Source organism: Sorghum bicolor, chromosome 5 (assembly GCF_000003195.3).
Source record: "Sorghum bicolor cultivar BTx623 chromosome 5, Sorghum_bicolor_NCBIv3, whole genome shotgun sequence".
In the NCBI taxonomy this organism is placed as follows: Eukaryota; Viridiplantae; Streptophyta; class Magnoliopsida; order Poales; family Poaceae; genus Sorghum; species Sorghum bicolor.
This window is the reverse complement of record NC_012874.2, coordinates 4,685,108-4,802,575: the sequence shown is the minus strand read 5'-3', so window position 1 is coordinate 4,802,575 and position 117,468 is coordinate 4,685,108. Positions and strand designations below refer to the sequence as shown.

General features: G+C 44.7%; 13 protein-coding genes and 2 long non-coding RNA genes across 21 annotated transcripts; 11 read left to right on the top strand and 4 right to left on the bottom strand.

Annotated features, from left to right (window-relative positions):
* On the bottom strand, positions 14,085-16,558 carry LOC8073618 (zinc finger MYM-type protein 1). The gene is made up of 3 exons (XM_002449005.2): positions 15,744-16,558; positions 14,183-15,653; positions 14,085-14,105 (listed from the first exon to the last, which is right to left on the bottom strand). The coding sequence occupies exons 1-3, from the start codon at positions 16,400-16,402 to the stop codon at positions 14,085-14,087; spliced, it is 2,151 nt and encodes a 716-aa protein (XP_002449050.2). The 5' UTR covers positions 16,403-16,558.
* Positions 31,303-32,498, top strand: LOC8073617 (abscisic stress-ripening protein 2). Its single transcript, XM_002450307.2, has 2 exons — positions 31,303-31,853; positions 31,938-32,498. The coding sequence occupies exons 1-2, from the start codon at positions 31,638-31,640 to the stop codon at positions 32,124-32,126; spliced, it is 405 nt and encodes a 134-aa protein (XP_002450352.1). The 5' UTR covers positions 31,303-31,637; the 3' UTR covers positions 32,127-32,498.
* Positions 36,935-38,164, top strand: LOC8073616 (citrate-binding protein). The gene is made up of 2 exons (XM_002450306.1): positions 36,935-37,231; positions 37,769-38,164. The coding sequence occupies exons 1-2, from the start codon at positions 36,935-36,937 to the stop codon at positions 38,162-38,164; spliced, it is 693 nt and encodes a 230-aa protein (XP_002450351.1).
* LOC8073615 (citrate-binding protein) lies at positions 41,417-42,167 on the top strand. The gene is made up of 2 exons (XM_021461921.1): positions 41,417-41,698; positions 41,778-42,167. The coding sequence occupies exons 1-2, from the start codon at positions 41,417-41,419 to the stop codon at positions 42,165-42,167; spliced, it is 672 nt and encodes a 223-aa protein (XP_021317596.1).
* On the top strand, positions 48,250-48,915 carry LOC8073614 (citrate-binding protein). The gene has a single exon (XM_021461920.1). It carries the CDS (start codon positions 48,250-48,252, stop codon positions 48,913-48,915), a length of 666 nt encoding a protein of 221 aa, XP_021317595.1.
* On the top strand, positions 58,964-61,396 carry LOC8073613. The gene is made up of 4 exons (XM_002450303.2): positions 58,964-59,024; positions 59,115-59,317; positions 60,677-60,781; positions 60,860-61,396. Exons 1-4 carry the CDS (start codon positions 58,964-58,966, stop codon positions 61,136-61,138), a joined length of 648 nt encoding a protein of 215 aa, XP_002450348.2. The 3' UTR covers positions 61,139-61,396.
* LOC110435427 lies at positions 63,871-64,456 on the top strand. Its single transcript, XR_002453085.1, has 2 exons — positions 63,871-64,134; positions 64,220-64,456. It is a non-coding gene; the product is annotated as an uncharacterized LOC110435427 (long non-coding RNA).
* Positions 66,564-67,624, top strand: LOC8073612 (citrate-binding protein). The gene is made up of 2 exons (XM_002450302.2): positions 66,564-66,892; positions 66,991-67,624. The coding sequence occupies exons 1-2, from the start codon at positions 66,593-66,595 to the stop codon at positions 67,381-67,383; spliced, it is 693 nt and encodes a 230-aa protein (XP_002450347.1). The 5' UTR covers positions 66,564-66,592; the 3' UTR covers positions 67,384-67,624.
* On the top strand, positions 80,562-81,575 carry LOC8073610 (calponin homology domain-containing protein DDB_G0272472). Its single transcript, XM_002450300.2, has 2 exons — positions 80,562-80,811; positions 80,910-81,575. Exons 1-2 carry the CDS (start codon positions 80,680-80,682, stop codon positions 81,483-81,485), a joined length of 708 nt encoding a protein of 235 aa, XP_002450345.2. The 5' UTR covers positions 80,562-80,679; the 3' UTR covers positions 81,486-81,575.
* On the top strand, positions 89,172-94,232 carry LOC8073609 (wall-associated receptor kinase 2). 4 transcript variants are annotated; one of them, XM_021460957.1, is made up of 3 exons: positions 89,172-90,200; positions 90,939-91,058; positions 92,815-94,232. In XM_021460957.1, exons 1-3 carry the CDS (start codon positions 89,297-89,299, stop codon positions 93,894-93,896), a joined length of 2,106 nt encoding a protein of 701 aa, XP_021316632.1. In that variant the 5' UTR covers positions 89,172-89,296; the 3' UTR covers positions 93,897-94,232. The 4 variants fall into 4 exon arrangements, with proteins under 4 accessions (XP_021316632.1, XP_021316631.1, XP_021316630.1 ...); XM_021460956.1 differs by having other exon boundaries at positions 89,173-90,200; positions 92,764-94,232; XM_021460955.1 differs by having other exon boundaries at positions 89,173-90,254.
* Positions 95,289-95,931, bottom strand: LOC110435834. Its single transcript, XR_002453687.1, has 3 exons — positions 95,836-95,931; positions 95,632-95,748; positions 95,289-95,544 (listed from the first exon to the last, which is right to left on the bottom strand). It is a non-coding gene; the product is annotated as an uncharacterized LOC110435834 (long non-coding RNA).
* Positions 99,540-100,369, top strand: LOC8070678 (citrate-binding protein). Its single transcript, XM_021461918.1, has 2 exons — positions 99,540-99,851; positions 99,977-100,369. The coding sequence occupies exons 1-2, from the start codon at positions 99,540-99,542 to the stop codon at positions 100,367-100,369; spliced, it is 705 nt and encodes a 234-aa protein (XP_021317593.1).
* Positions 103,099-105,886, bottom strand: LOC8073608 (exocyst complex component EXO70B1). Its single transcript, XM_002449004.2, has one exon. It carries the CDS (start codon positions 105,414-105,416, stop codon positions 103,353-103,355), a length of 2,064 nt encoding a protein of 687 aa, XP_002449049.1. The 5' UTR covers positions 105,417-105,886; the 3' UTR covers positions 103,099-103,352.
* Positions 108,493-109,389, top strand: LOC8070677 (probable CCR4-associated factor 1 homolog 11). Its single transcript, XM_021461917.1, has one exon. It carries the CDS (start codon positions 108,493-108,495, stop codon positions 109,387-109,389), a length of 897 nt encoding a protein of 298 aa, XP_021317592.1.
* On the bottom strand, positions 113,961-117,278 carry LOC8073607 (probable mediator of RNA polymerase II transcription subunit 26c). Of its 4 annotated transcripts, none has more exons than XM_021460637.1 (9): positions 116,446-117,278; positions 116,270-116,338; positions 116,042-116,124; positions 115,858-115,931; positions 115,693-115,745; positions 115,302-115,341; positions 115,048-115,193; positions 114,606-114,714; positions 113,961-114,348 (listed from the first exon to the last, which is right to left on the bottom strand). In XM_021460637.1, exons 1-9 carry the CDS (start codon positions 116,839-116,841, stop codon positions 114,233-114,235), a joined length of 1,086 nt encoding a protein of 361 aa, XP_021316312.1. In that variant the 5' UTR covers positions 116,842-117,278; the 3' UTR covers positions 113,961-114,232. The 4 variants fall into 4 exon arrangements, with proteins under 4 accessions (XP_021316312.1, XP_021316310.1, XP_021316313.1 ...); XM_021460635.1 differs by having other exon boundaries at positions 115,693-115,748; positions 116,446-117,275; XM_021460638.1 differs by having other exon boundaries at positions 114,606-114,702; positions 116,446-117,268.

Sequence of the window (117,468 nt, the reverse complement as noted above, 5' to 3'; positions counted from 1 at the left end):
CCAGAGGTATGTACAGCCGGCCAGCGAACTGTACCATGTCGTCGGCCACCGACCACGGGGCACGTCGGGCACCGCTGGCGATCTCCTCCCTGAGTGCGACCAGGGCGGGGTCGGTCGTGCAGCAGCCGTAGCCTGGAGAGGAAATCAAAGCGCGGGGCAGAGAGAGCTAGCAGCGCGCCCTCCTCAGCCGTGTCTCGTCGGGACAACGCATCTGCCACCGTGTTGGCTGTCCCGGGCTTGTATTCCACCGCGAAGTCGAAGCCCAGTAGTTTCCCAACCCAATGATGTTGGGGAATCATCGCAAGCCTCTGATCGAGCAGGTACTTGAGGCTATAATGATCTGTCTTGACGACGAAGCGACGGCCCCACAGATATGGGCGCCAGTGGCGCACCGCGTGAACCAAGCCTATGAGCTCGCGTTCATAGGCGGCCAAGGCTCGATGTCGCGGTGCGACAGGGCGGCTGAAGAACGCCACCGGATGTCCCTCCTGGACAAGCACCGCACCGAACCCATGGGAGGACGCGTCGCACTCGACAACGAACTCCTTTGTGAAGTCCAGCATGGCGAGGATCGGGGCCGTGGTGACCGCGGCCTTGAGCGTCGTGAAGGCAGCCGCAGCCTCCTCTCCCCAGGCGAACCCCTCCTTCTTGAGGAGAGCCGTCAACGGTGCTGCGATCGAGCCGTAGTTGTGGACAAATTTGCGGTAATACCCCGCCAAGCCGAGGAAGCCGCGTACCGCCCGCGCCGACCGAGGAACGGGCCAGTCGTGGATGGCCTGCACCTTAGCCGGATCCATAGCGACACCGGCCGCCGAGATGATGTGCTCGAGGTAGGAGACCGACGAGACGCTGAAGGCACACTTGGAGCGCTTGATGAAGAGGTACTGGCGGCGAAGCTCCGAGAGGACAGCCCGCAAATGGCGAAGGTGGTCTGCCCATGTCTGACTATATATCAAAATGTCATCAAAGAAAACTAGGACAAACCGACGGAGAAACGGCCGGAGGACGTCGTTCATGAGCGATTGGAATGTTGCCGGCGCGTTGCAAAGGCCGAACGGCATCACTAGGAACTCGTACAAGCCGTCATGGGTGCGGAACGCCGTCTTGTGCACATCTTCGGGGCACATGTGCACCTGATGATTTCCCGACCGTAGGTCGAGCTTGGAGAAGAACCGGGCGCCATGGAGCTCGTCCAGGAGCTCATCCACTACAGGGATGGGAAAAGCGTCCTTGACGGTGAGCGCGTTCAGCACGTGGTAGTCGACGCAGAACCTCCAGGAGCCGTCTGGCTTCTTGACGAGGAGGACCGGCGATGAGAACGCTGAGTCGCTGCGGCGAACAATGCCCTGGGCGATCATGTCGGCGCACTGCCGCTCCAGTTCGTCCTTGTGGGCTGCCGGGTATCGGTAGGGCCATACGGCCACCGGTGCTGCACCCGGCTTGAGGACGATGCGGTGGTCGCGGCCCCTTGGCGGCGGCAAGCCCGTAGGGGCAGCGAAGATGTCGGCGAACGCCTCCAGGAGCCCATCCAAGAGGGACTCGCTGGCGGTTGCAGTGTGTACGGCTGGAGCGTCGGAGGTGGCCACGCCGGCCCAGCAGACTTCCTGGCCGGCTTGCTGGAAGGACAGGGTGTGGGTGGCGACATCCCACGCGATGCGTCCTAGGCCGGCCATCCACTGGGTGCCCAGCACCATGTCATAACCAGCGAGGGGCATGACGTATAAGTCGACGTTGAACGTCATGCCCTCGATAGATACTGCCACCTGGCGCAGGACTCCAGGGCACACCACCTTCTTCCCGTTCGCGACGGTCGCAGTGAGGCGGGGGCGTGGCTGGACAGGGAGCCCCGTGCGATGTGCAGCCGCCTCGCCGATGAAGTTGTGCGTGGAGCCCGTATCGACCAAGGCGACGAGGTTCGCAGCGCCCAGCTTGACGCGGAGGAGGATCGGATTGCCCACTGGAACGCCGGCCACAGCGTGGAGGGAGAACACGGGCGTCTCGGTGTGTGCTCCCTCATCGGTGGCGTCCTCGTCCTCGTCCTACATGCTGTCCACAAAAAACAAGCGTTTGCAAACCTTGTTATGTCCCCGGCTGTACTTCTCGTCACAGTTAAAGCATAGCCCGAGGTGACGACGCTCATCTTGTTCAACCTGATTCAGCCGCTTGACCGGGCGACCTTCCACCGTGGCAGGGGGCTGCGCGGGTTTAGCCCCTGCGGGCAAAGCAGGGCGCGGTCCCGGCGCCGGCAGCACACCCCAAACAGGGCCCTTGGGCGAGGACGTGTAGTACTGCTCCACCAGCTCCAGTGACCGTGCGAGGCTCATGGCCGCTGCCAGCGACTGAGGGTTCTGGTTCTGGACGTGGAGGCTGAGCGGCGGAAGTAGGCCCCCGATGAAGAGTTGCACGCGCTGGGCTTCGTCGAGGCGGCCGGCGCGTGGTAGGAGAGCCTGGAAGCGCTCCTGATACTCCTCGACCGTGCCCGCGCGCCGGCAGGATGCCAGCTCGAAGAGGGGCGCTGCACGCAGCGGTGGACCGAAGCGCAGATCGAGGAGCTCCTTGAACCGCGGCCACGTCGGCGTGCCCTCATCTTCCTGGACTTGCGTGTGCCAAAGTTGGGCCACGTCCTGGAGGTCGTAGGAAGCCATCCAGGTGCGTTCCTCCGCCATGATGCACTGTTGACGGAAAAACGACTCACACTGGTTCAGGAACGCCAGCGGATCGCTATTGCCGTCGTACTTGGGGAACTCCGGGTGCTAGTGCTTAGGCGGCCGATCCTGGTGGTGTTCGCCCCCTAGGCCGCGTCCCATCCCCGCAGAGGACGACTGGGCTAGGGCGAGGTCGACGATGGCCTTGGCGTTGGCTTCGACGTGCTTCTGCAGGACCGCGACGTTCTTGGTGAGTGCCTCGATGGCACCCTTCAGGTCGTCACCCATGTGGCTGGCGCAGGAGGCGACGGATGACGAAGACGGCGACGATGGATTGGCGGCAGCGGTCGGCAGGGGGCTAGGGCTTGCGGCTGTAGATGGTTCTGGTGGCTGCGCGGCAGGGGAAGGAGGCAAGGATCGACTAGACCGTGATACCAGGTTGTCAAGGGCGTCCAGCCCTAGGGTAGCCTCGGTCCGTCTTCTCCGGCGAGGTTTGCTCCTTCGCCGCAGGCTTGAGAGATTTGGGCGAGAGAGACTAGAGATAACAATTCATTGCTTGATTTATTATTGATCCCTGGGTACAGAATATATAGTAGCTGGTATAACAGAAAGAGTAACAAATCTCCCTAAATCAAGGAGTCCCCCTAACAGAAAATCCTATCTTTCCCTCCTAGCCACCAGCAGCTGCCGCGGCCTGCACTTCTCCTGGCCGCGCGTTGGCCTGCTCGTGGGCACCATGGACTCTAGTCCCTGCACGGCGTACATCCCTGGCCCTAGTACGCCTGGTATACGTGCGCCCGACCATGACATCACTCCTCTTCTCCCCTTCATCTTACATACAACTCACCTACAACCCTACTTTCTTTTAGTGTTCTCTAGACTTTCTCTTTGAACATCAGGTCAGTCAATGCATGAAAGTAGAAAAACCATGACGCCTTAGGGCAAGGGGGTAAATTAGGTCACTTAAAAAACTAAGGTAAAAACTTTTAAAACCTACACAAGTACTAAGTATGCACTAGGTTTTTCTAAGTGTTGCTATCTCTAGCGTAAAATAGTTTTGTATCTTCAATCTTATCAACTTACCTAGCAACTAGATTAGGTAGATAAAATATAGAAAGCAAACTCTGCTCGATGATTTTTTTTCCTTAGGTATTAGAAAGAACACGCTTTCCACTAGCCCTCATTGAAGCCCCTATAACACTCCAAAATTTTTAATTTTGGATTGTTATTAGAAAAACACTAAATTAAATAAGGATTTAAAATTTTTCTAAAATATTATAAGATTTTATTAATTGTTGTTATTGTAAAATGAGAAAAATATGAAATTTTAAAACTTTTATAAAATTAAGAGAAGAGCGTTTTCCTTTGTTGTTGTGTGCTTTGTGCCCTAGTTTTGTTTGGCTTGTCCGAGAAAAATGAATTTCAAAATTTCTAGCGAGCCACGTTTAGGTCCTTTTGATTTTCGGAGAAATAAAATTCCAAGAGTTCTATTTCAAAACCTATTTATATTTGAGTAGAAAAATAATTTAAAAATGTGTTATTAAGAAAATATGCTTTGTTTCCAAAAGAAGTAAAGAAAACAACTCCAAAATAATCTCAAATTACTAAATCAAATTTTGGTTTATGATTGTGTTAAACAAATTGGTTTAAATCCTTTTAAAATAAAAAGATAGCCTTTCTTTTCTCTTTTTCCTTCCCTTTTTCGGCCTCCCTCTCTTTCTGGCCCGGCCCGAGCCAGCTTCCCCCCTCGCCCCCGCGCTCTCGCCCTCCTAGGCCGAAGCCCACATCGCGCGCGTAGGCCAGCCCAGCTGCAGCAACGGCCCGCAACGCCACCTCCGCCCCGAGCCTCTTACAGGTGGGCCCCACGCGTCAGCGGGACGCCTTCATCCCCTACCTCCCGCATCGCACGGGAATCCGTCGCCGCCGTCGATTCCCCCCCCCAAACGCGCATGCCGAGGTTCCCCGACCTATAAAGGGCTTAGCCCTATGCGCCGCGCCCCTCCCTAAACCCTAGGGCAACTGCCCCTGCCACCCGAAGCCCTAGCAACACCGGCCGCCATAGCCGCCCCCACCAAGCTCCGCGCCGCCGTTAATCTTCGCGACCACGTCGTTTCCGTCAAGAAGGAGACCACCGCGACCTTCGCAGCAAGGTGAGGAACCCGCCGAACCCTCTCCAATCCTCTGTCTCGCGTTCGTGTGCCTGCAAGAGCTCGTCGGAGGAGCACCGCCGCACCGAGCCGCTCCATCGCGTGCACGGCCGCCTCCGGCCTACCCCAGTCGCCTTGGTGCCTCGCATCGCGCTCGCAAGGCCAAGCCGCACCCCCTAGCCCCTCGCCTTCGCCCTACACACCCGGGATCCATCGTGCCACCACATTCCGGCGAGCCGCCGCCGCGACCAAGGCCGCCCCGGTGACCCAACCCGCACCGGCCACTCTCGGCCGTCCGATTTGAGCCGAGCGGCTCAGATCTGTCCTGCGCCCGGTCGACCGAGCCGGTCAACAAGGCCGACGTGGCCGCCACGTCAGCGCCACGTGGCGCCACGCAAGCACTGACCGGTCAACAGGTCAAGCGTGCGGTCAGCTCTGGCAGTTTTTTCGAAAAAGACACTGCTCTTAATCGAAATCAACCCTCAGTCCACTATAGTTCAAAACTAATTCGATTAAGGCCCTGTTTCTTGCAGACTAAACCCTGAAGACGTTGGTATTCATAGATTAAGTCTAAAATGCATTTAAAATTCAGTTTTGATTATTTAAAATACGAAAAATAGTTCGGTTTATTCACAGTTTTGCCACCGATCTAGTTTTGACCATAGAATGCGCATTTTAACTCCGTTTGAGCCCGTTCTCGTCGCGTTAGTTTCATATCGCTTTTAAATTTGAAACAATCTAGGGTTGTAATTCGGTTCTCGTTGCATTGTGACTATGTCGATGTAATATACATATTAGCAGTGCTATATTTATTGTCTCATGTTTATGAGTATAATTAATCCGATTAATGTTTCGAATGCATTCCTATTTAATTAATTTAAAAACACATTAGGTTTACACTTTGGTATTTATAATCAAATGCGAACTCAAATACTTCTTAATTATAATTTGGTTATTTAAACATGAAGCACATAAATAATTTAGTAATATTTATCTAGAGTCTTTTTGATTTAAAAGTAAATAATGTTTATAATTTTGATCTTTTGTAAATAAATAAATGCCCACGTTATTAATATCAACTTTAATGTTTCTTTATTAGTTATAACTTGATTAGTTTAAATATGATATATAATCACTCGATTAGTTGCTTTCATATGTTCTATATTTCAAAACTATAAATGCTTAAATGGCTTCAGTGGTATATAGTTTTTTTATAAATAAAATACGACCAGCGTAGAGTCGTCTTCTCCATTACACTCTGAACCTCGAAAGTCGTGTCCGTTTAACGATAGCTCCGTTCTCCATCGTTCTTGCGTTGTCTCGATCGTAGCAACAAGCCGTGTTGTTTAGTGCGCTCTTTTTAAGTTTCTCTTTTGATTATCGTTTGTTCTTAGTTGTGATTGTTTGTTTGTCTGTTTGTGTTGCTTGATTGCTATGAGTAGAAAAAGCGTGGTTCATCAACAGTGAAGATCAGGAGCTGAGGGCCGACAGTTGCAGTAGAAGCTAAAGATCAGAAGATAGAAGCCAAGAAATTCTGAGCAGATATACACTGGGAATAAAGGCAAGTGCAGACACCCTTTGATCATATTGTACCTATGAACTTTAAATACATACACTTTTCATTGCATGTGTCTTAATTCTGCAAACCCTAAGGACATGACTAGTCTTCTACTATATTCTTTGTATACCTGGGTTTATACATGGGTAGTATAGTGAACAGTAGATATGCTTAGTTGCTCTACTCATCTAATCTATATAATAATAAAAATAATGATCTTGCTTAATAAATTCTTCAATGATGATAAATGATTAAGTGATGAACAATGGTCACTTCGGTGATGGAGATGTTGCGGTGCTTGCGAGCATCATGGTTTGGTTGAGGACAGGGGGAGCGGGTACCGTTGGTGGTCCGGTTTGCCGGGCGTACCCGTCTCTACTCTCCGTAAGGACTTAGTCAGGGAGCGGCCCCCTGGGACTTACAGTGCAGCTCCAAGCTATATGGCTCTGGCTTGACTAATTATCAGGACCTCCGCTCGTAGGGTGTTACTTTCCGGGTAGGCGTAAGGAAGTAGCTTGGGTATTTATATTAAGAGGTCGGTTAGTTTGGGGTCCCATTGCTACGGGCACGGCTGCCGCGCGCCCCGGCAAAAACTTACGAGTGGCATCCTATTGGTTGGACCCTGTGAAAGGTCTCGTAGTGAAACCCTGCCTGCTCACCTTGGTAGTGTTTTGGGGAGTCGCGACCCCGGGCAAATGGGAATCACGACTTGGAGTGAACGTGCACACCTCTGCAGAGTGTAAAACTGATATATCAGCCGTGCTCACGGTCACGAGCGGCCCAGACCCTCACTTGATGAGCAAATTGGATTCACTGGATACTTGGAGATGGATCTTGGCGAGGTTGCTACCTCGTGTTTTGGCGGAATGGCTATTCCGTGTTGGCAGGATTGCTATCCTGTGTTAATAATTGGGGTTAATCCCTGGATTACTATAATAATTAGGATAGTCTTTTAAAAGATGCTAATTTACTTTCACCTAATTAAGGGTTGGGATGCTTCACTCATATTTAGTAATAGGTTGTTTTAATAAAAGAATTGTAATAAAAGTGTACCAACTTAAAAGCTCACCTGCAGTTAAACAGTGTCAGCTTTTCCTTTGATTAAGCCATGCATGTCATTATATTTTCCGCCTGTACTTGTTGAGTTCGACATGAACTCACCCTTGCTATTTCCCCCACACCCCAGTGTGTAGTAAAGTGCTGCTCAGAAGAAGAACAAAGATGCTATGGAGTTTTCTAGAAGCTTATCAGAAGTGCTTGGCGTACCGAGCCCCCAGTCAACCGTCCCTGAGAAGAATGGAGCCTAAGAAGTTTAGCTACTCTTTCCGCGTACTCTGATGTTTGTAAGTGTTAATATAAATATGTTTTCCGCTATATATAACATTGTTTTTGATATTTCTATTCTTTGTTGTATGTGTGGACTTCCTGGGCACACATATGACGACTCTGGTCTTATTTTAAAAGCCAGGGTGTGACAGCCCCTCACAAGGATGCACTCGCAAGAGGCAAGCTTTCGGTCGGGCAATTAACCATATGGGTAGCCCATGGGCCTTCCCCGTGTTCAAGTGGGTCTCCATGTGGCCTTTCCCAGACTAGTCCCTGCTATCTCCACTAGGTGGGCTTTGTCCAAGACACCGTGGGCCTCAGATCCCTTGTACACCATTGGGAGCCACTCCACAAACTTAGTAATAGGGTCTTGCAAGACTTACAAGCCCTAAGGAGTAAAACTCTTGGTGCATGCCAACATTGCTAGCAAGAGGGCATGCAGACCTCACTAAACACTTGTCCTATATGTAGAGCAAGTGCTAAAGCGGCCTTTAACTAGCCTAACACTAATCATAGCAGTTTAGCTAATCACCTAATCTTCTTTTAAGTGTATATAGTGGTCATAGCACAATGGGATGACCCTCATCTCAAATGTAACTTTCTAAAGATCTAATATCCTCCAAATGGTTGTGTATGGGGTATATATATATATATATATATATATATATATATATATATATATATATATTTCGAACCGAGGGATTTTCCCCATTTCCATTGAATGAACAACGGAAATACCGTTCATACAGATAGTTTGTAGGACCGATAGAGAAGACTAGAAAGAAGTACAGTTCTGGAAGAAAGAAACTACAAAGACAACTAACGCACTTAGCTCACGACAGCTATGGCTTGTCAACACAGCAAAAGGAAAGCACCAGCAAAATAACCAAGTTTGATTACACAAAAGTTTAACCAAGCGACAAAGCGCCTTCCTCGAGACAGTTTCTTGCAAAAGACCAGACATCATTCTGTCTTCATCAGCCGCCTGCTCACTTCTGTCCATCCAGAGCATCCTCTTCATCGGTTGATTTGTTGTCCTCCAGAGCGAGGTGCTTTTGATCTCTCACCTCCTTGCTCACCAGTTGCATAGCAATTTTCAGCATTGTATTTGCTCCAGCAATCAACTGCTCCTTATCTTCCTCCATGTCACACCCTGGCTTTTAAAATAAGACCAGAGTCGTGATATGTGTGCCCAGGAAGTCCACACATATAACAAAAGAATAGAAATATCAGAATCAATGTTATATATAGCGGAAAAACATATTTATAATAACACTTACAAAACATCAGAGTACGCGGAAACAGTAGCTAAACTTCTTAGGCTCCAATCTTCTCAGGGACGGTTGACTGGGGGCTCCGTACGCCAAGCACTTCCCATAAGCTTCTAGAAAACTCCATGACATCTATGTCCTTCTTCTGAGCAGCACTTTACTACACACTGGGGGTGTGGGGGTAATAGCAAGGGTGAGTTCATGTCGAACTCAACAAGTACAGACGGAAAGTATAATGACATGCAAGGCTTAATCAAAGGAAAAGCTGACACTGTTTAACTGCGGGTGAGCTTTTTAGTTGGTACACTTTTATTACAATTCTTTTATTAAACAACCTATTACTAAATATGAGTGAAGCATCCCAACCCTTAATTAGATGAAAGTATATTAACAATATCATTACTCATCATTATAATTATTATTATTATTAAGATCTCCGAGGTAGCAACCTCGGATAGTAATTCGGGGTAGCAACCCCATTAAGGTAATGGGATAGCAATCCCAAATGAGAGCACAGGATAGCAATCCTGCCAACACGGAATAGCCATTCCGCCAAAGCACGAGGTAGCAACCTCAACCAAGTTTCGCCACCAAGTATCCAGTGAATCCAATTTGCTCATCAAGTGAGGGTCTGGGCCGCTCGTGACCGTGAGCACGGCTGATATATCAGTTTTACACTCTGCAGAGGTGTGCACGTTCACTCCAAGTCGTGATTCCCATTCGCCCGGGGTCGCGACTCCCCAAAACACTACCAAGGTGAGCAGGCAGGGTTTCACTACGAGACCTTTCACAGGGTCCAACTAATAGGATGCCACTCATAAGTTTTTGCCGGGGCGCGCGGCAGCCGTGCCCATAGCAATGGGACCCCGAACTGACCGACCTCTTAATATGAATACCCAAGCTACATTCCTTACGCCTACCCGGAAAGTAACATCCTACCAGCGGAGGTCCTGATAATTAGTCAAGCCAGAGCCATATAGCTTGGAGCTGCACTATAAGTCCCAGGGGGCCGCTCCCTGACTAAGTCCTTACGGAGAGCAGAGACGGGTACGCCCGGCAAACCGGACCACCAACAGTACCCGCTCCCCCTGTCCTCAACCAAACCACGATGCTCGCAAGCACCGCAACATCTCCATCACCGAAGTGACCATTGTTCACCATTTAATCATTTATCATCATTGAAGAATTCATTAAGCAAGATCATTATTACTATTATTATATAGATTAGATGAGTAGAGCAACTAAGCATATCTACTATTCACTATACTACCCATGTATAAAACCCAGGTATACAAGGAATATAGTAGAAGACTAGTCATGTCCTTAGGGTTTGCAGTATTAAGACACATGCACTGGAAAGTAAATGTATTTAAAGTTCATAGGTACAATATGATCAAAGGGTGTCTGCACTTGCCTTTATTCCCAGTGTATAACTGCTCAGAATTCTTTAGCTTCTTTCCTTCTGCTTCGACTGTCGGTCCTCAGCTCCTGGTCTTCACTGTTGACGAACCACACTTCTTCTACGCGTAGCAACCAAGCAACACAAACAGACAAACAAACAATCACGACTAAGAACAAGCATCAATCAAAAGAAAAGCTTAGAAAGAGCGCACTAAACGACACGGCTTATTGCTACGATCGTGACACGCAAGAACGATTAAGAACGGAGCTATCGTTAAACGGACACGACTATCGAGGCTCGAAGTGTAACGGAAAAGGCGACTATATGCTGGTCGTATTTTAATAAAACGGGTGAAGGATTATTCAAAATAATATCTGAAAATTGAGTTGACCAAATTATAAAGAATTATAAAGGTGAGGGTTAAATGTCAGTCATATTCTATTCATAATTAATTATATATCACTGAAGCCAATCAAGCATTTATAGTTTTGAAAAATAGAATATATGAAAGCAACTAATCGAGTGATCATGTTTAAACTAATCAAGTTATAATTAATAAGAAAACATTAAGGTTGATATTAATAACATGGGCATTTATTTATTTACAAAAGATCAAAATTATAAACATAATTTACTTTTAAATCAAAAAGACTCTAGACAAATATTACTAAATTATTTATGTGCTTCATGTTTAAATACACAAATTATAATCAAGAAGTATTTAAGTTCACATTTGATTATAAATACAAAAGTGTAAATCTAATGTGTTTTTAAATTAAGTAAATAGGAATGCATTCGAAACATTAATCGGATTAATTATACTCATACACATGAGACAATAAATATAGCACTGCTAATATGTATATGAAATCGACATAGTCACAATGCAACGAGAACCGAATTACAACCCTAGATTGTTTCAAATTTAAAAGCTATTAATCAAATTATATTTAAATCAATAAATTTAGAAATAAGTTACATGATAAATATTTATAATACTGCGTAGAGCGCGGCGATATGAAACTAACGCGACAAGAACGGGCTCAATCGGAATTAAAACGCGGATTCTATGGCCCAAAACTAGGTCAGTGGCAAAACTGTGAATAAACAGAACTAATTTTCGTATTTTAAATAATTAAAACTGAATTTTAAAAGCATAAAGAACTAAATCTTTAAATACTAATGGATCCAGGGACTAGACTGCTAAAAACAGGACTTATTTCTAATTATTTTTGAAAGGCAGTGGACTGCGGGTTAATTATGGAAAACTGCAGGGGCTTTTTCGCAAAACGGCCAGGGCAGTGCGGGGTGGCCAGCCTTGCTGGCCACGTGGCGAGGCGCGGCTGGCCGGTCCACCGCGGGGCTGTGGACCAAGGGGGCGCGGGGGCTGGCTCACCGGTCCACGGTGGACCGGGCCGAGCGGGCGTGGGCGCGGCGGCCGGCCGCGGCGGCGCCATGGGTGCGGATTCGAAGTTCGCCGTGGCGGCGAGCTAGGGCACGGCGGGGCGAGGCAAGGGCACGGGCACGTTGCGCGCGGTGCGGCGGAGCCGGTGCGCGCACTGGCCGCGCGGATGGAGGGCCGAGGTGCGTGGTCCACGGCCGCCGGTGGACGGCGGCGGCCGCAGAGCTCCGGTGAGCGCTAGCGCTTGAAAGAGAGGGAGGGAGGGCGCAAGAAGGGCACGAGCGTGGTCGTCACCTTGCTGCGAACGCCGAGGGCCGGTCGTCGTCGTCGGAGATGGGGTCGGGGTGGAGATCACCGACGGCAAGCACCTCCACGCGGCGGCGGCGGTGACCGCGGCTCGCGGCTAGGGCTAAGGTGATGGCGGCGGCGCCCTAGGGTTTAGGGAGGGGCGCGGCGCTCCGGGCTAAGCCCTTTATAGGCTCGGGGAACCTCGTGGGACGCGCGCGCGAGGATCGGGCGGCGGTTGCGTCCGGCTCCGATCCAGCCGGAGGTAGGGGATGACCGCGGGCGCTGACGCGTGGGGCCAGCTGGCAGCGGCTGCTAGAGACTGGCAAGCGGGGCCCACGTGGCAGCGGCTCAGGCGCGAGGCGGGCTGCGCGGCTGCTGCTGGGCTGCGGCACTGCGGGGCCAGGCCCAAGAGGGAGAGGGGTGCGGGTGGGCTGGCCAGGTGCAGGCCTCAAACTGAAGCAGGCCGAGATGAGAGAGGAAAAGAAAACCTTTTCTTTTTATAAAACATAATTTCTAAGCTATTTTGCTAAACAAATTTTGAAACCATTTTTGAACTCAAAAACTTGAGATTATTCTATAACATGTTTTTAGACTATTTTAAAATCCAAATATATTTTAGTTTAAACACATTTCTAAATTGTTTTCCAACTCGAATTTGAATTAGTTTTCAAATAGGACTTTTGGAGTTTTATTTTTTTTTTGAAAACCAAAAGAGACTAAACGTGGCTCGCTAGAAATTTTATATTCATTTTTCTGAGACAAGCCAAACAAAACTAGGGCACAAAACACACATCAAATAAATCACCCTCCACTTAATCTTTATAAAAAAAATTAAAAATTCCACATTTTCTCTCTTTTTGGAATTCAATAATTAAATAAATCTTGGAATATTTTAGAAAAATTTTAAATCCTTATTTAATTTAGTATTTTCTAATAACAATCCAAAATTAAAAATTTTGGAGTGTTATACTCCAGAAACAAACCTGCCCAATATTCCATAAGCGAACAAGCATAACATATAACATGAATTGGACTAGTAACAGCTTTGTCCTCAAAACAAGCACTATTCCGAGTTTTCCAAATTGCCCAACAAATAGCAGCAATGCCAATTGCATGAAATTTGGTACCATAAGGTAGCCATTGCTCACACCAAGCCCAACTTTGATTCAAATTTCTAGGTACATTAGAAGCACCTAAACAATGAGCTAAAACAACCCAGACTGCTTTGGCCAAACTGCATTGAAATAACAGATGAGAAACAGATTCATTACACTCACAGAACAAGCAAGAAGGATCACCAATCCACTTTCTTTTAACCATATTATCCCTAGTGAGTAAAGCATTATTTGCCACAAGCCAAAGAAAAATCTTAATTTTAGCAGGGATTTTGCCTTTCCAAATGTTCTTATAGTAGATGCCTGCATCATTAGTGGTGAGAAATATATATATATATATATATATCCCAAACCAAGTTAGGATTGAGGCGGTTGCAAACTAGAAGGTGGGCTAACTAGTTGGTTTTAAAACTTTTAACAAGACATCAAGGATCAGTAATGGTGTGTGCAAACCAGTCATTTAAGTTTTGAAGAAGATGCTGGAAGCTGAAAAGACTTTAGTAACAAAAAACTATGTTTTTCTAGCTACTTGTTATCAACTATCTTAGTTTAGTCATTTTAGGAAAGCTTCATCTTCTATTCCAAGGAAAATTGATGATGTCATGTCATGCAAAGCACTGGTATGGATATTGCTCTGTTTTCATATCTCTGTATTGTAATCATTTAATCACTGCTAAGAGGTAACAATTCCCCTCAGTTAGAATCAGCGACGAAGCCAGAAAAAAATTAGGGCGGGCTGAACAAGTCTACGACAATTTATCTCTACTATGGCCCTCTCACAATAGACATATATATAATAGCATAAATCAAGCTTATATTGAAAACGTCGACCAACAACAAAAATTCACAAAATATGTCATGGAAAAAAAGATGAAGTTCATAAATACTGAAAGGACCAATTGCAAAACTAATAACCACGCTTGCCCCACATTATTCCTCCGAAGCTGCAACCTACGCAAATAGACATAATTATTAGTCATACATATATGGACCTCCAAATTATAAATTTAGAAGAGAATAGAGCGTACCACTACTTTTCTAGGCAATAACATACGTCGCTTTTTCATCTTTTGAAACCGCTTTTTGATCTTTCCATTATCAATCTTTCTAAATATCTCCTTCTCAGTATAACATATCATCAAATCATTGAGCCATTCATCACCTATTTTATTGCGCAAATCTGTCTTTATAATGTTCATGGCTGAAAATATTCTCTCAACTGAAGCTGTTGCCACCGGTAGTATCAAGATTAGCTCAATGAGACGATAAACCAATTTATAAGATGTATGCATTTTAGTCTTGACCATAATTTCAGCAACTTTTCCAAGCTCAGTGCATCCAAGAAAGTCTGGAGTTCTTCTAGCATGGTTGACAAACTGTGTAAGATGATTTGGCAAAACAGCAAGTTCACCAATATCAAAATCATCGGCATAAATTTCAGCAAGCCTCACTAGTTTGTCCACATCAAAATTAGAGAAGGAGTTCCTTGGGTTAAAAGCAGCCATACATACTAATAACTCTGAACTAGTTTCACTAAACCGGTGATTCATCTCAGTCAAGAGGGCATCAATGGCGACCACAAAAAGTTCAACATGATAGTAATGCATGTTTGTTACCTTTTGCTTCCTTCTTTTAGATGTCCCTCTAACATTTATTTCCTTATCCATATCCGGCACTTCAATCTCATTCTTCTCACAAAATGTTATCACTCTTTTGAGTAATGGCTCCCATTCATTTTCCCTCATATCCTGCAAGCTATCTTTCACATCTGAGATCAAATGCATTGCTTCAACTATGTCTTGATCCTTCTTTTGCAAAGCTTGTGACAAAATATCTGTCATGCTCAACAATTGTATCATCAAATGCAGGATGAACACAAAACCAAAGCTCTCCATTTTTTCAATTAAACCTAAAGCTCCACCGTTATTTCTTGGTTTAATAGAATCTTTCTTCACTATCTCAAGCACATCTATGATAGCCTCCCACATCACCAAAATGCGAAGCAAAGTTTTAAGATGTGAACCCCATCTAGTATCTCCTGGCCTAGCTAGGCTACTTTCTTGATTTAAACCTCTTCCAGTCATAATCTCACCCTTCTCAATCTTTTCTAGCAACACATCTTGATGCTTTGCAAGCAACGCATCTTTTCTCATACAAGATGCACCCACATTGGTGACTATTAAAGGAACATAGTTAAAGAAATCTGCAATATCTGCACTAGAAGTTGAAACAGCAACCACCACTAGTTGCAATTGATGGGCAAAACAATACACATAGAAAGCATAAGGATTCTCATCACGGATCAGTTTTTGGACCCCATTAAATTCACCTCTCATATTAGAGGCTCCATCATACCCTTGCCCACGAAGCATAGAGATAGACAAATTGTGACTTGAAAGCATACTGACCAAAGCCTCTTTCAATGCAATAGCTGTACAACTCTGAACATGCTGAAGCCCAAGAAATCTCTCCACCACTTGCCCTTTATCATTCACAAACCTACACAGTATATTTATTTATGTGTTAGTATAATTGCAGAAATAATTATAATAAAATCTATGAACAAAATTGCAACTGTGGAATACTAACCTTAGAATCACTGCCATTTGCTCTTTTATTGATACATCCCGAGACTCATCAATAAGCACTGAGAATTTTCTACCAAGGATCTCATCAATACTGACAGCTGTGACTTCCTCAACACAAGCTTTTGCAAGATCCTTTTGTATATCAGGAGATATCATCTGGCAATTTTTAGAACCTTTTTCATATGCATCATTGACTATATCTACCTTATCCTTATACCAATCAACCATCTCTCTAAACATACCCTTGTTGAGGGAAGTAGAACTCTCATCATCTCCACGAAAAGGTTGCCCTTGATATATGAGAAATCTTGCAACATCTAAAGATGATGTCAGCCGAATCTCATATCGTTTTTCTTCCTCCGTGCTTACCTCAACTATTCTTTGACCCACACTTGTCCTTTGGTTCATAAAATCATCACACTTCAGTCTGGCCTCTGTATGAGTCTTCGAAGCACTATGCTTATGAAAAGTATCCTTAGCATTCTTCCAATTTTGATAACCTTGATGAGCAAAGACAGAACTTCCAAATTTTTCTGTCTTCCCCGAATTAAAGAAAAGATAACAATATAAGCAATAAGCAGCATCCTTGGACTCACTATACTCTAGCCAATCAAATTCGTCAAACCAAATCTTTTGAAATGATCTCCATTGACCAACCATACATTTAGAAGGAAATTGAAATTCATGAGGTTGGGTTGGACCACTCAAAGCATACACTCTCTTTAATTGGTCTCTAATTGCTGGATCATAAGAAGCAATTGGTTTGCGTTGTCCAGGGTCAGCAATTAGGTTTGAATGACTAAACTCTTTCCTCGGTTTCTTTGGGTTTGGTTGACTTCTACTCTCATTAGTATGTGCAGTTGAGCCGCTGCCAGTTGAACTTGAAAAGTAATTGTTCAAAGTCAATGTTCTTTTCGACATGCTGATGAGTGATAATATAAAAAAAATCAAATCGTATCATAAATCAAATATTCAGTCACACACATGAACACATCGTATTCAATGTTACAGTTAAGAAAATAAGAAACCACCTCTGCCTGCTGGCTGGTTCCTGGCTTCCTGCCGCGGCTGCCGCCTGCTTGGCTGCTCCTGCTGGGTGCTGGCTGCCGGCTTGCTGCCTTACCCAGCCCCAAAAGCTTCACGGCGTTGTCCGCCCGCAGTCGCGCTGCCCACCCGCAGAGCCGCGGTCGCGCCGTCCGCGTCCCGTGCGAAGCCGCCGCTGCGGGTCTGATGAGGCTTAAGCCGGCGCCCGCCCGCAAAGCCGCGGCCGCACCGCTCGCCCCGTCGCCCGTAGAGCCGCGGCCGCACCGTCCGCGCCCCGTGCGATGCGAAGCCGCCGCCGCAAGTCGGATGCGATGCGAATATGCGATGGGGATACAGATACGGGATGAGCAGGGGTGTGTTACAGGGAGAGATGTCTCCACTTTTTAGGATTGGGCTTCAGCCTTTGTTGGCCCAATAAACATTGAGTATTCTTTTTATCTCTAATAATTGTCAGCCCTTCCCAATCTATATAATTAAACATAAAAAATCAAGGTGGGGCTTAGGTGGGGCGCTATGTGCTCAGGATTGTTAGGCCGGGCTGAAGCCCGCCTTGACCGGCTGCTAGCTCCGTCGCTGGTTAGCATAGTAAAAATTTCCATGTCATGTAATCTACTTATTTGAAGACTCAGTTATTTGTAGGCTTTCATCCCCATATTGGGTTTTTTGGCAACTTCTGTAAAAGTAGCAAGCAGCAATCTAATTAAGAGATCTCTAAGGAGACCCCTCCATAATACTTGGATATGTTATCACAGTGAAATTATGGTTTAAATATGCTCACATCACTGAGAACTCCTGTGAAAAATACCTCATTATGTGCAGTGCTAGTCCAGCTTTTTCTCCTCTGAATTTTGGCCTCATTAAGTCTGTAGTATGCTCCACCTTATTCGAAATTATATTCAAGTGAGTAATGGACAATGGCGATGTCACAAAATAAGTAGATGTAATTTATGGTATTCACCCACCTTATTCAAAATTATATTCAAGTGAGTAATGGACAACGGCGATATCACAAAATAAGTAGATGTAATTTATGGTATTCACCCACCTTATTCGAAATTATATTCAAGTGAGTAATGGAAAATGGCGATATCACAAAATAAGTAGATGTAATTTATGGTAACCATTCTGATACTTAGCATAACAACACTACATGAACAGGTGATAGTGATAATGCCTGAGGTGTAGCAAGCATGTAAAGGAAAATGACTAACATGGAGATCCTTCTAAATAGCATGGATTGGAAATTAGAATAACAACAATCAAAATGCTGCCCCCATTCCATGCACCTGCCATTGGATACTTTCACAGCTGGTCAGCAGTTCTTTGTTCAGATAAAAAAAAATATTCTCCCATATTCAATTCAGGTGTATGCTTCCTATTTGGTGTAATGCACCTTGCACTTTGTCATTCCCTACAATAACAGGAAAAAGAAGAAAGCTTTAGTCATATGCAACATAAATGAGTACACAATGTATGAATTCCAGTATAGGAATCAAAATATGACTAATGGTGTAACAACCATTTCTTCGAACATCTACATACAACCAAGAAAACGACTCTAGCCGTCAACTCTGCTTGATTTTTCACTGCTCCCTGCCATGCCACCATGACTCCCTAGACACAAACTCTGTAGCGTGGACGGGTGAGCATCAAGGAAGAAGGTGAGCAGCTCACTGAGCCTAGATCTCGTTCGTGACAATGTAGAAGGGAGACCCTCGGCTGCGCGGGGTTCATCCTATCATCACAGTGCCGGAGTGGCCCAGGTTCGAGCCAACCTCAATCGACGAATTCAATTAGCAGGAGCTAGGTTGAGACGAGATCCTGCCTTCGTGCCTGCCACAGCCGGTGGCTCCGTGCTCTGCAATGAGCAGGAAGACGAAGGGGAAAGGAGTACAGAACACCGGCATGAAGTGGCTTCGATTTTTGTCGGCGTTGGGCCGGAGAAGGGAGAAGTGGGCTTTCGTGGGTAGTCCAACTTTCTCTTACCTTGGCTTACGTATTTTTCTATTTATTTCAGAAATTTAACGATATTGTGCTTTTAGTGGAGGTGATGTTTTCGTCGACAGTGAGACGCTTGTGGAGACTTCATCAATATCAAGATATGTTGGCACTGTCTTTCAGAGATGCTTATAGAGATAAGATTTGTATACGCATATTCGTAGGAGTGAGTATGCATGCTGCGTGCATATTGAGTGTCTGTGTCTATACTTGTGTAATTTTAAAAAAAAGATGAAGGATAATTTGCTAAAGAAAAGAGATGAATGATAAACATTTTTAACTCCTTAGATTATTTTCACGGTTCAAGTTTTCTCATTGAATAACGGTCCCTGAATTTGCAAAAGCATTTGCTAGACTACCTCGACTGTATCTGACCATTTTGTGGCCCAGGCCAAAAAAAACCCCGACCATTTTGGACCGAAATAATCCGGTCCATGACTATCCACCACTACTGGAAACTGAAAATTTCCTGTCAGTATAAACAAGACCGACAGAAAAAAAATACAATTATCGTGTCGGGTTTAGACAACCGACAGAAAAATTAGGATACCGATAAAGAAATGGATAATTACCTGTCGGTGCACACGTTACCCACAGAAAAATAAACAACACACAGGAAATGTATGTGTTTTCCTGTCGGGGTACGTTTTTTCTGTCGGTATTTGTCGTAACACACATGGAATTTGTTAATTACGTTTCTAAATTAAGTTGCACATTATAAAGGCCGACTTCTGACGGAGCGAAGCGGAGGCAGAAGTCGGCCATTGGTATACGCCCTCGTCGTCACTTGGGGGGTGCGGGGGGCTTGTCCCCCGCGTTACGGTACATATATCCAAATTAAGGTTCCACTAATCATTATGATCTTGTAAGACAAATTACAGTGACCCAACTCTTTTGAAATATCATGAAAAATACTTTCCGTGTAGAATTGCCGCCAATCCAAATATCTGGCGGGAAGCCAAAGGGCTTCAGCGCGCCAAACCCAAAGAGAAGGCCCACAAGCCCGTGACTCAACTCTCAGCAAAAAGAAATAAAGAAACCCCAAAACCCCTCCGGCCCGCATTGTGACCAAGCCCCAGTTCAGGATTCAGCGAGAGTCCTATCCGTGCGCCGCCACACAGCCCGTGCCGCTTCCCCTCGCATCTCCCCCGCACGGCGTCACTTCCCCTCGCGCCTCCACACCACGCGCGCCGCCAGCTTCCCCTCGCGACCCTCCACCGCATGGAGGCCGCCCTCCCCCACTGGACCATCTCTCGTCGCTCGTCTCGTCAGGCTCCCTGGCGTGGACCATTCTCGCGCCGCGGCCATACCTCCTCGGCTCCTCGCGCGGCTTGCCTTGGGGACCGACGACGTTTCCTCCCTCGACTACCACACGACTCGGCGGCATTCTCCACCTGTCTTTGCTCGCACCCGAGGTATTGCCCTCTTCTCTATACCCCTGTTATGGTTGCCTCAATCCCACCCCCAAGTTGCTAACACCCATAACTGTAATGCCCAGATCTGATGCTGGAGGTGTATAAGATTCTTTTCTGGTCTGGTGAATGCAATTATAAATAACATATTTTCTGTCAGTCTGTTTGAATTATCCTGTCGGTGGAGAGTCGACATGGAAAATTTTTATTTTCTGTCAGTCTGTTTGAATTCTCCTGTCGGTGGAGAGTCGACATGGAAAATTTTTATTTTATGTCAGTTTGTTTGAATTCTCCTGTCGGTGGAGAGTTGACATGGAAAATTTTTATTTTCTGTCGGGCTAAGGTCGACGGAAAAAATAAGTGTTCTCCTGTCGGTGTAAGTTCTGTTTTTTTGTCGTTCCCCATCCGACAGAGAATGTATTTCCTTGTCGGTTTTTGTATTTCCTTGTCGTCACCTTTCGACAAAAAAATGATTCTAAACCTGTCGACAACGAATTTTTCTGTGGGCGGTCAACCGACAAGGCAAATAACAAACCGACAGGAAAATAGTTTGCCCGACAGAAAAACATTTATTCCCTGTCGTGCTAGGCCTGTCGGAGTTTTTCTGTCGGGTCCCCGACAGAAAAAAATAAAGGCATTGTCGGTAACCGACAGGAAATCTTTAGTTTCCAGTAGTGCACTAGACACATCGCGCCTATTTTCGAGCAGGACTTGGGCCTGGCAGGCTACTTCTGTAATTTAGCATGTAAAATAGTCAAAATGAATATTTCGAATTAGAGCTATAAAAAAAAATTCTAGGCAGCAGGACCTTATTCACAATGTTTGGTTTTGGGATGTAATAGGATGTGACGGTCCCGTTCCTGATGTGTTTGGTTACAGGAATATGGTTATCCTTGTTTGTTTTTAGAGTAAGTTGTAGGAATGGGATGATGCAACTTTTTACACCGTCGGAGGACCAACGCAGGGTGGGCGAAGTGGACAGAAATGGACCAGACCGCCTGATGATGTGCTGAAGCCTGAAACTAAAATGCTATGGCTCCTTACCTACTCCAAAGTCGAAGTCCGGCAGCTGGGGCTTTCTCGTGCGAGATAAAGATGGCGATGTAATCACAGATGGAAGGGGAAGGATCGACCATCTCCTTAATGCCGTCTAGGCGAAACTGATCGCTTGTCTTCAAGAACTGCAGATGGCTGTCAACTTGGGGAACTCCCTGCTGATTATGGAGACTGACACCCAAGAGGTTTTAAGTGCTTTGAAAACTGAGGCTTTCACTGATTCGGCCTTTGGTTATCTTGTGGAGGAGATCAAGTCATTGTCAAACTTAAATCTCTCTAGCTGTGAGTGCGTTTTTGTTAGTAGAGTTTGTAATGTGGCCGCTCATGAGCTGGCTGCCTTGGGTTATGTATGCACTGATGGGGAGGAGATCATCTCAAACTCTTTACCTGGAAGTGTAGCTGTAATTGTTGCTAATGATTTATTAGCCCGTGATAAATGAAGTGCCACCTAGATTTTTTTTAAAAAAATAGTAGACATCATCTATGGACCCATCTGACATACATGGACCCCACCTGTCATTCTCTAATAATTTTCTTGATTTTATTTTTGTTTTTGATGAACCTTATCTTCTTTGCTTGCCGTTGGGAGTTCCCCTTTTGTTTGTTTTGGCCGTATTTCATCTTCTTAGTGTCGTATGAGAGGAAACCAGAGTGTTGTGCCTCCCCACCTTGCTACGACCTCGACCCCCATGAGAGAGGAGCCGACGTGCTGCCAAGAGGGAACAAGCCACCACTATCGCCATGAGCTCGGGCTCTTAAGAGGGCATGAGTTCCTACAGCACCATGAGCTCGCTTGAGGATGAGGAGGAAATACCAGCTTGAGTGGATGGTCAAACGACATCGTTGGCAGGGGGATGAACCCGTCCTCCCGTTTTCGAGGTGCGAGACATCCCGCATTTGGGCGACATATTCTTCTCGGGGAGGCAACCGATCCTCTGTTGTCGTCCATCCAAATACATGTAAGAACAAGATAGATGACCATCCCGTCCTCATTCATCCCACAAACTAAACACACACTGAGGTTCATGGGTAGGCCAAAACCTAATGGGCTCGGGTCAGGTCAGGTTCAATTTGTTCGGCTCTACTCAACTCAAATCTACCATGGTTTAGCTGACGTGTCAATAGTTTTTACCAATCAAACACATGATGTAGCTAATGGCTAACCCATAAAAAACAAAAAAATTATCGAGCCCACATATCATCCTCGCTCTCCACCCCTTTGTCTTCTATGAATCATTTCTTCCAAGCTTCTTTTGTGCCCTCTTACCATCTCCATTCGATGGTGTGGGTGCTTAATACAAAGTTAAGGGACGCCACCGGGTTGCCCTTGGGCATCTTTGGCTATGGGGTGGAGCTACAATGGTTTATGGGTATTTGAGGATACCCAACTTTTTTGCTAGAACATGAAGTATATTGTCCTTGACCAAACTTTTGGATGGTGTAGGGTGAGAAAATGATTACAAAGTTGGAGTGTGGGATGGAGTTGTCACCAATGAACTATGTCATCCCTGCTTTATTCTAGAGGCTATTTATTTTGCGAAAGTTAAACTCAAGGACTATAATGGTCTTTTGAGTTAAGTCCATATAGGAATCCAAGTCGAAATTGACTTTTTTAAGTTAGTGTCAATGTCCTCGATCGCTACTGCCCACCCTCCAAAACATTGCCACCTCCTCGGGCATAGTAGGGCTTCGCTCAAAGTGTTGTAGTTTTGGACTGCTCAAAGGTGTCTTCGTGTTTGCCCTTCAGGAGAGGCCGGTGGTGCGCCCTGGTCTTCTTTTTAGAGACCTTCTGAAGATAAATTTGTGTAGGCTCTGGCCCATCGCTTCAGAAGGTCCTTTCAGATGAAGACTGGAGAGGGTTCTCGGGTTCCTTGCAAGAGGAAACATCTCGACTCACACCGGTGATGAAGGGTGTGTTTGGTTGGGCTGTGACTTTTGAAAAAGCTGCTGTGAGCTTTGAGCTTTTGAAAAGCTGCTGTGGGATGTGGGCTTTGAGAAAGCCAAAAGCCGTTTGGTTGGTCACTCGTGCCTTTTAGAAAAAACTGAACAGATCCCAAAAGTCAGTGAAAGTAAGGGGTGAGGTGCTTTTGGATTTGTACTACGAGAAAAGCTGCTTTTGGGCAAAAGCACTTGTGGCTTTTGGGCCCTTTGGTTGGCTTTTGACTTTTACAAAAACAAAAACAGGTTCAAAAGCCCGACCAGGGGGATCCGAAGTAATGTTGTGTGAATGGAGGAGGACCCTACGAGGGATATTGCTCCCAACAAAGTATATATCTAATAAAGCATATTGTTTGTTATATATATATATGGACTCAAGGTGCCGCATCACCACCGATAGATTTCCTTACCGACTATGAAACTTATATCTCAACCAAATGTGATCTATATAAAGCCAGACAGAAAACTCCCCATTCGGTCTTGCAATCTCATAGCCATCTAGGCAAATGATATTATTTTATATGAAACAATATTATTTTTATAAACATTACGAAGTTTTTTTAAAAATACTATATTGGGACCATATATTATATCGATGTCTTAGTACACTTAATTATACTTGTTGTGGTAGGAGAGAATATGTGGTACAAAGCTGCAAATTAAAATATGAGAGATGTACACCATCACATTGTTGTTACCATTCATGATCCGTGCATGCATGCTGACCTTGTTGCGATGCAAGATATGGATCGCACTTGCTCAATCCCTCCATGACACTTTGTGACGAAAAATGTAGTAGGGCTACTTCTCCTAACACAGCAATAATGGAGTGGTTGCTGCTGCATGCATTATTGCTCCATGGAACATTTGGATCTACCTTGCTTTGGATCTAATGCAAGCAGGGCACACATGTTACTTATCTTGGTCCATCTCTTTTGCTTTCATCCTTTAACTTAATGTCATTGTTGCATTTGCTTGAAATGACAATGCCAGATAAATAAAGTACCGGATGGACAAACTCAATCTTCTCCTAGAATAATTAGCTAGGAAAAATAGAATACGATAAAAATATATATGTACGTTTAGATTAAGGCCGATTCACCAAAGGCCAACAAGTAAATCATTTTCTTTTACCTCGCCAATTGCTACAAATATTCTTCTCCGTGAGAAATAATCAAACATGCAACTATTACTACTACAGTACTTTTAATAGAGGCGAGCATTGAAATAGCCTGCAATCAAAGGTCTTAATGGTGACTTTATGGAGATGGTTGTTTTGCCTGCCTCCGTAAATCAAACAGGAAAAATAAAAAAAAACTTGTGAACAGGCCCACCGAGTCCATCTATGGGCCCATCGAGCCCATCCACGGGTCATCCACTATACCACAGCCTATCTATAGCGATCTACGGACGGTCGCTATAAGTCGGTATAGCGACCTACGGACGGTCGCTATAAACATATACCGACCAACTTGGCCGGTCCCCATAAGTGGCGTCGCTATAAATTTTAGCGTTCGACCATACTTATATAGCGACCGACCGTTGGACAGTACGTTGAAGATATGCGACCAACCGTTCGACGCCTTTTAGAAACTTATAGCGACCATTAGTAAGACGCTAGTAATATATAGCGTCCAACTGTCAGACGCTATCCATAATAGAAAATAACAACACAGTTATTCATTACCCTCAAGATTAATACTAATCATACAATCAAACATACAATCAATGAGCCATAACATCACCAATTCCATTTTGAACAATACACAATCATGACAATGAAGTTCATCATAGCTCACAAATATATTATATCCATAAACATTTGTCTTGTGTTATTTTCCACAACTTGCACAAATAAGTTATATGGCATACGGTTTGGACCCTGGACCATGCGCACCGCCACAATCCAGCCTCCCACCACTAGGATCTGGCCTTCCGCTGCCTCGCCGCCAGGATCCGGCCTCTCACTATCGGATCAAAACGCCCACCACTAGATCTAGAGGTGGAGGGGCAGGGAAAGCAGCCCACCACTGAGATCCGGCCGCCCTCCGATCGAGCTCCATGCCTTCTTGCTCAAAGCCTACTCATGGTTGTTGGATCTAGCCGCTGCTTGGGTGGGGGAGCGACAATGCACCGCCGTGACCATCTACCATCGAGGCGCACGTCCGTGCCGAGGTCGGCCGCGTTCTTGCCGTCTCCATACGTGTAGCCGGTGGCGCATCCATTCGTACCAGGGCCACCTATGACCATGCCAGGGCCAGCCGCATCCGAGCCACTAGGGACGGATGTCTGCGTCAACCGAGGCAGGGAGAGAGAGATGGGGTGCCACCATCGGAGGGAGGAGAGGGGCCACTGGAGGGAGGGAGAGACACTGAGGGAGGGAGAGGACGGCTCAGGGAGCGAGACGCCTGAGTGATAGGGATACTGAGCTGAAACCCTAACTTCTATTTATATAGAAGCCCAATAGGTGTATTGGATACGAGCTTTTGTCGAGCCTCATGCATATTTTCCTAAGCAGTCTTCAAAAAATGGCCTAATTTTTGGAGGTGGGACTTTTCCGTAATTCTATTTTAGGAGGTGGTTATTTGTTGACCGTCTCCATAAATTGATTTTATGAGACGGGTAAACGTGACAGCCTTGGTTAAAAAAATGACCGCCTTTGTTAACAGCCTGGTATTTTAGAAGGCGGTTAAATTTTGTGCTCACCTTTGTTAATGTTTGGGTAATACCTCCTAAAATCATTTGTGTAGTAGTGTATGCATATGCCATATACATGATGCACAAGAAAGATATGAAAAAGCATATTAGTAGATCAGTTTAAATATACCATATATATAGTAAATAGTACGATGTGAGCACTGTCCTAATGATGTATGGTTAATTATTCGGTTAAGGACTTGTTTAGTTCCCAAAATCTGTTGGTTTTGGGTACCGTAGCAATTTTATTTTTATTTGATAATTATTGTCCAATTATGGACTAATTAGGGTCAAAAGATTTATCTCGTGATTTATAGTCAAACTGTGTAATTAGTTTTTATTTTCGACTAATGCTCTATGCATGTGCCACAAGATTCTTGAAAAGTTTTTGGTTTTTGAGGTAAACTAAACAAGGCCTAAGTGACTGTCTAGAGGACTAGAACTAGTCAACCACTTGTGGAGTTTAATACGTGCATAGACTACGGCCACAACCACAAGGTGTACCCTGACCCAGATCCACAGGTAAACAACTAACAACTACCTTGACCTTTTGCACCTCCATTCTCACTTGGGGCTTGGGGGACATCACCAACGGCACAAGTTCCTGTGGTTGCAATGCAAATGGCTGATGAATTGAGAACGCACCAGGCATGTATGTATATATACATGCTTTGTTTAATTAATACGATTTATTTGGTAGCCATGATGTGATGCTTGATGATGTTGATATAGGAAAAGGGGGTCGTCTTCATCCATGGATCGTCTGGTGAAGATATTTTTGGTGTTGGATCAATCAAGTGGTGGCCGACAACATCCAGCTCCTTTGTGTTTTGCATCATACTCTTCTTTGGCTAAAGGAAAAGTGGATCTTTTAAGGCCCTTATTATAGTACATTGATCGATCATAAACACAAGAGGGGACATGTTATAATTCCCAAACTAGCTTGTAAGGATAATCTCTCCAAATTTCAGAAATATTTGGGTTATTTATGAGGTATTTTTTGGTGTGATGAACCATTTCACCCTAATATAATTATTAGCTTGAGAGTCATATAGTGGCGGAGAATCAATCCATTATATATATTCTATGGAACAAACAAAAACTTGAGGATTGAGAAAATGATGTACTACCATATTTCTCTAATTTGATCAAGTTTGTAGCTAGACAAATATATTAACATTTACAATACCAATGCAAAAATGAAATATCAAGATATACTTTGATGGTGGGTTTAATGAAACTAATTTGTCATTGTAGATGATAGTATATATTTTTTATGACACAACCAAAGCAACAAAAGTTTGACACAATTTTTTTTGAAACAACAGGTTAGAGAAATAGGCGTGCACACGCATGCAAGTTGCCACATGCATGTATCTAGCTTAATCATTTGAGAGAATCAAATATTTTTGAGTGCGTGGAGACCTATACAATTTTTTATTATTATTTTGATTTGCCTGGACCCATTTCTGGTATCTCAACAAACAAAAAGGAAATGTTTTGTGGATGAGAAAACTTTGAAATTTCAAGTCGTTCGATATCGCGATCAAAGTACACTTTCTCAGACCATTTGGCGTGTCACGAAAAAATTATTTTGCCTTCAGATCCGGTCCTTTTTTCTAGCTCCAATGGACGGCAATTGCTTCGACTGTCGGCAATATGATTTATTTTGTCAAAAGATAAGCCGTATCCCATTGAATAAACTGCTGACCTTTTAGTTAAGGCATCCTATTGACCACCAAAATTAGCATACTTAGTCCTAACCCTTGTTATTATTCTACAAACTCCGGTGTACCGACATATTTTTGCTGGTTGTGAAAATACAATGATCATATACAGATCTATATCTAGATTTGATAGCAACTTTAAGAGCCTCTTTATATCCTTTCTTATTAATAGAACAAAGATTAGATAAAAAAATTTCCCCCAACAGTTTATTTAATTGGATCATCTTGCCATTCTCTATTCCAGATTTCACGGTAAAAGGCGGAGAATGGAGTTGGCTCTCTAGAATATGTACAAGATTTAGAGAAGAGGTAGGAGGGTGAAAAGATATAGTGAGCGAATTTTATTCAAATGGCTTTCTATATAGTAATTTTTAGAGAGTGAGTTTAACAAAAAAACTCCTGAAGATGTTCCCATCTTGTAAAAGGTAAAAAAAAATCCTTGAACCGACAAGAATATGAGGTCAAATTGAAGTAACCATGATTAAGTTCTAGTTGAGATGATCCAAACAAACACATATGATCACATATTTGTATGCCGAATAAGTATATGGACACACGTTAGCTATGCATGCAGATGAAAAAAACACTAAGGCCTTGTTTAGTTCCAAAATTTTTGACAAAATGCGCACTGTAGTACTTTCTTTGTATTTAACAAATATTGTTCAATCATGGGCTAACTAGGCTCAAAAGATTTGTCTCGCAAATTATAGATAAACTGTGTAATTAGTTTTTTTATTTATATTTAATGTTGCATGCATGTGCTGGAAGATTCGATGTGATGGGAAATCTAGACAATTTTACAAATTTTTTTGGAACTAAACAAGGCCTAAATAACGTTGTGTGAGAGAGTAACGGATTCGTTGGAGGCGCTTTGGTGCCTAGAGCATATGAACAAGAGCTAAGATATTCGCTTGAGCTTATCAACCGAATCTGCTAGCCATAAGGATAGCAGCGGGGCGGTTTCAGATTGGATATCCGCGGGTTTTGGTTCTCGCAGGTTCGGGTTTGGGGATGATTTTTCACCCACGGTTTTCAGGTTCGGAGCCTCAAAACCTATCGGGTTCGGTTTCGGGTTTGGTCGTCCACCCGTGGATATCCGTGATATCCGATTTAAGTCATTAGAATTAATTTTCATATTTTATAATATGGTAATAATAACTTGTTTACTTAGATTATAAAATTTATTTTAAACTAACTCATGAAAATATTTATGTTTTATTGCCTCTTGTTTATACACGTATGTGTATATATCATGTATATATTTACAGAAAGTCCTTATTGCTATTATTATGTTGACATAGAAAGCGGGTTTCGGGTATCTATTCGGGTTTCGGGTATCCGCGGGTTTGGTTTTAGAGAGGGGTTATCACCCAAATCGGTGTTAGGTTTGGTTTCGAGTTTGGGTGCACATAGACTTCATCCGATCCGAACCCGCCCCGTTGCCATCCTTAGCCAACCATTCAACAATGTTTTTCTCTCACAACAAATCAAACTTATCAGCCAAGCTCTATACAAGCAATTCCAAACCTATTTCTACATGTGTCTTTTAGACCCGCCAGCATTTGGGGCCAGTGGAATGAAACTTTCCACTAGCGGTTGTGTTATGTCAACTGCGTGTAGAAAGGCTCATCTAGAAAATATAAATTGAGTTTTAAAAATAACAATCTAATCGTGAGAAAGTCGCAAGACGTGCATTTTTTCACATAAAATTGCACTCTTCGCTGCCAATAGGATTTGAACCCGCAACCTCTCCCACGCGCGTAGCCTCTTCTACCACTCTATTCATTACTCACATGTGTCTATATTAGAGTTTGGTTCCCCACATATTATCCTAAATCGAGCAAACATTGATTTTTTTGAGGCCCTAAATGGATTAAAATGAAAAAGTTGTCAACTATAAAATTATATAACTTTTCAAGATCTACAACTTTTATGGTAGTTTCTCCATTTGCGGTAATTTACAAAATTTGAATTTCAAATTTTACAAATTCGAACATAGTTTTCGATGCCAACATAATTTCAAATGAAGAAAATTATCAACTACAAAGTTTTATAACTTTTCGAGATCTACAACTTTTATTTTGGTATTTTTTCATACGAGGTCATTTGAAAAACTCAAAAAATCAATTTAAAATTATTTTTACAGGCGGTGTTTTAACAAACCGCCACTAGAAAGTGGTAGTTCTATTAGGAGAACCGCCAGTGAAAATGGTTATTCATTAGCGGTTCTTGCGTTGGGCCTGCTGATTTCTTTTTATAGATGTTTTTTAATTGAAACCGCCTGTAAAAAAACCACCGCCAGCATAGAGCTTTTTTTTACTAGTGAGTATAAGTATATATTGATAATTAATTTGTAGGGAATAGAAAATAGAAAAAAATTAAAAGAAAGTAATGCAGCTCAAGGTAAAAATTAAACCTGCACCGTCTTAGTTTAGGAATGAAAAGGTAAATCAAGAAATTATAGGAAACATAAAAGTCAGATGATTATGAGAATCGAAGAACTAGCACACTCATTGTTGAGCAAGGGACGTAATAATACATTGGACCACAGGCTTTTTTTTTCCAAATGAACGTACGTGGCGCCCCGTTAATGGGCTCCAGTGGCGTGGATAAGAATTAAGAAGCTTCCACCAGTTGGTTTATTTGGTGAAACTCGGGCCTGTTTGGTACAGCTCACAACAGCTGTATGTTTTCTTGTGAGCTGTTTTTTCTTGTTAAACACTTATTTCCAAAATAGCTTTATGGTTGAAGCTCTGTTTTCTCTCCTCTCATAGAGATATGAGTTGGGATGAAGCTGAAAAAGTAGCTTATTGCAGCTTCCTCCTTTATTTCTCTCTTTCAACTATGCAGGCGCGTTCCGGAGCCCGTGTGGGCTGTGCGACCGAGCTGGACCTCCAAAATTCATGAGCCCCAAAATTTACTAAGTGTCCTAAGTATATATAATAATTTTAGGTTTATTTTAATTAGTAAATTAATCACATACACTCAATAAACGTGGTCTGCTACTTCCTTCAAGAGAAAGCACATTGAGTCTATGATCCTAAGTTAGAAAAGTTTATAGCCGGTAATTCTTCTTCACACAAGTTTGTAACCTTTTGTGAGTTTATGGCTTTATCCCTTGAACTTATTTCTCGCCCTTGGTGTTGTTCGTCGCTCAAGAGTCGAGACCTAGTAGCAATCCTAGACGACCGGACCCAGATTAGGACGCCAGACGGAGATCATTGTCTGGTATAAATTCCATGCACAATCCCTATTATATTTAGTTAATCTTTTATACATTGCCTTTGTAGTATATTTATATTTGATATTATCTTTTTTAGATTTTGACAATATATATGCTAGGTCTCCACTTATTGTTTTGAACTGAGCCTCATATTTGTCCAAGACGCCCCTGCAACTATGCGCATGAAGTAGTTGATGAAGCTATTTTACCAAATATTTTTTCCAAAACAGCTTAGCTTCATCTAGAAAGTTGTTTATAAAGCTATTTTTAAAAAATAGCTTTACTAGTGAAGTTGAGTTGTGTCAAACAAGACTTTAGGGAGAGCAAAAGTTATGAATGTAGAAAAGCTAAAATGGTTTAACTTGAAACGAAGGAAGCAATTAATAAGCTACTCGTATGATATCGTTTTCAAATATCCAACTTCAACATACAAAAAGGTAATTTATAACTTATAAGCAACAAAGTTTAAAGTGATTTACAAAGTAAAACAACCCTAAAACGCGCATCAATTTTTGCAGATAGCTAGAGTAGAAGGAATATGTGAGGTAGGTATATACACGCATGCCATAATATATCCATCTGCTTCCGTGACTTGAGTTAATACGTACTATCGTTATCCTCTTCACATGCATGTTTAGTCATGCTAATCCCCCACCACCCACTGTGTAATTAATGGCGTGTTGAATCGCCTATAAAACGCCCTCCAAGCCAACCATCCGATCCTATCCTCACACACAGCCAACTGGTAGCCAAGTGGAGTGTAGTATAGCAACCAGCTGACCAGAGCAGCATCAGCAGCCATGTCGGAGGAGAAGCACCACCACTTCTTCCACCACCACAAGAAGGACGGCGAGGAGCAGCCCACCGGCGAGTACGGGTACTCCGAGACGGTGGCCGCCGAGGTGGTGACCACCGGCGAGGACGAGTACGAGAAGTACAAGAAGGAGGAGAAGGAGCACAAGCACAAGCAGCACCTCGGCGAGGCCGGCGCCATCGCCGCCGGCGCCTTCGCACTTGTACGTCGTCGTCGTCCACGCAGATCTAACTTCTATTCGTTTGTTATTCGTGCTGACCTTCCATGACGAACTCGATCTTTGTAGTACGAGAAGCACGAGGCGAAGAAGGACCCCGAGCACGCGCACAGGCACAAGATCACGGAGGAGGTCGCGGCGGCGGCGGCGGTGGGCGCCGGCGGCTACGCCTTCCACGAGCACCACGAGAAGAAGAAGGACCACAAGGACGCCGACGAGGCCAGCGGCGAGAAGAAGCACCACCACCTCTTCGGCTGACCGTACCGTACCGTACCGTACCGGCCGGCGATGATGGAGCTCCGGCCTCCGGCGCACCACGTACCACCTGTTGAATTCTGTACTGCATGCGTGTTAATTTGACGGTTCACAGTAAATAAGTCCCTTTTCCGGACCTTGCTAATAAGCTGTGTTGCTTGTGTTTGTGTGAGTGAGACTGAGAAGAGGTGGTGGGGTGGGGCCGGCCGTGTGCGTCGAGGTGTTCCTGTACTTGCTTCAATTTCTCTGGCGTGTGTAATTGTGTTGAATAAGTGGGAGCGACATGATGCGCCCTAGTCAGGCTCATGTGTATCCGTAGTTGAATGCTTGTACTATATTTGAGTATGACATGTGAATGCAGCACGATTTTATTAACTCGTCCAATTTTATAAGTTATTACTAGCAAATATCCACAGGTCATGAGTGAGTCCCACACATGACAAGAAGAGACCCCCGGACGAGACAAGGAGAGACACAAGGATATTATGGGAAGTAAAAAGATGAACGAAAGAAGTCTTTCACACACTTTAATATTAGTAGCAATATGCTCGTGCGTTGCAACGGGAGGAAAAAACTACTAAATAGTTATGCAAAACTATAACGTGATTGGTACATATGTATTTTATATTTTTTTTTTGCTTTTTTAGTTTATTTCATGATGAGAGTCATATTTATAATATAAGTTAATGCTGACAATAAATAACAAATAATCTATTAAACCTGTATTGAATTAAAATACACCTTAATATATTTCTTTCTTCCATTGCAAAACACATAATTATTTAGATATAAATACATCCTAACTTTGCAATTTTTTATACTACCCATGTGTGTTTCTATGACTCAATATCGACCTTTGTAGCTTTTTTGACGCATCATATCAACCTCTATAACTTAATGCACAAACAATATAATAAGTGTTAAAAAATAGGGGTTATCCACCGGGGCGTGCCTTAGGCAGAAACCGGACAACGGATAGTTAGTGAAGCCTTTGGGAACACCAATAATGAGGACATCCTCCTCGTACTCCTATCCACCTCTGCGTATTCCGAGTCTACCTCTGACACGTTCTCGGTCATCGCTGAACCTATATGCTTACAACATATGCAAGGGTGATTTAATACACCTATAGCTAAAGCACAATCTAAAAAGATTTATAACATCTATGGATAGATCATATTTTTATAAATCTAACAAAATTGGTTTAGATTTTTTCTGATTGTTTTATGATTTTTTGGTGAATCTTGTAAAATCTTTGTTTTTTTAAAAAAGAGAAAAATAAAAATAAAAATATTTGCATGGGCTTGCTCCAGCCCAACGAAGGCCCAAGTCAAAAAAAGAAGCCCACTTGAATTTGGAAATTTTGCATTAAAAACCTCAATTTATTTTAAAAATTATTAAGGTCATCCAACTTCTTCTTTCTCTCTTGTATCTTTACATCTGGAACCCTATATTTCTTTCTGTTCTCTTTCCTAGTAATTGACAGAAGGGGCAGACACATTTGGGCAGACTAAAATTTTGGCTCTTTATATATATATACGGTAGCGCTATTCTACACCCTAGGTGTAGAATATTATTCTACACCACAAGTCAAAACTGAGTAGAAAAAATACTGAGCAGTACTGGAGAGTGTTCAGTATCAACTTGTCCAACACTCAGGACCACGAAATACTGAACAATACTGAAACACGAATACTGAGCGATACTGAATTTTGCTCAGTATAACAGTTTGGTGTAGAATACTATTCTACACCTACGGTGTAGAATAGCACTTGTATGTATGTGTATTATATATATATATATATATATATATATATATATATATATATATATATATATATATATATATATATATATATATATATATATATATATATATATATATATATATATATATATATATATATATATATATATATATAAAGAGCCACCTCTATATATAGATTTAGTTAATTTTATATATTCCTCTCCCCACAACAGTGGCACCACCCATCCCTCTCCCCATGATGACGACGCCATCCGTTCCTCGCCTTAGTAAAGATCTATTTACTGTGACCTTTTGACCGAGGCAGTTAAGACGCCCTCCTTGGTTAATCTGTTTTGCCCACCTCAGTTAAAATGCCTGTAGTAGTGAAAGTTTGGTGGACAAGAAGGCTAAGAAGCCTTCACACATTTTGTGTTCCCAAAAGTGAATGATTTTAAAGGTTTCAGTATAGCCTTCACACAGTTTGTGTTCCCAAAAAGTGAATGATTTTGAAGGTTTCACTATGAAATTGGGAAATTGGAGTTCAACCTTGGAAATTTCTGTTAAAAGACGATTTTAATATTGGAAATATGATTTTTGGTTTTGAATGTGTGGAAAGTTCATGTTAAAAGATCAGTTTTACTATTGCAAGTACGAATTTGGGTTTTGCATGTTCATGGTTGAAATAGAAGTCCAAGTCAATTTAGACCAGGAGACATATGATGGGTAATCAACACAGTATGTTATCCAAGGAATGGTGATCAATTAACACTTCAATATAAGATTGGATTTTGCCCACTTGTAGGTGGAATCAGAAAATTGCTACATGTAAAGAGGAAGTGGTGATGTATGAGCATAGAAAATTTCAAGGATGCAAACTCAATTTAATTTGTGAGAGAAATAAAATTGGCAACCACCGTGGCAGAGCCAGGAAGGTCATCCAAGTGCAATTAATGGATTGTTTAATCGAACTACGAATGAAGATAAAGATTAACTATATACTTTATCAAATGTAACACACAAAATCATGGTATCATATTTTCATTACAAAAATAGTTGCAATAGATAAAAGTATTCATAGGAACTAACCCTTTTTTTAATTTAGTCTTACTTTGTGCGTCTTCATACCATAGAAATCATCAATAACTATATCTGTTTTGAATACAATTGCAATATCCTTGTCAATGTAGCTTAGAAGTTAAAACAAGGTAGTTTAAAAGGTTTCAGCAGGTTGCGGTGGCAACTACTGGCGCCCCCTCCCTGTACTCTGCTGTTCACAAACACTATTTTTAGGGATGAAAATGATCGGAAACGATCGATAGAAGGCCAAATCACTTTTGTTTTCACAATTTTTTTTCTCAAAAATGAAATCGGTACGATATTGTTAGAAACGAATACGGCGCCGATATTCTGGTAATTTTGAAAATGATAGTAGTCGATTGGAAAATATATCGAGAACGATATCCTAAAAACGATAAACACACCAAACCATTGAACATGAAAAGATCTATATAACTCGACCTATTTCACATGACAATGATAAATAAAGCCACAATTGACAAGATCACAAGCTGAAACCACACAACTCACACCATCTTAGGTCTCAAACAGTAGCAAACCACGCAACAGTATGACAATTCTTGACAAAGACACAATATAAACGATTGTATTCCAAGTTGACTCGACGCAGCATAGTGATCAAAACTTGAATTACTAGAGTCCACTTGGAGGTTATAGCATGTAGGCTTCCTAAAGATTATTTTCAGGCCTTTGAATCGGTAATTATTAAAAATACGGAAATCTTCGAAAATGATCGAAAGATGGCAAAATTAATTTCACTTTCATTTTCGATTATTTTTACTGTTATCGTTTTACCGTTATCATTTTCATTTAGGCCTAAAAATCAGGAAAAACTCGAAAATGATTTCCGAAAATCAGAGATTATCATTTTCGTTTTCATCCCTAACTATTTTGTTAATTCTCCCCTCTCAATTTTTATTCTTAAAATAAAGAAGTTAACTTTAGCCCTGTAATTTTGTAAGCTTGTACATGATCATCCCCTCTACATTCTGATGTTTACTCTATCATGATTTCTAATTCTTTTTTATGAAGGTTTTTACCATTCCACAGGTGAAACAACCTTATAGAACATTCTGCGGTGATACAAAAATGTTAAAAGAAGACGGACAGAGGCTTTTGTCATGTTCATTCAGACGGAGCCCAGAAAGCAATTTTGGTCTGGGCATTGGGAGCAGAGGCAGAGCACGCCGGTGGGCCGTGAATCAGACGGAGACGCCGCAGATGACACATCTCGCCCACTGGGCCAGTACTCCCAGGCCGGCAAATCCTCTCCTCGTCGAGGGATCTCGACGTCACGTGTGACGGCGATCAACAACCGGTAGCGTGTAGAGAGAGAGAGCCTTCGGCTGGTATCAGATTTGTTGTTAAAAAAAATTAAAGTGGCTTGTGATAATATCACAGTTGTTATATTCGAGGCAAAGATTTTGGATCTTATGGCCATGTAATTCAAGAGATCAAGGTACGAGAAGACAGTTTCACTTCAGTTGAGTTTGTTCATGAAGATCGAATGTCTAATGGTGATGCTCATAAGCTAGAAAGAAACTCCCTGCATGAGACAATTAGTAGACATATCTGATTTATCAGTTCGCCGAAGAACGTGTGTACTTTTATTCTCAGACTAGTTTGAGATTCTTAAAAAACAACCGGTCGCCGTCGTGTCACGGGCATGGCACAAATCCAGTGGCGTGCCAACGAGTCAAACACAGTATGTTGTGCTGGACCTTACTCCAGACGTTGGACGCGAGTACTCCTCTTGCGATCTCCTTCGTCCAAACTTGGAGTTTCGAAACGCCCGCCGGCCGCCGGCCGCCGGCCGGCCACCGTCTCTGTCGTCGCCGTGTGCACACGACACGCGATCCGCCTCGCGGTAATCAGCGACAGTGCACACTGACCGATCGACCAGGCAGCAGCCGAGCCGTTAAATAGCTAGCGCTAGACGGACGACGATATCACATCACTTTATAGCTATAGTCAGAGTCTCACAGACATGGCGGCAGGTTCTTCAAGCTCGTGCTCTCTGCTGCTTCTGCTGGTGGCGGCGGCGGTGCTGTCGTCGTCGTTGCCCTACGCCGCCAACGCCGGCGGCTCGTCTCGCCACCTCACCGCTGGCTTCAGCCGTGTCAAGCTGAACGAGTCGCAGTTCGTGGTGCAGAAGCCCTACGACCTGCCGCTCCACGACCGGTACGACCCGTGCGGTGGCGTCCGCCGCTTCTGGGTCTTCGCCACCGACAAGCCCATCAACTCCACCCGCCCTGGCTACCCGCGCACTGAGATCAAAGTTGATGTACGTCACCTCTTCACGGCAAGAAAATACGGTTTGCTAATTTGTTACGAAAGAAAAACATTATTAATTAGCAATGGCGGAGCTAGGTGCAACTTTAAGGAGGGGCCAATTTTGCCTTATAGAGATCAATTTATACACAGATGCTAGAGCAAATAATCACTAATCACAAATTTGCTGCTAATAATACTGTAAAAACCCAACAAAAATATCAAATAGACTCTATATATCAAGTACAGATTATCATTTATAAGTCACATTTAATATTTGTATGCCATATAGCAAATAACTTTGCAGATGAGTATCAAAATTAGAAGAAAAAAAACATTGAACATTGATTATATAACTAGTGCTTAGCCTATAGCAAGGGGGGGCCAAGGCCCAGGTTGGCCTGGCCTGAGCTCCGTCAGTGATTATTAGAATAGCTGATAAATTCAGTAAATAAGCTAAAGTAAATATGAGCTAAATAGCTTCTCGCCCATTCTAGGTCATTTTCCCTATGCTAACTCTCATGTATGCATGCATGCGTTGATCATGCAGAAGGTGTACAGCTCCGGCGTGTGGCAGTTCGAGGGCGACGTGTACGTGCCATGGGGCACGTCGGGCGCGTCGGTGATGCAGATCTTCGGCGCCAACAAGCCACACGCGTCGACGGTGATGCTGCCGGTCTACGACGGCAAGCTCACCTACTACCACAACGTGACCAAGGTGTTGGCGGACCGCGTGTACGACCGGTGGATGCGTCTCAACGTGGTGCACGACGTCGCGGCCGGGAACGTCGCCGTGTTCGTCGACGGCGAGAGGCGGCTGGATGTCCGAGGCCACGGCGGGAAGGAGCACTACTTCAAGTTCGGCGTGTACACGCAGGGGCTCCATAACCATTCGCACCGCATGGAGGCGCACTGGAAGAACGTCGCCATCTATACCAAGCCGTGAACACGTTAAATTAGATGTCGTCGTCTCGCTCTTGATCGATCTGGTCGTGACGGTGACAGACGATCGATGGAGACATGCATGGATCCGATATGTGAACAGTGATGATGGAGGACGTCTCAAATTAATGTGTCTCTGGCTGGAGAATAAGCTGCTAGTAACTTGTGTTGTAAGTGTGTTTCTTAGTTCTGTTTTCGAGATAATATAACAGTTTTTTTTAAATATGTTAAGTAATACTCTCTTTGTATAGGATTTAGAAATCGTTTAGGACAGATATAGTCTCTAAAACACAACTTTGACCTCTTATTTTTATAAAAATTTTTAGAAAAAAATAATATATGTATATTTTTATAAAAGTATTTTTCAAGATAAATCTATTCATATAATTTTCACATTTGCAAACTCAATAGTTTAAAGGTTGTTGTTGATTTATATTCTCAATGTTTGATATAAATCTTGTCCAAAATGACTTCAAAATCCTATACAGAGGGAGTAAATAACTATAAACTACACTAAATTTTAACTGAGTATAACTACAAACTACCGTGATGCCTATGCGCTTGGAAAACTGAGCGAGCTCTTAGTCAAAATTGCAAGCTCACAGTCCACTTTTGCTTTTTGTTCTATTCTCTTTTCCACCTCAGCATTTAACCTGCTTACAGTTTGCTATTATACTTGCTCTGAGGAAAGGACTACCTGAAAGCTTGGCAAAACTAAAAATTACGTAGACTCAATGCCGAAGGAACCTCAAGCTCCTATAGGAGAATTTCTATATACACGTGGAGCCTTCCCTGATGTATGTCATATCATTGGTGCCTGAATCTAGAACGCAGTGCAGGGGCTCGTTTGGAGTCTTCTTCAGATATCTACTAGAGTACCTAGTGGTGAAGCCGATCAGGAGGTCCAAATGCACCCCCAAAAAGTATAAAAACAGTAGGGCCAAAATTTCACCATATAAACATTCTCATGAAAGATATCTATGTGTACCCACAAGCTGAATACATCCCCTTCTAATTTGCTTTAGCTTCGCCACCACTAAGAGTACCCATGTACGTCCTTTGCTTTGCTCTAGGGAAGGAAGACGATGGTCTTCCAAAGTGTTAGCGGACAAAGCCAAAACGCCATTCTTGCGTGCAGTAGCAATGGGAAACCTTGGGAGACTTCGATGGTGACGCACCTTCAAGAGCAAACCATCAAGAGCCTTCTCCCAAAATCAACGACAACGACTACGAGCTCCCGAGGAGGGAGACATGATGAGTTCCTAATAAACTCGTTCCCCTCTCTTGAGAACGGACTAGGAACCTCCAGCATAGCTTGGTCCATGGGAGTTCATAGGAGGTGCCTTTTTAATTTGTAGGCCTCTGTCGGAAGTGGTAAGTGATCCGATGACTGGTGATCCCCTTATTCTAGTGTCATGGGTGGAACGAAAAAGGCGGAGAAGACAATGCAACTCGGATTTCCTGTCTCCTCGTTCAATTCTTATCAATAACACATGTTCATGACAAGCAATATCTAGGAGCTTGACGATAGTCTCCTCAATGGATCAACCGACATGTTGAGCGGATGATTGACTCATCATAAATACCTTTGGGAGCTACTATGTCGGTATATTGGGTGTAGGTCCCCTAGGGTAGGGGTAGGTCGCAAACCAGACAGGGTGCATCGACTATATGTGGGGACAAGATATCAATTAGATCACTGTAGGAGTCAATTCGATCATGTTGATCTACTCGAATCTGATAAGATTACCTTGTAACAAACTAGAAAATCATAGATTTAGGTCATTTGGCATTTTGCTTGTAACCCTACCTTGGGCTATATAAGGGGAGGTAGGGGCGATCCGGTGATGAATTTGAAAATCACCGCTATGAGCTCTAGGAAAAATCATGAGCACCCCTATAAGCCCGAGTATATGTTATATGACAAGTATTCTCCACTAGATAGGGTACCCCATCACTAGAAATGGTATAGATTAGTGCCTCATGTGCTACCCCTCTGATTCTCTATAGACAAAACACTGATCTACTTGTGGGATGGTAAATCCTATGATATAGTTTATCTCACGTAGAGCACATATTGAGACACTACAAATGGTGAAGCGATGATTAATTAGTGTTATTGAACTTATGTGGAACTACTGGTAGGGGACCTTAATTGTCCATGTGGGGCCATCTGTTGTGTGTGGACGTTTGATTTATATCCAGAAGCAATGCTATAGTAGCTGGATTCGACTGTATAATAGATGGTTACACGGATCCAATAGTCACTAACGCTGTAGCATCAATCCACAACCTCACAGACCACAGTAATGGCGTTATGCTGCTGCGTGCCAGTTGGAGCCATGGGGGTGATTGACCGGCATAGATTTTGTGTTCTGTAGTAGCGAGGTATGATAGGGAGAGGGGCAGGTGAGAGAAGCATGGAGAGGGTGAGGGAGATGGGATGGGTACTGGTGCAGGACTTGAGGAGGTTCTGTGGTAGATGGAGGCTGGACACCAAAGACTGTCATCTACAGAGAAATACCAATAATAGAGTAAAATATAAAAACAAAGAAAAAGGTAAAATAAATGAAAACAAAAAATCTACAGAAAAAAGAACAAGAAAGAAAGGAAAAACGAAAAAAAGAAAACATTCTTGGACACTGACGCACCCTAAGCACAAGGGCTGGAGGGTCTCTGTAGTCTGTACCCCTTTCTTTTTTGAAAATGGGGTCTGTACTTTCCCTTCTATTATCTTAATTATTTCTCAAGTCCTACAGCAGCCTAAAAAAACAAATTTAGGAAAAACAAACAGTTTGCTAGCTGAAAGAACAAAGAAGGCCCCATTGAAGAAAACCCATCTGGCTAAAATCAACACCTGGGAACGGGTCGGCAGCAGGGCGCCGAACGGTCGAACACGAAGATTCACGGCGACGCACAGATCACGTCACCGTCGTCATGGGTCACGGCCATCAACCCATCGCCGTCATCAGGCCGGCTACGAACATTCTTGAGATCTCCTTCGTCCAACATGGAGTTCTAAGCGCTTGATGTCGTCGCTAGTCGTCATGGCGCGCGTGGCGCCGCCGCCCGCCCGCCGCGCCGGCCACCGTCTCCGTCGCGCTGTGCACACGACACGCGCTCCGCCTCGTGGTAATCATCGCCATTGTTCACTGACACTGATCGACCAGCAGGCAGCCGAGCGGTTAATAAATAGACAGACGAGATGAGTTATGCGTACGCCCTCCTCACTGTTGGCTAGCTAGTACTCAGAGACATGGCAGGTTCTTCTTCTTCTAGCTCGTGCTCACTGATGTTGCTGCTGCCGGTGATGGCGGCGGCGCTGTCGTTGGCCGCCAACGCCGGCTCGTCTGATCACCTGACCGCCGGTTTCAGCCGTGTCGAGCTGAGCGAGTCGCAGTTCGTGGTACAGAAGCCCTACGACGTGCCCCTAAAGGAGCGGTACGAGGAGTCCGGCGGCGTCCGCCGCATGTGGGTCTTCGCCACCGACAAGCCCGGCAGCGCCACCCACCCCGGCGGCGCGCGCACCGAGATCAAAGTCGACGTACGGCAAGACCTCTTCTCGGCCATTCCTGTTGTTCTTCCTATATACTAACTCTGCATGAATTCTGCAGAAGATCTACAGCTCCGGCGTGTGGCAGTTCGAGGGCGACATGTACGTGCCGTCGGGCACGTCCGGCGCGTCGGTGATGCAGATCTTCGGCGCGGCGACGCACGCCACGACGCTGATGCTGCACGTCTACGACGGCCAGCTCACTTACTACCATGAGCTAACCAAGGTGGTTGCGGACCGCGTCTACGACCGGTGGATCCGTCTCAACGTCATCCACGACGTCGCCGCCGGGAACGTCACCGTTTTTGTCGACGGCGAGAGGAGGCTGAGTGCCCCCGGCCAAGGCGGGAAGGAACACTACTTCAAGTTCGGCGTGTACAAGCAGTCACACCACAACCCTTCGCACCGCATGGAGTCGCGCTGGAGGAACGTCGCCATCTACACCAAGCCCTGAACACATTAGATGTCGTCGTCTCGTTCTTTGATCTGGTCGTGTGCTTGACGGTGACACACGATCGATGGAAACCTGAATCCAACATGTGAACTACGATGATAACGGAGGATGTCTGACAGTGAATTGTTGAATAATCTCTAGATTCTGCTTTGGTTTGGATAAATCTCAGACATGAGGGTCAATTTCCATAAGGGCCGCTTGGATCCTTTTATTTTTGGGGATTTGGAATCTACTTAGGCTGTTTTTTATTTGCGTTTTAGACATAGTGTGGCTAACCAACTAAGCTAGGGTAACACAAGCCTGGATCTCCCAATGCAAAGGAATGTTGTTTGCTTTACATGTCTTAGCTAAGCCTGGTTCAGCCAAATAATGTTTGGTTGTCAGGTTAGCTCGACATAGTCACCTCATCCCCATTTACCTAAGGTTACCTCATTGAGACATTTTGTCGAACATGTCACGGGCATCCATGTTGTCTGGATGTAGAGAGTACCTTCATCGTCCTCCCACTCCTCGCCGATAGCAATGAGGTTGGCTAAGATGGCAGGTCAACGTGCTGGCTTGCGTAGCAGCTCAGACGCGTAGGAACGGACCATGATGCTGAGGCTAGAGTTCAGAGAGGGAGATGACAACTCATGGGTTGACGGTTCTGGTGGCCATGGCAAATCCAAGGGCATCCGGTGCGGTGCCACGCTACCTCAATGAGTTGTGGGCGCACCGGGCTTCACAAGCCGCTGCCATGGGCGGGGGTGTATGTGGTTCAGTGGCCGCCACTGGTCGTCGACATCCCATCGCCAGGGACAACAAGCCGTATGATGGTGGCATCGAGGTGCTCCATGCCAACATCATGGGTCACCTGAGCGATGCCACGGACTGGCTCCACGCGCCCGAGCCAAGTAGGACCACCGCCACCTCGTTGTTGCATGCTCCTCACCCTTTGCCGCTCATGGCTACCGATGTCTCGAGCCTGCCATCGGCCAGGACGGCTCACAATCGGTGAATGGAGGTCTAAGGGGAGAGGAGAGCGTGGAGGAGGTGGAGTGCCAGTGGACGAGTGTGGACGAGGTGGAGGAGCACTGCTTACGAGCGTGGAGGGGGTGAGGAGTGACCGGAGGTGAGGCGAGCGTTGGCTCGAGCCAGGCTACATGGAATTGCCCACCCCCTTAGTTTCTAGCAAGCCTAGCTAACTGGTAGTATGTGGCCTCAACGTGCCACGCTAAAGAGCCCAACTAGACAAACAAATAGACCAAAACTGGCTTCGTGAAGCCTGGATTTGACACTCTACCATTTTCTAAATTTCACGTATAAACTACTTGTCTAAACATCTTATTTGAAAGGATATCATCATGGTTTTGTCCAGAGGTCTTTATTTGATTAAGAAGTGGAAGGAGGACTTGTCACCTATCACTGGTGACTCAACTTCAGAGCAACCAAAGTAACCAACTGAATCATCCACATTGTGTGTGCCCAGTGCCCACTGCCTGTCATTGTTAGCATTATCTTGCACTTCGTGTGAAATAGACCCCAATCCAGGCTAAGGGTCCATCTGGTTAAGCTCCTACCGGCTTAAGCTTCTCTGACATATGCACTGTTTATACACTGTTTACATGACCTTTTTTCTCTCTCTCTCCCTCTCCTCTCTTCTTCACACAGCCGATGAAGCTTGGTGAAACCAAAAAAAATTGGCTCCACACCTGGCCAGTCCTAGCATCTCCATGATCATGACTCTATCTTTGGCTCTCTCCTCTCCTCTCTTGTTTAGTGTCTAGATGGTGTGGGTTCGCCATGCCTCCTCTTCTAGGGTGTAGCTGCAACTCACAACCGTCATGTTGTAGCTGCAGCTCGCCACACCTTGCCTTCTCGCCATCCTAGCTACCTGTTGTGCAGGTGGGATGATGTCGTAGACTCGTGGTGACACTGTACGACTGTCCAGTTCCCACTATCCTCGGTTGTGGAGGAGGAGGAGGTGGTGGCGAGCATGTTAGCAACGCTGGTGCTCTCAGGGAGGCTGAGGCTAAGGGAATCGTTATGTCCTATCATAGTTGTGCATTGTTTTTTATGTATTATCACATATAATCATATATTAAACATTATCTGGTTTCTTCTTTAAATTTATAGATGTTTTTTTAGATTCTTCTTCAGTTGCTGTAGGCTGAAGTAATGAATTGTGGTAAAGTGTTATTGACCGCTAAATCAATCTTCAAATTTACTCTATATCTATGATGTGCGTATGCAATCTCTTTTTTATCTCTCACAACTAAAAAGAGTAAAAGGTGGACAACCTCTTCGTGCGGCAAAAAATTTACATCGTTGGCCGAAAAAAATTTGGGTGCAGAGTGCAAATCCCTGCACCGTGCCTCCGTGTAGACCCACCTTAGATGGAAGCCACGTGTCCCAAAAGACCTGTCACACGACCAGGGGTGGTAGAGTTTTCAGTTGCCAAGAGGCTCACCGAAGTTTATCCTAACCATATGATGAACTTTTTAGGACACGTGGCTTTCATCTAAGGCCCACCGAAGTTGCCAAGAGGCCCACCTCCTCACTTTTGCTGTTTTCGCGGCCCTGCTGCTCCAATCGGTAGTCACAACTTGCATCTCGGCTCCTCACAAATACTTAGTGCTTTGGGATCTTTGGTTGGGTGCTGCAGGTTTTCAGCAGTTCTATTCTGTGTAACTTAGGAAATGGTGACATCATTGATCAGCTGATGATCCTTGCTATTTCCTAGTAGATGATGGCCTTCAGTATAAATGAAATTGGCCTGTGACTTAAGAGTTAACCTCTGTTCTTTGCTATAATATAATGTATTCATGTTGGAATATTTGGACATCATCTATGTATCCTATGAATGTGTTGAATGTTTGGACACCATCTTTATATATATGCTATTTATTTTGTTGTAATGTGGCATGCAAAAATATATTTTAATGTTGTTGCTAAAAAAATATTTTTTGTGCATTTAACTCTTTTTTCTGTGAGGATGGCTACATAGAAATATTATTTTTAATCTGGGTGAAATAATTTTTTCTGTTAGTTCACCTAGACCAGCAGAAAAAACATGTATTTTTTGTGCGTTTATTTCATTATTTGTGTGCGGATATCTGCAGAAAATTGATTTTTAATCTGGGCGAAACTAATTTTTCTGTGTGTTTGTGCGACTCACAGAAAAATTGTTTCTAACGGTGAACACATAGAAAACTTTTTTCTGTCATTATATTTCTATGTGTATTTTTCTCGCGATACACTATCAGAGAATTTTCTGATGGGATTTGTGTGTGTGTGTGTGTGTGTGTGTGTTTGCACACACAGAAGAATTCAAGTTTCTGGTAGTGAACTACACATTTCAGTTTGGTGATAAACTGAAATTAACCAAATGACAAGCCACAACATCTTTCCTATTTTTATCCCTTGTGATTATCAATTTGCTCACTTCTTGTATCTCTCTATTTGTTAAAAGAAGATTCTTTGTGTTCTGTGAATTGCATATTGTGCCTATTCCCACATATTGACCAGCAAAAGAAGATTATCATGATTGATTTTAGATCTATTGAAATGTGGTGTAAAGATATACCAATGCTGATATATGCCAAGCAAACTCTTGGATTTAACTTGTATGCAGTACATGGCCATAGTGAATGTACATAGTCATGGATGGAACGAGGATATCTTCAAATAGAAATTCATGCATGAGAAAACATGTAGATGATATAGATAGATAACTAGCTTAGAGTCACCGTCGCTTGCAATAATAATACCAACGATTTAACTATTTGTACATAGTTTTAATAGTCGCTGCAATAATAATACAGTCACCGTCGCTGCTAGGCACTCGGCAAAGCCACTGTTAACGGCGGAACCGCCGTGACGCTGCCTTTTCTTCGTCGAGTGCCGCGGCGGCACTCGGCAAAGAGGTCTTCGCCGACATTTTTTTTGCCGAGTGGCATTTGCTGAGTGCAATTAGGCCTGTGCAGAGTGCCTGGGGCACTAGGCAAAGGCCCAGTCTCCAGTAGTGAGTGAATCTTGCCATAGACACTCAAGTGGATACCTTATTCAATAGTATATGTCTCCATGGAATATTCCTAAAGTCAAATATATTTATACATTGAGTATAACATACTTTGTTTTAATGTTTTGTGCTAGATTTTTTCAAGAGGCGCAATATTACCTATGTGACAGATACTAATATTTACATATACAAGATGATATGTAGATACAGTTGAACTTATTTGTGAATTTAATGGCGTATGGAAGAAATGCATATTGGATATTTCTTTGTGCCGATATAAAACACTATCTTAGCCGCATCATAGAATAGTCTATAAAGTAGAGTTTGTGAGCCTACGATGCCGTGCTCTCCATGACCGTTCATGAACTTTGCCTTTTGGATTTAATATTACTTTTAACATTGTATTTGAATTTATAGTATTATTATCTTATCATGCTATTTGTATATTTTAGTATAAAAGGTTTAGCTGTCTCGTATCAGCATGTGTCGGCATTTCTCCCTCACCTAAAGTTTTGGTTGAGCTCAACCATCGTGCCAGGTGACATGGGTCGGCGACCAACACCCACCAACGGGCAAGATTCATGACATGTCTTCTTTACTGAATACTGATGATTCCAATGTGTAGCTTTGTGAGTTGTGATCCCTGTTCTAAATAGCGCGCTATAGCGGACGCTATAGCGCTATTTAGCGTTTCTGGAAGAGAACTGCTAAGCTATGAAGATTTTAGCGCTAAATGATTGTTCCCGCTATTAGCAGCTAATAGCGTGCTAATTTCGCTAAATTAGGTTAGTTTAGCGCCGCTATTTGGCCTTGGGCTTCATTTCCATCGGCCCAAATAATTTGGAGGCCCAAATAGCAGGGATATGTCACCATGTGATGTATGTTATTATTGATGTATCATATATGAACTATGAACTTTGATGTAATATGTTAGTAAGACTTTGAAATATCTATCCCTATTGGTATTCATAATGTTTTCATCTTTATTATGTGTAAAATTACATAATGTTTGACAAATTTTTTGCTCAGCCGCTAAATGGCTTAGCTCGCTATTAGCACGCTATAGATTTTTTTAGCCTTTTAGAGAGGCCGCCGCTAAGAGGCTTAGCCCGCTATTTAAAACATTGGTTGGGATGGATGTGCAAACATGTAAATGGTCTATAACTTCGTGATTTTTATCAATTCTTTTTAGTTTTTTACAGAAAAGGTCTCGCTTGGCTGGCATCATGGCCCATCAAGCCTAGGGCAGCAGCCAGCACATCATGGCCAACCTCATCTAGTGTCGTCCCTAGGTCTCAGGTTGAAAGTAAACCCTTGGAGGACTCGCTACACCACCCATGCCAACAGAGCCCATGCCTAAATGAGCTGTTCCGTGCCTGAGTCGTCCCTAGGCCTCAGGTTGAAAATAAACCCTTGGAGGGCTCGCTACACGACCGGTGGCAAACAGTGCCCATGGCTAAATGAGCCGTGCCGTGACAACAACTCCTAACTTCAGGAACGGCAGTAACGCACGAAGTGACAACTCTGACGGCCGGCGCTCGGAACCTCCGGTTTAACAACAGCGCGCCCGGCCGGCCGGCAACTTTGTCGATTGCAACCCTTACAGAGCTGCAGTCGAAAAAAGACGTAGCGTGTCGACAGGACAGGAGAGATATGGACATCTCGTGATCTATATATACATATACGCAATTACTACAGCAGATATATAGCCAGATGAGCGATAGAGCTAGCCAGTGAGAGGTGTGTTTGTGTGCGTGCGTGAGAGAGAAGCTAATATAAGGTTCACTAGGTTCAGTGCAGCAGTTTTCATGGCTCGTGGCGTGGGGGCTCCGTCGTTCCTGCTCCCGGCCTCGCCGCCGCCATTGCTCGTGTTGCAGCTGCTGCTGCTGGTGTCCACGTCGTGCGCCCTGTCGTTGTGCTCGGCTTGCGGTTGCGGCGAGGACCTGCTGACCAACGGCTTCACCGCCGTGGACCTGCCCGAGGTGCTGTTCAAGGTGCAGATAGAAGCCCTACGACGTGCCGCTGCCCGACCGCTACGAGTTCGTCGACGGCGTGCGGCGGATGTGGGTATACGCCACCGACATGCCCATCACCACCGCCCACCCCGGCGGCCCCCGCACAGAGACCAAGATCCAGGTAACAGTAACAGTAACGCTAGACCAAGATCTGAATGTGACATCATATATACGCAGTACTAATAACAGTTTCCTTCTCGGTTCTTCTCCGATCACGGCCATCGCCGTCGGTGGCGCGCAGCTGATCTACAGCTCCGGGGTGTGGCAGTTCGAGGGCTACGGGTACATCCCGCGCGGCACGACGGGCGCGTCGGTGATGCAGATCTTCGGCGCGGCGGAGCACGCGACGACGCTGATGCTGCACGTCTACGACGGCCGGCTCACCTACTACCACGACGATTCGAGGGTCGTCGACGCCAGCATCTACGACAGGTGGTTCAAGCTCAACGTGATCCACGACGTCGCGGCGTCCAACGTGACCGTGTTCGTGGACGGCCAGCACCGGCTGACGGTGCCCGGCCGCGGCGGGGACTCGCACTACTTCAAGTTCGGCGTGTACGGGCAGCGCAATAACGGCATGTCGTACCTCATGGAGTCGCGGTGGAGAGACGTCAAGGTCTTCAATAGGGATGTCAAGGTCTTCAAGAGTGGCGAAACTAGAGCAAAAGAATGGAGGGTGTACAACTTCATCATGATTATAGTGACCTATATAATGTTCAAACAAATAGCATAACTAATTCACAATTTTTAACGTTAAATTCCAACTTCCATTAATGGTAATGTAAGGCAAGGGCAATAACACTGACCATTTGCAACAAAATAAAGATGGCATTGATGATCATTGTGTGTAACTGTTTCTTTTCTGTTGATTCGTGCTATCAGCCAGATGGGGTGTCGGTTCAGCTTCCTTGTACACCATCTTCTCTCCTTTAGTCTAGTAGTAGCTCCTTCTTGTGGGAACTTCAGTAAAATATGTGTAGAGCATTTTAGATAGTATAACATCCTTAGATATGGTAAATCATAATAGGTTTGGAATAGATTCACCTATTCTTGTACTTTCTTGGCGTGGCTCCGTGTAAGTAGACCATGATTATGTTTATTTGTGTTAGGCGGTGAATGCTCTTCAAGTTCGAACACATGAGGAGCTGGGATGTCCTCATTACTTCCCGAGGTGGTGATGAACCGCGAGGACAGGATGCCAGTGGCTCGCATCGTCTTGCTAGTGCTAGAGCAACAATTTATCAGCAACAATGAGACTCGTGCGCTCCTCCTCTTGCTAGTGCTAGAGCAACAATTTATCAGCAACAATGAGACTCGTGTGCTCCTCCTCAATGCCAAGTTTCATACCTTCATCCAAGGTGATCTCTCCATGATGACTACTACCATCAACTCAAGGCAATGACCAACTAATTTGTCGATTTGGCGAGCCAATTTAGGACCGCACCCTCGTCCTTAATGTCCTTCGCAGCTTCAATGACTGCTTCGCTTACTTGGCAGCCTTGATCGAGCGCCAACAACCGTTCTCAACATTCATAGAGGTGCGCTTTGACTTCCACCTCACCAAGATCACCATGAAGGCCAAGCAAGTCTCTCCGATGTAGGCCCTGGCTGCCTTCACTCCTTGTCTCCCAGCACCAACATTCTACAACCCCATCGCCAGCAGCAACACCAGCAAGAAGCCAACACATCGCAATAGTGGTGGCGGCAAGAAGTCTAGAGTTGCTGGTGCTGGTGCAGCCATCCCAGGTGCTCCGTGGCTGCCTAGGCATAGTGGCCCACTCCACCTCCACCTGGCTAGCAGCCTGTCTATGGCACCTTTCAGGCCTACTAGGCCAGGCCACCAGGCGCCCCTCCACACAACCCGAGCGAGGCGTCTCTGGTGTTCTACATGGGCTAGCCTTCCCTGCCACCTGGGCCTCCTCCACTCGCTCCACTGCTAGGGCCATCGCCTCCACTTGCATCCATGTTAGGGTTGCTGCATCACTAGTTGTTGTTGCCATGCTTTGCTGGCCTATCTGCACCCCCTGGCCACCTGGCCAGCTTTGTATGGGATCCAAATGTCCTAGCATCATGATGACACTTCAGCCACCACTGTTGACTGAATGGTAGCATACTAGTGCTAAGGCTCACATGGCATCAATATGTGGTAATCTTTGTGTTTCTCAACCTTCTTCATTTTCCACTCTATCTAATATCATAGTTGGTGATGGCTCCCTCCTACCCATCACTTGCACTGGCTTTGTTAATTTTCCTACTGCTCTTCCTTTGTTTAAATAATGTTTTAGTTTCTCCCCAACTAATTAAAAATCTCATTCCCATTCGTCAATTCACCACTGAAAATAATTACGCTTTTATATTTGACTCACATGGTTTCTCTATGAAGGACGTCACAACCCGGAGCATGATCACTAGGTGCAATAGTTTTGGGCCGCTCTACCCGCTCTTGTCATCAATTTTAGGGCTCCTTACCCTCACAGCCAGCACCAACTCCACTCTTTGGCATCTGTGTCTTGGTCATCTTGGCTCCGACACCCTCTCCTATTTAGTGTCATCTTCTACCATTACATGTAATAAAACTGAGTCCAAATAATTGTGTCATGCTTGTCAGTTGGGTCGCCACGTGCGTCTCCCTTTTCATACCTCTCTAGTTTGCGAGCCGCTCATAATTTTAATTTAACACATTGTGTAAGTGTATCTAGCCCTTTAGTGGGTTTTGGTGAATTGAATGACAACACAACTAAAGGTCTAACAAGTTTTCTAAGTGTATCAAAGGTTCAACAAGAAAGCAAACTTATGGTATTTCACATAATATTCAAATAAAGGCCAAAGTTGTGTATTGTTATAAATTGAAGCTTGATTGATATCAACACTCATATTTAGAAGATATTCAAGCAAGATCCCAATATTGAAGAAATGGTTATTCAATTGATGCTTAATATGATGTGACTTGAGTATGGCTCGATAGGATGAAGATAGCAAGTAAAAGGGCTTTGAGGGACTAAGCCAAGGTGAAGGGCAAGCAATGGCTTATAGACCAAGGTACCATGGCTAAGGTGAAGAAGAGAGTACTTGCATTGAGTCATGGTACTAATTGAGCTATGAGGCGTCATATTATGTTGAGGATCAAATCATTAGTGGAAGTGACTTGAATTCATGGGTTGAACTCACATGTGTAGAAATGATTCAAGTCACATGCTCAAGCTATATGTGCTCAAAGAGAGGAGATAAAGTTAATTGCATCCCTTATGAAGTGATATTGAGAAGTGGTATTAAAAAACACTAAAGGCTCGAATGGTTAAAATGGTTTTATTCTTTTGACCTTGAGTTTAGGATATGCCGCACTATAAAGAGGGATGCAAATTTGGTTGGTCTGAGGAAGATAGAGTGCTCAAGCATAACAACTAAATCATAAGAGAGACACTCTAGCACTTCATGGACACTTAGAAAAGTCTTTTCTTGCGTGGGTGCACCGGTAGTACCGGTGGTATCGGTAGGCAAAGTCTTTTCTTGCCTAGGTGCACTGGTAGTACCGGTGGTACCAGTAGGCATAGAATCAGCATAGTAGCCAAGCCGAGTTTGGTACAAAATTGAACTACTGGAAGTACTAGTCTCTGATCGGTGGTACCGGTGAGCACCGGAGGTACCGGTGTAACACCGGTAGTACCGGTAGGCTTATTTTCCACAAAAATCCTGCATGACTGTAAGTTGCATCCAACGGTCGGAAACCTAGGGACCGGCAAACCTAGGGACCGGCAGTACCAATGTTAACCATCGGTAGTATCGGTAGCTCTTCTACGAGTACATATAAATAGCTCTTCCCTTACTTCTAACCATTGGGGAACTCATTCACTCGACCAAACCTTCAGCCAAGGCACCTCTCTAGCTCCCAGAAGCTCCTCTCTTCTATCCCCTCTGCTCCTAGCTTCAAATCTTGGTGAGAGAAACATCAAAGCAAGCTTGAGCACTCATTTCTTCGTGAGGCCAGTTGAATTTGCGTTCATTACTCTTGTGGCTTTGCCTCTAGCTAGCTAGGCATTGCCCGTTGAGCTGCTTCCAACTTGTCTGGCAGCCTCCAGAGGTTTGTAATCACTCTAATCATCTAGTGAAATCACCTCTAATCTCAAGAGATTGCTCTCTTGACTTGAAAACGAGGATAGGGTTGAAAGAGACCCGAAAAGCTTGTGTGGCTTCCTCAACAACGTGGATATAGGCAAGCTTTGGTGGTGAGCTAAACCATGGAATAAACAAACTGAGGGAGCGTATGGGCACATACACCATGTCAGACATGTATCCATACGTACTCTGATTCCCAAAAATATATATAACTATACTACATTCTCAATATACATAGTATGGACACATACGCCATGTCAGACATGTATCCATACGAACTTCAATTCTAAAAAAAAATATACTATACTACATTCTACTGACAGAGTATGGGCACATACTGCATGTTCAAAAAAACATGGAACTACAAGCACTACCGGAGATTCATTCTTTGCCTAGTGTCACACACTTTGCCTAGTGCTATTTATCGGGCACTCGGCAAAGGAGTAGTTTGCCGAGTGTCGCCCTCGGCAAACCGAAGCACACGGTAAATCGATAGTTTGCCTAGTGCCAAACACTAGGCAAACACCGACACTCGGCAAACCAGCCCTTTACCTAGTGTCCGACACTAGGCAAAGTCATACACTCGGCAAAGGCACTAGTCAGACAACGGTGGCTAACGTGCCGTTAGGCTTTGCCGAGTGTTCCGTCTCACACTCGGCAAAACGATCATTTTGCCTAGTGTTGTGCGCAGACACTAGGCAAAGTTCCCATTTTGCCTAGTGTTTCTTCGTGACACTCGGCAAAGTTACAGATTTGCCTAGTGTTTTATGCCGACACTCGGCAAACTTTTTATTTTTTATTTTCTTTTGGCCTCCAAACTTTTTCTACTAATGTTATACAGTAATCTTGACTCCATGTGAAATGTTGGTACCTTTCTCAATCTATTTGCTATATTTAGTTAATTTACCTCATTTAATTAAATTTTTGGAGATAACTCAAATATGAACTACAAGTGGTTCGAATAATTTTAAAAAAATGAATGAAAAATTATTTTCATATTATTTAAAAACGAATAAAGTTAAAATCTAGGAAGTTACATCAAATTTTAAACATCTTGCTTATGAAGCATGAGCACGGACTTGTGGCCGAGTTTATTTTAAATTATATAAAACCCAATCAACATCTGAAAATCATGATATTTGTTAAAATGTCATGATATCATATGTGGAGTCTGTGATAAAAGTTTGAGAATGTTTCGTGAAAGTTGTCACATACGATGTTTAGAAATCAGTACATCTTCATAGAAGTTTCATATAGTTGAGTGGGATCGAGTAAGATCGGATGTCAATTTTATTGTCGAGTTGGAGTTTCACTTCGAAACTTTTTTATATAGTGAATAGTCGACAAAGATTATTTCTTGTGAAACTTTGGTATTTTTTTGGATTCGTTTGCTAATTTTAATTTGTTAACTGTAATTATAGAATTTTATAATTCCGATAAATAAAATTAAAGCTAAATGTAACCGTACGAAATAATGGCCAAATATTCGTATAAGCTTTGAATATACATTTAACAAGTTATTTTAAAAGTTAATTAGTCACAACAAATTAGATAAACATAAATTTTAAAACAAACAAAGAGAATAAACACATAAAATAACAAATCGCCTTTGCCGAGTTCCAGATCAGGCGCACTCGGCAAAGCCTTACAAATCACGGGTTGGCCTTCCAAGTCCACGCACTTTTGCTCCCGGCCGCACGCTAGCCCTCAGCACGCACCGTCGCCTGCTCCCGGCCGCCGCCGCTCGTAAGGCCGCCTGGCCCGCCCCTTGCCGGCGGCTCCCTGGATCTGCGCCCGCCCCCGACCGCCGGAGCCGCGCCCGCCCTCGACACCCACTCCAGCCCCCACCACCGCCTCTCCCGCCGCAGTCGCACGCCCTCAGACACCAGTGCGGCGGCGCATCCATAGCGGGCCGGCATCTCTGCTCGGCGCTCGCGACCCTCCCCGTCGGCGCATCCCTGCTCGGCGCTCGTGGCACGCCCGATGGGACGCACGCCGCACGGCCCCGAGCCCCATCCGTAGCGGGCGGTGACGGCATCGCGGGGTGTTGCGCGGCTCCGAGCTGCGACTCCGAGCTCTATCCCCGGTGCCCGTACATCTTCATCAGGCACAAGATCCATGCAGTGCTCGTGTTCCTCGTGCTCTTCGTAGTGAAGGTACGATGATTTCCATTCTGCAAGCTTATTTTCTGAGTAGTATGCTTGGATTTGGTGTTAAAATTGGTGGGAGTAGCCAGTAGGTACAGCTGTTGCTCTGAAACGTGGATTGTAATGCTGTTATGTGTGCTTTCATATTTGTTATGTTACATGGGCAAGGACTTTGTGTGTTTCTAATTTTTCCATTTATAAATTAGTCAGCCTGCAACTTGAGGTGTTGAATTTGATGTCCCAGTAAATTGAAAAAGAAAAGGGTCACATTGTTAGGCCATTACATGAATTGCTTTTGTGGTAGAATTAGATTTGCTATGAGGTTAGATTGCATCATACTGAAGATGCAAGATCAGTTGAAGTAATAGCAATGCAGGTTGAGATGTGAGAGCCAATGCTATGCTATGCTATTCCTTGTGGGATACTTCCTCCTATTGCAAATATTTGTGGAATTCGCAATCTGATTCCTTTTCTTTTTTCACCTCATGTTGTAGACTATAACTAATTCAGTCTTCTCCTGAATAACTGGATCTGTGAAGTTCATGGCTGGGGCGTGGGCCCTAATTAACCCATGCCAAACTGTTTAGATTAGAGCTCTGGATTTCCTTCTGAAATTATAGAAAATTCTTTACCCCATCGCTCCATCAGGAGAGAAGAGTTTGTCTAAGGAGAGCTGGTTTCAATGTGCTGTCAAATTATAAAGATCCCCCTGATTGGGCTCCTGCTCTGTAAGCAGGAAGGACAATCTTGTCTGTCCTGCTATTTCATTCCCTGAAAAGAAGTCTGCTATTTACTATTTAGGCTGATGAACACCTCAATAGTTCTTATTGGCTAGTTGCCTAGTTCTGATTACTCATTGTTGTTCGTAGCCTGGTTTTGCACTTAATTATTGCCACACAATATGAACTGCATGCTTTTGTTATAAGAGGTCTTATGCTACGCATACTGGAAAGTAGGAAGTTCAATAATAGTCTTCTTACAGCTGATGTGGGATGTGCTGGATCTAGATTAGCTACTGATAATTATTTTGGGCTCGTCATAACTTGTGCTTTTTTTTGTTTCCTTCTGCAGTTATATATGCTGTAGCTCAACAGCCACCTTATGACTGAAAAAATACTATGTTATTTTGTAATACTATGTTATTTTGTAATTATGCTCCTCTTGCTGATTAATTCTTGTTTAATCTTTTAATTGCAGGTGATTGAAGAAATGTGGTGGGCGGTAATATGAGGAGGGTGAACTCTCTTTACCAAAGAGCACGCCCTGCAGCGCCTGCTGCAGATGAGGAGCCATCACAGGGGAGGAGGAGGAGGAGGAGGAGCAGCCGCAGGAGGGACCCGTCGCCTCTTGTCCTGGCACGTGCGGGGTGTGAGCAGGTGATGCCCGAGGACGAGGAGCGGCACGAGGACGAGGAGCGGCAGGAGGACGAGGAGCGGCAGGAGGATGAGGAGCGGCACGAGGACGAGGAGCGGCACGAGGACGAGGAGCGGCATGAGGACGAGGAGTGCCGCGAGGACGAGGAGGAGGAGGAGGAGGGGGCAGCAGGAGGGGGTTCTACTACTTTGATGGAGAAGTAGTCATGAGGGTGGGAGGAGGAAAGAAGCATGGGCGGTACTGGCTCGGCGATGGCATAATCGATACAACCACTACTCCCTCTCTCTCTCTCTCTCAGATCCGGGCAAGAAGCACGAGCTCAAGCCCCGCCATACGACCTCGGCCGGACACTGCACAACACCGGATGGAGGCACTCCAGGTTATTCCTGTTTTATTCATTTTTCATTGATTTTTAGATACCTTAGCTCTGCAATATTATAAAAATTGGGTTCAAATATTGTAGGTCCAGCTGGAAGAAGAGAAGAGGCGACGGGAGGAGTTGGAGACGAGGATCGTAGCCGAGCGGGAGGAGTTGGAGGCGAGGATCGCAGCCGAGCGGGAGGCCGAGCAGCGGAGGTTCGCAGACATTCTACAGTACATGCAAAGTCTTGGCGCCGCCTAGGGAATGCCTCCACCACCTGGGCTATTCGCTCTACCTCCACCTCCCGGTGCAACTACTCCTGTGAGTATAAATAACAGACAAACTGAAAAAAGTTTTAAGTTTCCAAACTAGCACAACTGCACAAGCTACTAATCTGCATACTCCCTTCTTACCTGCATGTACAGCATGTGCTACTTCCTGATCCCTACCTGCATGCACAACCATATGGGCTCGTCCAAGACATATCAATTTTTTTTAAACTGCTATATGTTGCTTTGTAAAGAAGTAATTAGCTCATAATTAATCTAAACAATTGTATTTAGCACAAACGAATAGTCTTTGACGCTATTAGTATTCCTGTGTTCTAAACACTCGTTTCTACAAACTTTCTGTATGTTTCCAATCCTCTGTTTTACACCTCTATTCCTTTCATATTCCTGTGTTTTCTTTCATTCCTTTGTTTTGCATTCCTTTTTTCCAAACAGGGCTTTATCTTGTCTCACATATGTAATCTCTTCTCCTTTCTGTAGAATCAATCGGCGGCATCGAATGAAGTGTCTCATGCTACAAATCCTTCACCAAATCAGTCTCGTTGTCCGTGATGATACTTGTAGTTGTTAATGGTACTTTTATTTGCACTTTTTATTTGCACTTCTTATGGTGAATGATGGAGCACTGGGATTACTTGTGAACTTATTGCGATATACTGTGACTTATGTCATGTTTGTGATATGTATGTGATGTCTATGATATATATATCATGTCAGTGATGTCTCTGCTATGCATATTTTTTGTTTGTCTGGATGGAATGGATAAAAATGATTAAAAAAAATATTCCTGGTCACTTTGCCGAGTGTTTTGACCATAACACTCGGCAAAGGACTGCACTGGACACCTGGAAAAAATGGTTTGCCGAGTGTCCATGCCAGGACACTAGGCAAATCTGATGGTTTTGCCGAGTGTCTAGGCTAGGACACTAGGCAAACCTGATGGCTTTGCCGAGTGTCGTGTCCAAGGCACCAGGCAAACTTGGTAGTTTGCCTAGTGTCCTAAGAAAGACACTCGGCAAACCAAATTTTTTTTTTTTAAAAAAATGTCTTTGCCGAGTGTCAAACCGTGATCTTCCGTTAGGTTGGCCGTGACGGCTACTTTTGTTTGCCGAGTGTCAAACGGGCACGAGTGCCCGAAAAAGGACACTCGGCAAAGTCTGCTTTGCCGTTACTCTTTTTGCCGTCTCCGCTTTGCCGAGTGTGACACTCGGCAAACGGTTTGCCGAGTGTTTTTGGCCGTTTGCCGAGTGTCCTGGACACTAGGCAAAGCGTGCGATTCCAGTAGTGAAGGGTATTCCCTCTAGCATGTACGCCCTCATACTTTGAAATTACCACTTTTCCAAATTATAGAGAATCAAAAGGACACTTCCATTAAGGTTAGATACAATAGACTGAAACGATAAAAAAAAACAAGTACATGGGACAGTTCACATTCTGAATATTAACCTATACATAACTAAGTTTCAGGAACCAGCTAACAATTAACATTTTTTTCCCAATCAAGCCAATAGCTTGGATGCCTGTCAGACATGTATCCATTTGGTTCTTCTGCCGCATCTGGGCAACCTGAACCGCTTCTCTTCTTTTTCCTGGTCACAGCACCTTGAACACCCTACTGCAAGAACTACTGTACGTTAAAACAGGCATAATCTGTATATCAATCTTTGGGTATCATACCTTGTTTTTTCCTCATGATTTCCTTCTGAATCTGCAAGATCGTGGATGACAATGACCACCACAACGTCCTCATGCATAGTGGAACGAGCTGAATGCAACCACATACAACCACAAACAAAGTATGTGCAGACGTCCCATATATATAACCTCAAGCGTAGATCTGGATCCGATTTCTTCGGTTTTAGTTATCAAGCCAAAGCTGCTACGAAGATTATCTGTACAACTAAAAAGACCCGGAGGTCATCGTCAGCCCCCACCCTAATCGCCCCGCCCTCGCTCTAATCGCCCCACCCCCCTCCCGCGGTTATCGCCCCCGCACCCTCGGTCGCTGCGGTTAGCGCCTTCCCTTCTCTCGCCATTCCTGGTTTCCCTCCTCTCGATCCGCGCCCCACGCCCCCCGCATCTCGATCTCCATGGCCAAGCCACGCAGCTGCCTCTGCTCCTCTCGATCTCCGGTGGCCGAGCCCCGCCGCGAGCCCGCTGGTCATGCGCACGCCGGTGGCCGCGCCCCCCGCCGCGAGCCGCTGCTAGCCCGTTGGCCACGCGCACGCCGGTGGCCGCGCCCCTCGCCGCAACGCCCCCCGTCGCGAGCACGCTGGCCGCGCGCATGCCGGTGGCCGCGCCCCCGACCGCGAGCCGCCGTGAGCACGCCCCTCGCCGCAACGCCCCCCGCCGCGAGCCGCCGCGAGCCCGCTGGCCGCGCGCACGCCGGTGGCCGCGCCCCCCGCCGCGAGCCCGCTGCCGGAGCGGCTGCGCCGGTGTCGCCGCGAGCCCGCTGGCTGCGTGCACGCCGGTGACCGCGCCCCGCGCCCCCCGCTGATGCCCTCGGTCGCTAATGCCCTCGCTGCCGATGAGGCCATCGATTTCTCCGTAATAAAGAGTAAGCTACAAGCCTTGATCGCGTGTGTCGCGCGTTCGGTTCTCCTTCACTCCTTCGTTCTCTCACCTTGGGTTCCTGATGCTCCGCCAGCGCTGGTGGACCTCTCGCCTGAGTACCTCATCGGCGCCCCAGATTCCGTGCGGGAGCGGGTGGCGCTCCGGGGCCTCGAGAAGCATGGAACCTTCACCGACGCCGCCGAAGGTGCTGCTGCAGTGGCGCCACCTCCGTCGAAGATTCTTAGGGTTGACGCCGTCTGCTCTTGCAAGGACTTGCTGGTTGAGCTCACCGAGCAGGTATTTAGAGCCGGGATCCCTTTAGAGCCTATGCAACCATGTGCATTTTCGATGTGGGTGTTTCTGACTTCTGATTTGTCTATCCATTTTATTACGTGAAGAGCTTGCATTTCTGTTAATGTTGATTATTTTACCCGTCACTTTTGGAACAATTCGAAGGAAGCTATATAGTTATTTGTTGTAGCCACTTGGTTTCTGTTTCAGTTGAAACTGTCCTGGTTTAGTTGTCAATTGTGATTGGTAGAAACTTTGTGCTAGGGCAGGGAAATTCACTAAAACTGTGAAGCCTGTGTTTAGTGAGGATAAACGAATAAACAGATATCATTTTTGTTTTGAAAACTTAATAATCTGGACAGTGTATCTGATCACAAGCTATTCTTGTTGACCAATGTCATCTGTCACAATAGGTTGAAAGAAAAACAATTGTGATAGATCTGTAGCATTTTCATTTCATGATAGAAACTGAAATTATCCATTTTCATCTAAACTGATTCAAAGATTATCTTCAACAAGTAACTGAATATGTAATTTTTATTGATGATTCAAGAGTGATCATATGATGTGTAATCATTTTTTGATTTGTTCGTCATTATGATATTCAAATTGTGGAGTGTACTTCATCAAAAGTGCGGGTTCGATCTAAAATTGTGGAGTGTACTTCATCAAAGTTTGCCGATGCCCATCTTGCAGCTCTTTGGATGTAAAGCTGATGACAGCGTGTAAGTTCATTCAGCGGAGTTGTTGGCTGGTCTTATGGACAGCCGTGTATTAGTCGGGTCTTTCATTTTATTTTGTCTCCATGACATGGTCGTCTAGTCCTATATAGCAGAGGTGCTGTTAGTGGTTGTTTGTAGTGATTGGTGGCGCGTCTTTAGCTAATCCCCTGCTGGGCATGCATGTGCTGGGTTTGGGAGAAGGCATTCTGCATCTATCCCTTGTATTATTCACCTTTTTCTTCTTAATTAATGAAATGACACAGCACTCATGCATAGTTCGAGAAAAAAAAATATATGATTCCGATTTTAAAAAGAATTACTGCATTGCTTTACCAGGAAATTGTTTAAGTGCTCTATTTAGTGCCTAAAGATAATGATATCATCTTATTTGTAATTCATCGCATAAGAAGTCATGTATACCTACCGTGGAGATTTACATGTATGTGGCTACCGGCTACTGCTTATTGGTGCTTCTTTGTGATTCAAGTGTAGCTTGTCTTATCATTTGTGAAACAATCTTCAAGCGTTTTTTAATTTTGTTTATTGTCTTCCAAAACTACGTCATTTTGCAATTTGGTTGTCATTAAGTCATTCCCAGTTTCCAGATTCAAGGTATATGTTACTTAGAGTGTAAAATTTGCAGGTTGGAAGCTCTGGAATTCGGGATATAATTATGCCTTTTAGACAAGATATTCAAAACTTTATTTGTATCAAGAAACCTACACTACCAGAGTCTTCTTTGGAATTTGTAAGTTGCAAAGGTATTTTTAAAATGAAAAATTGGAGGTCTCCCCAAAATACTACCAACCTGTTGTTTTACATGCAGCTTAGAGAAGTGGACCCAGATATCCAATCTATGGCTGCATCATCATCAGTGGAGCAGAATGGTATCAAGAAACACGACAATCATCAGTCCTTATGCAATGTCCACCATCTTAACTCCAATATTGATACACCTAGGCCCACTATTGCCAGTACTGAGCTTCAGCCTGGGAATTTAACAAATTTAGTCAACAACCTTGAAAAAGGTAATTTCAAGCAGTGTCCAGTCGAATCAACTGTTGATCTTGATAAGCCACTTGAAACAGACAGAAGGACCTGGTGATCTGTCTGAATGTGGGATCGTCGCAATCTTGGCTCGAAAGGACCTGGTGAATTCACGAATTTGAGGGCTATAAAGCTGTTGTTATTTGTGTCCAGGCATGTCAAGATAATATTTTTGCTATTATGTGCTCTTTAGGAGAAGACCGGAGCTTTTGCATGCTCTCATCAACGAATAGGAAGCTATCAGATCTTCCAAAGTTAAAGTATGTAGCTTAAATTTCTCTCTCTAATTGCAAGCATGTGAACCCAACACAGTCAACTGTCCAGTACTTGATCAATTTCTCACCTATGTTAAAAACTTAGAACGTGTTGGTGCAAAAGCTGATCTGCAAACACAAAGGGCTAATACCCGATTCAAACGTTATGGCGTGCCAGCCGATTTGACCTTACTATCGGCAAAAGTGGTAACTCGAATACTTTGGTCCCGACAACAGCGATGCGCCCGGATGTCACGGCCAAGAGGTACTCACGCGGAACTCGAGAATACGCCGAGCTTAAGTCGACGAATCCTTAAGAACTCGTAATGAAAAAGAAAAGTATGACGAAGTCGTCGAAAAGTAGATGCTGGAATATGAGTAAAAACTTGTGTTTGGTTGATTGATAGATATCTCATTACAAGGCCCTAAGGTCTATATTTATACCCTGCACAAAGAGCTACAACCAGACACGACTAGAATTCGAATTCCAAATTACACAGAATCCGTATACAAAACAATTTAAATAACTAAGGAAAACATAAAGCTACCCCCGTGACAAGCTGGAACACTTCCACAAACCGATCGGCAGCTTCCGGACTCTCCCTCCGTATCATCGGCAGACTCCCTTGTCATAGTCATCGGCACAGACACATCACCACCTAGGGACTTAGCCACGTTCAACCCCTCCTTCATCGGCAACCATCCTCATCGGCAACTCATCCTGTAGATAGAACACCGCCGTCTTATCCTGCCGGCTTATACTCTACCAAACATGGACACGTGCCCAAAAACGGTGTCAACACATGCCCCCCAATTTCGGAGTATGAAATCATTAATGCTCCGAAATTCTCTGCAGTAATGATGCCTTTTCCCGCAATTAATGCTCCTAATCTGGTAATCGATAACCTCAATCTGAACAACTCTTGATCCTATCCTTTTGCAGATCTCTCGAAATCCTCAACTTCCCAAACGGACATTTCCTTTTTAATCGCACATCGGCAATATTACCGTTACAAGGATCTGCCGATGGACTGACCAGGACGCTCGTACCTTATCTCCTCAAACGGCTATCTCCACTTTATTCGTCCATCGGCAATATGACCATTACAGGACGCTGCTGATGGACCGACCAGGAGATCCCGCACAGTGAAATATCTCTGGATAATGACCGCTTCCTGTCAAATCACCTGCACAACCCCTTGATTACCGTGCGAACAGTTACCATATCTACCTGAGCACCCTCGGATTTCTCGGATGCGGCAAGGAGATAAGTCAGATTTGCCCTTGCCCGTTTTGTCCTATAAATAGTTCCTTCTCGAGTACTCCTTCTCCATCACATCATTCCACAACTCCAACTTCACCTTTCCAGCAGCGGCGCTGTCCAAAAGCTCCAAGATCTTCGACGAAGTCCCTTCTTCACCAACTCCGAAGTCCTCGCTCATCCCCCTCGTGACAAGATGGCCGTCAACTTCATCATTCCTGAGGTTAGTTCTTCGCGCCATCCCTCATACTTTTCTCGCACCCCTGTTCATCCGCAGTCTTACTGAGCATTTTCTTTCTCCTTTTTTTTGTGTTTTTCTTTTCTACCTCCAAAACCACTAGGAATTGGCTAACAAAATTGTCATCCCCACCGATCAACCACACCTCCAATGCCTCGGCCCGCTAGGGGATCCAGATCCAACCAATCTCATAAACGCAGAAACCAACAGAATCCCTTTTAGAGCAGAGAATTTTTCTTGGATCTGTGGAAGGATGCTTTTCGTTCCTGGCCCAGCCCTACCGTGGGATGGAAGGATTGGTTCTTGAGGGTCAGCAACTCTAATGAAGTTCAGTGGGGTGAGAGAAAGCTAGACCAATGCATTAGGTTATCCATTGCCGATATGCATAGGAATGAATCACTGTTGATAGCTGCATCCTATTTCTGGTCAGACACCCTCAACGCCTTTGTTTTTGGCCACGGCCCTGTTTCCCCTACACTTGCCGATGTGGCTATGCTCACTGGCCTGGATGTGTCTTCTGCCGATAGCACCCACTTCTTCGATACCAAACCCAGTGCTAAGGTAGAAACCCGCACCATTGGCGGCTGGTCGGGGTATATCCAAAAATACCGCAAAACAGGCCCTGTTGACATAAAAGAGCAGACAAGGCCCTAAGGTCTATATTTATACACTGCTCAAAGAGCTACAACCAGACACGACTAGAATTCGAATTTCAAATTACACAGAATCCGTATACAAAATGATTTAAATAACTAAGGAAAACATAAAGCTACCCCCCGTGACAAGCTGGAACACTTCCACAAACCGATCGGCAGCTTTCGGACTCTCCCTCCGTATCATCGGCAGACTCCCTTGTCATAGTCATCGGCACAGACACATCACCACCTAGGGACTTAGCCACGTTCAACCCCTCCTTCATCGGCAACCATCCTCATCGGCAACTCATCCTGTAGATAGAACACCGCCGTCTTATCCTGCCGGCTTATACTCTACCAAACATGGACACGTGCCCAAAAACGGTGTCAACAGAACGCAAGATATTGGTGTTCTGAACCCATATGCAATTCATATCTAATTGCTTGCTGTGTTGCAGGCACAAAGGTAACAAGTGTTATTTGAGTTAAGTTCAAAGTTATTTGGGTTTATGGTTATTCACTTATTCTCTAAGTCTTGTAGTGTGAAGTGCAAAAATATTTTTGGAATCAAAATATCCCATATCAAATATTACAGTTTACACAAAAAGCGATTCAGTGGATGTCGCCACACAGCTTGCCTGCCTCCTTGCAGTGTTCTCCAAGCTGGTAACTAACTTGGCCATAATTGTTCCATGCAAATCTTGCAATGTCATTGCACGACTGATTAATAACTTGTTTTTTGGGGATCAAGGCTTTTCAGATAGGTGGTGATGGATATGCAGTGTGAAGTGAAGAAAGGAAAGACAACTATGAGGTTACTAGGTGACTGAAGTTGTTCCGTTGAGTTTTCTTCTGAGATCATGCATGCTTGCAAATCATAGTTTAGTTTGGAATCCATGGTCTTGAATTAGCATTGTATCTTGAATTGGATTGTAACAAAACAAAATTCTTGTGGTATGAATGTATGCTACCGATGTGCTCTTTTTTCCCTGCGTTGCATATTTGTTGATCCATTGGCCTTTGTTACCAACTTACTAATGCTATTAAAAATATCTTGGGCTTTTATTAACTATGCCACAATTTTATAGATTTAGGAGGTTATTGGACAAACAAATTTCTATATGCGAACTTTACATAGAGATAGATATATCAATTTTTCAGTTATATAGTTCCAGATAGATCAAGGGTACCGTGTGATTTTTTGGAAGAAATAAATATGCCTTTTCGGTTTGTTAGATACTCATATCTTTCTACACTATCAACTTGAAGATGCATTAGAAACATCTTTACTCGTTCTTTAGTAGACATGGATATATCTGCGGGTGCGTTTCTATTTATTATTGTGTTGTTCTAATGTGTGCAACAAGGATTCGTTTCGCTGAAATTTGACTTGTGCTGAAACTGATATTAAAATGTTGAGCGAAAAATATTGCTTCTTTGCTAAAAAGTACTGTTGAAGTAGTGCCAAGAACAAGGTGTGGCTGTCTTAATCTCACGAACTTTGTTTTTTAATTAAATATTATTTTAATGTCACATTTATCGTGTGTTCCTTTACAAATATTTAGTTGTCCCGTAGCAACATATAAGCATGAAACTAATGGTGCGATCTATGTGTTTTTAACATAAAAGTTTTTTTGTCCTGTAGCAACGCACGGGCACGCTAACTAGTTAAATAAAAATACACGTATATCCCGGCAGTTATGGTATATAGGTGCGGCCTCCGCATACTCGCAACTAACGGGCCGCACCAGCTGTTACACGGACGGCTCCGTCCGTACGACCGTGGAATTGGATGGACCGACTCCCTCACGTTAACTCTCAGCCGGAGTACATACTACCGGGAGTAGAAAACTTTTCATATATATATATATATATATATATATATATATATATATATATATATATATATATATATAGCTGGCTACAAAATATATATATATATATAGATTGGTATGTGATCTCTCTTTTTTTGATTCTATTAATTAATTATGTGTCTGTCATCCTCCTCTACCTAAAATTTTGGTTGAGTTTCACCGCTATGCCGGGTGACATGGGTCAACAGCATCGGCGAACACCCACCAACGGGCAAGATCCATGGCATCTGTCTTTTTTATTGATGATTCAATGTGTACCTTTGGGATGGATATGCGAACATGTAATTAAATGATCTATAACATTGTGATTTTTGTCAAACCATTTTAGTTCTTTTATAGAAATTTCTTGCTAGGATGGCATGGTCCATCCTCAGGCCTGCCAGATTCACTGAGCGAACAGCCCATCACGTCATTGTTAACCTCATATAGTGTCGTCCTTAGGCCTCAGGTTGAAAACAAACCCTTGGAGAGCTCACTACACCACCTGTGCCAACAGAGCCTATACCTAAATGAGCCGTGCTGCCTAGATACACATTTCTCGTGCCGCGGTCGCGAAACGGACGACATTGTATTTGGCCGCGATCGCACACTTTTCGTTTAGGCAAAACCCAAAATAATGCATCGGTTCCGGAGTCGAACCATCACATGTATTTGGCCGTCATCGTCTGGGGCTAGCTGTGGAGTGTGACTCCATCGGAGAGCAGGAAACAATAGCTTTGACAAGGGCGTCAAGAACGCATGCAATGACAAAACATTTGGCGCGGATTCAGGAGATCTGCCATCAGCCACAACCAGCATACCAACTCCGATGACCCGCCGGAACCTCCGATCTAATTAACAACGGCTCGCCGCGCCAGCAACTTTGTCACTTGCAACCAACTCTCTCTATATCTATAAAAAAGATCATTTATAACAATGATATGGTCTTTAAAAATCTAACTTTGACTCCTTGTTTCTATAAAAGTATTTATCAAAAAATGCTAGCTATATGTATATTTTTATGAAAGTATTTTTAAAATAAATCTATATATTCATATGGTTTTTATATTTCCAAACTCAAAAACTTAAAAAATTATTCATAATTTATATTCTCAATTAATGTTTGACATGTATGGAGGGAGTATCTAGCTAGTGTGTACTGTGTACACTGACACTGATCGACCAGGCAGCCGAGTGGTTATAAATAGACAGAGACGAGATGAGTTATGCGTACGCCCTCCTCACTGGTGGCTAATAATACTCAGAGAGACATGGCAGCTTCTTCTTCTACCTCGTGCTCTCTGCTGTTGCTGCTGGTGGCGACGACGATCTATGCGATGTCGTTGCCCTGCACCTGCGCGGCCAACGCCGGTTCGTCTCGCCACCTGACTGCCGGCTTCATCCGTGTCAAGCTGAACGAGTCGCAGTTCGTGGTGCAGAAGCCCTACAACGTGCCGCTCCAGCAGCGGTACGAGCAGCGCGACGGCGTCCGGCGCATGTGGGTGTTCGCCACCGACAAGCCCATCAGCTCCACCCACCCCGGCGGCGCACGCACTGAGATCAAAGTGAACGTACGCGACAACAGCAAGACTTGCTTGTGTTCTCGACCATTTGCAGGTCTTCTTCTTCTTCTTCTTCCTGTACTAACTCCTCTGCATGAGTTGTGCAGAAGATCTACAGCTCCGGCGTGTGGCAGTTCGAGGGCGACATGTACGTGCCGTCGGGCACGTCGGGGGCGTCGGTGATGCAGATCTTCGGCGCGGCGACGCACGCCACGACGCTGATGCTGCACGTCTACGACGGCCGGCTCACCTACTACCACGACCTGACCAAGGTGGTGGCGGACCGCGTGTACAACCGGTGGATCCGGCTCAACGTCGTCCACGACGTCGCCGCCGGGAACGTCACCGTGTTCGTCGACGGCGAGAGGAGGCTGAGCGCCCCCGGCCAAGGCGGGAAGGAGCACTACTTCAAGTTTGGCGTGTACAAGCAGTCGCATAACCATCCGTCGCACCGCATGGAGTCGCGCTGGAAGAACGTCGCCATCTACACCAAGCTATGAACAGATTAAACGTCGTCGTCTCGTTGCGGATATGGTAGTGTGTGTGTGTGTGTGTGTGTGTGTGTGTGTGTGTGTGTGACGATGACACACGATCATATTGATGGAAACATGGATCCGATCGATGTGTGAACTGTGATGATATGGAGGACGTCTCACGTGTCTCCAGCTAGTGAATTGAATAAGGGAGTAGTAGCGGCTGTATGTGAGTAGTGAATAAGTTAAATATGTATCAAATTTATAACTACAAACTACACAAAGTTATATTTCAGTAGTAACTCATGTTGTAACTATGTCTTTTATTTTGTTGCAGTTGTATTTTTAAGACAACATAACTGTTTCTCTTTAATAAAGTTAATTGATAACTATAAACTACACTAAATTATAACTAAGTATAACTACAAACTATGGTGATGCACGTGCATCTAGAAAGCTCAGCGAGCTCTTAGAACATCTCTCCTAGTACCTTTCTAAAGCTCACTCTATAAACCATCATTTGGAGAGTGTCATACGCCTAATACGGGTTGTGACCATCGATGGCAAGAGCTGGTCGAAAGAGCCTACAAGGGGGCGCCACCACCCTTGATGGCGCCATTAGGAGGCCTCATTGCGGCAGGCACGCGCCAAGGGAGGCCGCCGCTGCTGTTTCCTTTTGTGTCATCTTTGATTACCATACCTAGTCCTAGTTGGTTTTGGAAATAGTTTGTTAAGATAGAAAGTTGAAAAGTTGATTGATGGAAAGGAGAGTCCATGTTCGATAAGGATCACCTTGTTTTACTTGTGAGTGAAGTCCAATAGGAACTATAAAATAAGGGACATGCAACCGCATCAATCAAGAAATAAACGGGCAAAAGCTCTTCTCTCTCCCTCTCTCGCTTTCTCTCTCTCCGTGTCACCGCCCCCTCCTTGACCTAGCCACGCGCCGCTGCCCCTGCCTCCCTGCTGCGTCGCCGCCCCTTGCTAGCCCTGCCACCCTCAGCCTCGTCGCCGGTGGCCACCATGGCCACACCTTTGACACCTTGTATCTAGAGACCGGTTCGATCCACTCACCATTGCCATGGTTGACGCTACGGAGATCCGCCAGCTCTTCAACAACTTCTCCAAGGAAGTCCTCACCAAATTCAGCAAGCTCACCAATGTCAACACTCGCCTCTCCAATTTTGTGGAGGACCACCAGGCGCTCGACACCACCGTGGAACTCATATGCGAGAAAGAGATGTTCACCACTCGTTTGGAGATATCTATGTGAGCTCCATGGAGAAAGCTGACCATGACTTCATCTAGTCGAACACTGTCGGTGTTTGGACTAGTGGTCCTACCACCGGCTAGTAAATTTATATCTGCGTGCCCAATTCAGATGGTGATGCAAGAAGAACACAAGCGATTTATACTGATTCAGGCTGAGAATAGTCTAGTGGGAGAGGAGGTCTTGTATTATCTTGCACCGAGGTGCTTGTAGTAGGGGTTATAAACAAAGTGAGAGAGGGAGTTGTTCCAGGTCTCAGGATGGAGTATTGTGGCTTCGTTGTCTTGTGCTACGTTGGGCTGTCTCCCTTGAATTGGATCCTTCCTCCTCCTTTTATAGCTTCTAGGGGAGACAAGAGTTACCTGTCCCCCTTGAATTGGATCCTTTCTCGTCCTTGTTGAATCCGAGGCCAAGCAGGAGTATGGCATCGTACGGCAAGGGAATGGCCCTCTGTCCTCGAGGTGTTGTAGCCAGTCGTTGCTGCAGTGTGAGGCGTGTTCGTCCCTGCAGTCGTCGTGCCAAGCCATTCCTGCCCAGTGGATGGGATGCCCGGACCTATAGCGGACGTGCCGACTCCTATTCATTGACTGGTGTAGACACCCAAGTATAGATGGCCATCGGGCCGTGTCGACTTGGCCCGTGTGCCTGACGTGCCATGCCTCACCGGCCCGCGTGCCTGGCCTTCGGTCGGGCCGCGGGCTGACTTCGTGCCATGCCGACCCGCGTAGCCCGACGGGCTGGGCCAGCCCACAACCCGGTTTTGTAAAAAAATCGAAATAACCGCACAATGACAATGATCACTTCACCAGCATAATGCCACAATCAATTTTTTACAACTCTCAACTTCTCATATTCACAATCTCAATCTTAGATCATTGAAATGACATCAAAAGACATGTAACATAAAAATGAGTTGTTTGTGCAATGCTCATGGAGGTGGCACCGGGCCGTTGCCGGGCCTACCCCTAAAACTCGGGCCGGCCCGGGCTAGCCCGCGGGCTCAGAGGTCAGCCCAAGCATGGCCTGCACCACCGGGCCGGGCCATGCTCGGACCGTGCCAAAATGTCATGCCGTGGGCTGGGCCGTCGTGCCTCGGGCTGCATAGCCATCTATACACCCGAGATCCCCTAGGTCATAGGTCGTGCCTTGAACTCTGACGAGTTCGTGGATGAACAGGGACTCGGATTGACTTTTGAGCGCCTAGTCGTATTGACCGTACGCACAGTGACATGGGTAGAAGCATAGTGATGAGAGTAGATAGCATAGAGAGCATCATGCCCTGCTCTGCTCAGCATGGGCGTGATGGAGATTTGACTTTCATCTTATCTGGTCGTACTACAACTCTGTTGTGAATCATGGCTGATGTCACAGGAGGTCTCGAGCGCACCAGTGAGAGAAAAGTGCTCGAGCCCTGGGCTTGGATGAGTCAGAGATTGCTGAGTCTCGGCCTCGTCTAAGGCCTTGTCATTGGGTCTCGGGCAGACGAGGCAGAGAAAAGGATCGGGCTCGGCTCCGTCTGAGGCCTCGTCATTAGGTCTTGGGCGGGACCAAGACTGACCACTTAGTCAGCTTAGCCTCTTACTAGGGGGAATGGAGGGGGGGTTAGTTCTCTGCTTTGGGTATCCCGGATTGTGGTACTGACAAACACCGACACCTCTAGCACGCACGACATGGAGGTCACAGCCAAAGTGGAGGTGAAGCTTTTCTGTGACGTGCCTCGGCTAAACGCAGCACAACTTTACATGGATGACATGGAGCCGGCTGTATCTCTAGCTCAGGGATACGAATAGTGCCTGATAGACATCATTGAGGACAACAAGATGGCTTCCTCGACACTGTGTGTACAATTGCGGCCTTATCCAGCAAGGTGCATCTAACAGTGTCACTTCACATTCTACATCTTAGGTATTCTCCTCAACCTTGCTCCTTATGGTCTTATATAAAGATCTGCCACTGCCACCTATTGTGTCAACCAAATATCTAATCCTGTTTTGATTGCGCTAGAAAAAGTCTAAAAAGAATTGCACGATAGGACTTTTGAAGAGGACTCCAAAACAAATATATGGTTCTGCTAAACTATCTGTCATTGGCTAAGCACAGTCACACATTTCGAAGTTAATTTGCTACAGTTTCGTCACATTAACAAGGTTTTGATTCAGATACAGTCCTCTAAACTAATGCCCTAATAGCTCCAAAAATTTTTATGACACATACAACATGGTTATAGTGCACACCCATATCAAATTTATAACTACAAACTACACAAAGTTATATTTGAGTAGTAACTCATGTTGTAACTGTGTCTTTTATTTCGTTGCAGTTGTATTTTTAAGACAACGTAACTGTTTCTCTTTAATAAAGTTAATTGATAACTATAAACTACACTAAATTATAACTAAGTATAACTACAAACTATGGTGATGCACGTGCATCTAGAAAGCTCAGCGAGCTCTTAGAACATCTCTCCTAGTACCTTTCTAAAGCTCACTCTATAAACCATCATTTGGAGAGTGTCATACGCCTAATACGGGTTGTGACCATCGATGGCAAGAGCTGGTCGAAAGAGCCTACAAGGGGGCGCCACCACCCTTGATGGCGCCATTAGGAGGCTTCATGGCCTGCCCTAGGGCAGGCACGCGCCAAGGGAGGCCGCCACGTACAAGGAGTGCCACAACAGTAAAAAGAAAGGCTACACACCAGATGTCCAGCTTCTTGTTGTAAGTTAATTGTACCAAAAAAAAACTCAACATTAATATTAGTTATTGTATCTGATGAACCATGTGTTTTACTTGCACAAATAGGATGAATTGGAATCAAAGAAGGCTAGACAAGCAGAAGATGAAGAAGAGCCCGCTTCTGTGACCGAGGTTCTTGCTGCTGTGCTTCGTGAGAAGACCAAGAAACCAACATTTCTAAACAATGTTGGAATTCAGGGAAAAAGGAAAGCCACACTTAGAGAGCAACTAGCTGCAGAGCAGTTGGCAAAGGATGACCTGAAATCAGAAATGGCACAGCTGGAGAAGAAGCTACAAGAATCTGAGCAAGCAAGGGTGGCAGATCAACAGGAGATGGCAAGGAAGGAAGCTGAGACCAATGCGAAACTTGACCTTCTCTTGAGTAAAATTGGAGACACCTAGCCAACTGGGTAAGCTGGTCTAGGTCTCTTGGCAACATTGTTGCTTTTTTGTTGCATCATTTGTGTTGATGCTCATTGCGCTGCTGAACTAGATGGTGCCCTTGGTGACATTTCTGCTATGCCTGCTGCTGAGCTATTAGCTCCTTCTATTTTGCTGGGAAACATTGATCCTGGAGTTGCCGTCATGGCCTCAGACATTAGCTGGATTGGCTGTTAATTGCTCATATGAGCTTCTGGACCTGTCTTAATTGTGTTGTATCAGATTTGGTGACATTTGTAATTTGGTGGCTGACATTTGATTGGTTGTTAATTGTCAGATGAATTGGGCTGACATCTAGAAGTAGCCCAATCTGAATTGGGCTGACATTTTTTTTAGCAAAAATTGGCCTGACACCGAAAACTCGCCAATCTGAACTGGGCTGCATCGCCAGTAAAGGCTAAAAAATATGGGCCCAACTTTAAATGGGCCGAAAAGGAAGTACAAAACGAAAAAAATGCTCCGAAAAGGCCTCAAACATCCCGGAAAACAATGTGGCCCAAACTCTAAATGGGCCAAAATCTTCCGGAATCCGAATTGGGCCACAAATCAGCTAGGCTAATCCTATGTGGCCAGGACGACACGTCAGCTTGGTGTTAGCTAATCCGTGACGGAAATGATCTAAACGTGACGGACATTTCCGTCACAATGTACAGGGCTCGACCCGGCCCAGGTCGGGCCAAGTGGACCGCCCAATCCATTCTTGACAGAAATATGTACAAGAATCCGTCACGGATGCCCGCCTCACCATTCTTGACGCTCAATCTACGACGAAAAAAAACCCGTCACGGGTTTGCATCCACGACGGTTTGAAGCCATTTAGCGACGGATTGACTCTGTCACGGATCAGCAGGCTGGTTGTAGTGTTACCTGTAAATTACGAGACAAATCTTTTGATCATAGTTAGTCTGTGATTGGACAATATTTACCACAAACAAACGAAAGTGCTACCGTAGCGAAATTCAAAATTTTTTCACATCTAAACAAGGCCTAAGTAAAAACTACCCACTCGGTAAAAACTACCCAGTTGCACCCAAAATATTTTGAATTGCCATATCACCAGTTAGTTGGATAAGTACGAGCCTACAAAACAAAATTAGTTGGATTTGGAGTTTTCGGTCCGAGTGACCTGTTCATCAACCACTCGCTTAAGCTAATTATTTATTGAATCTATTAGCGTTTAGCAATGTTTTTCTTCCACAATAAATCAGCAAACAAAACTACTTATCATCTAAACGAACTTTCCAGGTGTGGTAGGCTGGTAGCGCTGCCATCAGGCTTGTTCCCATCGCTATCGTCTATGGCCTTGCGTATTGTCTACTAGCGTTTTTCATAATATCGTCCGGTTCCAGTTCGAGATAAATAAAAAGATCTGGCATGTATCAACATAGCTTTCTCATGAACCAAGTGTTAGATGATTCATCGGCATCAGATGATGATTTCATTTTTGATGTCGTCTACGTGCAATCCTGGAGACATCCTGTAAACTTATTCACACTGTCTTGTATAGTAGACCAACGATGCATAAGAGAATTTTTTGCGTAGAGGGGAAGGGCAAGTTTTCATGGAAGTAATCATGAATTCTAGTCCAATAAAATTTATGTGTCTAATTTGCTCCTGTGACCGGATCCAAGCTCATATTTAGTCACGCAAAAACCAAAATCTCATCTTCATTCTCACTCGAAGTTCTTTGATCTCTTGTGATTTGGTCTTGCTGAGGAGGCTATTTGGAGTCACTAGAACTTCCTGTCATCCTGTGATTGTTGCTCATTACAAGGGTTGCTAAAGTCTTCAAAATCCACTGGATGAGTGCCTTTACTAGGGTTACACAATGATGATATATAGACAATGAAGGCACCATTGCTCCTACTAAAGTCAGACGAATATTAGTTGCAAACAGAAGATGTCTATATATCATCATTGTGTAATGGCACCTTACAAGCCACGGATACCTCCTTACAAGCTAGATCATATCTACAATTTCATATATATGAACAGAAATGTGCACGCTTCACTAGCCTAGCATTTGCAAAAGGCACCAAGCCGATAAATATTAAATAAAGGTGTTGGACCTGTCGGGCGAAGTTGAATGGTCCAAATGACTAGAGGGGGGTGAATAGCCTATTTAAATTTTCTACAAACTTCAACTAGATAAGTTAATTAGTAAAACAAATAGCGAAGCTATTCTAGCACTAGCACAACTACGCTATACAAGCCACCAACCCAAGTCTAGCACTAAGTTACTACAAGAAAGCACAACTAGAAGATAGCTATACTCCTAAACAAGATAGCTAAGCTAAACAAGCTACACAACTATCAAGGTATGCACATAAGTAAAGGAGAGGGGAGTGATTGTTATATCAACGTTGTAGAGTAGATATATAACCAATCAATCAATCACAATTACAAGAAAATCCTTGGCAAGAGATGACACAAGATTTTTACCGAGGTTCACTTGCTTCCCGACAAGCTAGTCCTCGTTGTGGCGATACACACACTTGATGGATCACGAGCTAATTTGGCAATCTAAAGCCAAACCCTCAGCGGGTGCCGTACATCCACTCACAAGATGGGGATCCCCCAAGCCACGAGCAATCCACTAGAGTAGTCAATTGTGATCTCCCGCGGGAAATGCTCAAGAACCCCTCACAAATCGCTTGGTGAGGCTCGAAACAATCTCCAATCACGAGCTCAACACCACCGCTGCTCCAAGCCGTCTAGGGTGTCGGGAAACGCCCAAGAGTAACAAGAAATCCGCAGCAAACTCAAGGATCAAGTGCCACTAGATGCAACTCTCAATGCAATGCACTTGAATCTCACTCAATCTCACTAGGATTAGCAATCAAGCAAGGAGATGAGTGGAGGGAGTGTTCTCTAGCTCAATATATGTCTCAAGTAATCAAAATGTGCAAGAGAGAACCTCTCAAAGCCGGCCACTTTCTATTTATAAGCCCCCTCAACAAATAGAGTCGTTGGCTCTTTCACTAGGCTAAAATCGAGGGCACCGAACGCTCAGCAGGGAACCACTGGACGCTAGACCCCCTGCGTCCAGTGCTCGGTAGAAAGCCACGTGTTCACCTTTGAATCTCGCGCGTCAATCTCTAACGGTCACCTGCGGACCACCGGACGCGATCAAATGAGCTCCGGACGCATCTGGTACTCACCGGTCACATGCGCAGAGAGGTCTGCAAACTCTCGACCTCACCGGACTTTGAGCACCAGACGCGTCGCATGGAGATTTGCAAAACACACTAACATCAGACCCACACCACCGGACACACCCTGAGCGTCCGGTGCTCTCGGTCAGAAACTTCCTACAGAAGTTAGGCTACACCGGACGCGCACACAGGGAATACCCTGCGTCCGGTGCAGTGCGTCCTGTGCATAACCCTAGCAGGGCTATGCACTGACAGCACACCGGACGCGTCCGGTGCCTCTGCACCCTGCGTCCGATGAGTGTGCGTCTTCTCCAAAATTTTCCACCGACGCAATAGAAAATATACACTTAATTTTCTCAAACGCGTCGAATCCCGTCTCGCAAGCTCGGCGGGAGGGAGAGAGGAACTCAAACCCCTCTCTACCCTAGGAACTCCACCTCTTTTGCAAAAGTGCTAACACCACCAAGTGTCCACCACCAAAGTGCATGTGTGTTAGCTTTTCACAAACATTTTAACCAAAGGAGTTAGGTTAGCACTTTATTAGATCCTAATGCATATGCCCAAGATATAGACCTAGTAGCACTTGATTCGCGAGATGACCGTGATTTTCTCTCTTGATAGTCGGCTATCTATCCTAAATCCGGTCAATCACTTCTCTACTCAACTAAGACCGGTAAAAGCAAAACCCTATGTTTATACCTTTGCCTTGTTCATTTTACTCTTTGTCTATCACCATGATCTTCACTTCATGCTTCATCCCTTTGTGATCATGTGGCCACCTTTCCATGCTACCATGCACCTTCATCACATGTGTTGCTATGCCTAACTCAAATCACTTAAACACAAGACATTAGCAACTTGGTGTCATTAATTATCAAAATTAAACTTGGGCTTTCAGAAGTTCACATGACATTGATACAAAATTCAAGCTTACAGGCAACTATGATGAAAGTTGAAACTAAAAACTATGCTCGTTACGATGGCAGACCTGTCTAGTTTCATTCAAGGCGCCGCAATCCACTCCCTACAAGGTTTCTGCAATGAAAAGTTCAGGGTTTCTACACAAACATTTGCAGAGAAGATACAAGATTTATCAGAATATATATCACCCAATTGTAAACATAATAATATTACTAAAACACATGCTATATAGATAGCAAGACAGAATCCTCACTAGCACGTACATTTCGGAATGCTGAACCATTTGTAGCAATGCAAAGTGATTTTCATCATGCAATCATCAAAGGGTGCAGAGACATGCATGGCCAGGGAAATCATCGTCGTACACCTGCAGGGATTCTTGGGGGTCAATATCGTGCTCACCAAATCTACTAGCCTGTAGAATATGCGTCTTGTTTGTTTGGCTGATAAGCTATGGCAGAAAATATTATTGCCTGATTTAGGCCTTGTTTAGTTCGCAAATTTTTTTGGTTGGAGTACTATAGCATTTTCGTTTTTATTTGATAAATATTGTCCAATCATAGAGGAACTAGGCTCAAAAGATTCATCTCGCGATTTACAGACAAACTATATAATTAGTTTTTATTTTTATCTATATTTAATGCTCTGTGTTGTAAGATTCGATATGATGGGAAACTTGAAAAGTTTTTGGGTTTTTAGGTAAACTAAGAGCATCTCCAAAGGCTTTGGCAAATTGATTTGGCATTTGTTGCTATTTGCAAACTCTCATAACAAAATGCAAAGGATAAAAATAGGTCATCTTCAAGAGAATTGGTATTTGGACTTGGCAAAGGATAAAAATAGGTCTCCAGGTGCGTGCGCTTTCCTCGCGCGTGACTTTGCTCGCGTGATCGGGTTTGCAAAGTCGTCCACAGCTTGGTATTTTTGCCAAGTTTGCTCTCTCATTTGCCAAGTTGACTAAATTGCAAACTCCAAATGCAAAACCGTTGGACACCTCTTTTTTAGAGTTTTTTAGCAAAGTATTCAAATGCAAAACCTTTGGAGATGCTCTAAATAAGGTTTTATTGTAAGAGAAAAAAATTACTGGATGACTGGACCATCTGGGCTTGGATAGACGCAGGTGGCCGCAGCTGCACGTCGACGGACATGGTTGGCTACAGCTCCGCATCGACTACTGGGGGGCGGGTGCATTTGCGCTTCAACGGACGTAGGTGGCTGCACCTGCGCGTTGACGGCCGTAGGCGGCTGCAGCTCCACGTCGACGGCCCGGGGCGGTTGCATCGGGGCGTTGCTGCACATCGGCTGCCTGCTGCATCTAGGCGCTGTTGGACAATGGCCACCGCATCTGGGCACGACCAAGAGGCAGACGCCCCTACAGGAGAACAATTTTTCTTTTTTTATTTTTAACCCTTTTTCAAAACTAAACTTCAAATTTGACACTTATTTTTATTTTATTTTTTAAAACTAACTTTTTTGATCGTGCCTATGCATATGGCGTGTGGCATCTCAATACTGCTGCGTCTTGTATGCTGGCACGGCAGGGACGGCTACGTGAACATAAAGTGAGGCCGAAAAGTGAAAAGTTTTCGGTACTGTAGCACTTTCGTTTGTTTGTGACAAATATTATCCAATCATGGACTAACTAGAATCAAAAGATTCGTTTCGTGATTTCCAGCTAAACTGTGTAATTAGTTTTTGTTTTCGTCTATATTTAATGTTTCATGCATGTGCCACAAGATTCGATGTGACGGAGAATCTTGAAAACTTTTTGGTTTTCAGGGTGAACTAAACAAGGCCTGAGGCCTCGTTTAGTTAATCTAAAAATCCAAAAAGTTTTGAAGATTCTCTGTCACATCGAATCTTGCGGCACATGCATGAAACATTAAATATAGTCGAAAACAAAAACTAATCACACAGTTTGACTGTAAGTCACGAGATGAATCTTTTAAGTCTAGTTAGTCTATGATTGAATAATATTTATCAAATAAAAACAAAAATTCTACAGTATCAAAATCTGGAATTTTTTCAAAACTAAACAAGGCCTGAGTGGGTCAAGCTGACTTGTTTAGTTCCGAAAAGATTTCAGATTTCGGCACCGTAGCATTTTCGTTTTTATTTGACAAATATTATCCAATCATAGACTAACTGGGCTCAAAAGATTCATCTCGTGATTTACAGACAAACTATGTAATTAGTTTTTGTTTTTATCTATATTTAAGTGCATTATGCATGTGCCGCAAGATCCGATGTGACAGGGAATTTTGAAAATTTTTTTGATTTCGTTGGGAACTAAACAAAGCCTTGTTGGACGGTAGCGCAAGCCGCACTGCGCGACAGTACATGTAGCAGCTGGAAACGGCAGCGCGGACTATGAATGCAACTGTTTGTACTTTGTAGGGCTCACATTGTGCAGAGGCCATGCCGTGGGTTTGTTTTCCCTCGTCTCCTAAATATATGACGTTTTTGTTTTTCAAAAAACAACATAAACTAACTATATATTAATAAAATATTAATATTAATAATATATAATTAATACTATTAGATATTTAAATCTAATTTTTATAAATTTATTTAGGCCCTGTTTAGTTCTCCAACCAAAAAAAATTTATCCATCCCATCGAATCTTTGGACACATGCATAGAACATTAAATGTAGATAAAAAATAAACTAATTACACAGTTTAGTTGAAAATCGCAAGACGAATTTAAACCTAGTTAGTCCATGATTAGCCTTAAGTGCTACAGTAACCCACATGTGCTAATGACTGCTTAATTATGCTTAATAGATTTTTGTCTTGCAGTTTCTAGACGAGCTATGTAATTTGTTTTTTTATTAGTTTCTAACAACCGCTCCCGATATCTTTCCAACAAATCCGATGTGATACCTAAAAATTTTTCACCTTCAATCTAAACAGGCTCCAACAGTTTGCTAAAAGTTGTTTGCCATATTTTGAGTTTTGAGAACTTGCTGAAAGTTTTGGCAAGTGAAAAAGATGACCATCTCCAATAGTTTGCTATTTAGGCTTGCTAAATTAAAAAAGGCCCACACCTACTGATCCATCTATCCCCGTCGCGTGATCCATCTATCCCGGGCGCGCGTTGTCTTCATCACGTCGACGCATCTGTGAAACATATCTTGTTTTGGAACCATCATCTATTATTTTATTTTGGAATCATTATCTTTGAAACATATTTTGTTTGATCATAAAGTGTATTTGCTTGAATTTATTTGCTTTAATACTACTGTCATTTGCTGTTATTTTATTGAACAAAGAAGCACTAAATTATTTGTTGTACCATAAGGCCTTGTTTAGTTCCTACCTGAAATTTTTTCGCGACATTGTAGCACATTCGTTTGTTTGTGGTAATTATTGTCCAATCATGAACTAACTAGGCTCAAGAGATTCGTCTCGTAAATTTTGACTAAATTGTGCAATTAGTTTTTATTTTCGTTTATATTTAATATTCCATGTATGCGTCTAAAGATTCGATGTGACGGAAAATCTTGAAAAGTTTTTGGATTTTGGCCGGAAGTAACAAGGCCTAACACGGCAGCACAGTAGCAGTTTGGCAGAAGCTGTCGCTATCAGCAGTAGCACGGCAGCAGCTGTACCACAGCACGGCAGCAGCTCTCTGTACCACAACACGACAAGACAGAAGCAGCAGCTCTCTGTACCACAGCACGACAACACAGCAGCACGACAATACAACAGCTCTGTACCACACTGATAATAGCCCAGGAAAATTTCCCAGAGCGAGCGGGAAGGAAGAGAGACGACGCGGGAGGTGGATGCGCTAAGGAGTACGCGCGCGGCACCCGAAGATGACAAGTGAAAATTTTTAGTAAATATGTTTAGCAAACTATTAGAGCATCTCCAGTTGTTTGAAAAAATAACTTGCTATCCTTGTTTATTTGGAAAAAGAAGAAAAATTCTTCTCCAACAGTTTGGAATAAGACTTGCTATCTTTTTGGAACTTGGAAAACGCCACGGTCGCGTGCGGATGTATCCGCAGTCGGCGTCGCTTGGAATCCCGAGCCGCGAGGGAGTTTTACCCGCGCCGCCACTTCTCCCGCGTCGAACCTGAAAGTGCCCTCGCCCGATCCTTCGTCGCCAACCTTCGTCATCGCCTCCGCGCGCCATCGTCGGTCTTCATCGTCCGGCGGCCGCGCCTGTGATCCGGTGGCCTACATCCCTCCGTCTTGCGGCGTCCTTGGTAACCGGCTCCTTCGTCTTCATCGCCTGTGTTCCAGTGCTCTCTATCCCTCCGTTCCGGCCGCGCCTAGCTGTGTTCCGGTGCCCTCCATCGCCTGTGTTCATCAGGCCGCGCCTGTGTCCTTTGTGGTGGGTGCTGGACGGCGGCGGCGTCGTCTTGCAGAAGCAGTTAAGATCCATCCATCCCGTTCTTGAGTTCTTGGCAATCATGATTTTTTATTTCAGCCAATCTTGAATATGGCATAGATGAATCATCCTTGTATTATTTTTTGTAATTTTTTCTGTATAGATATGGAGATGCAAGGATAGGAAAACTTTTTGTCAGGCATTTTGATGAGTGGAGATGTTAATGGTATTGCTGCTTTGGAGGATTTCGATTTTGGAGTGACGCAAGAAACTGATACTCAGGACGAAGTATCTCCAACCCCTGTCACAAAGGGGCACAGGAAGAAGAATTTTCATTACAAGGAAGATGAAGTTGTATGCTCGGGATGATTGAATGTTAGCAAAGATCCTATTAACGGTGCCAATCAATCGAAATCAACCTTTTGGGGAAGAGTTCACGCATACTTTGAAGAGAATAATGAGATGGGCACTGTGAGGACAGAGAGCTCGATTATGCATAGGTGGTTGGCAATTCAGTTGCAAGTTAACAAATTTTGCTCATGCTATGAGGCCATTCTACGTAGGAATCAAAGTGGGACAACCATTGAGGACAAGGTATATTCATTATAATTATGTGATTATGTTGTGCTTATTTGTAATTGTCTAGGTATTTTAATTTTGATTATTTATTTGACGTGTGATTATATGTTCAGGTTGTTGCAGCAAAAAAATACTACATCGAATTGGACAAAGACAATAAAAGTTTTGGTCTGGAGCATTGTTGGAATATATTGAAGGGGGAAGACAAGTGGAAAGCGAAGATGAAAGAGCTTGCTGAGCTTGAGAAAGACAAACAAGCCTCCCAAAAAAAGAAGAAGAATCCCACCAAGGACAAGAGGCCTAGGGGGGAAGAAGAGACTCAAAATAATGAACTTGAAGATGTTGTTGATGAAGAAATGGCAGCAAAGAAAAGGCCAGAAGGGATAAAGAAGGCAAAACAAAACCTTAGACGTGGTGGTGGTGAGGCTTGCATGGAAGCTTTGGATAAGATGATGGCAAAGAGAGAGGTCTTGGACAAGGAAAAGGAAAAGGCCAAGGAGGAGAGGTTCCTGGCTACACTAGAGCTAGAGAAGAAGAGGGTGGCCAATGAAGAAAAGATTGCAGAAGCTAAGCTTCTCAAAGAGGAAAAAGAAATTATGTTGGCTGACTTGTCCTCTCTCAACCCTATGCAGCGCCAATGGATTGAGAAGATGCAAAAGAAGATCATGGAGAAGGAGCTTCCTAATTAATTTTACTTCGTGTTATCTTAAGTTTAGTTCTCATGATGTGTGTGCTGGATCAATTATGTGTGTGGTAGATCAAGTTATCTTAAATTTAGTTTAAATGTTTGAGTTATGTGTGTGGTGGATTAAGTTTTCTGATGAAGAAACTGTGTTGGAACCATCATCTTTATTTTATGTGTTTGCTGGTAAATTGCTGCTGCATGGCGTGATGCTGAAATGCTGCTGCATGGTTCAGGAGAAGCTGATTGGTTCTGCTGCTGCTGCTGCATGTTCTGCTGCTGGCGACTGATTGCTGCTGCTGCTGGCGACTGATTGCTCCTGCTGCTGATGATTGGTGCTGCGCTTGATGATTGCTCCTGCTGCTCATGATTGGTGCTGCTGCTTATGATTGGTTCTAGGCGACAAATTTGCTGCAGCTCATGATTGCTCAGTCGATAAGACAGATTTTGCATAGATGTAGTGGACAAATAGATAAAGCATGTAAATTTTAAATGTATGGACGAAATATAAATTAAAATGTATGGATGAAATATAAATTAAAATGTATGGATGAAATATAAATGTGTGGATAACTGATGATTGCTCCTGCGCTTGATGATTGCTTCTGCTGCTCATGATTGGTGCTGCTGCTTATGATTGGTTCTAGGCGACAAATTTGCTGCAGCTCATGATTGCTCAGTCGATAAGACAGATTTTGCATAGATGTAGTGAACAAATAGATAAAGCATGTAAATTTTAAATGTATGGACGAAATATAAATTAAAATGTATGGATGAAATATAAATTAAAATGTATGGATGAAATATAAATGTGTGGATAACTATATCATATATTGTACGAGTATAAATCTGGATGATTGTTCCACAGATGTTCGATGAGGTCTTCTTTCAATTGCACATGTGTGTCTTTGTCTCTGATCTTCCTTTGAGCTTTAATGTATTCCTCAAGCGAACGAGTAGGCTTTCCATGTTCGGGCTCCACATTTTGACCGCCGTACTCAAAACGCTCGTTAGGATCGACAACGAATCCTTCGTCTTCGACAATCATGTTGTGCATAATCACACAAGCTCTCATAATTTTTGATAATGTTTCTATATCCCACATGTGACCCGGCCCTCGAACAATGGCATATCTAGATTGAAGGACTCCAAATGCTCTCTCAACCATTTTTCTGGCTGCTTCTTGTGCTTTTGCAAAATATTGCCTCTTGTTCCCCATAGGAGCAGTGATGGACTTCACTAATGTAGCCCATGTGGGGTATATGCCATCTGCAAGATAGTATCCCATTGAGTAATCGTGGCCATTAACTGAAAAATTGACTTTTGGAGCTCTACCTTCTACCAAATTATCAAACAAAGGAGACCTATGAAGAACATTGATATCGTTATGAGACCCTGCCATCCCAAAGAAAGCATGCCATATCCAAAGGTCGTCCGAAGCAACAACCTCCAAAATGATAGTTGGCTTCTCCACATGACCCTTGTACTGACCTTGTTTCTCATACGGACAGTTCTTCCATGCCCAATGCATACAATCTATTGACCCTAGCATTCCTGGAAAACCTTTTTGCTCACCAATTGCAAGTAATCGTGCGGTGTCTGCCTCATTGGGATATCTGAGATATTCTTCTCCAAATATTTCATCAACTGCTTCAACAAACCTTCGCAAACTCTCTAGTGTTGTACTTTCACCGATGCGAACGTACTCATATGTCGCATCAGCAGGAACCCCATAAGTCATCATACGCATTGCGGCCGTGATTTTTTGGAAGCAAGACAAACCAAGTATATTGGCCGCGTTCCTTTTCTGCACAAAGTAATCATCGTGTGCTTCTACGGTATTCATTATGCGTACAAAAAGCTCCCTAGACATCCTATACCTGAAAAAATAAATAAAAACTCAGTTTAACACAATCATTATTTTTAAAACACATAAAACAATTTCATCCAAAGTGAATTAGCATCAACCTTCGACGAAATGTTAGATGTTCCACCAATGTTAGATGTTCAATCCAGAACTTTGACTCTGAACCTATATAAGCATTCATTGGACCAGGATTAAGTAGAGTCTGATTTATTAATTGTTTAGCTTCATGAGCAATTTATATGTTTGAGAATGCAGATGGTACTTGTTCTCGAGCAAAACTGAAAACAGATGCTATCTCTATTTTTTAGTACAATTTGAAAATAGATGCTACTGCTACACTTAATTTTCTTTGATCCCTAGCCAATATATTTTTGAGTTATGTATAGGGTCAGAGCAGCAGATTACGAGTTAGGAACATACAGTAATTGGACTTCAGCCAGGCACTGCCTGGACATGAAATTAGATTTTTTTTATAGAAAAAAACATTAACTGTTAGTGTTAAGCAAAAGAATTTGTGCTTGCTGCAACCTAGAAATAAACAAAACAACATAAAAGAGAATAAATAGCCGCACTGCAATTAATCCTGTTGTTGGCGTCCTGGTGTTCCATCACCACTTTGCATAGAACCCAAGCAAGTAGCACACACCATGCACATTGGATGGCGGTGTGGCAGCGGTTTTCAACAGAGAGGATGCATTAAGGGAATGCTTATGAGATGTAGATAAACCTTTTTCAATGTAGACCAGCGCCTGAGTGATGGACATTTTAAGCCTGATGCTTATGGAAAAACAAACAGATTCCCACAGGCGGCATCAGAGTTAAAGTTTTTTGATTTTTCTCATTGTGTTGCACAACCACTGTAACATCCAAAACCTGATTTTCAATTAATAGGATTTAACTGGATTTATTTAAAGCATTTTTGTGAGCATTTAATCTAGCAAATAAATAATTTCTGTCGAAATTAAAATTCATCATAAGGTTAGGAACTAACTTGTTTATGCATTCATGCTGGAGCATATTTTATTTTGTGTTGTTTGCCTTTGGTTTGAAGTTATTGCATTCAAAATTCTATTTGGAAAACGTTTTGGAAAAGAAAAGAAAAGAAAGATAAAAAAGAGACAGACACCAGCCCTGATCTCGGCCTGGGCCAGTGGCCGAGGCCCAGCAGTTCCCCCCCTCTCCCCCCTCGCCTCGGCCCAGGGCGTGGCCCAGCCAAACCCCCCAGCTCCCCCTCACCTCGGCCCGAGGCGCGGCCCAGCTTTCCCCCTGCGCGCGCCTCCCCCTTCCCACTCTGTCTAGCAACCGGGCCCGACTTTCTCTAACGCTGACCGCTGGGACCCGCTTGTCAGCGACTCGCCCCGTTTTCCTTCTTCTTCCGAGCGTCACCGAGCCAGACTCGATGGAAACCAACGACGAAATCCTAGTTTCCACGGGATTTTCTCCTTCAACGCGTAACCGAGCCTATGATAATAAGTGACAAGCTCTCTAATAAAGACCAAACACTTCGCTTAATCATTGTCTTAAAGAGATATCGTTCAGCCTTTGGCTACTCACTCCAAGACCTTAAAGGAATTAGTCTAGCTCTTTGCACCCATTGCATCCCCACTGATCCAGATGTTACACCTTCTAGGGAGCCGTAACATAGGCTTAATAATGCGGTGAGAGAGGTAGTGAAGAAGGAAGTTTTGAAACTATTACACGTCGGGATCATCTATCCCGTGCCACACAGTGGTGAGTAAGCCCCATCTAAGTTGCCTAAGGAGGGAGGCATGACTGTTGTTAAGAACGAGAAGAATGAGTTTATCCCCCAAAGAACCGTCAAGGGATGGCGGATGTGCATAGACTATAGAAAAATCAATAAAGCCACAAAGAAGGATCATTTCCCATTTCCTTTCATAGATGAAATGTTAGAACGATTGGCCAACCACTCTTTCTTCTGTTTTCTTGATGGATATTCTAGGTACCATCAAATCCCTATCCATCCAAATGATCAGAGCAAAATCACTTTTACATGTCCATACAGAACCTATGCCTATCGTAGAATGTCTTTTGGACTATGTAATGCTCTAGCTTCTTTTCAAAGATGTATGATGTCTATATTTTCTGATGTGATTGAAGAGATTATGAAAGTTTTCATGGATGAATTTTTTGTATATGGAAAAACTTTTGATGATTGTCTTGAAAACTTAGATAAGGTTTTGCAAAGATGTGAAGAAAAGCACTTAGTTCTTAACTGGGAAAAATGTTATTTTATGGTTAGAGAAGGAATAATGCTAGGACATTTAATATCCGAAAGAGGAATTAAGGCAGACATAGAAAAAATTGAAGTAATTGAACAACTACCTCCACATGTAAATGTGAAAGGAATTAGAATTTTTCTTGGCCATGTTGGTTTTTACCAGAGATTTATAAAGAACTTTTCATATATTTCTAGACCACTCACTCAATTGCTAGCCAAAGATGTTCCTTTTGAATTTGATGACATTAAATGTTATCCACCTTTAGTTAAGTGGATTTTGAAAGATTACTTTGCTATCTTTCTTTTGAATCTCTTTGTTACAAAACTTTATGTTAGTCCACAGTAGCTCACATGCTATTATTATTTTGAGCTAATCACCTAGTATTATTTTTCCAGAATATAGGTAAATAAACTGGTTATCATCATTGGACAATAAAATATCAGTTAGAAAAGCAATAGGTAGAAACAAATGCAATCACACAATTATATGTCTGTCTTCCCTATTGTGACACCACAAAGTTGAAACAGACCTTGAATATTCCATGAAGAGAATGATCATATAAAAAATCAATGCTAAGATCCCAAGCATGGGGAAATAACATGTAGCATGACAAGCCAAGGTGATGGCTTATATCTTGGATATGTAAAGTTCTGTGTCATTCCAATGAGATATTCTTTAGGTACAGAAGGTCAAGACCATACATGCTTATTGCCCTCGGTAGCACAAGAGCATAAGAGGGATCTTTCTATTTTATTCAAAATGTTAGTTCTTCCAATATATTATCCCTTACTTTCAGAAAAAATGCATATACTCCCATAACTCTAGATCAGAAAAATCATTTGCAACTGATTGACATTTTGTGTCAATTACTTGATTACTTAAACCTAAAATCCATATCATGAATATTTCTCTTTGCTAATTTTAGAGGTTAGTAAAACATGTATTTCAATTATTAAAGTAGTCTTAAACCAAGTTTGTTCAGAATGTATGTAGACTTTGAAGGGATACCTAACTTATAGAACTGTCCGTGGACCGTGACTAACCAACCTAGTGAATCACAAACCTGAAATTACGCAAACCTTTTTAAAAGTCTAAAACTATGAAACATATAAATTATCCACATTGGCATTTAACCAAAAACATTTCAGCCCAGGTGATCTGCTCCCTTGCCACATCAATCCATCGAATATGTAAGCCTAATAAATAGTTGTTGTTTAATTTCCTAGACTACACAACAATCATTTGTTCACACATGAATAGATCTGAATGTAAAATGCCTAATACAACATGTTGCAAAGAAACCACGGCATATCCAAGAAATAATTACTGTTTAGTTTTTTAAACTCCACAACAATCATTTGTTGACACATAAATAGATCAGAATATAAAATGCCTAATGCAATGATGTCTAAAAAAGAAAAACTTAGCTCTACAATCATTTGTTTTATTCTTTTTAGTTGTAAGAGATAATTTCCCTGCCAACCAAATAGCCTGCATGAATAGATCAACATATCCAGTGATAAATTAGCTTGGATCCCAGAAAGATTAAAAGAAAAGACAACCTATTGTAGCTTAAAAGATTACTATGAGACCACACTCTCTTTAAATTAAACTTGATATGAAGACAATTTATTGAAGTTCAAGCATCTCTTCCTGTATTCAATCAATCTCTACACTAAGGCTCTGAAAAGATTCATGTGTGCACATCAAATAGTCAGTCAATATGTTCGAAATATTCTCGGAGGCTATCAAAATAAATAAATAATAGTTAAGCTCTTAAAAGGGGTTCTCATTCTATCTGAAAATCAAATATTAATTACCTTGTGTTTCTCATCCCACAGTATCTTTTCAGAGTTGGCCTGGTACTTCTCCAAGATCTTTGTTAGCCTATAGCATACCAAAAGGATATCAAAGATACATGCATGAATATTGATAGGTGAATCAAAATTATCAAGTCATAACGGATCCAGTAAAGGACACGGCTGTGCAGATGTGCAAATAACATAGATCTAGGCACAAATCCAGTAAAGGACATGGTTGTGCACATGTACGATGTACGCATGATAACCTTAGAAAGGGATCAAAGTTAGTAGGCAAAATACATGTACATACATTAATTAGATCAAACCCAAATACAATTAGCCAATTAACTTGAGATAGGGTTTGGGTGCTCGTTTTGGCACAGCAGGAAGGGAAGAGAAGGGATTGGCACACCTGGTGGTGCTCCTCGCAGGACGGGAGGGAGATGGAACTGCGGCAGGAGCAGAAGACCAACGAAGACACAAGCCAGACCGGGGTGAAGGACGTGCGCGGCCTGCCACCTTCCGCCACTGCCCGGTTGGCCTCTAAGATCATGACGGTGTGGCGGGCAGGGTTTGCCGCGTGGTTGAGCCAGATCAGGGAGAGGGCCACATGCACGCCCTGCCAGATTCCATTGCTTTGCCCTGCTAGCCTCCACGATGGCGGTGGTGATGTCGCTGATGAGACTCGGCGTTGTCGCAGGGGCGGTGGGGATCGAGATGGAGGTGTGGATCGTCGTCGCCGTTGTTAGAGGCTTCGTGGGAGGAAGGGAGGCGCTGCAGGGGCCGGGGCGGGGGCGGTGGCGGCGGCATGGGAGCACAGAGGATGGGCGACGTGCGAGGGCGGAGTCCAGCATTTGGGGTGCGATGATTTTTCTTTCCTTTAAATGTCTATATTTTTTTCCTTTCTTGCAAGCGGCGAGCGGGGAGGCGGGTGGAGGAGGATGCGGGGCCACATGTTGGCGCCAAAAATCTCACGGCGAAGTCATTCGCAGGCTACGGTGGAAAAGCCACCCAAAAAATGTTGCACCATTTGGTGGTCTTACTTTTGTTCTTTTTAGTTGTAGGAGATAGTCCATCCGTCTAAAAAAAGAATGTCATTATAACGCACTTCGCGAGGAGTTAATACAACCTGTTTGCCCAATGTACGTAGATTGAAAAACAAAAAGAGCCACGTGTTTGTTTGGATAACAGGGGTGGGGGGGTCTTATGATTGATGCGTCCGACAAGGAGCATGGATTAGTGGCTCTTATGATTGATGCGTCCGACAAGGAGCATGGATCGAATACAGGAAGAGATGCTTGAACTTCAATAAATTGTCTTCATATCAAGTTTAATTTAAAGAGAGTGTGGTCTCATAGTAATCTTTTAAGCTACAATAGGTTGTCTTTTCTTTTAATCTTTCTGGGATCCTTTTGTTCTTTTTAGTTGTAGGAGATAGTCCATCCGTCTAAAAAAAGAATGTCATTATAACGCACTTCGCGAGGAGTTAATACAACCTGTTTGCCCAATGTACGTAGATTGAAAAACAAAAAGAGCCACGTGTTTGTTTGGATAACAGGGGTGGGGGGGTCTTATGATTGATGCGTCCGACAAGGAGCATGGATTAGTGGGTCTGTTTCACACAATAATGTGCAAGATGCAGACACTGACAGGCAAACAACCATGGGCGGCAAGTGGATCCATTATTCCACAGTAGCGGCACTGCAGCAGCTGCAGTTGCCCTGAAGTTGAGTCACCGGCGGTAGGTGACAGGTACGTACCTTCCACTTTTTTATCGGATCATGGCCTCTGTGGATAGATGCTCGATCATATCCTGGCAAATAAAATGGTCAGACAATAGCTTACGTAGAGAGCAGAGCTCCCAGTTCATGACCAGCTCAAGAAGACTAGTTGTTAGTTAGTGTCAGTCATGACATCCCACTCAGCAGCTGTATTGGCAGCAGGACTAGTGTGGCTGCTCAGCGCGGTGCTCGTGGTGCCATGGCTCGCCGCCGGGGAGAGTAGTAGTAGTAGTAGTGTCGCCGACGACTGCCAGAGATCATGCGGCCGCGTGGACATCCCTTTCCCGTTCGGAATGGGACCTGATCACTGCATGCTGACGCGTGACTTCCGAATCACGTGTGAAGACGTCGGGAACGGAGTCCGTAAGGCGCCGTTCTTGGCAAATTTCACCAACGTGGAGGTCCTCAACATCTCTCTGGAGCAAGGACAAGCCCAGGTGCTCAACCCCATCTCTTCTTACTGCTACAACGCTACGGTTCAGCAGTGGGATGAGTGGACGTGGGACTTGAGTAGCACGTCCTACACTTTCTCCAACACGGCCAACAAGTTCACCGTCGTAGGCTGCCGGGCGCTGGCATACATCGGCAACACCAAAGGCAACACTTCTGCGATGTACCAGACCGGGTGCGTGTCCATGTGCTTTCAAGGCAGTATGGACCTTAACGCCTGCTCCGGGATGGGATGCTGCCAGACGGGCATCCCCAAGGGTCTCAAGTATTACCACGTGTGGTTCGACAAGCGCTTGAACACCTCTGGGATCGACGACGGCACGGGGGGCTCAGTTGATCCCTGCAGCTTCGCGGTGCTCATGGACTCGTCCAACAACATATCCTCGCCGGAGTTCAACGACAGCAACAACTCGCCGTCGGAGTTCAACAGCTCCCGTGGTGGAAAGGCGCCGGTGGTCCTTGACTGGTCCATCGGGCACGACGACTGCAAGACGGCAGTCAGAAACAACAACCCTGCAGGATACGCGTGCCGCAGCATCAACAGCTCGTGCTCTGACGCAACCAGCGGACGAGGCTACATCTGTAAGTGCAACCAAGGTTTCGAGGGCAACCCTTACATTTCTGACGGCTGTAAAGGTACGGTGAATTATCTACGTACCAACCCATCCTTTGTTGCATGTGTTTTTTTTAATTAAAAAGGGAACTTAATTTCTGGCCTGCGTTAATTGACTACATACAGCCCTTATAATATACGTACGTGGTTACAATTTACTTCAATCTTTTTTTGATGTACAGTTTACTTCGATCTTTACAAGTAGCTAGGAATACAACAAAGAGTGAAAGGCGCCCGAAAAAAGAAGTGCAACCAAGGTTTCGAGCGTTTTTTCTTTAGCACTCGGTAAAGAAGCTTTTTGCCGAGTGTCCGAGAAAAAACACTCGGCAAACCATTAGACACTCGGCAAAGAGCCGGGTTCCGGTAGTGGGCACCATATATGCATGCAGTTTAATAATTTATATATACGTTATTAGTCAGGTTTTACCAGTTTGCTTTTTTATGCGTGCCACATTTTTGGAGGAATTAAGCAAAGGATGTACTAGCATGCATGGTACATATACGCCGGCCGGTCTCTACTTTAATCCTTTGGGTTACTTGTGAACCTATTCTGCTAGCTGTGCTATGTGATTAATACTATTATCCTTTGTAGTATATATATATTTTTTCAAAAGCATTAGTATATATATAGGGGATGGTTTTGAAGATACGTACGACTATACGTACGTACCTGTTATATGTTTAACTCGATGTTAATTTCATTGTAGATATTAACGAGTGCAAACATCCGGATAAGTATAATTGTTCCGGAGCGTGCACCAATACAATTGGTTCGTACAATTGTCGTCCGAAAGAGGCTTTCCCGCGTGGAGCACTGATCGCCGCTGGTACGAGCATATATATGTATTTATTGCAACATTTTAATATTTTCATTTCTGGTACGGTTGTAGCTTCACATTGCACTCAGTTTGTTTGGTTCTCTCTGTCGGATTGTTGAGGATATCAAATTTGTTTACTAATAATACTTCAAAGATCAAAAGCACATTCAAAGCCTTCCTATTTACTAGACCCCTGTTTTAGAAAACTTGATGTCGTTTTTGGATATAAAATTATTGGCATAAACAAAAAAAAATTATATGTTTTAGCATTAGGAACTAGGCTTAAACTCTGTTTCATCACGGTGATAGCAGAGGATGTCATGCATTGGATGTGTTGCGGCAGCACGGAGGCCGTGGTGGGATGCACAATGACTCGATGAGGGCAGTGAGGAGGCTGTGCGATGGTGAATGACAACACTGCTGCCTGCAGGCACATACATACATAGGAGATGAGGTGGTTTAGAGGCCGCGCGCATACGTGTAGTGGAATGGTGCCCGCTGTGGTGTGCAGAGGGTCTAGCTTGGAGGTCTGTTCTCGCGTGCATTGCATGGTACCATGCATGTAAGGGTGTCAGCGGTCGCGTGCATTCCATGGTACCTTGCTTTTTAAAAAATATTTTTTTTTTTCTATTTTTCTATTCTTTATTTTATGCTTGTGTAAATTTTCGGTTAGTTCGGTCGGAACCGGAACCGAACCGAACTAACCGAAACCGATTTTGCTCGGTTCCAAGATTTGTGAAGAACCGATCGGTTCCTATTTGTAGAGAACCGAATTTGTGTCAAAAACCGAAGAACCGAACCGAACCGAGGAACCGAACGCCCAGGCTGAATTTGAAGTATCTTAAATTGAGTATATAAACATACTCAAACTGGTAAATTAGTATGAACACATACGTAACATGGTTTATTAAAAACGGGAGTGACTACTCCTCGGAGTATAGAAAATGCCATGTTGTGCGCGTCAAATAAGCTTTGGTTGTAAAAAAAAATACCTCTTACATTTTGAATATCCACCCTGAAAATCCTAGGCCTGGGTCTTTGGGTAGTGGTTCCAAGCCCAAGTCGATAAGTTCTTGGATAGAGGTGGATACAGATCCACCGTGCCATCTAAGTTATATTTGTCTGACGTAGAAAGAACACATCACTTATGTTGCGTCTCTGATGTGAAGATATTAGTGACGCATAGAAACATGTCACTGATGTGAAAATAGCAGCGCCACCATGTCATCCAAGTTACATTTGTCAGCAAATGGGCTGAATAAGGTAGCTTGAGTCCTTAAAGGTTTGGAATGTAGGTTATTTTGTTTTGTGGTAGCCAATCATGGTGGTTGTGGAAGGGTCATTTTATTAATATAATATATACTATTTTATAAATTATAAGATAGTTTGGTTTTTCTAGATTCATAGTTTTTGTTGCGTATTTAAATATATATGTCTATATAATAAAAACTATGTATCTATAAAAATGTAAAGCCTCTTATAATTTGGAACATAGGGAGTATGTAGATTTTCTAACATAATACAAACTGTTTTAGTAAGTAGATAAAGTGCTAGTTGCTTTTGGTTGGGACTTAGAAGGATCATCTTCTATTAACCTGTCCCTTTGACAAAGGGAAAAAACATAGAAAAATTATGTGAATTTAAGAGTATAGTACTTTTTTTCCCTCGGACATCTAGATTTCAAATACATACTTTGTTATTACCATCTCTGCAGGAATTTTGCTCGTATTTGTGGTTGCCCTGATTGCGTTTCTTTCCATCGAAGTTTTCCGCAACAAGGAGAAAAAGAAAAGACAAGGGTTCTTTCAGCAGCACGGGGGCCAGATGTTGTTGCAAATAATAGAAAAAGATGCCAACAACATCGCCTTCAAGTTATACGAGAGAAAAGACCTAGTGAAGGCCACACGTCGCTTCCACAAGGACAACGTCGTCGGAGAAGGAACACATGGCACCGTCTACAAGGCCATCCTCGGCACTGCAACCACTGTCGCTGTGAAGCGATGCAAGCAGATCGACAAGAGCAGGACGGATGAGTTCGTGCAGGAGCTCGTCGTGGCCTGCCGCGTCAGCCACCCAAACATCGTCAGGCTCCTCGGCTGCTGCCTCCATTTCGAGGCACCCATGCTCGTGTACGAGTTCGTGCCCAACGGCACCCTCAGGGATCTCCTCCACGGCAGTCCTCGGCGCCGGGTGGTGACGCTGCCGACCCGGCTGAGGATCGCCGCCGAGACCGCGGAGGCCCTGGCGCACCTGCACTCGCCGCCGCGCCCGACGCTCCACGGCGACGTCAAGCCGGACAACATTCTGCTCGGCGACGGATGGGTCGCCAAGGTGTCGGACTTTGGGTGCTCAACTATCAACGACAACGTGCAGGTGGTGCCCAAGGGCACGCTGGCCTACCTTGACCCTGAGTTTCTGCAGGACCGTCAGATAACCGAGAAGACCGACGTCTACAGCTTCGGGATCGTCCTGATTGAGCTCTTGACTGGTAAGAACCCACTGGCCGAAGAATGGAAGAAGCTGACCGTGATGTTTCAGAACAGCATGAGAAATGGCACCCTTGGTGATCTTCTAGACGCTGACATAGTCGAGGAATGGAGCATGGGACTGATCTATGAAGTTGCGAAGCTAGTGAGCCGATGCATCGCTGCTCCGGGTAAGACAAGGCCGGACATGCGACAGGTCGCTAAGGAGCTTCGGGGATTTTCCGATGAAATGCCAGAAAGCTCTGAGGCGCGAGTGGCTCTCGGGTTTGAGGATCGCAGCAGGTATAGCTACACCGCCACTGAGGGCGAAACTACTGGATTTTCTAATCTTAGTGCACTGAGCACAGAACTCGCCAGATGATAGGAAATCAGGTTTTAAATAGCGGGCTATAGTGTGCTTAGCTGCTTGAGAGAGGCCACACTAAGCTATTGCTATTTTTGCTACTATGCCAGTTAAGACCACTGCATTGCACTTTATTAGCGCTCTAAATTGTATAATTCTAGCTTTGAAATAACGCGCTACTTCAATCTTAGCTTTAATAGTGACCGATCTAGTTATTACAATAATTATATTTTGTTTCAATGATTGTTTTTTGGAAACTTGAACAATTGAATTTCAGGAATCTTGTTATAGTATCATATGTTGTAAAGTTTCCTAAGGCTCCGAAACCTTTGAACTATATTTGTGCCCAGCATATTTATGATTGTCATGTTTTGTGAATCAAGTACTTATATTGTTTACGATTTCTTACAAACGCCATGTGTTATAGCTTTGTTATAGTTGAGCTATAGCTTTATAGCTTCAGAAAAAAGATGTTATGTTCTATAGCCAACAATTTTAAACATTGTATGAAATGTAGTGCTTGCTAAATTAAAGCCCACATTAATTGTGTCTTTTCGCGGTGGTCGCGGCCTCTTATCTATGTAGTACTCCCTCCGTAGAGGATTTAGATGTCGTTTTGGACAAGATTTGGGTCAAACATTGGGAATGTAAATTATCATTAACTTTTAAATTGTTGAGTTTGCAAATGTGAAAATTATATGAATAGATTTGTGTTGAAAAGTACTTTCATAAAAGTATATATATACATATATCATTTTCCCTAAATATTTTTATAAAAATAAGAGGTCAAAGTTGTGTTTTGGAGACCGTGTCACTGTCCTACATGACATCTAAATTCTATATATGGAGAGAGTACACTACAGGATTCGGGCAATTTGCCTGGTGCCTAAAACACCAGGCAAAGGCCAAAAAACACCGGGCAACTAATTTGCCTGGTGCAACACCCGGCAAAAAAAGACCAGGCAAAGAAATATTTGCCGGGTGTTTTTTATCGGGCACCAGGCAAATCTTTTGCCTGGTGTTTTTTCCGGCACCAGGCAAAAAAAAGTTACCGTCACGGTGCCTCCGTTAGCCGGTTTTTTTTGCCGGGTGCCAGGGTGGAGGCACCCGGCGAATATATATATTCATTTTTCTGACAGCATCCTTTGCCGGGTGTCTTCTGAGGTTGGCACAGGCAAATAAATTTGAAAAGAAAAAATTTAAAAAGATTTGCCTGGTGTTTTACAGGAAACACCCGGCAAATCTGGGAACCGAACTGGAAAATGTTCCCAGATTTGCCTGGTGTTTTCCTATAAAACACCAGGCAAAGGCTATATATATAATTTTTTTTTTATTTTTGTGTTCACAAACAAATCACATACAATATACATGACACATATTTGACATCACAAACACAATATGGCACATATATCACATCAACCATAATATGTTCATTGAACATCGACATGTCCAAACATAACATGTCCATCAAACGAAACATGTCTCACACAAGCAGAATATGTCCAATATACATGTCCATCAAGCGGCGAAAAGGGAAAGCAAACTAGAGGTTGACGGGAAACTAGTCGTCTGGTGAAGCAATTTGCCTGGCATGGCCTGGCGAAGGCATAGATCGGTCGCCTGCTTGCAGTTGAGGTGGGTTATTCGAACCCACGGTTGACTGAGACTGCATAAAGGAGAAGAGGTTGCATGTGTTAGAGTAGTCATATACTGAAAGCACTTGTCGAAGCCAACTTGGTTCATATGTACTCACAGGACTCGCATGAGGACAGAACAAAGCCCCCCCATTCTGACTCTGGAGGAACGCCATAATTTCGGCCAGCTGCTTGGCATGGTTTGCTACCTCCTCATTGAGCCTCTTGTTCTCGGCCTGCAACATTTGAATCGAATGTATCAGTAATGCAAAGGCAACTAAGTTATGTCAAGATCAATGTACGACGAGTGCCACGGGACTAACCTCGAGTGCCACAATCTTCTGCTGTGAAGGGGACGGCCGTTGGCGTATGGCCGGGCCTCCGCTCGGGGTTTCAGCTCGGATCTGGGAGAGGGAGGGGGTCCAAAAAACGTGGACAATCCGAAGGAGATACGGTCGCAAATATGCAGAGATCCGCATATCTCTGACCGTATCTCTTTCGGACGGGAGACGCCTAACTGGGCTTCGCCGACCACATAAGGATACAGGGATTATACCTAGGGTGCCGATGATGTCCGGGAAGGGGGGCCAGTGGAGAGCCGGTGCACTGGCGAGTCGTCGAGCCCCTCCCACAGGTCCTCCTGCAAAAAAAGGGACAAAAAAGGTTAGTGTCGATCAGAAATTTCAACAGTGCATTAATCTGAATTTTAGGTCAAATCTTATCCAAACATTACCCTTACACAAGCTAAAAGCAGTATAACATGGCAAAACATTTACTAGCAGACCAATGTTGAAATGCTATCTAATGGTGCAAACTCAAAAATTTCTGGAAAACAAACTACTACTGGTGCTGCAGACAACAAACACACAAAACTACAACAAGCCGGATGGGTTGGGGCTTCTGAAATTTATCTCGGCCAACAAACGCACACACCCGACAGCGCCAAAGCAACGGCAAGGCAGGAAGCCGAGCTGCGCGGTCAGTCCTTAAAATCTATTATTCATCTTCACATATCAACAAACTTGGTAGAAAACCATAATCCTATTTTATTTCTTCATGCCTCAACTTTCTAAAAACATATCAACAAATTTGTTCAATTCTTGGCTCACAGTCTCATAGAGTCATAGATCTGGGACAAAATCAAATCTCTAAACCATAAAGCCATAGCCATCTGGGAGCAGATCTGGGACAAAATCAAATCCCTAAACCATAAAGTCATAGCCATCTGGGAGAAAAAAAATCGAACTCACTAATTCCAACCGGAGCTGCTGGACGCGGAACTGGGCGACTGCGCCATGGGCCGTGGCCGCTGCCCGCTGGCGCCTGGCGCCTGGCGGACTGCCGAGGCCCGCCCGACTGCTTGAGTCGAGTGCCGGCCGTCCGCCGTCGGGGGTCGAGCGAGCGGACACGCCTAGAGCACACGCCGTCGAGATCTCCACGCCGTCGGGGGTCTGCTCGAGAAGCTGTGCGCCTGTGCCCTATGCGTGTGCGGGAGTGGAAGGCAGGGCGAGACCACGGCGAGATCTGGGCGAGGCGAGACCGCGGCGGCCGGCGGCTCCTCCTCGCGCAGTCGCGCTCGCAAGTCGCGACCTCGCGCGGTCCTCTCCTAGTCGCGTCGCGAGTGACGGGATGACGGAGCCGGAGGAAGCGATGAACGGAAGCGTCGCGAGTCACGGGATAACGGAGCCAAGTTTGTGTGGGCCAAGTACTAAAAGTTTTTTGCGGTAATAGAAGGCACGAAAAAAAAATTATTTGCCTGGTGCCTTATTCCCTAGCACCAGGCAAACATTTATTTGTCTGGTGTAATTGAAGGCACTAGGCAAATTAGTTTTATATTTTTGTTTGTTTTTGCTCTATTTTTTTTGTGACCTTTATACAGTAATTCAAACCCACTATCAAAATTTGAGACAATTTTGACTTTTTTAAGCATATTTGGTTAAATTTTTTTCTTTCATTGCATTTTTCGGACGACTCCAAATTTGAACTGCAGGTACATGAAATAATGCACTAGGGTCATTCGAAAAATGATATCCATGGTGTTTGGGGTATGTTGAGGCCGTATTCTGGAGCTCGCATGAAATTACCACCATCATGTCGTCTTGACATGAGGAGGTAATAGCGTAGAAAGAGTATTTAAATTATAAAAAATCCGAACGACGTCCGAAAATCACGAAACTTGTCGATGTGTCTTGGTATCCCATGTGGAGACTATGATAAAAATTTGAGAAAGTTTCGAGTAAGTAGGGACGTCGGATGCTTAAAAGCCATCCTCCTCCACATGTGATCACAAAACTTTGACAAGTGGAGATGTCTGGGTTTTAAGCATCGGACGTCGCTACTTGCTCGAAACTTCCTAAAATTTTTATCATAGTCTCCACATAGGATATCAAGACACATCGACAAGTTTCGTGATTTTCGGACGTCGTTTGGATTCTTTATAATTTAAATACTTTTTCTACGCGATTACCTCCTCATGTCACGACGACATGATGGTGGTAATTTCATGCGAGCTTCTGGGTACGGCCTCGACATACCCCAAACACCATGGATATCATTTTTCGAATGACCCTAATGCATTATTTCATGTACCTGCAGTTCAACTTTAGAGTCGTCCGAAAAATGCAACGAAAGAAAAAAATTAACCAAATATGCTTAGAAAAGTCAAAGTTGTCTCAAAATTTTATAGTGAGTTTGAAATACTGTAGAAAGGTCACAAAAAAAACTAGGGCAAAAACAAACAAAAATATAAAATTAAATTGCCTGGTGCCTTCAAAGACACCAGGCAAATAAATGTTTGCCTGGTGCCATGGAACAAGGCACCAGGTAAAGAATAACGGCAAATCGCGCCGTCCACGGGCCCGTCACGGGCAGATTCTTTGCCGGGTGTTTTATTTTACCAGGTGTCGACACCGGGCAAATTTTATATATTTGGCGGGTGTCTTTTTTTGCCGGGTATCGGTGTCCAGAAAACACCAGGCAAATCATATTTTGCCGGGTGTTTTTGTTTGCCGGGTTCTTCTGGGTAGGGCACTAGGCAAATAAATTATTTACCGGGTGTCCGATAAAAAGCACCAGGCAAATCATTTTGCACCGGGCAAATCTCGCGTTTCCTGTAGTGAGTATTTTCTATGTTTAGTTATTTATTACAGTTCATGGAATGCTTGGTGCACCGTCCTCCGTCCATCTAATAAAAATGTGGCCTGGGGCAGTTATGGATGACGACTTCCCGTCAATCAGAGCTTCATTGTACAGTTGGTAGAATATACGAGTGATCACTTACATACGTGGATTAAATATTAAAGTCAGTCATATAACCACTCATTTCGTTGGGATATATACTCTAGATACCGTGTATAGTAGAAACTATGTACCAAAAACATTAAAACAACTTATAAGTTTGAACGAAGCCATATATAACCCCGGCCGCCCCCGCACACAGACCAAAATCGAGATAACTCAGTAACACACTAACACTACACAAAGCCAAAACCGTCCAGTTCGCTGCTGACCTGTCCTGAGTGACACATACGCATAGTAATAACAGTTTAGTTCTTGTTTCTTCTCCAATTCTATGAGTATATATTTTAGAAGAAAATTAGTCGACAGAAATATGCATCAAAGGCCGAACAAAGTAAAATGTGTCAAGTATTTTTCACAGGACACAGAAGAGAGTAAATATATATATATATATGAAGAGAAAACTATAGCTTTGACTGCAGGACGGCAGGAACGCAGCGACGAAACATCTGCCGCGGATTCAGGGGGGTCATCCATAACCAGCTTATCAACTCCGACGGCCGGCGGAACCTCCGGTTTAACAACTGCTCGATCGCCGGTCCGGCAACTTTGTCGCTTTGCAACCCCTTGCACTCGAAAACAGATCGAGATGGACATCTCGTGATCTATATATACATATACACAATTCTACATCCAGAGCGGCAGATCGAGCCACTGAAAGTGGGTGTGTTTGTGTTCGTCCCGTGAGAGAGAGAAACTAAGGTTCAGTGCAGCAGTTTTATTAGCTTCCATGGCTCATGGCGTGAACGCTGCGTTCCTGCTCCTGGCCTCGTCGTCGCCATTGCTCGTGTTGCAGCTGCTGCTGGTGTCCACGTCGTGCGCCCTGCTGTTGCGCTCGGCTCGCGGCGAGGACCTACTGACCAATGGCTTCACCGCCGTGGAGCTGGCGGAGGCGCAGTTCAAGGTGCAGAAGCCCTACGACGTGCCGCTGACCGAGCGCTACGAGTTCGTCGACGGCGTGCGGCGGATGTGGGTCTACGCCACCGACCACCCCATCACCACCGCCCACCCCGGCGGCCCCCGCACAGAGACCAAGATCGAGGTAACAGTAACGCTAGACCAGCGGCCAAGATCTGAATCTGACATACGCAATACTACTAATAACAGTTTCCTTCTCGATTCTTCTTCTTCTCCGATCACGGCGATCGATCGCCGTCGGTGGCACAGCTGATCTACAGCTCCGGGGTGTGGCAGTTCGAGGGGTACGGGTACATCCCGTACGGCACGTCGGGCGCGTCGGTGATGCAGATCTTCGGCGCGGCGGAGCACGCGACGACGCTGATGCTGCACGTCTACGACGGCAACCTCACCTACTACCACGACGACACGAGGGTGGTCGACGCCGGCGTCTACGACAGGTGGTTCAGGCTCAACGTGGTCCACGACGTCGCGGCGTCCAATGTGACGGTGTTCGTGGACGGCGAGCACCGGCTGACGGTGCCCGGCCGCGGCGGGGACTCGCACTACTTCAAGTTCGGCGTGTATGGGCAGACCAAGAACGGCATGTCGCACCTCATGGAGTCGTGGTGGAGGGACGTCAAGGTCTTCACCAAGTGTTGAGCTTGCTACTATAGGTTGCTTCGATCCGGACCGCCACACACACACACCCTAGCTATAGTAGCAGCAGCGCTATGTTGTCTTTCGTACTGTAAATAATAAGGTGGTCGCACTCACAAATGTCACACTACACCACCACAAAAGATATGGAAATTAACGTCCGTATTCATGTTTTCTTTTTGGCAATAAGGTCATAGCCTGTTTTTCACTAAGAGGACATAAAAGTTGCACTGACACAAGTTCTGGGCCTTGTTTGCTTTCTGGAGATCTTTTCTTCCTTTTGGACAAGCATGGATCTGCTCATAAGTGCACGAAGAAGTTTCTATGACTCATACATGTTCTTTGGCACAAACATGACCCTCCGGAAGCAGGGTGCTAATAATTGTCAACATGTCATCGAACATGTCTCGACTCATGCTATACTGCGACTTCAACCCCATTAGGCGTCCAATGACATCCAGTTGTGAAACCATTGTCCTCTCGTGAAGGGGCTTCTGTGCCGAAGACATCATGTCGTAGAACGCCTTTGCGGTTTCCTCTGGCTCCTCCTCCATTCCTTCACCAAATTGTGCCTCATGAAAGTCTTCCATCATGTTTGCTACCCCGACATTTCCATCATACTTCTTGAAAAGTCGTCTCACCACCTCCTCTCTTAGCCGATCGGCTTCGAGAGCACGTTGATCAAAACTTCATGTCAGTTTTTGGATTTGGCCTAAACAAACACTCAAGAACAAGAATAAGATTTTATGAATCATTAAAATCTATTATTTGATGCATCCGCAGTTCAAGTTTGCCTCTCACGGGAAAAATCAAGAAAATGAAATAAAGTCAAAAAAAATATAAAAAAAAGTTATGAAGAAGTGTCAAATTTGAACATGTTGACCATGATAATATGTGAATGCTGCAAAAAAAAATTGGTGGCCAAAATCAAAAAATAAATTCTTTGTTGAGTTCCAGACTTTGGCACTCGGCAAAGAAGACGGAGGGCACTCGGCAAAGGTGATGGCCATGGATGCCGTTAGGCCCAGCCTTCTATGCCGAGTGCTGCTCTTTGCCGATTATTTGGCCCTTGACGAAGAGGCCGGTTTGCCGAGTGCTTTTCTTTGTCGAGTGCCAGACACTCGGCAAAGACGGCTTTGCCATGTGCAATTCTTTTGCCGAGTGCCACTTGGTCAGGTACTCTGCAAAGAGATCCTTTGCCGAGTGCCTAATTTTTAGCACTTGGCAAATCTACAGGCACTCGGCAATGGTGTTGTTTCTTGTAGTGCGAAGCCAACGTGTCAACACACGGCGACCCACAACTATGCACAAGTGAAGACAATATCTAGGGGCTTTGTCCTCTGAGGAAGTAGGGTAAAGTTATTTTTGCCTTTGAGGGCATATGCTTCTACTTCCTCTATTATTGAATTCGTATTGAGAAGTGTGCAAACATATATCTCTATGCGAATCTATATTGAGATGTGTATTTGTGCACTTCTCAATGTAAATCGAGTGGTAGAGAAAGTAAGAGCAAGAAACTCCGTTCGAGGAAGTAGCAACAACACGCGCACACGAGATGGAGGCTCCGGATAACTAGGAGCAAGGCGATGAGCTGCACAAGTATCGGGTCATATTCGCTATGTCCCGACCAGCAGCATGTCCCGCGTCAACATCAAGGGATCTCAATGAAAATGTTTTGATGCTGAAGTCTAAGATAAAAAATGGCCGGTGATAATGATCAAGGCCGTGTTTAGTTCTTTTTGAAAAAAAAATTTGAGATACTGTAGCACTTTTATTTGTTTGTGGTAATTGTTGTCCAACCATAGAATAACTAGAATCAAAAAATTCGTCTCGTAAATTCCGACCAAACTGTATAATTAGTTTTTATTTTCATCTATATTTAATACGTTATGCATGTGTCTAAAGATTCGATGTGACGAGAAATCTTGAAATTTTTTGGGTTTTGGAATAGAAGTAAACAAGGCCCAAAACGATTGATATGTATTATTACTTATTTGCTAATAGTGTTTCATTGGCTGATGGCTTTAGACCGAATCTCAACGCGTGAGTGTTGCCTGGCCGGATGACCAGTAGTATAAAGTACTTCTTTCGATCCATCGAAATTATTATTTAACTTTGACAAGTTTATAGTAGGAAAAAAATCAACATCTTTAGAAACCAAATTAGCTTTTACCGAATTGCCAATGAAATATGATAGTAGCAATAGAAAGTTAGTGAACTTTATGCAGGCTTCACAGCTGACTACTCTCTCTCTCTCTATCTCTCTCTCTCTCTCTCTATCTCTCTCTTCTTCTGTTGGTCTCAACTCTCCTCCCGTTGTGATAGGGAGAAGCTCAGCCCAAGCCCATTGAAAGTTAGGTCCGATCTGAAAGCGTAATATAGCTAGTTCTTCCAGGCCTGTAACAGATGGGCCGTAGGATCATACAGTACCTCGCAACATGGGCCTTCAATGGGCTATTTGCCGACTTGCATTACAGTTACAGCTGCTGCCTGCCGCTCCTCCTGCTTTCACATGGCGTTGGTGTTATGAAAAGTCAAAAATGCTATACAGAAAAATAAGCACGAATTCGAATTCAACAACTGTGCACGAAAAATCATCTAATTCTGTATAAGTTTAGACGAACTAGAGGAAAAAAAAACTACACATCTATTAAATTTGAAGAAATTTCATGAGTATATTCTAGAAGAAAATTAGTATAGTAGTAGCCAAAGATATGCATCAAAAGACTGAATGAACAAAGTAAAATGTGTTAAGTGTTTTTCACAGGAGAGAGTAATACATATATGAACAGGTACATGTATCGATTAATTAATCGACGATTACACAACTATCTGCCGTGATTGAGCAAGAGCAATGCAGAACAGCAACTCGATCGAAATTAATAGAAAACAGAAAAGAAAAAAAAAAGATAATGTAACATTTGGCTTATAAAAACCAAATTAGTGACCAAAGGCACGGGGGGCCCGGATCCTTCGTTAATTATTATTACGTCCTTCTCCTGGGCATGGACACGGCGTTGCCGTCGAAGAGCTCCTCGATGATGGCCTCCAGGTCCTCGCCGCTGAGCTTGACGTACTTCTCCGTCTGCCTCCCGGCGGTGAAGTGCTGCGAGAACCGTCCAAGGAAGGACCGGTACGCCGGCACGATGACGGCGGCGATGGAGACGCGGAGCTCCGACTGCAGCTGCTCGTCGCTCACCACCCAGCTCCCCTGCGTCCGCTGGATCTCGTCCATGGCGGCGTTGAACTGCTTGAACCTGTCCTTGAGCACCTGCTTCTGCACGTGTCCCTTCACGGTGATCACGCCGTCGTCGCGCAGCAGGTTCAGCACGCGGCTCCACGTCTCCCGCTGGTAGTTCTTGTGGTACTGCCGCAGGTCCGTCGACCGCTTCCGCGACCACGCCTCGCCCACCACCGCGTTGATCTCCGGCGATCCCCGGATCTTCTGCAGCATGTACCTCCCGTTGTTCATCAGGAAGATGCTGCTCAGCGACGGGTCCTTGTACAGCCGCGACTTGCCTTCCAGGTTGGTGTGCAGCAGCTCCATCACCTCCATCAGCTGCGCCGCGAACGGGTCCCCGCCGCCGCCTTCGTGCTGCGCGTCGTCGTCGTCGGGGCGACGGTACTCCTGGAACACCTGCTCCATCGTCTTCTTGTACTCGCACGCGTACTTGAGGTAGTTCATCAGGTACCGTGTCAGCGGGTGCACCGCGCCGCCGGGCACCGGCTGCTTCCCGGCGTCCGCGCGGATGGAGCACTCCAGGTCGCAGAAGATGGCCGCCGCCGACTCGCCCAGCCGGGTGCACACCGAGGCCAGCTCGTGCTTGATCTCAGCCAGGGCAGTGGACGCGCTGCCGCTGCCGCCGTCTTCGTCAGCTGCTGGGGCCCCGGCTCCCTCGCCCTCGCCGTCGGGCGGCGGGACGAGGAACTTGTCCACCATGGGGACGGCGTCGCGGACGGCCTCGTACATGTCGAGCACCTTGAAGAGCTTCTCCGCGGCGCGCTTCGTGAGCACCACGGCCTCGGTGAAGTTGAGCAAGTGCAGCATGGCGCAGTGCGCGAGGTCGGCGAAGATGTCGCGGCCGAGGGACCTCTGCCCGGCGACGGCGAAGACGCGGGCGCACAGGTCGCGCTCGCCGGGGAGGTCCACCTCGACGGTGTGCCGGAACGCCTTGATCCACGTCGCGATCTCCGACTCCAGCGCCTCCCAGGGCATCTTCACCACGTCGTCGATGCTGGCCTTGTCGTACCCGAGGCTCTGCAGCGACGCGTCCAGCGTGTTCCGCCGCGCCACCAGGAACACCTGCGTGCACTCCGTCTCGTACCCGGCGGCGAACATGGCCTCCGCCATGGCGCGGAGACGGCCCACCGTCTCGGGAGGGAACGGCGGCGACGCGTCGCAGAAGGCGGTCGGGACGACGCACCGGTCCAGCTCGGCGCCCTGCCCGAACGACGGCGGCCGCTTCATGGACCGGCCCGTGGCGCTGCCGGTGTCGCCGGCCGGAGGGGCCACCTTGGCGACGCGGGGGTCCTCCAGCGTCCCGTGGAACTCGTCCTCCACGAACGTCATGGCGCGGTGGAGCACGCCGGTGACGCGGTGCACCCCGATGCTGTACGTGGCGGCACCCTGGTCCGCGGTGAGCGCGGACGCGAGCGCGGCCAGGCGCTTGATCGCGGCGAGGAGCGGCGGCGCGTCGCCGGCCTCGTTGGGCGCCCACTTGTTGTCGGTCCCCTCGGACTGCGCGATCTCCTGCTCGACGGCGCTGGCGAACCTGTCCAGCGTCACCTCCGACACGGCCGGCGGCGGCGCGTCGCCGTCCCTGGGGGCGGCAAGGAACGCGTCGATCTCGGCCGACAGCGCGGCGAGGTCCGGCTCCGCGGCCTCGTCGGGGCCGGCGTCGGAGGCGGCTGCTTTCTCCTTGTGCGCCTCCTTGATGTGCTCGGTGAGCTTGATGGGGCCGAGGGAGAGGTTGCGGGCGAGCTTCTCCTCGCGGGAGGTGGCGGCCGAGAAGCTGCTGGACTTGAGCGGCGCGACGGGGATCCTGTCCATCTCTTGCCGCGGCGGCCAAGGTCGGCGCAAGGAAGAAGAACCAAGAAGAAGGTCAATGCCTCAATAATGGCTGGACGACGGCAACGTCTGGTTTGTGATGAGGCATGCAAGGGGGGAGAGAGGGAATGGAGGAGGAGGTGTAGGAGAGAGAGGAGACGTCGCCGGAGGTTGAGGAGGGAGACATGATGATTTGAAAAGAAGTCATTCTCTCTCTCTCTCTCCTCCACTTCGCAACGCGGAGTTTGCTAAAGAAAGCAATGGTGCTGGCAACCTCGCGGCGACGTGAGTCCCTCGCCGAAGCATGTCGTCTGCACGAAGAAGCAGCTCCTCCCCGAGAAAGTGGAAGAGATAAGAATAATATTGCAATTTATTAATTTCCAAACTGGTGATTTCCGTTTTTTTTTACATTATTTTAACTTTTGTGAAACGCAGAATTTGACATCTGAATCGGGGACCCCCAACCGAAGTCCCAGATCGATCAAGGAACTCATTTTATGTTTCTAATAACGTTAGGCTCATGTTTGGAAAATCACAAACGTAGCTCTGTCCAATTTTTCCTAAGGTAAAATCTGTATTTGGTATTTTTTATACACAATTACAAACATGAATTCAAACTTCTTTTGGCAATTGAACTTTGAACCTAAACTTTTTATACGAATATGTTATTTACACTAGTACAGAAATTATATTCACAACTAGAATTTTAGATTTCTCCTAGTGAGGTGGTCTTCTTCTAGTGTTCGCATTCAAAATTTAGTATAAATTTTTCCTACTGAATGCCTCGTAGTGAGATTCTCATGTGCTATGACTAGTGGTAGTGTTTTGTTCCTACTTAAAAACACTAAGAGAAGTCCATCATTTTGGTAGTGATTGAAGGCGGGCCTTTTCGGTTAACAGAGACGAGCAAAGCAACTGCCTCTGTCAAAAGGTCTCTGTTAATGCAGATTTAGAGAGCGCGGTTATTTTGCCTGCCTCAGCTAACCTATTAACGGAGGGGGACGCCTTAAGGCAACCACCTCGGTTAAATGATTGATTAACCGAGACATACAACTAAAAATGATCGACCGCCTTGGTTAATAAAAAGCCACCGTCTCTTTTTGTGTACTAGTGTTACTTGTCAACAACATTCTTGAAGGAAATGTGTCGAGATACAAGTTGATCCTAAATCTCCTGTGAGCATGGAACTCTTGAACTCAAGCAAAGGTTTAGGATTTTGGAGGAATTTGTGACCATATAATAACATACTCATTGTTGGCAATAAAATCTAGAAAACTTTCATAGAACATCAGCTAGACGATCCCTAATGAACTCAAGATTACAATCTTTTGACCACTAGAAAAGTGTTGAAGAAACCAGATCTTGTTGTACAACAGACCAAAAAAATAGCTCACATAAAAAATCAACCAACCACTTCTCTAACAAACACCAACCCCTAAGATCCGAAGAGAGCCAACGTATCTGACACAATATACTCACACTGGCCTTTCGCGGGTACTAGATAGATCAGATATTGTCAAGCTAAGGAGAGGCTAGAGAGACAATGATTCAATGTGACATTGCCACCATCACCTCATTGATGTCGCATGGAAACTAAACCCTAGATAAAACAAAAACAACCATAAAAATCAATTAAGAGGTGGGTTCCTGCTCTTCTGGCACGGGCGAAGTTGTCGTGGGAAGATAGGAGGATCGGGGAAGTATCAAAGACCAACCTTTAGCATTGGCGGTAGTTGTTGATCTATGTAGGGATGAAAACGAATCGGGTCCAGATAATGCCTCTCTCACATATTCTAATCCGCTTTCGTTGTCGCATTTGGATCGGAATGGATATATTTAGATGTGAATATGAATGTGGATTTTTTCGGATGTTGAAACTGGTATAGATATGGAGGAGAATCGGATCCGGTACATCTTTAAATAGTCAAGTAATATGTGCATATGTAGAGAATTATATGCTTGTAAGGAGTTATTTTTGTAAACAGCCAATAACAATGTAATGGAGAACTATTCTGCATTGCATTCCAAGTTGTGGCTATTGCATCGACCACTATTAGCTTAATGATAAGCTATTAGCCAATATGTAATAACAATCAGCAAAATCTCAAGTAAGAAACTTTTTTTAAAAAAATCTTGAATTTCTCTAGGTTTTAATGTAGGAAGAGAAATTATTGGATATCCTATTAAACATCAAATAAGTCGCAAATTTACGGATAATCCATACCCACTCGATTTTGTCGGATCCATATCATACCCCGCATCCACGTACAATCAGATTCGGATTATCCGTATATCCACATAGATATTAAAAGTTATTCTCCATATTCTTAAAATTTAAATTCACATCGAATCGGAGCAGAGAATTATCCGCATCTCGTGCTTTCACCCCAAGACTGGTGCCATATTCTTAGTATGTTAACGTCACAAGGGAATCATCCGAAGGCAAGCAAAATGACTTGTATGGTTTGGGTTTCTCTTCCATTCTTATTAGCTAAATCAGGTAGATATGAAGTAGTATTTTTTTTCTCTCACGATAATATAACATCAGCCAAATTAAAAACCAGCCAAACTTGATCTATTGGATTGGGATTTTCTTTGCTCAATAGAGGAATAGTTAGTCCCATATTTATATTTTCAATTTAAATTGACAACTTCAAATTCTACAACTTACTTATCTTAACGTCAATGCAAAAAAAAAAAACTAAACATTGCTGTCCTATAGTTATTTATTATTGGTAGTACTTTTATGTTGCTCAGTTTGGCAGTGTGGTGAAGGCAATAGGAAAAACTGCGACGCAATGCGTTTTAATCTTGAGTAGATTTATGGAAATTGCAGCCTATAATATATACGCATCGTGAATCTATTGTTGGAAATTTTGCCGTATATTCGGTTCGTGTCGGACTCTCCCTTCGACGACTCGCAGGCGCCGCGCGTGGACGCATTTGATCTCAAAAGCACAACGACACGAAGCAACTTTTCCCGATATCCTAACGGCCGCCGCCGACGTCGATCGATCAATCTGCGCCCTGCCGCACCCTCCCGATCCCAGTCCTAGCTAGCTCCGACGACCACCAGCCCATGTCCCGAACCTCGGCGGCGCATCAGCAGCAGCAGCATCAGTGGCGGCGGCGGCGGCGGCAGCATGGCCAAGTGTTCGTCCGGCAGGTTACCGCGGCAAACCTCGTCCACGAGCTGTCCACGATCCGCGGCCTCCTGGAGAGGTACCCGTACGTGACCGTGCACGCGGAGCACCACGGCGCCGGCGGCGACGAGGAGGGCAACAACCTGCCGCCCGGCGTGCGCATCGACGACCTCCCGGCCGCGTCGCGGTACGCGCTGGCGAAAGTCGACGTCGACTCCTCGGTCCCCTACTCCCAGCTCGGCATCACGCTGTGCGACGCCAACGGGAAGCTCCCCGTGCTGCCCGCCGGCACCGCCGCCGCCACCGGGCAGTCCGTGTGGCAGGTCGGGCTCCACGACCGCGACTCCGTCTCCGTCTCCGGCTCCGGCTCCGGCTCCGGCGGCGCGAGCAGCCTGAGCATGAGGGTGTTCGCGCACGCGCTGTTCGCCACGCGCGTGGTGTCGTCCGCCGAGACCGCCGCCGACGCCGGCGTCACGTGGGTCGCGTACGGCGGGCTCTACCACCTCGGGTTCCTGCTCAAGGTGCTCACCGGCGGCGCGCGGCTGCCGGACACCAAGGAGGAGCTCCTGGCGTCGCTGAGAGCGTACCTCGGCGACAGGGTGGTGGACGCGAGGTACGTGGCGGCGCGGCTGGGCCTGGAGGGCGCTCTCACGCGCGTGGCGTCGCTGCTCGGTGCGCCGGCGGCGACGGAGCCGTGGCAGGCCGGCGAGCGGAGCCTTGTCGCGTGCCAGGTGTTCATGCGCCTCAAAGGCCTCTTCTTTGCATGGGACGACACCATAGACGTGCATGCTGGCTGTATCCATGGCTTGCAATCAACGACGTCGTCGAGCTGATTTGTGTTGTACAGTGTGTATTCTTTTACGACAAGATCATGTTGTACAATAGGATTTGACCATAGACTTTGTATCTAACTATATATATACATGACACTATTTTTATAAAAAAGAAAAATAGCACCAAGCTAGGATGTGCAACTGATTTTGTCAAATATTGTTTTGGGTCCATATGGCCATATGCCACGTGGGAGTCAATATACATCGGTAAATAAGCTCGTGTGTGCTGCTATGGGTGTGTGATTAATTTTTATAATTCAATTTTTTTTAGACAACTGCTATCTGTCAACCGGTTATTTTAGCCGGTAACAACCGGTTGTGCCACGCGAGCCAGTACGCGCGAATGCCTAGTCGCAGCCAATCCTGGTCTGCCACGTGCGCACCTGGTCTGGAACGGGCTGGATTGACTTGCCAACGGTGGCGCCCTTTGTTCTTCACAATAGAGACTCTATCATAGAGTCTAAAGTTATTTATTACATCGAACAATGTGGACTTAGAGTCTAAATAAGACTTGGAGTCTTATTTTTTCTACCTCTTTCTTCAATAAATATGCTGCCACATCAGCAAAATAGCATAAATAATATGTAATTAATTGTCTTGGACTCTGTGATATAGTATTGCATTGTGAGAGCACTCCCAATGGAAGACTCTATCACAGAGTCTAAGACAATTAATTGTATATTATATATGATATTTTGCGATGTGGCAGCATATTTATTGAAGAAAAAGGTAGAAAAAATAAGACTCCAAGTCTTATTTAGACTCCAAGTCCACATTATTCGAGGTAATAAATAACTTTAGACTCCATGATAGAGTCTGCATTGTGAGTGCCCTGAGTGCTCTTACCAATGCACCACCTCATAACTACTTTCTCTGTCCTATAACATTGTTCTATAATATAGTATATTCTAAAGTTTTAACACAAATTGAGATAGAACATAAAAATTGCATGTATCTCGTTTTATTTCCTAATTAGATGCTATCATCAACTTGATTAATAGCGATTGGCTCATAAATGAAAAGTATTTAATGCAAAATTGAGTTTTGTTCTCTAGAATGCATTATATTTGAGGATAAATTTTGAATGCTAAAATGAACTATATTACAGGACGGAGAGAGTATGTAATTTCTCATGAAATTTGTGAATAATTTAACATATATTTCTCTGATATATGTGTTGGGTACCATAAAAAGGGATACCCAAATCAAAGAGATAAAAATTGCAAAAAGGAGATAAGGCAAATCACCCGAGATCACCAGGGCTCGGGCGCAGGCTCCGTCTCGCCCGACCCCTTGGCTTCAGGCGCAAGCTCCGGCTCGCCCAACCCCTTGGCCTCGGACGCGACGCCCGACCCCTCTTAGGCTCAAACACCGCCTCACCCGAGCCCCCATCTCGGAGCCAGGCTTCCCACACACGATGGTCGTACACTCGACGTGACATTCGTTTTGACCTCCATACCGCGGCAGAGCATGGCGGCAACTATTTCAACCACCCCGGCTACTGTGTAACCTTACCTCTTTCACTGTGAAGTACCGCCCTACAGTAAAAGAGGTATGGGAGAGATTAACCTGTGTCACTGTTGGCTGTCTTCTCCTACTGTTATAGGACATGCAGCAGTATCACCGAACCGACCCCACGATCACAACAGGGCTCGGCAACCCTCTACAGGAGCAACCATGCTGTCAGCCACGCCCCAAGGACGGGATAGGCAAGCTTCTACAGGGTCGGAACTGTGACTTTACCATTTACCAGAAGAGGATCACCGGTCAACACATGTAAAAACCCTGTGACCCCTTATGACTATAAAGGGGAGTCAGGGCACACATCCAAGAGGGACACACAACACTAGAATTCAGAGCAAAACCGCACACACCAGAGTAGTAAGTAACACTCTGTCCACCACACAAAGTCGAGACCTGGGACTTAGCCCTCTCTCGCAACCTGCTTGTATACCCCTACTACGAGCACTTTCGGGTGCAAGGCAATACAGACCCTCAAACTCACACTGGACGTAGGGCACCCTTAGCCCGAACTAGTATAATTCTGTGTGTTCCACTTGCATCACCATCCGGGTTTAGCAAAACACGCAGACTTATACTCGTTAGTGTCTAGACGACGAGTCTAGACGCCGACAATATGCAATTCATAGAAATCATTGAAGAAATTTGTGAATAATTTATGAATAATTTAACATATATTTCTCTGATATATGCAAGACGTTGTGGGTTTGATGGGTTCAACTCTCCAGAATTTTAGTTTTTAGTTTTTAGGTTAAGGCAACCTAACGTGACCGCCTTGGTTAATCGATTAACCGAACCGGCTCCATTAAGATCTAATTAACCGTGATTTTTCATTAGAACCGCCTCGGTTAATGTTTTTTGTCGGTCTCCATTGAATTTTTTGTGTAGTAATGTATCATTATCTAAAATATCACTATTGGCCCTAAAAAAAATATCACTACTGGAACTTAGTATCGGATAGCATTTGCTATCCGCGATCCATTATCTCGATATCAATTTAATTACTATCAATCCACTTTACACTATTTAGTAAATAAACCAAAAAAAAAAAACTACTTGCAACTGTGGTGGGTGGTTGTTGGCGTAAGATCGTCGTGGCTGCCATCCGCACTGGGAGATAGCCCAAACCGAGAATGGCCCAGTCGCCGAAGAAGCCGATTACCCCTAAGTGGGCCTTTTTTTGCTTATTGGGCCACTCCCGTCAGTTTCGCGATTTATAATTGCTTTTCGAAAAAAAAAAATCCGTTTTCAACCCTTATACAAGTTTCAGGCTCTTAAATAGTGCATCCATGGCTAGAACATTTTTTATGAGGATGGCTAGATTATTTAGGAGCCTCATGGACTTGACCAGGCTAGGATTGCTCAAGCATCCGCCACAATCGAAAGAGACTTTTATCATCGATGATCTATTAAGTATTAACCCACGTATCCAAACGAACTCTAGCTAATTTCAGTCGATTAAGAAAACTAATCTAGGAAATGTATTATTAGTATCTAGGAAATGTATGATCCACTCGAAAAAAAACTAGGAAATGTATGAGTGACTTGGGGACATCGATGAGGAAAACGAACTAATGTAGTACCTTTAAATCTTCTACCCTCCTTTGTTTTCCCATTCTTTGTTCTTCTTCCTCAATGACCTTTTTATTCGCTGTAGTGCAAAAGACAAAAGACTAAGGGCATGTTTAGTTCCTCCATAAGATTTGGTATTTTAGCTTAACTTTTTGCAAAATGGATTTAAACACCATTGTCAAAGAATGCAAAAACATGGTTTTGTAAATTTTTGGCATTTATGACTCTTGAGGTCAAAACTGTGCAAAATTATCTTGGACCGCGAGCTGCCTCTATTCTCCTTTTGATATGGGGCTACAGAATGCTTAAACTTTTGGTGCATCTAAGAGCATCTCCAAGAGACTAGGTAAAATTATATTCTAAACTATAAGATTTAGCTATTGTGTAAAATAAAAAAACTCGTTCAAAGCATAGAGTTCTACAACAGCCTTTGTATAGGATAGCTAGTGAGGACGACATGCTATATATGACAAGCAAAAGTTTAGGAATAACAAACTTGCTATTTTAGCAAACCAGATAGCACACTTGTTGGACTTTAATTTTTGCTCTAAAAACGTAAAAGTAGCCTAGATAACATGGATAACATATCTGTTAGAATTACTTTAAACACCTCATCCAAACTTCACAATGCCAAAATTATTAGCGTAAAATATTTAATGTCAAAATTTTTGGTATGGCTGAAGCACTAAACAGACCCTAACATGAAGTTAACAGTCTCGCACGTTTCACAATAACCCTCATCTATACCCACATTCTTACGGTATGATATAACTACAATGTGTCTTCTTTTTTTCACAGTTACTTCTGTTCGTTGGTCTGAAAAGTCATGAGTAAAATTACTATTGGCTGATTTATTTTGAGAGAAAAACACTGCTACCTGGCAGAAAAAGTACGGCTGATAACACAAGCGAACGGCTTAAGATCGTGACAACATGCCGTGGGTGTCGCCGGCATTGATCCCAAGGATTGTGACAACATGCCGCAGAGAAGCCAAGGCCGTGTTTAGTTTCCAAAGGGAAAAATTTCACAACACTGTAACACTTTTTGTTTGTTTATGGTAATTATTGTCCAATCATAAAGTAACTAGGCTTCAAAAATCCGTCTCGTAAATTTCAACCAAACTATGCAATTAATTTTTATTTTCGTCTATACTTAATGCTCCATGCATACGTCTAAAGATTCGATGTGATTGAAAATTTCAAAAAAAATTTAAATTTTAGGGTGGAAGTAGACAAGGCTCAAGGCGCCACAGCCCGGGAGCCCACAGCAGCAAAAATGTCATCCGATCAGGTGTTGCGTACTGATGGCGAAATCTGCACCCAAAGCCAAAGGGTACAGGTGAACTTTTGGTGCAGGAGGGGCAAACCCGTCAAAGCGCAGCAGGAATATAGGACATGGTACTAAAAGGTTGCCACTCCCATGTGCTGAATCTGCCGACCTGGGATGCATCTACTGCACACACACACGACATGCATATATACTACTGTATCCACCACTGACCAACAGCGATAGCAGCAACCAAAAGGATAGCAAAACCAGTGCCTAATTTCTATTCTTTCTCCTCGAGAAACATCATATGAGTTCACTCTTATGTACCTGACTTCTGACAATATTACGCTGGAGGTAAAGCCTAGGCAATCAAGACACGGGGAACAAGAACAAGAAACCGTTTGCTTCTTTCTCTTTCCCCGTTGCGGTTCTAGGGAACAAGTTTGCAAGTGGCGCAAATGTCCAGCCGATGAAGGCTAGGTTATCGGTTCCTCGCCGGGAGCCCACTGCTGGCGCTCTTGCGGATGAAGGCGTTTCTGTTTTTTGGCTTCGGTATGTCATTGATGTCCATCACTTGGATTGTCCTCTGCTTTTTGGCTGTCAAAAGAAAAAAAAAAAGGTAATCGTGAGAGAAAAGAGAGAAAGGTTAACAAATTTCTGTCATCAGACCCTCTTTTACAAATTGATTTCAGATATGACATCTTGTCTGCTTCAATCACTTGCTAAAGAAAGCACCATGACCAGAACAATAAGCAAGGATTAAGACAAGGAACAGTCTGAGAGATAATATTTTCCCTCATATCATCATGTTGTCTGTCTGTAATTCAAGATTAGGTATAAACTCAGTAATTTACCATTTTGTGCTTCTTGATAATTCTCCTGGAGCCTCTTCCTAGCAGAGTCAAGCTTGTCAAGGTCCAAAAGACTCTGCCTTTGCTCCCTTGTCACTTTCTGCACAGAAAACTGAAAATTATTCTCAGACTTATCAATCCAAGAAAATAACCAGACTCCTTTCGACAAAAACAATTTACTAGGGAACTGACAACTACAACTGTTTTGTTCACTGAAAGTGGAACACAATCTTTTTCTTTTCCTTTTTTTCAAGTAGCAATATTGTACAATGAGAGTAGTGACATGTGAGGCAAAGTTGGTCAAAAGATGCTTCATTGGGGTCCATAATCCATACTGGAGGGCCACTACTACTTTAAACAAAATGCAGTGCACAACTGTCGGCTTGAAAGCAACGGGGACCTAGCCACCTAGGAATTAAGGAGAAAAATCTGGTTAAATCCTTACAGCTGGAGCAGATGACGTAGTAGTAGCAGAGTTATGGTTGTTGTTCATCTGCTTGGAATTATGATGTGCTGGTACAGGGCTGGCCCTACGCTTTGCATCCATTGTTGAATCAAACCCATTGATAGCCCTCTCTGAAGCTGAACCATCTAAAATTTCAGAAACAAAGAGCGTACCTCCATAAGTACATTTTTTTACTGCATTAAAAAGATGAAAACTGAATGCTATGTCAGAGGAAGATAATATGTTGCACTCACTTTGCCTCTGTGGGCTGGGAGAATACTGAAATCCTGAAACCTGTAAGGTTCAAACAATGAAGGTGTATTTTTTACATAGTCAACGATCAATAAAGAAAAGGTAAATGTACAGCCTCTAATAAAATACAGAGGTGTCACCATAGATAATTGCTACTGTCACTGCACAACCTGTTATCTGTTACTGCTAGTAGTTTACTCAGCACGAAAAAAGCATGGATAATCGCCCTTTTAAGAGCTGTGACGGTTTGGTAAACTAACAGGGGAATAATAGAGCAGGGAATATTCCAGGCACGATGCTTCATACTAGAAAGAAGCTTTCTACACACAGGGGAATCACTGAAAAAGCTTGAGGTGTACTTATTCAGAGCAAACTCTAAGCAAGAAAAATTACCCGAGGGCTTTGGTGGCTCCTGCCTTGGATTTTATCTGGGGAGTCACCATCAGCTGCTGTCATCAAAGCAACCGATTTCCAACCATCAGGATTATCAAGAACAATCATGATTATCAAGAACAGGATTGAACCAAAGAGACTGTAAAAATCTACACAGTGACATACTCATAACTGTGGCGCTGCCGTCACTGCCGGAATTGTGCAGGCGCACCCATTCGTCCACTATCTCCTTCCACTTCCTTCAAGTTGCAAGCAACACCAGGTTCCACAAAAGAAGATAATTAGGCAGCATATTCAAAACAGAAAATCTTCTGCCTAGTTTAACAGTGTTCGTGTCCATGTTCATCACCTGATCAGCTGCTTCACCAGTCGCCTGACCTCGGCAGAAGAGTGCTTGCGCAGACCATTCACCTGCCGCCCGATGTCAGTCTCCTGCACGAACACGAACAGAAGCTTGAAAACTTTACCCTTCCCATGGCAGTTGCTGCTGCTCAATCTCAAACAAAGCGAGCAAACCGATTGGCCCACCCATTGTGTAAGCCAATTGGAAGAACAGAATGGCGAAAAGAACTTTGACCTGGAGGGCGCTGTAGGTGACGTCCATGTCTGCCAGGCTCTGCAGCAAGCGCACCAGCTCGTCCTCGGGCTGTGACAAAACACCACAAGCGTGCACAGTTTGCGTGAAAAAGGACGCGCATTTGGAGCAAATTCGCGTTGCGAGGTGGTAAAAATTAAATGGCTTCTTTGGAGGACCTGATTGGGGTCATCCAAGAAGTCCCTTATGGCCACGATCTTGCTCTCGAGCCCGGGCGCGCCGGCGCCGAGCTCCTCTGCTCGCTCCTCTGCGCCACCGGCTTGCGCGTCAGCCTCCGCCTCCAAAGCCACCGCTGAAGAAGCCGGAGCCGCCTCCTCGCCGTCCTCCTCATCCAGCCCCGCCGCCGCTAAAGCAGCAAGAGGCGGCGGACGCCCGGCGCAGTTGCTACAGCCGGCGGTGGCGGCGGCGTAGAGGCGCTCGACGATGCCGTCGCGGCGCGCGCGCAGGTCGTCGGGGCGGTCCCGCGCGGCCGCGTCCAGCGCGGCGTCAACCAGCGCCCACATGTCGCCCCCGAAGGCGTCCAGCGCGCGGCCGAGGCGCTGGCCCCGGTCCATCGCCGGGCGGACCACAGCAGAGCACTCCTCAAGTCACGGCCGCCCTGCACAGGCGCCGTCCGGGGAATCAGAGGCCCCCCGGCAAGCGAGCCGCGAGCGGGCGGGAGGCGGAGCGACAGCGACGGGGCCCGCTAAGGCTGCGGCGGTGGATCCGGAACGAGGGAGGAGACGAGAGAGAGGAAGACGGGGAGACGGGGAGAATTCTTGGCGATATTCCTATGGGCTGGCTATCTATGGCTAGCGGCTGGATTTGGCTGCGCTCAGCATCAATCAGCTTCGGTTCGGGCGGGGTGGTGCCGTGCGTGGCTGCGGGTTGGTTCGTTCTTGCGTGCGCCCCCCGGGGGGGGTGTCCTGGCCTGCGCCGGCGCTGCGGCGAATTGCGATGCTCTCGGTCGGGGCTGGCCGCGCCGGTGGCCGCTTTCCGCCGCCTGGTCCCATGGGCTGTTTCGGGGAGTGACGAAAATAGCCTCGGAAACCGCGGGGGCGCTGCTCCGGTTCTGCGCCGCATTTATTTTTTCCTTCTCGGAATTGCCATGGTTTTACACTTTTTGGGAGAAAAAGATGGGTTTTTTTAAAAATAAAACTGATAATTGCACAAGCTGGGTAGCACATGGAACTATCGTGGGC

Excerpts from the sequence above, each read along its gene's own strand:
- LOC8073610 (XM_002450300.2), top strand. The coding sequence starts at position 80,680 with ATGGGCACTGTGAGGACAGAGAGCTCGATTATGCATAGGTGGTTGGCA. Across the intron at positions 80,812-80,909 it reads GGACAACCATTGAGGACAAG|GTTGTTGCAGCAAAAAAATA; the intron begins GTATATTCATTA and ends TTATATGTTCAG.
- LOC8073612 (XM_002450302.2), top strand. The coding sequence starts at position 66,593 with ATGGCAGCTTCTTCTTCTACCTCGTGCTCTCTGCTGTTGCTGCTGGTG. Across the intron at positions 66,893-66,990 it reads GCACTGAGATCAAAGTGAAC|AAGATCTACAGCTCCGGCGT; the intron begins GTACGCGACAAC and ends TGAGTTGTGCAG.
- LOC8073613 (XM_002450303.2), top strand. The coding sequence starts at position 58,964 with ATGCCCTCGGTCGCTAATGCCCTCGCTGCCGATGAGGCCATCGATTTC. Across the intron at positions 59,318-60,676 it reads TGGTTGAGCTCACCGAGCAG|GTTGGAAGCTCTGGAATTCG; the intron begins GTATTTAGAGCC and ends TAAAATTTGCAG. Across the intron at positions 60,782-60,859 it reads CAGAGTCTTCTTTGGAATTT|CTTAGAGAAGTGGACCCAGA; the intron begins GTAAGTTGCAAA and ends TTTTACATGCAG.
- LOC8070677 (XM_021461917.1), top strand. The coding sequence starts at position 108,493 with ATGTCCCGAACCTCGGCGGCGCATCAGCAGCAGCAGCATCAGTGGCGG.
- LOC8073608 (XM_002449004.2), bottom strand. The coding sequence starts at position 105,416 with ATGGACAGGATCCCCGTCGCGCCGCTCAAGTCCAGCAGCTTCTCGGCC.
- LOC8073618 (XM_002449005.2), bottom strand. The coding sequence starts at position 16,402 with ATGGTTGGTCAATGGAGATCATTTCAAAAGATTTGGTTTGACGAATTT. Across the intron at positions 15,654-15,743 it reads CAAATGGCAGTGATTCTAAG|GTTTGTGAATGATAAAGGGC; the intron begins GTTAGTATTCCA and ends TATACTGTGTAG. Across the intron at positions 14,106-14,182 it reads TATTGCCTAGAAAAGTAGTG|GTTGCAGCTTCGGAGGAATA; the intron begins GTACGCTCTATT and ends CTATTTGCGTAG.
- LOC8073616 (XM_002450306.1), top strand. The coding sequence starts at position 36,935 with ATGGCGGCAGGTTCTTCAAGCTCGTGCTCTCTGCTGCTTCTGCTGGTG. Across the intron at positions 37,232-37,768 it reads GCACTGAGATCAAAGTTGAT|AAGGTGTACAGCTCCGGCGT; the intron begins GTACGTCACCTC and ends TTGATCATGCAG.
- LOC8073614 (XM_021461920.1), top strand. The coding sequence starts at position 48,250 with ATGCCCATCACCACCGCCCACCCCGGCGGCCCCCGCACAGAGACCAAG.
- LOC8070678 (XM_021461918.1), top strand. The coding sequence starts at position 99,540 with ATGGCTCATGGCGTGAACGCTGCGTTCCTGCTCCTGGCCTCGTCGTCG. Across the intron at positions 99,852-99,976 it reads GCACAGAGACCAAGATCGAG|CTGATCTACAGCTCCGGGGT; the intron begins GTAACAGTAACG and ends TCGGTGGCACAG.
- LOC8073609 (XM_002450299.2), top strand. The coding sequence starts at position 89,297 with ATGACATCCCACTCAGCAGCTGTATTGGCAGCAGGACTAGTGTGGCTG. Across the intron at positions 90,255-90,938 it reads CATTTCTGACGGCTGTAAAG|ATATTAACGAGTGCAAACAT; the intron begins GTACGGTGAATT and ends ATTTCATTGTAG. Across the intron at positions 91,059-92,763 it reads TGGAGCACTGATCGCCGCTG|GAATTTTGCTCGTATTTGTG; the intron begins GTACGAGCATAT and ends CCATCTCTGCAG.
- LOC8073615 (XM_021461921.1), top strand. The coding sequence starts at position 41,417 with ATGGCAGGTTCTTCTTCTTCTAGCTCGTGCTCACTGATGTTGCTGCTG. Across the intron at positions 41,699-41,777 it reads GCGCGCGCACCGAGATCAAA|ATCTACAGCTCCGGCGTGTG; the intron begins GTCGACGTACGG and ends ATTCTGCAGAAG.
- LOC8073617 (XM_002450307.2), top strand. The coding sequence starts at position 31,638 with ATGTCGGAGGAGAAGCACCACCACTTCTTCCACCACCACAAGAAGGAC. Across the intron at positions 31,854-31,937 it reads CCGCCGGCGCCTTCGCACTT|TACGAGAAGCACGAGGCGAA; the intron begins GTACGTCGTCGT and ends CGATCTTTGTAG.
- LOC8073607 (XM_021460635.1), bottom strand. The coding sequence starts at position 116,841 with ATGGACCGGGGCCAGCGCCTCGGCCGCGCGCTGGACGCCTTCGGGGGC. Across the intron at positions 116,339-116,445 it reads TCTTGGATGACCCCAATCAG|CCCGAGGACGAGCTGGTGCG; the intron begins GTCCTCCAAAGA and ends GTTTTGTCACAG. Across the intron at positions 115,342-115,692 it reads GGAGCCACCAAAGCCCTCGG|GTTTCAGGATTTCAGTATTC; the intron begins GTAATTTTTCTT and ends TGAACCTTACAG.